Source organism: Mustela erminea, chromosome X (assembly GCF_009829155.1).
Source record: "Mustela erminea isolate mMusErm1 chromosome X, mMusErm1.Pri, whole genome shotgun sequence".
Taxonomy (NCBI): domain Eukaryota; kingdom Metazoa; phylum Chordata; class Mammalia; order Carnivora; family Mustelidae; genus Mustela; species Mustela erminea.
Genome location: NC_045635.1, coordinates 44525072 through 44669250, shown reverse-complemented (window position 1 = coordinate 44669250; position 144179 = coordinate 44525072). Strand labels below are relative to the sequence as shown.

Below are 144179 nucleotides of genomic sequence, written 5' to 3'. Positions count from 1 at the left end.
TCTGTGTGAAGAAAGAATTGATCCCTCATGTAGAGGGAGAAGAGTTCTGTCTTGATTTGCCTTCCTGAAAAAAAACTTTGACCATGGCAAGATCATTACTGACAATATAAAAAGCCACAATGAGAAAAGCTGGATGTTTATCTTTGCTTTGTCATCCAATTTTGTCCAGAATGAGTGGTGCCATTATGAACTATACTTTGCCCACAACAATGTGTTCCATGAAAGTTCTGACTACATAATTTTGAAGTATTTGTAAAGTTTTTATTTAAATTCCAGTTGGCTAACATACAATGTAATACTAATTTCAGGTGTACAATACAGTGACTCAATACTTCCACACAACACCTAGTGCTCATCACAAGTGCACTCCTTAATCCCCATCACCCATTTAACCTACCTTCCCCCCACCTCCCCTCTGGTAGCCATCAGTTTTTTCTCTATAGTTAAGAGTCTGTTTCTTGGCTTGAAATATATAAACTACCAAAACTGAAATGGGAAGAAATACAAAACTCAAACAGACAAATAGCAAATAAATTGAATCAGTTAAAAACAAAACAAAACAAAAACAACTCCCCAAAACAAAAGCCCCGGATCACACAGCTTCACAGTGGGAATCCTACCAAATATTTACAGAAGAGTTAATGCCTATTCTTCTCAAACTATTCCAAAAAATAGAAATGGAAGAAAAACTTCCAAAATCATTCTATGAAGCCAGTATGACCCTGATATCAAAACCCCAGAAAGACCCTACTAAAAATGAGAAATATAGGCCAATATCTCTGATGAACACGGATGCAAAAATTCTCAATAAAATGCTAACAAACCAAATCCAACAATACATTTAAAAAAATCATTCACCGTGTTCAAGTGGGATTTATCCCTGGACTACAAGAGTATTTCAATATTCACAAATCAATTAACATGATATACCACATAATAAAAGAAACGAACCATATGATCTCGCTTATTTCACTTAGCATAAACTCCTCCAGTTCCATTCATGTCAATGCAAATGGTGGGTATTCATCTTTTCTGATGGCTGAGCAATATTCCATTGCTTTATCCATATGTCTGTTGAAGGGCATCTTGGCACTTTCCACAGTTTGGCTATTGTGAACATTGTTGCTATGACATTATCATATGGTTTCACTTATATGTGGAACATAAGGAATAGCATGGAAGATATTAGGAGAAGGAAGGGGAAAATGAAGTGGGGGACTCAACGTGGGAGATGAATCATGAGAGACTACAGACACTGAGAAATAAACTTAGGGTTTCAGGGATGGGTTAGCCTGGTGATCGGTATTAAGGTGGGCACGTATTGCATGGAGCACTAGGTGTTATATGTAAACAATGAATCATGGAACACTACATCAAAAACTAATGATGTACTTTATGGTGACTAAATAATAAAAAAGGAACTATATGATCTTTTCTAATAGATGCAGAAAAAGCATTTGACAAAGTACAACATACATTCATGATAAAAACCCTCAACAAAGTAGGATAAAAGGGAACATACCTCAGCATAATAAAGGCCATATATGAAAAACCTATAGCTATTATTAGCCTCAATGGGGGAAAAGCAAAAGCTTTTCCTCTATGGTCAGGAACAAGAGAGAATTGACTACTCTCACCACTGTTATTTAATATAGTATTGGGAGTTCCCACCTCAGCAATCAGACAACAACAAAATAAAAGCCATCCAAATCAGCAAAGAAATAAAATTTTCACTATTTGCAGATGACATGATATTCTATAGAGAAAACCCAAAAAGAGTCCAATAAAACACTGTTATAACTAATACATGAATTCAGTAAAGTCATAGGATATAAAATCAATGTACAGAAATCTGTTGCATTTCTATACACCAATAATGAAGCAGCAGAAAGAGATATGAAGTAATCAATCCCATTTACAATTGCACCAAAAACCTTAAGATACCTCAGAATAAACCTACTCTGAAAACTATAATGTAATTTTAAAATTTGATTTTATCATCGTAAGAACACTTAATGACATCTACCCTCTGAACAAAATTTTAAGTGCACAATTCATTATTGTTGATTATAAGTAGAATGTTCTACAACAGATCTTTATTTCTCTCACTTAACTGAAACCTTATGCTGTTGATCAGTAACTCCCTTGTTTTCCCTTCCCCTTAGCCCCAGCAACCATCATTCTAGTCTTTGATTTTATGAATTTCACTACTTTAGACATCTCATGTAAGTGGAGTCTTGCAGTATTTTTCATTCTATGACTGGCTTATTTCACACCATATAAAATCCTCAAGTTTTCTCCATGATGTCACTTATTGCAGAATTTTCTTTTGACATCTATCTATATCACATTTTCTTTATTCATTTATCTGTGGATGGACATGCATGCTCTTTTCACACTTGGCCATTGTGAATAGTGCTGCAATGAACATAAGAGTGCTAATATGTCTTTGAGATCCTGGTTTCAATTCTATTGGATAAATAATCAAAATTAGGATTACTGGATCATGATAGTTCAATTTTAAATTTTTTTGGAGCTTCCATATTATTATCCACAGTAGCTTTTTCTTCTTTTCTACAAATAATTTTCTGTTCTTTTTCTATGTTTCTAAAATATTGATTTATCTTTTTGATAACTAAGAGTAAGAAAGTACAACAAAAGCAAAAATTTAGAAATAATGTGTGGCTTCCCATTTTCATATATTTTATGGATCACATATAAAGTTTAGCATTAAAGGGGGACTTACTCAAGCATAATAGTATTGTTATAAGTTTAAAGTAGTATAGAAGAATCTTTGATTAAATTGTTGGTGGTAGGCAATGATGATGTTGTATTTCTCTCAAATCCTATAGTGGTACCCAAGGAATGTGTTTCCATGATAACTTTGATAACTTATTTCACTTATAAGTGACTTTGCACTCTGTGGATTTAAAAAAATAGAGTGTGTTACCAAGATGAAGAACATTCTTTATTTGCGTGTATGTGAGCACACTTGTATGTGTGTTAAATGTGTTCTATATATGCAAATATACATAGAGTTATCTATGAAGTATATTAGAATTTTTAAAAAGGCAACAGAAATCAGAGCTGCTAATATTATAAGCTTAATCAGCAGTGGCAAACTCTTGGCTAATATTATAACCATTCTCCACAAGATCCTGGCAGTAGATAAGAGCATCTACATTTTATAGCACTGAGGCTTAGTGATGTAAAGTGATTCGTCCTCAATTACATAGCATAAGCTCATTAAATCCAAAGGCTGTCCTGGCTGCTCGGACACATGTTTGCATCTCGAGTCAGCCTTCTCCTAGGATCTCTGACTCCCCCAGAATATTCTAGTACAAAGGTAATTATGGAAAGTGACCATTTACTGGCCTTAACTGTCACTCTGCTCTGAGTTTGAAGAATATTCGCAGGGACACAGCTTGTCCTGTGGCCCACCCTCTCACATAGATTGCTTCAGTTTCATCAGGTTTGGGATTTGTAGCCTAGACCATCTAAGGAACTTGGATATGCAATGGGTCAGTTTTGTGGGTGCTCTAAGGTCTATTCTGGGGAACTACACTGCTGTCTGTCAAGGAGGTAGAGAGATCTTCATCAAATACAAGTGTCTATTCTAAAATCCATAACCTTTTTCTTTGAGGCACGAATGACCAGGGGTAAATTCCTGTGCCCTGCTATTTGCAATATGTGTGAACCTGAGCAAGGCATTTAGCTGTTAGGAGGAAATTTTTTTCCTTTAATATAGGTTCAAATTGTCAAGGCCTATAAATTATCTGACAATAGGGGCACCTGGGTGGCTCAGTGGGTTAAAGCCTCTACCTTCAGCTCAGGTCATGGTCCCAGGGTCCTGGGATGGAGCCCCGCATCAGGCTCCCCGCTCAGCAGGGAGCCTGCTTCCTCCTCTCTCTCTCTCTGCCTGCCTCTCTGCCTACTTGTAATCTGTCTGTCAAACAAATAAATATAATTTAAAAAACAAATATCTGACAATAAATAGGTTAACAAGAGAAAATACATGCATAAGTGGGAGTACCCAATAATGGGTAACTCAATGAATAACCAGGAAAAAAGGTATATATATCAACTAAACAAAAGGGAGAGAGTTTAGGACTTTAAGGGGAAAGTTATGGAAGGTTCTATTAGGTTTTTGATGCTAATGATAATAGGTAGTTTATCTCCTTCTAGGCTCAAAATTTCTGCATGTGTGTGTGTGTGTGTGTGTGTGTTGTGCATTTGGAGAGGGGGTTATGGAAGCTGAATTCATACTTTCTGGAACTAAGGGTCAGTCTTCTTTTCATCAGGAAAATTCCTGGGAGGGACACGTCAATGGCAGCTGTATTTTTGGTAGGTTCTGCTTTAATTTAAATAATGTTTCTTTATATGGCTGCTGTCTGTTCAGATGTTTTCAATTTAAAATAATCTTTTTACCACTTTGGTGGACTGCTAACTCCTTCATAAATATTCTGAACCTATTTCATCACCTGTCATGTGCAGTGTGGCAGGGGGGAACATCTGCTTTACAGACTGGATCTCAAAATTTCATGGAATAATATACTTAAAATACCTGACATGGTGGAGGGAGGGAGCCAATAAATGATTAAATCATAGTTTCTTTCCCTCTTCCTCTTACTGCATATTCTATCCCTTGGGCTTTGATTACCAGCCCTAGACCCATTATTCTTTGAATCCTGTCTTGCCTTAAATCACTGCTGCCTCAAGTTTCCTTGATCTAGCTACTCAGCTTCTGAAAACACAGGGAAGATTTTTGTGAACTTACAGGCAAACTTCCTGCTCACAGCTTTAACTTGGAAAGCAATTTCCTCCTTACACAGGTCATCATAATTTACCATATCTCTCTCTAGTTACAAATCAAGGACATTTAGTGGGTGCCTATCATTAGTTGAGCTCTGTACCCCCTTTATCTCCTACAGTTCCTGCAGCCAATATCTCACTGTCCCTGCCTCCCTCCACAGAAGTCTCTAGATCTTCCAGGCTCCATCTCCTCCCCCAGTCCTTTGTACAAGGAGGAAAATATTCTTCTCTCCCTCAGTCCTTTATCTGCATTTTCACACCCAGAAACTAAATCACAAAAAGCTCTTCTTGTATGGTCACTCCTTAATAGTTCTCAGGAAGGTGTAAGTAACAATTGCTTTATGCTCTCAGAAAGACTTAAAAATATCCATTTTCCTCTGTTCTAGCAGGTCTCAGTGTTGGCAGTGAGCCAGAGCATCTGGGGCATGGCCTGTGGGATGAGAAACTGTTGAAAGTTTGAAGAAGAGATGGCCTGAAAACCAGAGGGCTGGTTCAGCAAGAAAAAGGAAAAGGAATGAGGAGGAAGAATTTAGGAATAATTTGGAACTGTCTACAGTGCAAGTGCACCTCAACTAGGCTTTGGCAGCCAAAATACTTAAGTCAGAGTTTTTGTTCTCCCCTTTGTGTCTTTTGTGTCTTTGTGTGACCCTGGACTATTTCCTAACTTCTCTTGGTCTTAATCTCATCTGTGGTAATTGCAAGAATATTTTTTAGCAGAGCTATTATGATGATTGAAAGAAAGAAATATATAAAGTAGTTAGTATAATGCATATCTCCAGCTTACTATTAACTTGTACTGACTCTTAATTCCATTAGAATATTTCATATCATTATATTGTGATCTTAATTTTTAATCTTAGAGCTATGATTCATTTTAAAAGATATTTTTTCTTTCAAAAAATAGAACACAAGTAAAAGTACAGATTGTACATAGATAAAGCAAAAACCAAAGTAGTGACACTAGTATGATTGAGAGCAAGGAAAAGCTGCAGTAAATTCTTACATGTACTATAAATACTAGTTACTGCGTCGAATGACAAAAATAATGAGTCAGATATTTTTGCCTTCAAAAACTCACAACTTACTAGAAGGGTTTGCTTGGTACTTAGGCACAAAACCAAAATATATGGTACCTACATCAATAATATCTTTGGTACTATGTCCACAATAGCCAAATGATTTTCTTATCAATGTTACAAAAGAATAATTAATTCAAAATTTAGTGGTGCTTAACAGGATTTAGACAATGAACTGGATGCTGAATTTACAAAAAACAATGAAATAGGGTCCATGTTCTCAAGGGCCTCACTGTCTAGTCAGGGAACCATTTTCATTCAAAGAATATTTTTTTTAAAGATTTTATTTATTTATTTGACAGAGAGAAATCACAAGTAGACGGAGAGGCAGGCAGAGAGAGAGAGAGAGGGAAGCAGGCTCCCTGCTGAGCAGAGAGCCTGATGCGGGACTCGATCCCAGGACCCTGAGATCATGACCTGAGCCGAAGGCAGTGGCTTAACCCACTGAGCCAGCCAGGTGCCCTCATTCAACGAATATTTATTGAATGAATATTATGTGTCAGGGACTGTTCTAAAATTAGTACCACCCAACTAGCTAGTAGTTGAGACAGTCTTCAATTCTGGGTCTCTTGACTCCGACCTTCAATATGTTTTCATTTCTGGCTACCAAAACATGTCCCACAGCTTTTTTGGCTCTACTTAAAATCTGTTAAAATCTCTAAAAAAACTTTTTCTGGTACTTCCTCACAGGGAAACCCTGCAGGTGAAAGCTCCATCTACCTGTGAGTGGTTGAAGGCTCTGAGCCAAACCTTTCATCTTCTCTTTCCCAGATTACAACTGTTTCTGAGGAACTGATCTCTTAACACTGGACCCCACTGAGATGGCAGAAACACAGGGGTATCTGCAGCTTCATAAACCTTTATACTCGGTAAAACATCTGCCTTCACAGAAGGGCCCAATATTGGGGCTCTCACTTTCCAAATTCTCAAATCCTTCTTAACACACACAAAAGTCAGGATATGTACAAATGACTTGTTGGTTTTAACACATTACTTATCTGAGTTTTGACTGAGAGTGACCTGGACCTTTATGGGGATGCTAAGACTTGCGTTGTGCCTGGATTTTCAAAATGCGAATCCTTTTTTTTTTAAGATATTATTTATTTCAATCTCAAGTAGGTGGAGAGGCAGGCAGAGAGAGAGAGAGAGAGAGAGAGAGGAGGAAGCAGGCTCCCCACTGAACAAAGAGCCCAATGCGGGGCTTGATCCCAGGACCCTGAGATCATGACCTGAGCCGAAGGCAGAGGTTTAACCCACTGAGCCATCCAGGTGCCCCAAAATGCGAATCCTTTTGAGGATAACTGTCTCATTAGGAAACATGCCACTACACATGAAATAAGTAAAGTGTTGCCATAATAAGCAGAAAAAGTATCAGGTTAGTGTCAAGCATACTTAAGTATCAAGTCCCATCTCCAGCACTCTGGCTTTTTACCCTCTCAGTATCACTGATACCTACATAAAACCCCATTAAGAAAAAAAGTTATATATATTATATACATATATAGTGACATATAATATATAGTATAATTATATATATAATAGTATAATGCACATCATTGGCTATTACTAATACTGAAACTTAATTTCATTTAAAAATATTTTATAACATTATTTTGTATTCTTAGTTTTTAATTTTTTAAATTTTTTTAAATTTTTTTATAAACATATAATATATTTTTATCCCCAGGGGTACAGGTCTATGAATCACCAGGTTTACACACTTCACAGCACTCACCATAGCACATACCCTCCCCAATATCCATAACCCCACCCTCCTTCTCCCAACCCCCCTCCCCCCAGCAACCCTCTGTATTCTTAGTTTTTAACCTTAGAGTTATATTTCATTTTAACAGATAATTTTATTTTGAAGGATGAAAAAAGTTATATATATTATACATACATATAGTGACATATAACATACAATATAATTATATATATAAAATAGTATAATGCACATCATTGGTTATTACTTACAGTGAAACTTAATTTCATTTAAAAATATTTTATAACATTATTTTGTATTCTTAGTTTTTAACCTTAGAGTTACATTTCATTTTAAAAGATAATTTTATTTCAAAGGATGAAAAATATGTGTGTGTGTGTGTGTGTGTGTGTGTAAATTTACATGGCACAGAATAATCGAGAAAGGTTATGATTTATTTCTCTGTTTACGTTTCTCCCCCACTCTCCTCTGAGCATCGTGAAGGCAGGATTTCTATACAATTCATCTCTGTGTCCTCCATACTTACCACAGTACCTAGCATATACTTGGTATCAGTGTATTCTAGTTGGCCAAATACATTCTTGGTCTCTTCCTCTGCAAGGTGTTGTGATTCCATTTGGAAGTTCCTTTCAAAGCTTATGCCCAACAGTTTTATGGAAACTACTAGCATGCCTACAGAGAATTCAGATTTTCCTATATTATAACTTTCACTTGCTTATTCTTATTTGGGACTTTGATTTGAATGTGGCTAGATGTGGGCCAGATTTTTTCTGCACATTCTATACTAGGCTGGGTGATAAATACACCTAATGTTGTACAATAAAGACAATAAAACAATATTATCATTACCCAAAATGTTATTGAATCCTTTGTGAAAGTGAAAATTTTATCAAAATGTGGAGTGGAGTCATGGCAAAACAAAACATCCTCTTTTCTGAGTCACTTTATGAACTTTTATACATGCCAGGAGAATTGAGTTTCCAAGTACTTAAACAGTTGGTCCAAGGTTACATCACTATTAACTAGTAGAAATGTGATTAGAATGCAGATCTACACTAGGATGAAGTTAGAGATTATTCATCATGTCATGCAGAAGAAAAAGAAAACAATACAGCACATAGTTCAGGGAACATAGTATTTTTAAGCAGGGGAGGATCTTATCTAAGCTGTAGACTCCATATGCCACCAAAAATGCCATAGCAAAAAACCAGCAGTCAATGAAATAATTCTTTAGATAAGTCATGGTGGTAGTGTGAGAGCATAGGCTAGGGAGCCAGAAAAATGAACTCAAATCCCAACCCCACTCTAATTTTTTGTTTCCTTTCATATAATTGGCATTGATAGCAAGATGATATGAGAATTAAAGAAGATGAAATACTTAACCTGGGGCCTGGTGCATATACTTGTTCTCTACCAATGTTGGATGACCCATCCCTTTTTTTTTTATCCTAGATAGTGTTAAACATTAATGCCCTTGACCATAGATAAAATTTCTGTTACAAAAGCAAGTTTGGTGATTGCTCTTGTCTCTCTCCTTGTTGGTGAAGGTAAAAGATGGGAGTTAAAGTTGAAACAATAGGAAATAATACTTAAGCAATATTAATGAAAGATTTAATAATAATTTAAAATCCAAATAATTTAAAATAATTTAAAAATGATTTTACTATTCTGAAATGATACACTCTTTCAATGTTATTCTAATAGAGACATTTTAACATGGTCTTGTTGAGTTCAACTGGTGCTGTATTAAATCTATAAGTGAAATATATACATCTAGCAAGATATGTATAGGATCTATGTGTGGAAAACTACAAAACTCTGATGAAAAATCAAATAAATAAATAAATGGAGAAATATTTCATATACACATATAAGAAAACTCAATATTATCAAAACATCTGTCCTTCCCAATTTGATTTATTCATTCAGTGTAATACCAATCAAAATAACAGCAAGTTATTTTGTAGATACTGAAAAAATGATTTTATATTTATGTGCAAAGAAAAAAGACAAGAATTCTCAACACAAATTAGAAGAAAAAAGAAGCTAGAGGACTGACACTATCTAACCTCAAGGCTTACCATAAATCTACAATAATCAAGACAGTGTACTATTGGCAAAATAATAAACAAATAGATAAATGGAACAGGTAAGAGTCCAGAAATACATCCATACAAATATACAAAAATGATTTTTGATTATGGAACAAATGCAATTTAATTAATAGAGTATAGTCTTCTCAACAAATGGTGTTGGAAAAACAGGACATCTATATGCAAAATAAATAAATGTAGACACAGACTTTACATCTTTCACAAAAATTAACCCAAACTTGACCATAGAACTAAATGTAAAACACAGAACTGTAAAAATCCTAGAAGATAACATAGGAAAAAATCTAGGTGGCCTTGGGTTTGGCAATCATATTTTAGATACAATACCAAATGTGTAATCCACGAAAGAAAAAACTGATAAACTCAATTAAAAAACATAAACTCAATTAAAATTAAATACTTCTGCTCTGCAAAACACACTTTTCTTTTTTTTTAAAGTTTTTATTGGGGCGCCTGGGTGGCTCAGTCATTAAGCGTCTGCCTTCGGCTCCGGTCATGATCCCAGGGTTCTGGGATCGAGCCCCGCATCAGGCTCCCTGCTCAGCAGGAAGCTTGCTTCTCCCTTTCCCACTCCCTCTGCTTGTGTTCCCTCTCTTGCTGTGTCTCTTTCTATCAAATAAATAAATAAAATCTTTAAAAAAAAAGTTTTTATTTAAATATCAGTTAGTTAACATACAGTGTAATACTAGTTTCAGGTGTACAATTTAGTGTTTCAATACTTACATATATCACCCAGTGCTCATCATAAATGCACTCCTTAAACCACATCATCTATTTAATCCACTCTCCCATCTAACCCCCCAGGCTGGTAACCATCATTTTGCTCTCTGTAATTAGGAGTCTGTTTCTTGGTTTGTCTCTTTCTCTTTCTTTTTTCCCTATAATGGTTTGTTTTCTTAAATTCCACACATGAATGAAATTATATGGTATTTGTCTTTCTCTGACTGACTTATTTTCTTTAGCATAATACTCTCTAGCTCCATCTATGCTATTAAAATGGCAAGATTTCATTATTTTTGATAGCTGAGTAATATTCTAATATATATACATATTCCAATATTCTAAAATTAGAATATTATAATATATATTAGTAATAATTATTTGTATTTTCTAATATTATGATATATATAATTCCATTATAATAATTATATATAATATTATTTCTATTATTATATTAGTATTTACTAATATAATTAATAATATTCATATATATATCACATCTTCTTTATTCATTGTTGTTGATGGACATTTGGATTCTTTTTAGATTGGCTATTGTGGACATTGCTGCTATAAACATTGGGGTATATGTATCCTTTTGAATTAGTATTTTTATATTCCTTGGGTAAATAGTAGTGCAATCACTGGATGTAGCATAATCTTATTTGCAAAACACACTCTTAAGAGAATGAAAGACAAATCAGATCTGCAAAATACATATCCAATTAAGGACTGGCATCTAAAATATACAAAGAAAAAACTCAACAATAACAAAACAAACAACTTAATTAAATATGGGCAAAAGATGCAAACAGATATCTTACCAAACAAGATATACAGATGGCAAGTAAGTATGTGAAAAGATGTTCAACATCATAATTATTTAGTGAATTGCAAATTCAAATAATAATAGGAAACAACTACAAACCTATTAGAATATCTAAAATCTGAAACACTGCCAAATGCTGGCAGGGATGTGGAACAAAAAGAATTCTCATTCATTACTAGTGGAAATGCAAAATAGTAAAGCCAATTTGGAAGAAAGTTTGGCAATTTCTCACAAAACTATACATAATCATATAATATGATCCATCAGTTAAACTCCTTGTCATTTTCCCAAATGAGTTGAAAATAATATCTGTACAGGAGAGAGGGTAGGAAGATGGTGGAGTAGAAGGATCTTAAGCTTGCCTCATCCCACAGATACAACTAGTTAACACTCACATCAGCATAAATAAGCCAGAAAATGATCTGAAGACTGGCAGGACAAACTCCACAACTAAAAGTATAGAAGAGGTCACATCAGAGAAGGTGGGAAGGGTGAAGACATGGTTTGGGAGAAAAATGGACCTTGGCTATTCATGGTGGGGAGGAAGCCAGTAGTGCAGAGAAGGGCAAGAAACACACTATCACATGGGAATCCTACATAGGGCTGACAAATCCCCATAACATTTAGCTTTGAAAGTGAGAAGGGGTGAATTTCATGAGTTCTTAGGACCAGTGGAACTTAAAGCCTGGAATTTTAAAAATTTGCAGGATCTGCTCTATGAGAGCCCTGAGGGAAATAGGAAGCTGCCTCCCTTGAAGAGGCAGTAGAACAGCTAACAAAGACACAGACTGAAAGCAGCAGTTTGAAAAACAATGGAGGCAGACTGGAGGGAGAAATATTTGCTCATCTTAGAGTGTGGTGCAGAGAAGCAGGGATCATAGGGCGACCCCTCCAGGAACAAAGTACCTGGCACATGTCATTTCCCTGTCCAACACACCCAGCATAAACACAAAGACACCAGTGGGAACCGGCATAGTGCCCATACTCACTACCTTACACCAAAACCTGCCCCTTGTTCTTGTGTGGATGCACCCTTCCCAGTCACAACTGCCTCAGTTCCAGCACTGTGGATCCCTCCCCCAGAAGACATTCACAAAACCCACCAACACCTCACCTTCTGACCCACACGTTTTGTCAGAATCCTGTTCTGGTGGTGGTGATGGCAGGTCTCACTTAGCAAACAGACTGGTGCATACCTTGTTAAAACACACATCACTCAGACCAAGAACCAAACACAGCTCACATCAGGCAAAGAGAGCCACTTTATACAACTGGACTGAAGGAAAAAGCAGCCAGAACTCTACAGAAGGACACAAACAACACACATAGAAGATACTCCCTAAAGTGCCAGGTCCTGGGGAGCAGGGGATACTGAACTGCAGGGTATTACAGGACCTCTTCTTCATAAGGGGCCATTACCTTCAAGAGCAAGAGATGTAGCTGACTTTTCTAAAATACAGAAACAGAAGAGTTAGATGAAATAAGTGGACAGAGGAATATATCCCAAATGAAAGAGCAAGACAAAATCACAGCAAGAGACCAACATAAGTAATATGCCTAATACATTTAAAGTAATGTTCATAAAGATATTCACTGGGCTTGAGAAAAGAGTAGAAGACCTAGGTGAGAACTTAACAAAGAGATTAAAAAGACCCAATCAGAGATGAAGAACACAATAAATTAAATTAAAAGTACACTTTATAGAATAGAGAGTTTAGATGAACAAAGGAACTAATTAATGACCCAGAAGTGAGAGTAATTAAAAGTAATCAAGCTGAGCAAATAAAAGGAAAATTATGCAAGTGAAGAATAGTCTTAGGGAACTCATTCAATCAAGCATAATAACATTATAGGGATCCCAGAAGGAGAAGAGAGAGAAAATGAGGAAGCAAATTTATTTGAAGAAATAATAGCTGAAAACTTCCCTAATCTAGGGAAGGAAACAGATATACAGATTCAGGAGGCACAGAGATTCCCAAAAAAAATCAACACAAAAAGGTCCACACCAAGACACATAATAATCAAAATGGCAAAATGTAGTACTAAAGAAAAAAATTTTTAAAGTAGAGGAAAAAAGACAGTTACATACAAGGGAAAGCTGATAAAGCTACCAACCAACAGATCTTTCAGCAAAACTTTGCGGGCCAGAAAGGAGTGGATGATATATTCAAAGTGACAAAAGGAACAAATCTGCAGCCAAAGATACTCTATTTAGCAAGGTTATCGTTCACAATAGAAGGTGAGATAAAGAATTTCTCAGACAAAGAAAAACTAAAGGAGTTTATGACCACTAAATCAGCTCTACAAGAAATATTAAAGAGAACTCTTTGAGTGGATGAGGTGCCTGTGTGGCTCAGTTGATTAAGCCTCTGCTTTCAGCTCATGATCCTGGGGTCCTGGGATCGAGCCCCACACCAGGCTTTCTGCTCAGCAGGGAAACTGCTTCTCTCTCCCCCTCTACTTCTCTCCCCACATACTCATGTGCTTTCTCTCTCTCTCAAATAAATAAATTAATTTTAAAAAAAAACGGATTCTGAGTGGCAAGGAAAGACCATAAGTGAGAGTATGAAACGTAAAAAACAAAACAAAACAAAACAAAAAACCAAAAAACCACACACACACACACATACACACACACAAAGTAACATTAACTATTTCTGTAAAAATCAGTCAAGGGATTCATAAAATAAAACAATGTAAAATATGACACCATATACCTAAAATGTGGGGAGGAGTGGAATAAAGAATGGATTCAAACTTAAGTGACCATCAACTTAATATAGACTGCTATATGCAGAAGATGTTATATACAAACCTAATAGTAACCACAAGTCAAAAACCAGTAATAGATATGCAAAGAATAAAGAGAAAGGAATTCAAGTATATTACTAAAGAAGGTAAAAAAAACATGAAAGAAAGCAAAAAAGAATCAGAAAAAAACTGCAATAACATCAGCAGAACAAGTAACAAAATGGAAATAAATACATATCTATCCATAAGTAATGTGAATGTAGATGGACTAGATGTTCCAATCAAAAGACACAGGGAGACAAAATGGATTTAAAAAAAGTTTTGGAAGTTTAAAGGTTTCCAGGAATGCATCCATTTTTTCCAGGTTGGTTAACTTATTGGCATTTAACTGTTGATAATGATTTCTGATGATGGTTTCTATTTTCTTGGCGTTAGTCATGATTTCTCCCCTTTCATTCATAATTTTATTTACTTGGGTCTTCCTCTTTTCTTTTGGATTAATTTGGTCAGTAGTTTATCAATCTTATTGATTCTTTAAAAAAAAACAGCTTCTAGTTTCATTGATGCGTTCTACTGTATCTCTAGCTTCTAGCTCATTGATCTCTGTTCTAATCTTGATTATTTCCTTTCTTGTGCATGAGGTTGGCTTAATTTGTTGTTGATTTTCCTGTTCTTTAATGTGTAAAGAGAGCTGGTGTATTCTGGATTTTTCAACTTTTTGAGCGAGGCTTGGATGGCTATGTATTTCCCCCTTAGGACTGCCTTTGCTGTATCCCAGAGGTTTTGGACAATGTGTCTTCATTCTCATTGGTTTCCATGAATTGTTTAAGTTTTTCTTTGATTTCCTTGTTGATCCAAACATTCTTAAACAAGGTCGTCTTTAGCTTTCAAGTGTTTGAATTCTTTCCAAACTTTTTCTTGAGGTTGAGTTCCAGTTTCAAAGCATTGTGGTCTGAGAACATGCAGGGAATAATCTCAGTCTTTTGATAATGGTTGAGCCCTCATTTGTGACCCCGTATGTGGTCTATTCTGGAGAAAGTTTCATGTGCACTCAAGAAGAATGAGTATTCTGTTTTTTAGGGTAGAATGTTCTGTATATATCTATGAGGTCCATCTGGTCCAATGTGTCATTCAAAGCTCTTGTTTCTTTATTGATTTTCTGCTTGGATGAGCTGTCTATTACTGAGAGTGGCATGTTAAGATCCCCTACTATTAATGTATTCATATCAATATCACTCTTTACTTTGATTAACAGTTGGCTTATGTAGTTGGCTGCTCCCATGTTGGGGGTATAAATATTTATAATTATTAGATCTTCTTGATGGATAGACCCTTTAAAAATGATGTAGTGACCTTCTGTATGTCTGACAAAAATTAATAAAAGGTATTCAAATTGGCAAAGAAAAAGTCAAACTCTCTCTCTTTGCAGATGACATGATACTTTATATGGAAAACCCAAAAGACTCCACCCCCAAACTACTAGAACTCATGCAGCCATTCAGTAATGTGGGAGGATACAAAATCAGTGTACAGAAATCAGTTGCTTTCTTATACACTAACAAGGAAAATATAGAAAGGAAATTAGAGAATCAGTTCCATTTATAATAGCACTAAGAAACAAGGGGCGCCTGGGTGGCTCAGTGGATTAAGCCGCTGCCTTCGGCTCAGGTCATGATCTCAGTGTCCTGGGATCGAGCCCCGCATCGGGCTCTTTGCTCAGCGGGAGCCTGCTTCTCTCTCTCTCTCTCTGCCTGACTCTCCGCCGACTTGTGATCTCTCTGTCAAATAAATAAATAAAATCTTTAAAAAAAAAAAAAAAGAAACATAAGATACCTGGAAATAAACCTAATCAAATAGGTAAAGGAGCTATACTCGAGGAACTACAGAAAACTCATGAAAGAAATTGAAGAAGACCCCAAAAGATGAAAAACCACTCCATGCTCATGGATTGGAAGAATAAACATTGTTAAAATGTCTATACTACTTAGAACAATCTATACTTTTAATGCCATTTCGATAAAAATTCCACTGGCATTTTTCAAAGAGCTGGAACAAGCAATCCTAAAATTTGTATGGATCCAGAAGAGACCACAAATTGCTAAGGAAATGTTGAAAAAGAAAAACAATACTGGAGGTATCATGTTGCCTGATTTCAAGCTTTACTACAAAGCCGTGATCACCAAGACAGCATGGTACTGACCCCAAAACACACACACAGACCAGTGTAACAGAGTAAAGAGTCCAGATATGGACCCTTAACTCTATGGTCAAATAACCTTCAACAAAGCAGGAAAAAATATACAGTGGAAAAAAAGATAGTCTCTTCAATAAATGGTGCTGGGAAAATTGGACAGCTAGGTATAGAATAATGAAACTCAACCATTTTCTTACACCACACACAAAGATAAATTCAAAATGGTTAAAAGACCTTAACCTGTGGCAGAAATCTATCAAAATCCTAGAGGATAACATAGGCAGTAACCTCTTCGACATTGGCCACAGAAACTTCTTTCAAGACATGTCTCCAAAGGCAAAGGAAACAAAAGCAAAAATGAACTTTTGGGACTTCATCAAAATTAAAAGCTTCTACAAAGCAAAGGAAACAGTCAACAAAACAAAGGGGCAACCCATGGAATGGGAGAAGAAATTCCAAATGACACCACAGAGGGCTGATATCCACGTTCTATAAAAAATTCCTCAAACTCAACACTCAAAAAACAGACCATCGTGTCAAAAAATGGGCAGAAGACATGAACAGACAGACATTTCTCCAAAGAAGATGTATAAATGGCTAACAGACACATGAAAAAATGTTCATCATCATTTGCTATCAGGGAGATTAAAATCAAAACCACATTGAGATACCACCTTACACCAGTTAGAATGGCCAAAATTAACAAGACAGGAAACAACGTGTGTTGGAGAGGATGTGGAGAAAGGGGAACGCTCTTACACTTTTGGTGGGAATGCAAGTTGGTGAGCCACTTTGGAAAACAGCATGGAGATTCCTCAAGAAATTAAAAATAGAACTACCCCATGACCCAGCAATTGCATTACTGGGTATTTACCTCCAAATTACAGATGTAGTAAAAATAAGGGCCATCTGTACCCCCAATGTTCATAGCAGCAATGGTCACAGTCGACAAATGGGAAAGAGCCAAGATGCCCTTCCACAGAGGAATGGATAAAGAAAATGGTCCATATACACAATGAAATATTATGCCTCCATCAGAAAGGATGAATACCCAACTTTTGTATCAACATGGATGGGACTGGAAGAGATTATGCTGAGTGAAATAAGTCAAGCAGAGACAGTCAATTATCATATGGTCTCACTTACTTGTGGAGCATAAGGAATAACATGGAGGACGTTGGGAGAAGGAGAGGAGAAGTGAATTGGGGGAAATTGGAGGGGAGATGAATGATGAGAGACGGTGGACTCTGAGAAACAAATTGAAGTCTTTGGAGGGGAGGGGGTGGGGAGGTTGTGTGAGCCTGGTGGTGGATACTAAGGAGGGCATGTATTGCATGGAGCACTGGGTGTGATACATAAACAAAGAATCTTGGAACACTGAAAAAATTAAATTAAAAAAAACAAGATTAATCTCTATGCTGTCTATAGGAGATTCATGTTAGACTTAAAGACATCTGCAGACTGAAAGTGAGAGGATGGAGAAACATCTACCATGCAAATGGATGTCAAAAGAAAACAGGTGTAGGGATACTTATGTTGGACAAAACAGACTTAAAACAAAGATTATAACAAGGAACAAAGGGCACTGTATAATAATAATGCAGACAATCAATCAAGAAGATATAACAATTGTAAATATTTATGCACCCAACATGGAAGCACCCAAATACATAAAACCATTCATAATAAATATAAAGGAAACAATTGATACTAATACAATAATAATAAAAGGGACTTTAACACCCCACATACATTGAAGGACAGATCATCCAAACAGAAAATCAGCTAGGAAAAAATGTGACAGCATTCAGAACATTCCATCCTAAAACAGAATACACAATTTTTTCAAGTGAACGTGGAATACTCTCCAGAACAGATCACATATTAACTCACAAAACAAGTCTAAATAAAGTAAAAAGATCAGAGTCATACCATGCATTTTTTTACACAATGCTTTGAAACTAGAAATCAACAACAAGAAAAAACCAAGAAAGACCACAAATACATGGAGACTAAATGAGATGCAACTAAACAATGAATGGGTCAAAGAAGAAAACAAGGAAGAAATTAAAAATTATATGGAAACAAGTGAAAATGAAAACAGTCCAAAATCTTTGAGCTGCAGTAAAAACAGTTCTAAGAGGAAAGTTTGTAGCAATACAAGCTTACCTCAAGAAGCAAGAAAGATCTCAAGTAAACAACTTTACTTTACACCTAAAGGAAGTAGGAAAAGAACAAAAAAAAAAAATCCACCAAAATCCAAAGCAAACAGAAGGAAGGAAATAATTAAAAAAAAAAGCTAGAGTAGAAATAAATGATGTAGAAACAAAAAAAGCAGTAGAATAAATAGATGAAGCCTGGAGATAATTCTTTGAAAAAAAAAATTAGTAAAATTGGCAATTCTCTAGCCTGACTTATCAAAAGAAAAGAGAAAGGACCCAAAGAAATAAAATCACAAATAAGAGAGGAGAAATAACAACCAACATCACAGAAATACAAACAATAAGGGAATAGTATGAAAAACCATACATTAATAAATTTGATAACCTGGAAGAAATGGATAAATTTCTAGAAACATATAAATCATTAAAACCAAAACAGGAAGAAATAGAACACTTGAGCAGACTGATAACCATCAAAGAAATTACATCAGTAATCAAAAAATACCAAAAATGGAAGTCCAGAACCAGATGGCTTCACAGGCAAATTCTACCAAACGTTTAAGGAAAAGTTAATACCTATTCTTCTCAAACTATTCCAAAAAACAGAAAAGGAAGGAAAATTTCCGAATTTATTCTATGGGGCCAGCATTACCCTGATACCAAAACCAGATATAGACTTCACTAAAAAAGAGAACTACAGGCTAATAACTTGATTAACATAGATGCAAAATTTCTCAATAAAAAATCAGCAACCCGAATTCAACAATATATTTATGAAATCATTCACCATAATCAAATGGAATTTATTCGTGGGGTGCAAAGATGGCTCAATATTTGCAAATCAATAAAAATGATACAACATATCAATAAGAAAAGATAGCAACCACACGATCATTTCAATAGATGCCAAAAAAGCATTTGACAAAATACAGCATCCATTCATGATAAAAATACCCTGAAGGTTTAGAGGGAATATGCTTCAAAATAATCAAAGCCATATATGAAAAACCCACACCTAACATCATCCTTAATGTGGGGAAAACTGAAACCATTTCCCCTAAGGTCAGGAACAAGACAAGGATACCCACTCTCACCACTTTTATTCAAATAGTACTGGAAATTTCAGCTATTGCAATTAAACAAAAAAGGAAATAAAAGACACTCAAATTTTTTAGGAAGTAATAAAATTTTCACTATTTGAATATGATATGATAGTCTATCTAGAAAACCCAAAAGACTTCTAGAACTGATAAATGAATTCAGTAAAGTTTCAGGATACAAAATCAATGTACTGTTGCATTTCTATATAGTAATAATGAAGCAGTAGAAAGAGAAACTAAGAAAATAGTCCCATTTACAAATGCACAGAAATAATAAAGTATCTAGGGATAAATGTAACCAAAGAGGTGAAATACATGTACTCTGAAAACTATAAAACATTGATGAAAGAAATTCAAGATTACACAAAGAATTGGAAAGACATTCCATGTTCATGCATTTGAAGTATAAATATTGTTAAAATGTCCATACCAGCTAATGCCATCTACAGATTTAATGGAATCCATATTAAAGTACGAACAGCATTTTTCATAGAACTAGAACACATAATCTTAAAATTTGTATGGAACTACAAAAGACCCATAATAGCCAAAGCAATCTTGAAAATGAAAAACAAAACTGGAGATATCACAATTGCAGACTTCAAGTTATATTAGAAAGCAGTAGCAATCAAAACTGTATGGTAGTGCATAATAACAGACACATAGATCAATGGAACAGAATAAAAATCCCATAAATAAAACCACAATTGTATGGTCAATTAATCTTCAACAAAGGAGACAAGAATATGTAATAGGAAAAAGACATCTCTTCAACAAATGGTGCTGGGAGAACTGGACAGCTCCATGCAAAAGAATGAAACTGAACCACTTTCTTACACCACACAAAAAAATAAACTCAGAATGGATTACAGCCCTAAATGTGAGATGTGAAACCATAACAATCCTAGAAGAGAGCACAGACAGTGATGGCTCTGATATCAATCATGGCAATATTTTTCTAGATATGTCTCCCAAGGCAAGAGAAATAAAAGCAAAAATGAACTATTAGGACTACATCAAAACAAAAAGCTTCTGCAGAGTGAAAGAAACAATCAATAAAACTAAAAAATAACCTACTGAGTGGGAGAAGATATTTGCAAATGATACATATGGTGAAGGGTCTGTTTGCAAGATATACACCCAAAAAACAACTAATCTAACTTAAATATTGGCCACAGATATGAACAGACACTTCTCCAAGGAAGACATCCAGATGGCAAACAGATACATGAAAAGATGCTCGATATCACTGTTCATCAGGGCAATACAAATCAAAACTTCACTGACATACTACCTCACACCTGTCAGAATTGCTAAAGTAAAAAACAAGAAACAACTGTTAGTGAGGATGTGGAGAAAAAGGAACACTCTTACACTGTTGGTGGGAATGCAAACTGGTGCAGCCACTGTGGAAAACAGTATGGAGGTTCATACAAAAATATAAAAAATAAAACTGCCCTACAATCCAGTAATTGCACTACTGGGTTTTACCCCCAAAATACAAGAACACTAACTGAGATGAATATATGCATCCCTGTATTTATTGTAACATTATTTACAAAAGCCATTTTATGGAAGCAGCGCAAGTGTCCATGGATAGGTGAATGGATAAAGAAGTTGTATGTGCATACACACACACACACACGTGTGTATGTATGTATGTATGTAGTGGAATATTAGCCATAAATAAGAATGAAATCTTGTCATTTGTAAGGACATGAATGGAGCTAGACAGTATTAAGTTAGATGGACTAAATCAGTCAGAGAAAGACAAATACCATATGATTTCACTCATATGTGGAAATTAAGAAACAAATGAGCAAAAGAAAAAAGGGAGAGAGGGAGAGACAAATCAAGAAATAGACTCTTACATAGAACAAACTGTTGGTTAGCAGAGGGGAGATGTGTTGGGGAATGGGTGAAATAAGTGATGATGAAAAGGTGGGTACTTGCCATGATGAGCACTGGATGATGTATAGAATTGTTGAATCACAATATTGTACACCCGAAACTAATATAACATTGTATGTTAATTATACTGGAATTTAAAAAAACACAAGGTGCTATCACCTCACACCTGTCACAATGGCTAAAATCAAAAATATAAGAAACAAGTGTTGGTGAAGATGTGGAGAAAAAGGAACGCTCATGTGCTGTTGGTGGGAATGCAAACTGGCACAGGCACTCTGCCACGCAGTATGGAGTTTCCTCAAAAAGTTGAAAAATAGACCTACCCTATGGTTCAGTAATTGTGCTATTCAGTATTTACCAAAAAAATACAAAAGCATTAATTCAAAAGGATACATGTACCCCCATGTTTATTGCAGCATTATTTACAATAGCCAAATTACGGAATCAGTCCAAGTGTTTATCAAGCAACTAATGAATAACTGAACAATATATAAAAAACTAATGATGTTCTATACATTGGCTAATTGAATTAAAACAATAGATGAATGCATAAAGAAGATGTGGTATATATAAACAAAATGATTAGTTTTTAACATAGCTTCTTAAGTAGTTTTTACTTGTTTTGCTGTAGAATGAGTTGAACAATATGTGTCTGATAATTACATATTTTAAACTGTAAATATATATTTTATCAGGTTTATACTGATAAAACCAGGAATGTGAATTAAAAGATGAAAGCAATGGTCAGGAGGAGGGTCCGGCTCCCGGCAAGCGGCAGAGCAACGGAGCACAAAATCGGGACTTTTAAAAGTCTGTGATCCGAAGGGGCACGTGCACCTGAATGTTTATAGCAGCAATGTCTACAATAGCCAAACTATGGAAAGAACCTAGATGTCCATCAACAGATGAATGGATAAGGAAGAAGTGTATACATATACAATGGAATATTATGCAGCCATCAAAAGAAATGAAATCTTGCCATTTGCGATGATGTGGATGGAACTAGAGGGTATCATGCTTAGCGAAATAAATCAAGCAGAGAAAGACAACTATCATATGATCTCCCTGATATGAGGAAGTGGAGATGCAACATGGGGGGCTAAGGGGGTAGGAGAAGAATAAATGAAACAAGATGGGATTGGGAGGGAGACAAACCATAAGTGACTCTTAACCTCAAAAAACAAACTGAGGGTTGCTGGGGGGAGGGGGTTTGGGAGAAGGGTGGTGGGGTTATGGACATTGGGGAGGGTATGTGCTATGGTGAGTGCTGTGAAGTGTGTAAACCTGGTGATTCATAGACCTGTACCCCTGGGGATAAAAATATATTATATTTTTATAAAAAATAAAAAATTAAAAAAAATAAAATCAAGGAAGAAGAAAAATGAAAAAAGGAAAAAATAAATCTTTCTTTCTCTTAAAAAAAAATACAATGGTCATGTACCAATGAATACTTCAACCTTAGCAAGAAATGGACAGTTCTCCTATTTTACATTTTGTGAGAACCCTGCTCAGTCCATTTTCTCTGGCCCACTTCCCCTGTGCTCCTCCTTAGTATTTCCAGTATAGTCTGTACCCATTTATATCTCAGAGTCTACAGTTTATTTTTATTTGTCTGCTTCCAACATAAGGTTGTGAAATCCACGATTATGACAAAAAATGTTTCATTGGTCTTTGAATATTCAGTGCAAAGAGCACTTATGTAAATATGGTGGGCAGAACTATCTACCATCATAATAAATAAATATTTTGTAGACAACACAGAAAGGAAAAATGCACACTTATAATGGGGACTTGATATAGTGGATGCTCTTCTTGTAGTTATAATTTTTTTTAAGATTTTATTTATTTATCAGATAGAGATCACAAGTAGGCAGAGAGGCAGGCAGAGAGAGAGGGGGAAGCAGGCTCGCTGGTGAGCAGAGAGCCTGATGTGGGGCTCGATCCCAGGACCCTGAGATCATGACCTGAGCCGAAGGCAGAGGCTTTAACCCACTGAGTCACCCAGGTGCCCCTGTAGTTATAATTTCTATGACCTTTGAGATTAGCTTTCAGGCAAACTTTTTGGTTACTGTGAGGCTTTCTGGGAAAATCTCATTAACAGAAAAAATTTTAGCAGCCCTACCAGCTATCTAGCAAAATTCTCATTATAAAGCCTGACTTAGCACAGTGTTTATAACAGCCCCTCAGTTATGCATGTGATATAACTTAAAGATTTACAAGATATACTTAAAATTCACATATTTTATAATGTTTTCATTTATTCAAACTCAATTTAAAGGAAATTTTATATCAGTACTAAAAATATAAAACATGCATTAGATGCTATGGTAAATATTTTTAAAAATTAATTCTGTGAGTGACAGGGACCAAATCATGGTGGAGAAGTCTCAAAAGAGTGTAAAGATTGCTCCTGGAGCAGTTGTGTGTGTAGAAAATGAAATGTGGGGTGATGTAACTATAGGATCCATGACAGCGATCCATACTAAAGCACAAATTACTGCAGAAGCCAGGCCAGTAGTGATTGGTGAAGGTAACCTAATAGAAGAACAGGTGCTTATCATAAATGCTCACCCTGATATTATCACCCCTAATGCTGAAGATCCATAACTGAAACCTATGATCACTGGCACCAACAATGTGTTTGAAATTGTCTGCTATTCCCAAGCCATTAAAATGGGAGATAATAATGTCATTGTATCAAAAGCATATTTGGACAGAAATATAATATTTACAAGTGTTTGGGTCACTTCAGTTTGTTGCAACCTGAATACAACTGAGGTCATCCCTGAGAAAACAGTGATCGATTGTTCAGACTGCCTTTGTGGTATGCATACCGTGCAACCACAACTCCAGATACTACAGCTGGATTTCCTGATGAAAATCTTGCCAAACTACCACCACCTAAAGAAGACTATGAAAGGGAGTCCAACTCCAGTAATGTGTGAAGACAATGGTGAGAAACCTCTTAAGGACTTGGTAATAAGATACCCCAGAGAATAAAACTAATTAAATCAACAGGTGGTGAGGAAGTAATAGTTTATCAAGACTTTTGGTGGCTTGGGAAGAATATACCTTGAGACTCACCACTTTGGGCACTAATTGCAAGCTTAACTGAACCGTCTTCTGATTTGCTAATATGGCCACCACATTATAATTCAGGGAAAGAAGGAACTCTGGATGAGAGCATGAGAATTCCATTCTACACATAGTAAATTTAGTGAAGATTTCTGATTTATACATTAGTATTGTATGAATTTACTTTGTATAGCCCAATTTGTATAGCTCAAAGTCTGTCAATTTAGTCTATGAGTTCTAAATATTTTGATAAAATAGTTTCTGACCCTTTAGGACAAAGAACAAATTAAACACAGGCTGTACTGTGCAAACTTCACTGTGTGGGGCTTCTCCACAGACAGGCTACCAGCCTTCTTTACTAACAATCTCTATCTTACTGAGACTGAACTCAAACGTCATCACAGACATTCTAGGCAGTTATGCTAAGTGGTAGGACAAGCCCTGACATGCCTGTGACATAAAAACTAGAAAGTGGCAGGAAGAAGAAAGAAACCATTTTATCATAGCATCTCTCTGCAACAATGCAGTGATAGTTCTTGGGTCAAGATGATAGATTTTCACCAGTTGAGTATTATCGAGTTTAAAAACCTACTTTACACTGTTCTCTTATTCATCAATGAATACACACTATAGTAATTATCTCTGCTATATAGAAAATTACATCCAAAATGTGGCAACTTAACACAGTGAACATTTGTTATGTACACAGTTTTGGCAGGTCAAATGTAGGAATGGTGTAGTAGGTGGTTTCTGGTGGTTCAGTGTGTCTCATGATGTTTCTTTCAAGAAGTCGGTCAGACCTGCAGTCATTTGAAAACCTGACTGGGGCTGGATAGTCCACTTATAAGATGACAGATGACGGTCTCACAAGGCTATTGGAAGGAGGCTTTGATTTCATACCACGTGAGCCTCTCTACTGGGCAGTTTATCCTCATGATATGGCAACTAACTTCTCTCAGCTTCCTTTAGACCTAAGAGAGGAAGGAGCTTGTCTCTAAATTTGCACAAGATCACTTCCACTTCATTTTATTTCTTAGAAGCAAGTCACTAAGTCCATCTCACACTCAAGGGGGAGGGGTTAAGCTCATATTTTAAAGGGAGGAGCACCTAAACATTCATGTTCATATTCTAAAACCACCAGCATATACATCCATTTATGCCTGGGTTCTCACTAGCACACTGTCTGCATCTCTCAAGGGTCACCATATTGGGGAAGATGGGTTCAGGAAGGACTTCTCTTTATTAATGGTAATGGCACATGACATCATCACATGTCTTAAGTTCAACTTTAAACATAAGTTTAACTTCTCTAAGTTGAGTAGAAATTATTATAAATAAAAATTCTGAAGGACAAAAAATTTAGTTCAATGAAATAAAAACTATAAAAGTTTAAAAATTAAGAATGAAATATAAATAATAAATTTAACTGATTTCCCTTTTACTAAATACTCTGGAAATGCTTTGTTATTTAAGTTTATAAATGTCATTTTTTTCCAAGGATTTATTTATCTAGTGTAGAGAGAGAGAGAGAGTACAGTGTGGGGAGGGGCAAGGGTGAGGGAGAAAGATAGCAGACTCTGTGCTGAGTGCAGAGGTGGGGCTCCATCTCATGGCTCTGAGATCACAGCCTGAGCCAAAACCAAGACTCAAATGCTTATCTGACTGTGCCACTCAGCTCCCCCCATTTTATATGTTGTGTAACACTCAGTTCATCTTGGTTGCCACCTCTTCCCTGAATGCCAGCCACTTTTAGAAAAAAGAAAAGAGAATATTTAGACAAAATAATAAGCTCTTTGAAATTAGACAGATCTGGGATTAATCCTGATACTTGCCATCTACTGCTACCCAACATTGTAAACTATAAAAATCCCCACTACTCTTCATTACGGAGGAATAAATAAACACGTAAAGAAACTAGCACAGTGTCTAATAAATAGCAAACTCAAAAACAGCAGCTATAATTATTGTCATTACTGTTCAATAACAGAAAAGAACATTAGCGTTTTTAGATTTGAGCTTTAGACATTTGCCACACATTTTCTCAGATGTGTAAATCCATCTTTTCTTGTCAAAAACACTTAGTACCTAAGAAGTTAAGTGACTCATCTTCTTGTGGATCCTACTTTCTAATTTCCCACTTGAACCCCAGCCTATATTCCACTCAACCTCCAGCTATTACAAACTACTCCAAGTGCCCTGAACCCAGCAAGCTCTCTTTCACCTCCACATTCACTCTTCCTTCTGTACACACAGATGTTGGATGATTCTCCATTTGTTAACCAAGCTTTAATACTCCACCATTTAAAATTTAATGAGTCCTTTTGTTCATTGTATATCTCCTCACACTAGAACGAAATATTAATGGGAGCAGGGAATCTGACTGTTGTGCTCTCAGCTATATCCCCAAAGCCGGAAAGACTTATAATAAGTGACCCATAAAGATTTGTTGAAATAACTGATCCTTGAACAGTCTGGGACACAGAGTCTGGTCCAAACGGGGCTTCCACTTGAACTCTGGGAAACATGGAAACTGGGCAGACTTCTCTTCCGTGAAGGCCCATCATCCAAGGAGGCAATACAACTAAGGCTTCAGGCTTCTAGAGTCAGACTAGGATGGAATTCAAACTCTTATCTCTTACAAGTGTATGACTTTGGGGATGCTTCTCTACTTTTGTCAGCCTTAATTTCTTTCTCTTGTTAGTTATGCTAACGAGATATTTGAAACTGCTCAACACTTTCATTCATTCATTCTTTCATTCATTCAGCACACACTTACTTTTTAAAAATATCTATTTATTTTTTTCATTTATTTTCAGTGTTCCAAAATTCCTTGTTTTTTTTTTAATTTTTAAATTTAATTTATTTTCAGTGTAACAGAATTCATTGTTTATGCACCACACCCAGTGCTCCATGCAATACGTGCCCTCCATAATACCCACCAGCAGGCTCTCCCCCCACCTCCAGCCCCCAAAATTCATTGTTTATGCACCACACCCCAGTGCTCCATGCAATACATACCCTCCACAATACCCACAACCAGGCTCACCCAACCTCCTACCCCCTCCCCTCCAAAACCCTCGGATTGTTTTTCAGAGTCCAGATTCTCTCATGGTTCATCTCCACCTCCAGTTTCCCCCAACTCTCTTCTCCTCTCCATCTTCCTATGTCCTCCAAGTTATTCCTTAAGCTCCACAAATAAGCTAAATCATATGATAATTGACTCTCTCTGCTTGACTTATTTCACTCTGTATAATCTCTTCCAGTCCCGTCCATGTTGATATAAAAGTTGGGTATTCATCCTTTCTGATGGAGGCATAATACTCCATAGCATATATGGACCACGTCTTCTTTATCCATTCATCCGTTGAAAGGCTTCTTGGTTTTTTCCACAGTATGGTGACTGTGGCCATCAGCACATACTTATTAAATGTCTCCTATACTAAGTGACACTGCTCTGGGTGTCAAGAGTAAGTCATAAACAAGTTACATCTGTCAGTTCACAGTCTAGTGAATGAGCATACAAATAACTGTCTATTTACACTACAGTATTATTAGGGTCATGATAAGGAAAATACTGGGTTCTGGTAGCAGGAGTTGTAGGAGCAACTGCCAAACTTCACTTCATGTTGTTTGTCTCCAATATTGAAGTCTGTTAGTTAACAAGTCCTGAAGCCTGCTTCTACAATCATTCTTCATGTTTCTATTCTTGTAGGCTCTGCAATGCTGGAGCTGGCTGGCCTTGACTTGATAAGACAAATGTTATAATCCTGAGGTTTTCCCCAGAGGTGGATCTTATCAACATTCAGAAGTATTTGATAGTAAAAAATGTAATGATAAAAATTGCTACCACTTGTTTTCAAGTGTACTTATAGATTCTTACTCATTGGGTCATAATCCATTATTATTATTACATACTGTGTTGCTCAAATTGTCTCATTTTAAAACATTACCTGTGTTCCAAGCCTTACACTAAATGCTTTCTTTACTTTGTTTATACCTTGCCACATACTTATAACAAATATCCTATTTTTATACCAATTCCACATACTAGGTAATGAGTTAAAGGAAATGTAGGGGATTGTCAAGTCAAAGTGCCAATAGAGAATGATGTTTAAAAGCACATGCTCCAGTCAAAGTACCCTTCTATACTATAAGAGACCAGGGCTCCTTGGGAAAAAGGCTGATTCCAGGGACGGAACAGCCAAAGTACAAAAAGAGTCTGGAACATCTTGCTGCATCAGAAAAGGTTTCAAAGAAAAATGTACACACACCAAAGGACATAGGAACAGAAGTCAAGGGGCTTCCAGTGACCAAATCTGGGCAAATTCAAGCATCAAAATAAATTGTGATGGTAATGAGTAATTACAAAGTGAATAAAATATATATTCATGAACCCATACTGAAACAAATGAAGACATGAATAATTAATAAATGAGGGCGAGAGAAAAGCTCTTCATTGCAGAAGAACCCTTACTAGTAAATGGGGAAAAATGATAAAGTTGGATACATAATTTTTCAATGTCATGTGTTAATGGATTCAGTGATGAATCATCAATGGATAATAGAACGGGCTATTTCCATAGCCTCCAAACATCTCCACACAAAATATTTAAGTGCACAAAGGGAAAATACTAAATTTATGTTGGAATAATCTGATGAATACAACCTTAACCCAGAGATCAAATTTAGGCTCAAAGTCTCAAAACTGTCATGGTTGTGTAAGACAGCAAGTTTGAGAACTTGTTCCAGAGTGAAAAAAAATAAGTGAAATAACAACTAAATACAATGTGTGATACCAGACTGGAGAGAAGAGTGGACAAACTATAAAATTTATAAAATTTTCTATAAATGACATTGGTTTTTTTTCAAAGTTTGGGTATTAACGAAGGTACATATTATATGGAACACTGGGTGTGGTACATATACAATGGATCTTGGAACACAGACAAAATAAAATTAAATGAAAAATAAAAAAAGAAAAAAATAAAAGAAAATAAATCCTAGTTAGTTAACATATAGTGTAATATTGGTATCGGGACTAGAATTTAGCGATTCATCACTTACATATGACACCTAGTGTTCATCATAACAAGTGCCCTCCTTAATATTCATTACTCATTTAGCCCATCCCACATGCATATCTCTCCATCAGCCCTCAGTTTGTTCTCTACTGTTAAGAGACTTATGGTTTGGGGTGCCCGGGTGGCTCAGTTGGTTAAGCGGCTGCCTTCAGCTCGAGTCATGATTCCAGGGTCCTGGGATTGAGCCCCACATCAGGCTCCCTCCTCAGTAGAGAGCCTGCTTCTGTCTCTCCCCAACTCCCTGATGCTCTGCTAACTTGTGCTCTCTCTCTAACTCTCTGCCAAATAAACAAATAAAATATTAAAAAAAAGAGAGACTCTTGGTTTGCTTCCCTCTCCTTTTTTTCCTCCTATGTCCAATTTTGTTTCTTAAATTCCCTGACGTTCACAGCAGTATTACCAATGGTATCTAAACCACGGAAAGAACCCAAATATCTATCAACTGATGAATAGATAAAGAAGATGTGTTTATATACATATGTATTATTTTCGTATTTTATGATTTTTTTATTCATGTTATGTATGTTCTATTCATATTATGTTTATCCATGTTATATTCATATTTTATATATATATATATACACACACACAGAGAACATCAATGTTATCAATGTTATATATATAACATTCCTTTATATCTATTATGGAATATTACTCAGTCATCAGAAAGAATGAAATCTTGCCATTTTTAATGATGGGGAGGGAGCTATAGTGTATTATATTAAGCGAAATAAGTCAGAGAAAGACAAATACTATAGGATTTCACTCATATAAATGACATCGAGATAACTGGCCACATTTGAATAAGGTCTGTAAATGAAATATATAATAATATGGTTATCAAAGTTAATTTATTGATTTTGATAATTGTGTGGCTTTTTAAAGATTTCATTTATTTATTTGCACATGTGCAAGAGAGCACAAGCAGAGGGGAGGGGCAGAGGGAGAAGCAGACTCTCTGCTCAGAGGGAGCCTGCTGTGGGACTTGGTTCCAGAACTCTGGGATCATGACCTGAGCTGAAGTCAGACATTTAACCGACTGAGCCACTCAGGCACCTGATAATTGTAGTGTGTTTATGCAAAAGGATGTCCTTGTTCCCATGAAGGTACTCTAAGGTATTTGGGGGTAGAAGGGCATATCTACAGCTTGCTCTCAAATATTTTGGAAAAAAAATTGTATGTATGTGTATCTGTATGTAGTATGTGTAAGGAAAAGAAAAAGAAAGAGGGAAGGGAAAGAGAGAGTCAGAGTGAGAGGGAGAGAGAGAATAAGAGAGACAAAATATGCAAGATATTACAACTGACGTATTTGGGTCAAGTATAAACAGGAGTTTTCTGTTCTTGGCTATACCCTTGAGTGTGTAGATGGCATGTAATGGCAGAACTGGATGTGATTACCAAGGAAATGAGTGTAGGTGAGAAGAGATACGGACCAAGGACTGAGTTCTGAGGAAGGTCAATGTCAAAAGGTCACAAGGAAAGGAGGAGAGCCAGCCAAGGAGACTGAGGACGTCAGAGAACAACCAGGAAGGTACTGTCCTGGAACCCAGGTGTGTATGCGTCAACTTGGTTTGTTTCTCTAGAGAACTCTGAAAAACACACCAGGAACGAAAGTACTTCCAGGAAGTGTGAGTGATCAACTCTGTCCAAAATTATTGATAAGTCAACTGAGGAGAGCATTTGATCTAAAAATACTGATGACACTGTTATCTTGACCAGAACACTTTTAGTTTAATAGAAGGTGTATAAGCTTCATTGGTACGTGATTAAGACAGAATGGGAGAAGAATTGGAGATAGTGTGCGTAGAAAACTCTGTCTGGGATGTTTGTTATCAAGAGGAGGATAAAGGGTCTTGCAGGTGGTAGAAGGAGTGAGGTAAAAAGAAGGTTTTTTGCTTGTTTTGTTTGGGGTTTTGTTTTTAAGATGAAAACAATAGGGGCACCTTTGTGGCTCAGCCAGTTAAGCTTCTTCCTCCCCCTCAGGTTGTGATCCCAGGGTCTTGGGATAGAGCCTCTTGTGGGGCTTCCAGCTCAGCAGGGAGCCTGCTTCTCCCTCTCCTCCTCAGTCCTGCTCTCTCTTTCACTCTGTCTCTCTCGAATAAATAAATAAAATCCTTTTTAAGAAGATGAAAACAAATAACACCAGTTTGCAGGCTGACAGGAATAATCTAGCAGAGGAAACAAAAGTGATAATGATCTTACAAATGCCCTGAGAGCATGGATTTCTTTTTTGGTTTAGCCAATCTAGATGAAAATTCCGATACTTGCAACAAAAAGAATTTTCATTAACAGAGTGAGCAATGCCTAGGCATACCTACAAATTTGCTGTTTTACACCTATTGAGCAGATATAATGTATAAAAGTACTCTCATTCTGGCTTGGATAATAAATTTTAGGTACTAGTTTGGATGATAGATTATATAGGCACATGAATTAGGAACATCAGTTCTGATGCCAAAGATTCCAACCCTGGGCCTGTCACAAACTGTCATGATGGAAAGATTACTTACTTTCTGTGTTCAATTTCTTCACATTAAAACAGAGCGACTAATGACACATGTGTCATGGTATTGTGCTGACCAAATGAGGTAAAGCACCTACAGAGCTTACAAAAGGACTTGCCAAATATGGTAAATATTTCATAAATGTTAGGTTTTGTTAAATTTGCATGTGACTTGATGCAAACTTCCCCTTTATGGTAAAGAATGTAAACTCCTTGTGCATCTGTTTTCCCTACACACATGTAAACTTAAAGGTAATTGGTTAACATGCAACTGAATGTGAAATCATTCACAGATGGATTTTATAGTTAAGAAACATGAAAAGAGAGTATTCAACTAAGATACAAAGGAAATTTAAAAATCAATCTTGGTCCATGGACTGTGTGAAGAGGCTTGGTGTTATGTGTACATTTATGTAAATTTATTATATAAATTATGTAAACTTATGTGTCAACTTGACTGAGCCAAAGGGTGGCCAGACATTAGGTCAAACATTATTCTGAGTGTGTCTGTGAAGATGTTTATGGACGAGACTAACATTTGCACAGGAAGAAGTGAAAAGATTGCCCTCTCTAATTTGAAGGCTACATGAATCAAAAAGGCTGACTTTCACTCAAGCAAGAGGGAACCCTTCTTGCCAGACTGCTTGAGATGGGACACTGCTCTTGTCCTGCCTTTACACTCAAACTGAAAGATCAGAACTTCCTGAGACCTGATCTCAGCAGCTGTAGGGCTGCAAATTAAACCATCACCTCTCCTGGTTCTCAGGCTTTTTGACTTGGACTGGAACTACACCAGAGCTCATCTGGCTCTTTACCATGCTGGCATAGATGTTATTATTACTAGACCCCATAATCTTGTGAGCCAATTCCTTATAATAAATCTCTCTCTCTCGTACTCTGTGTGTGTGTGTGTGTGTGTGTGTGTGTATAAAACCTTGATATATATATTTTTATATATATATAAAACAATGAGGAAATTTACTGGTATATATAAATACACACACACACATACACAAAACAATATTATTGATTTATATATAAATATGATATAAATACAAATATTATTACATATATTCTTCTATTACATATACATATTTGTCATATAAATATTATATAAATGTTATTATATAAAATAAATATATCTTAATATATATTTACATATTAAAATATATACAATTTCACACATTTTTTTATATATATGTATAAAACAATGGGGACATTTCCTGCTAAGAAGACTGCCATACTTATTGTCAAGTAGTTGCAAGCTGGAGCTGCCCTTTAGATAAGGAAGAACATTCAGTTCCAAGCTATCTTACGGGGCAACAACAGATATGCACAGTCAGGGAAATTGCAGATATGGGCTCTGAGATAAATTGAAATAAATTATTATGAAGAAGGGTCTGGGGGAACCTGGGTGGCTCAGTTGGTTAAGCAGTTGACTCTTGGTTTGGGCCCACATCATGATCTCAGGGTCCTGAGATCAAGCCCCACGATGGGCACCACAATCAGTGGGCAGTCTGCTTTAGGATTCTCTTTCGCTCCTTCTGCCCAACCCTTCTCTCTCTCTCTCACTCAAATAAATACATTTTTAAAAAAGAAAAATGGCCTGATGTCATAGACATTCATTGAGGCTTTAGAGTCAGACAGTCTGGCTCCAGCATTCTGTGATCCTAGCTGAGTTCCAGAATTCTAGTTTATTAAGTGTGTGTGTACGTGTGTATTTGTGTGTGTAGAGCACTTCTTTTATAAACAATCTTGACAAATAAACACAGACCACTGGGGTTAAGATCTGCCTGTATGATGTTCTGTACTGAGAGTTGAATGTACATATACATATGTATGTATATGTACATACATACATCTATACCCTATTGATTCTGTTCATCTGGAAAACTCTGAATAATATACTTGGGAAGGCACAATTCCCTTATTGAAGTACAACTACATGCTGACATGATATAACTCAGTAAAGAGTGGGCGTTATGGTCACAGGGTTCAAACAATCAGGGTCACAAAAAAGGTTTCCGTAAATAATTAAGTGATGGTTATTAAAGGCTGTGGTAGGTAGCATTCTAAAACTGTCTCCCAGGATTTCCCACCATAATCTCAGATACCATAAATAAGAAGAATTATCTTGTCCATATTTGCTTTAAGTTACATGGCTAGAGGGATCTTACAGGTATAATGAAGGTTACTAAACAATTGACCATAAGTAGAGAGATTATCCAAAAGAGCCTGATTTAATCACAGGAGCTTCTTAAAGGCAGACAGTTTTCTCTGGCTAGCAGCAGAAGGGCAAGCAGGAGAGATGTGAAGCACAAGAAGGATTTGACACACCACTCCTTGCTTGAAGATGGAGAGAACCACATGCAGAGAAAAACAGGCAGCCTCTAGAATCTGAGAGCAACCCCGACAACATCCTGCACCATGGAAGCTAAATTCCTCCAACCACCTGGATGAACTGGGAAATAGCTTCCTCTCCAGAGCTACCAGGTAAGATCCTGGCCCAACTGACACATTGATTTCACCCTGGGACAACCTGAGCGGAGAACTCACTAGATCCCTGCCATATCCATGCCACATATCTGACGTACAGAAACTGTGAAATGATAAATATGGGTTGACTTAAGATGCTAAATTTGTGGCAACTTGTTGTGCAGCAAAAGAACACTGATATCAGGTATTTATGTTATTAGCATATTGAATCTATCATAGCTAAGGTCATTCCCTGTATTACCCAACTTACTGGAGGGAATGGGACATGATTTCTGCCCCAGCCATAACCACATGTAGATCTAAGGTGCAAATGAAAATAAGCACAGCCATAGTCACAGTGCAGAGAATTCTAACTCTCACGTAGTGAAAATTAATTGCAATATAGAGGCAAGAAGGAACAGCTTGAAGTGTGGCAGTAACCATGAAGACATTTCCTGCTAAGATGACTGCCATACTTAGTCTGAAGGAGTTGCAAGCTGGAGCTGCCCATTCGGTCCCTGCCCTTTGGATAAAGCAGAACATTCAGTTCCAAGGATATCTTACGGGGTAACAAAAGACATGTACAGTCAGGAGAATTGCTGGTAAGGGCTCTGAGTTAAATTGAAATAAATTACTATGAAAAGGGACCTGGGGGCACCTGGGTGCCTCGGCTGGTTAACCGGTTGACTCTTGGTTTTGGCTCAGGTCATGATCTCGGGGTCCTGGGACTGAGCCTCACAATGGGTACCACGATCAGTGTGGAGTCTGCTTTAGGATTCTCTCTCTCCCTCTGCTCCTTGCCTCTCTCTTTCTAAAATAAATAAATCTTTAAAAGAGCAAAAGGATCTGATATCAGACATTCCTTGAGGCTTTAGAGTGAGACAGACTGGCTCCTACACTCTATGATTCTAGCTGAGTTCCAGAATTCTAGTTGTGTGTGTGTGTGTGTGTGTGTGTGTGTGTGTGTGTGTGTGTGCGTAAAACACTTCCTTGATGAGCAATCTAGAAAAATCTTTACACACCACTGCGTTTAAGATCTGCCTGTATGATTTTCTGTACTAAGACGGTTGGATCAGCTTGAATGATCCCACTAATCCCAGAGCCTACCAAAGTGTGTGGTATATATGGATTTTCTGACCCTCATCCCATTGCCTACGTTCAGTAGCTTCTAGTACCGGTGTATTGTTGACCTCCTGGCTTCCTAATCCGTGTTGGCCTTTCTAATAATCTTTCAGTTTCTGAAATGTCCTCCCAGTGGGAGAAGTTCTGAAATTCCCCTAGGCTTTGCAGATACAAAGTGACTGATATACAGAAATCACACCTGTAAGGAAACTGAACTGCAGAAATTAATTAACAAATATAAGCCTGGCAATGTGATTCTTGTTTTGGTAAAAATTATCAACTTCCAGGAATACGGACTCATGTCTGTGAGTCCCCCAAATCTAGAATTTCCAGGTACAGGCATACATGTTCATAGTCACGAGGACACAGGTCCCCTGACTTGACTCCTGTTCCTATTGCCTCTGTTCTTCCTCAGGCCTATTCCATGTCTCCTCTTCCTCTTTCCCTCTCCTGTGCTGCAAATGCACCCTCTGGAGACTTCTAATTCACAAATGACATTCCATTCTTTGTCTTCCTGTGAGGTACTTCAGTGCTGGGACCATGATCTGTTCTTTGCCATATCCTGCATGAAGCACACTACATGACACATGGTAGGCATTGCTGAAGGTTTGTTGAATTCATCTCTTTCATAAAGAAACATGAAGGTAAAAACACCCACGTCCAATCTGCAGGTAGTGCAGTAGATGTTTCCTATACAAGTACCATATGTGTGGGTTTTGACTATCCGGGGCCAGGCATGCCCTTCTAGAAGGTTGAAGGAATAGAAATCTGGTCCATTTGTCAGTGTGCCTCTACATGCCACATAGCATACTTTTCAGCACACAATATGGCTTAAAGCAACAACTCCCAGGACTTAGTCATGTGTATATGCCTTTCCATATCTACCACCCTCAAATATAATACAATGTTATAAACATAGTATTTCACGTGAAGGAAAAGTATTATTTGCAAGAGCAAAACTCTAAAAGTAAATAGAGTGATAACATAGCAATCAATGGTAAAGAATATTTTCATTTACATTGGTGACTTTCAAAAATATGGAAATTTTATAAAATGATATTATTTATTTCTTTGAGAGACAGAGAACACAGGGGGAGAGACAGAGGGAGAAGCAGACCCCACAGAGAGAGGGAGAAGCAGACCCCGCTAAGAAGGGAGCCCGATGTGGGGCTTGATCTCAGGACTCTGGGATAATGACCTGAGCCAACAGCCAACACCTAACCAACTGAGCCATCCAGCTGTCCCCTATTTTTTTAAAGGTCAGTATAGGCTGACCAATGCAGGCAGTGGATTGTCACAGCAGTCTAAAACCTCAGCTCTACCACTTTCTAGCTGTGGGTGTCGGGGCCAACATATCTATCCTTCTGGGCCTGAATGTCATTATTTATGAAATTGGAACAATGGTGCTTATATCATAGGAATTTTATGAAAATGATCAGCAAAATACGCAAAATAGCTGAAACATGGGAGGCCCTCAAAGAGTTTTTATGATCTTTTCTGATACAGTAGTTAAGAAACAAACAAAAAACCAAGCAGGATTCCTTTATGAGGATTTTGGGAATTACATACATAAGGAAGTTCATCCAGAGCAGCAAGTCTAGGATACTTCTTTCTAAGATGTAGAATCAAAAGAAAAAGCTATTTGATAGATGTTAAAGTGAAGTTTAGAAACCAAGAGTCTCGCTGGTATCCTTAACTAGGAGAGATAATAGTGTAATATGAGAAAACACCTGACAAAACACTAATTTTCAAACTTGCCTTGAAATGGGTAACCCAAAAGAAGATGGAGAACAAGAAAAGGAAAAGCTGTTCTCCTCCCAATTTCAAATTCCAGAGACGAAGGCCTGGCTCAGAACTTTGGTCAGAGCCCCTCTACCATGGTGTTCACTGATGTTGCATCTTTCCAGAACAGGCTGATTTTACTGGGGGTACTCAAAGATGTTACTGTGAAAGGAGGAACGCTGCCATTTTCCTTTTCCCAAATTGATACCCAATACCCAACATTGGTTGTATGTGCTTTGTTGTCTTTATCGAAGGAGCCTGTGAAACTTGTGAAACAGCTTGGTGACCCTGAGAAAATTGTTTTGCCTCTGAGGGAACTGGTCTCAGGGTGTCTGGGCCTGTGGGTGAGCAGTGTCATTGACAAAAAAGCATCTTCCCTCCTGGGTGGATTTGATGCCTCAGTGGAAGGATTTGGCAGGATTCTCACACAAGGAAATCAGCTTGCAACAAAGGACCCTCCTCAGGATGCATCCACAATCGTCTAAAGTCACACAGGACTGGTAAATAACAATTACTCTATTCCCGCATGAGAACTTGAAAGAGTCGTCTTTCCTCTGCCACAGCCAGAACCAGTGTGGAATAGACCAGCATTGGGCCGAAGGAACAGGGGGAAAGCCTCTGGCATGAAGAACTTCTGAAATCGTGGGAGATAGGATGACAGAGCAGAGAGCTGTATCAGCGAAAAATGGAAGAGGAACCAGACAGGACTGCTGGGGCAAGTTAAGTGGGCCTGGCCGATACTTTAGACTTTCTGGGGTGTTATCATCAATGAGTCATGAGTTTCCACCTCATGCACCTACCTACCAGCTTTCAGACCCTGGGCAATTTCCCCTATGTCCCTGATCTCAATATCCTCCTCCCTTGTGAATTGGGAATGACAGTATTTCCTTGAAGCCTTTTTATTAGGACTAAAGGAAAGATGGATGAAGAGCCTAGTGTAAGACCCATCACACGTGCACTATTACTTAACATTAGCCTCAACATTCATTTCGACTCTGTCAGTAAATTGCTTTCATTTTATCTGTTTAATTATATAGCTATGTTTCATTCCCAAAGATACAGTTTTATTTTCATAGATATTATGTAAATTATAGTCAAGTCCTGCACAGATAAAGTCATCAGGTGATGAATGGCTATCTGAAACGTCACTCTAAATCCTGTTGTGCTGGAAGAACAGTGCCAGCCCTAGGAGGGATCCACAAAACTCTAGCCCTCAAATATCTCCCCGCTGACTAGCATAGTTCCCATGGAAGCTGATATATACATGGTGCTGACAATGATGGCACCTCCTAGAATAACTGCAGTTTGGAAACAGAATGTTTTCCCTACTGCTGTCACTTTCAAAATATTAATTAACTAATTGTTTCAACAACATTCAGCAATGCCTTTCCAATTGTATCAGAAACTGTTCTGGATGGTGGATTGACAAAGACCAGTGAAACATGGCCCTTGCCTCAAGGGTGTCACAGTGCAGCAAAGGAAACAGACATGTCTGCTACATCAACAGATATGGTCTAGATGACTACAGTGTGTGCTCAGCGGTGTTCTGGGCTGCTTCACATAAACCAGTAGGCAAAGAGACAAAGATCCCTAAGATCAAGGAGCTTCTATTGAAGCAGGAGTTACAGTGGGGGGAGTGGGGAGAGAAACAAGCAATAAGCATAATAAAGAAGTAAATAACAGAGTCTGGTAGGTGATAATTCAGGCTAAGGTAAAACAGATCAGGAATATGGGGTGGGGTGAAAAGGGTGAGTGCACTTGGCAATCTAAAATAGGAGGTGGTGGTGCTTGTAGACCTTCAGGAGGATTCAGCATTTCACTCTGACACATGAACAGAGGAGTGCTAGCAAGGGTTTAGGTGCTGAATGAGAATGTACAGGGACAATGTCAGTGAAAAGGAGAGACACAGCAGTCAGGGAACTAGAGCTAGGGATCAAAGAAACAGGAGAACTCAAGGAGGGCTGCCTCGTGGAGAGGATGGAAGCACTCACCTAGACTTGACATCCATTGAGCTTTGTGTTCAGACACTTGGCTGCACAGCTGTTCCATGACTCACAAAATCACAAAAGTAAAAGGCCTATAGGTCACCCTGTGATTCACTCATTACTCAAAGGGGAAAACTGGAGGCATACTTTTTGCTCCAATCACTTTTTTGGGGGATGATTCTACTGAATTATCTAGTATAGATGCACTATGAGGCCAATTCTATGATGGAGGGAGTACCCAAGACACACAAAGAAGCAACCAGTTGGGGAACATGCGGAGAGTTATTTGAAAGACACAACCCTCTGCACCTCCCCAAGAGAAAAGATATATGGAGATGCCTCTGTTCACTCATCTTTCTTTTCGTATCACTAATAAACAATTAGCAGGTACAACAGTAACTGGCCTTTGATCCATGGAGCTTCCGTTACACTCTAATACTCAAACCATATATTTCGAACCCTTCCTGAACACCAAGTTCCAGGCACTGGGCTGAATCAGGGGGAACAAGTATGTTTCAGGTTGGCTCCCCGCCTTTGACTTTCTTACAAACATGCTGGGAAAACATTACAAAGCTCCATGATTACAGTGATGACAGAACTAAAGTCAAGGGAGTCTGGAAAAGAAAAAAAGAGGGGGGTAACTGAATCCTAGTGTAAGGGGAGGGTGGGCACCCATGGTCAGCAAAGCCTTCCCCGGTGAGTTGAAGTTAATGGGGTAGGTAGTTTAGAATCCCATTTTACAAATGAGAAATAATATGGCCAGAGATATTCCCTTGCTTCAGGCTGCATAACTATTTGAGAGAGCCAAACTGAAATTCTAGGTCGTTTGGTTTGTAAAACACCACATTTTCTCTCATTGACTACTACTAAAATCACTTCACCTGACTGTTTCCCTTTACTATTTCCTGAAATCCTCTCAGGTATGTTGTGGTCACTCTCCTGAAAGCTGGTTCCAGCTATAAATGATACAAGGCTCTGGGAAGTTCTATAACAGTCTCCCTCCCAGGTAACAGCTGTTCTGGAAAGTGCCTCTCTCTTAGAATTGTAAACCACCATCTCACTAAGTAAGGTGCTCAACTTCCCATGGATGTGGCTGTCACTTTCCAATCTGCCTGTTCCTTCCTACTCTAGAAAAGATGCAGAAATATGTATCGGACTTGTTGGTCTCACAGAAGATCCCCTCTGCATTAGAAGATTCCATAGAAGCTATGTTCTCCTGGGTGCCTGGGTCTTCCTGAATTTAGAAAAAAGAAGGAGAAGGAGAAGGGGGGAGAGAGAGAGATAGAGAGAGAGAAGGGAAGGAAGGGAGGGAGGGAGGGAGAACAGAAGACATCTGTACCACAGGAATGGCATGTCTCAGAGAGAGGAAGAGCATTATTTTTGGAGTCACACAGACCAAGGTGTGAGTATCAGCTCCTTCACTTACTGTCTTACTTAAGCACATCTCAGCCTGTTTCTTAATCTGCTGAGGGGTATTTTGATATTTATTGTTCTGGTTTGTTGGCAGTTAAATATTAAGTGTGTAAAACCAATCAGACCATCAATAAATGAAAATCAGTGCCTAGAGTGATGACAATACAGAATATCTTCTCTAGTGCATCACTTAATTCCATTTTGTGTGTGCAGAAAATATTGAATTTTGAGTTGTCATGTAACATGTCCAGGTAACACACTTGATTGGTGGCAGTGAGGTAGGCACTCAGGTGTTCTTTCCACTAGATTGTGCAGAAGAACATCTAGATGGAAAATACCTTTCTTTGAACCCAGTGACTCTGAGCAAATGAACGCCTTATGTAAGAAGTTAACTCTGAACCTCATCAAAAAATGACACAACAAACTATAGCTCTTGATCAAAACAATCATTTGACAAGACATGGTGATGCTACGAGAGCACGGGCTGTAGAGAGACATGAAGACTTGAATTCAAATGTCAACTCCACTCTAAGTCTTCTCTTCCACGAATTGTAAATAGTAACCTCCTCGTTGAGATTTTATGGGCTGTTCAGGAGGATACAGGGGACCATCACAGGGCTTGCCACACAGACTCTACTTGACAGATATCTCCTGTCTTAACCTCATTGCCTTCCTTAAGACTCCAGGGAAAGTTCACTGTCAACCTTTTCAAGTAGAGGTTTCCACTATGAAAAGCATTTTCTCTCTCTCTCTTATTTTGGGTTGGATTTTGTTGGGTGGTAGTTACCGGTTGTGCCAACCAGTTTCTGAAGCACAACAAACCATCCAAAATGTAGTGATTTTGAACAACCAATTCTTTTGTTCATGATTCTACAGGTCAATAATTTCAGCTGGGCTCAGCTGAGAGGTCCTTTTGCTCTTCTTGGAAGGCTTGACTATGCATCTGTGGTCAGTGCCCCTGGCTCTGCTGGGGGCTGGATGGTGTATGATGGTCTCACCCACATTTCTGGCAATTGGTTCCCTGTCAGCTATGGTGGAGGGATGCATGGGCCCTGGGTCTCTCAGCATCCACTTAACCCACGCTTCTTCACACGGTTGTTCTCTTGTGTCAAGAGCACCAAGAGAGGGCAAACCCTTGTGTGCAAGCACTTTTCAATTCTCTCCTTGCTTCGCTCTTGCTACTGTTCCACTGGACAAAGCAAATTCCAACTCCAAGGCCAAGGGAAATGTGGGAGGAGATACAGGCAGATATGCACAAAATACATTTTGTTACTGTAACAGTCTACTGTTACGGTAGCTTGTGAAATAACCCTGTTCATCATTAGAGAATTCCTAACTATGGGTGAACTAGACAATGGAATGCTTGCCTCTCAAAAATGATTTTTACATTTCTATACAAAAAGTCATACCTATCTTGCCTCATGATCAGTCTAATAGGTGAATCATAAAATTATTTTACAAAATTCTGCTGAAAAAGATCAGTTTGAGATTTTCCCAGCATTGTACCATATCTGTAAATTGCGGATCCTCCTATCCAGAAATGTGCTATGACTTTGCCATTGGGAATCCAGCCTGCACCTCTTTCCATATCATAATGCTGCTATTCTTCTCCCTTCCAAAAAAAAAAAAAATATGCCTCAACAGACACCTATTGCATAGGCATCCTCTGATGGGGAAGTGATAGACGAGACTAGGAAGCAGCCCCTCTGGTAAGACAAGGAGAAAATACATGCTAACTCTAGTCTTGTGATGTGGTTGGGGCCTGGATGGGCCACCACTCACCATAGCCCCTTGCCCCACCTCCCAGATTTGCTAGAGTTCCTCTTGATTCATTCAAGCCATCTTTCAAAGCTGAGTCCGAGCTCTATCATTTTCTACTACAATGTCCTAACTTTATCGCTCAGGATCCCTTGGTATTTTATTTATTGTGTGGTGGCTGATATGGCTACCGCGAAGGCCATCATTTCCCTACCATATTTTCTATGTGGTTACTGCTGGCATACATGAAACCATTAGTGCTTTAAATAGTAATACTCCATTCTACCATGGAAGGGAATTCATTTTTACTCATTTCGTAGGCTTTTCCCAAGAAGATATTCATATCATTTGGAAATAATGAAAACTTGGTCTTCTTTACTAAATAATGTTTTTTTCCTCTTTATGATCTCCGTACACTGGAAAGATCACCTAAAGCAAAAGTTAACAATATTGGTGATAATAGGTATATTTGCCTAGACCTTGACTATAATGGAATTTTTTCTAGTTGCTTAACGTCATCCGTGTATTTGTACGTTAGGCACACTGAGAACTACAGCCTGCTAAAAGCAACGTTCCTAGTTTGTTTTTAATCACGGGGTGTCACATTCCTTCAAATATTTTTTGATCGGCGCCTGGGTGGCTCAGTGGGTTGAGCCTCTGCCTTCAGCTCAGGTCATGATCCCAGTGTCCTGGGATTGAGCCCCACATCAGGCTCTCTTCTCAGCAGGGAGCCTGTTTCCCCCTCTCTCTGACTGCCTCTGTCTACTTGGGATCTCTCTCTCTCTCTCTCAAATAATTAAATAAAATCTTTGGGAAAAAAATGAACCACTTATAAAAGAAAGGAAACAAATGTTCTTTGATCATCCATATACCATTAAAATATGGTCAATACTAGTATCTCTAGTATCTACGTCTCCATTTTGTCATTTCTTCATATGCAACCCACACATTTTTGTCCTATTATGCTCTAGATATTGCAGGAGTCTGTTGCCACTGGGAACAGGATCATTTTTGTGAGCTATTCTGGGTATAAATGGAGTGTAGCAGACCTTGGGAAGCTGATCTCACTTGTTATTTAAGAATTGGGTTGTTGGGGCTCCTGGGTGCCTCTAGTCGGTTAAGCATCCCACTCTTGATTTTGGCTCAGGTCATGATCTCAAGGTCCCATGGGCCTCTGCACTGGGCATGGAACCTGCTTAAGATTTTCTCTCTCCCTCTCCCTCTGCCCCTCCCCTTCCCACTCACGCGCCCTCCCTCATCCTCCCTCCCTCCTTCCCTCTCTCTCTCTCAAAAAAAAAAAAAGTCCTTTGCACTTACACTTCAGATTCCCCTTCCCTTTGATGAGGGATTATTTCACTGGAAAAGGGAGTTTTCATGATCCTGGTTGCTTGATGCCAGCAGAGGGTCTGTGGGGAAGAGAGAGACACAGATGCCTAAGCTGCAGTATGGAAAAAGTTAGGGGACATCAGACGTCTTCTCCATAAGGCTACAGTTAGAGCAGGGAAACAGTAAGAACAAATGAAAAGGTGAGGGAGGGCTTTTGGTTGTTAACTTTTTGGTTATGATGGTCCACATCTTGGCCAAGAGGACAGCATGACCCAACAGAGAGGTGGTGAAAGAGCACCAAGCGGCCTTGCTTGGTGTGGAATCCCACACCAAGAGCCTCCGTAAACATCAAACTGAAAAACATGAAGGGATTTCTGTAGGCATGTTTTCCAAAACCCGAAGCAGTACCTATCAGTGAGAAAGAGAGAGAAGGGTGAAAGTGAAAGAGGGTGAAGAGTGTTGGGACTTCCTAAAAGGTGACTTGGGGTGGTTCTGCAGCTGTTAGGTGACTAGGACTCCAAGGGCCAGGGCTGAAACAAGTAGGCAAGAAGTTTACTGTCAGGAAACTGAGGAACAGAGGTTAGGTAAGAGGGCAATAGGACCTGTTCAAGAAAAGTGTTAAGTTATGGGCTGTGCCAACATGCCCAGCAAAGCCAAGAACCTGCCACCCTGAATCAAGGAAACCTCATTTAAAATGGAGTCAGGTGGCTAGCAGGGGGAACGTCTCACGGCCTACCACTGCGGTCAGCTGCACACCCCAACAAGGATAAACAGTTCCTGGCATTCCCCGCAGGAAGCAGCTTCCTTTCCTACTCCAGCAGGAGGAAGGATGATTGTCTCCTTGCCCAGCAACAAGCCCAGCCAATAGGAAATACCACAACGGGGCCAATGAGGAAAATGTCAGCACCTGCAACTGTGGCTTTTCTGCAATGGACTTTCCCTTCCCGGAAGCCCCTCCCAACTGCCTCCTTTTCCCTAGAGAAGAAAGGTCCTCGTGTCTGAGCTCCAGACGGGCCTCTGAGGTGCTATAGTTTGCCTGTTCCCAATTGCAATTCCTCTGCTACACCCAAATAAACCCATTTTGCTGATAAACCATAACCGGCTGTTTTACCTTTTAGGTGGACAAACCTGTTGAAGAACTCAAAGGGTATGGATATGACTCAGCAAAGAGTAGGTACTGTTTTGCCAAGAACAGCGAGGGTCATTTTTCCTAAACCGTAAGGCGGTAGCATTCCTTCTGGACGATGATGATGCCCTTGGCCTGATGGCCTGTAAAATAAGTGTATGCGTTTCAGGCAACCGCCAGGAAGGATGAGGAGAAAGGTCTGGCCACGCCACAGCCAACTTCAACTCAAAGGCCCACATGGAAGCGATCTTGGCCCCAGTCACAACGCGGGAATTGAACTCCCAGGGGAAAGAGATTTCCAGCCTGGGAGGTGCGGGGCGCCTGCGCAGTGGGCCCGAGGCACCGCGCGCGCGGCGGGAGCCACAAGACCCCCGCCCCCGCCCCTCGCCCTCCAACATGAACGCGCACGTGAATGGGGACGCGGACGCGCACGCGAATGCGCCTCACCTCACTCAACCCCTGCCCGGCGTCTGAGGAGGGAGGGAGGCGCGCGCGGGAGCCGCGGGTGGGCGGTGTGCGGAGTGGCGGACCCGAGGGCGGCGGCACGGGGGCGGGGCGGCGGCGCGGGGGCGGGCGCGGGGGCGGCGGCGCCTCGTCCAGTCAGGCGGCTGCATTCGGGACCCTCCGGCCCGCACGAGGAGCGAACCGACTGACGTACTTTGCCCGCCCCCGCCTCATCTCCCCCGGGGCTTCCTGGGCTCCCCCGGCTCACTCCTGGAGCGCCTTCTCTCCCCACCGCTCTTGTCGGCCCTTTCTCTCCCAAGCATCTCAGGCGGCGGCGGCGGCGGCGGCGGCGGCGGCGGCCGAGACCCCAGCAGCAGCAGCGAGCGGCAGGAGCGGGCGGCCGAGAGGATGAAGTGCAAGCCGAACCAGACGCGCACCTACGACCCGGAGGGGTTCAAGAAGCGGGCGGCGTGCCTTTGCTTCCGGAGCGAGCTCGAGGACGAGGTGCTGTTAGTGAGTAGCAGTCGGTACCCGGACCGCTGGATCGTGCCGGGCGGGGGCATGGAGCCCGAGGAGGAGCCGGGCGGTGCGGCAGTCCGAGAGGTGTACGAAGAGGCGGGAGTCAAGGGGAAGTTAGGCCGGCTCCTGGGCATTTTCGAACAGAACCAAGACCGCAAGCACAGAACGTACGTGTACGTACTGACTGTCACTGAGATTCTGGAGGATTGGGAAGATTCGGTTAGCATTGGGAGGAAGCGAGAGTGGTTCAAAATCGAAGATGCGATCAAGGTTCTCCAGTGCCACAAGCCCGTGCATGCTGAATATCTGGAAAAACTAAAGCTGGGCGGTTCCCCGACCAATGGAAACTCCGTGGCCCGGTCCCTGCCACAGAGCGATCCCTAGTATGTACCGCTCCTGCACAGACTTCTGCTTTCTGCCTACCTTAGAATAAATAGTGCCCGGAGCGCCTCTCATTCCTTGTGCGGTCTCACGGGGAGGCGGGGGGCTTCTTTTGTTTCCTTGGCAGCCCTCCGAATCACGCTTGCAGACCGTCTCGGTTGCCAGGCACTGTTTTCAGACAATTTGCACGTTTTTCAGATGCTTTGAAAATCGCTGCTTGGTAGCACTGTAACAGATTTCGGTAATCCTAAACCACGTGGGTTTTTTGTTTTGTTTTGTTTTGTTTTTAGAGTGCCTTAACTGCTTGCCCATCTCTTAGCTTGTGTTTTTGTGTAGGTGGGTACACTTTGTAGTTTCTTTTATTACATTACACACACACGTGTGTGTGTACGTGTGCGTTTTTAGTACTAATCCTGTGGTTGGTTTTATAGTGAATGCCTTTAAAATCTGAACATCTTGATTATGTGGCGTCTTTAACTTTTTTCCTTAACTTGCTTTCTCTTTCATTGCATTAGCCCTTGCTAGCAAGCTCTTCGGTGATGGAAATTGGTTTAAAGATAGTTATATATATATATATATATATATATATATATATAAATTATATATATATATATAAATTTAAAAAATATTTAAGACATTACATCTTGTGGTTTTTCCGCACTCGGCAATAATTTTGTGTTCAGTAGTGTAATCTAATTTGCCATTTTCAGAAGTTTCTTTTCTCGTATGTACACGATTGGAATTTCAAAAAATTTTCACTTGTGGTATTTTGTTGCTCCTTATTTGAAATGGCCATTTCCCATATAGCCCGAAGGTAATTAAACAAAGTATTACTTTATACAGTGATTATATTTTTGGGTAAGTATTGTTAGCTGGACACGTCCTGCTATGTACTACTATCATGAAAACTATTCATAGAGTGTGATTTAGTATGTTCACCTTCCAACTCCATAGCCCCTTCCTTAATACCCTAAAACAACCATGGTTCTCTGAATATAAAGTAGTTCTTGAAGGAACATTAAATTTTACATATTTGAATGTAGTGACATTTTAGTTAATCTTCCTGACTACCAGTGACCATAGAGGAATGGAATTTATATGGTGATGAGATCCCAACCCAGTGTGGTACCTTTCTTGATATTCAGCTTTTACAGACCTCTTAAACTGCCAGGAGGAGTGAACTGTCTTAAAGATTTAGGATAACTGTTTTGTGTCATGGGACAAACTTTTTTTTTATTAAAAGCTCTTGCATTTGCATCAACACTTGTTTTAAATGAGGAATCTTTTCTAAAATGCATAGCCTGCCTTTTCATACTACATTTATTCCCCTAGCCATGTCAGCAGTTAAGTAGAAGAAAAACCTACTTGGTTAAGAGCGTATTAGGGGTGGAAAGTTAATGCCATATGTAACACCTAAACATTTTTAAAACATTGCAGTTGCAATTAATGAGTATAAAGTAGAAAATCATGGTTATTTAAAAACATTTGTTATACAAACTAACCTGTTTTTAAACACAATTACTGCTAAAAATTTGTTACCTTTTCTTAAACTTTATTATTTTACTGTTTTTTAACATACATACAGAGCAATGCACAAATATTAACTGTACAGCTTAATCAATTTTTACATACAGAATATATGTATGTAACCAGAATCCAGATCAGGAAATTAACATTACCTGTAACTCAAAAGCCATTGCCTTTCTCTTCCTAATCAGTACTCTGCCTTTTTATCTTTTAAGACTATTGAATAGTTCTGTTTTTGAACTTTATAGGTTGACTTTTAGAATGTATACATTTTTGGGCTGCCCTGCCCCCTTGTGTTCTTTATTTCACTCTTCAAAATACTCAAATATTTTTCTCCGTTTGAGTTTGCATTGTTATTCTACAAATTAATACATTTATACGATTGCTGTTAAAAAGTGGGTTTTGTTGAATTTTCTAAAGAAATTTGGTGCCACTATTTTGGAAACAAACTTTGTTACAAACTTAAGCACTGATAAAGTACAGGTTTCAATTCACAAAACATTTTCTGTAATAATGCTATCAAAGTAAACTAAAAAATGAGTGAGTTTTTAAAACCAGTGACAACTTCATCATCTGAATTACATAGTTTGATCAAATATGGTTATTTAATGTTTTTCTATTTTCTCTTAAGAAGTGATCTGTATTGAATATCTGTTTGAGCACATTTAATTTCAGTCTCACATCGACCCAAAGGTATCTTCCCCCAATAACCTAGTTATTTTAGAAGATTCTTAAATTCTGCCTTAACAGAGCAGATATATTGGGGTTTTATTTTGAAGATATTTTTGTTGATAGATATCCCTTCCACCTGAAATGCTGCCACAAATATTTTGGAGACTTAACTTCTGCTTGTTATTCATTTTATTTGGTTCTTAAGTATCTAACAAAGGCAAAGATGCACAGTATTCATATTAACCTATTATTAAGAATGATTAGCCTATAAATATGTTGTGGACGTTTTTCCTTCTTCTTTTGACAGAAACATTTAGAATAAGTCATGATATTTTTCAGGACTGTCAGGTTCATTTAAGTAGTTTTTGTGAAATATTCTCTAGAGCGTAGCCTTGTCAGAATAGTTAAAATTTCCAAGGAGATTCTTTTTTTCTCTTTAAGACTAAGAGTTCCAGACCAAAACAGGTAACCAGAAATAGTATATAGAAAATTTCTATCACCTCAGCACTCCAAATATCGATGCACAGTTGCGATTTTTTTCCTTCTAAGATTGTTAAAAAGGCAACTGTACGTTATTTGTTTGGTTTTTCAGCTCTCCCTTTGAAAAGAAAGGACAATGAGTGCTCTCCACAGATAATTAAGGTTTGCAGTCATGCATCAGAAATTTATTTTCTGCATGTTTTATAAACATCTTACATTTTCAGCCGGTCAAATAGTTTATTCTTATTAAGATATAAAGAGAAAACATTGGGGGTTAATATAGATACATAGGTAAACTCTAAATAATTGATGCTGTGTCTATAAAGTATATTTTTTTCAAGAAATGATGTGTGTATACACATCAACACACACGCACACATGGTGTATTTGGCTGAGCAAGGGTTTTTACTTCCATGTGTCCCGTGTGGGAGAGCTACCAGGCACTACCAGGGTCTTATCAATATTTTCTTGGTAGTTGTCTCCTGATAAACTATTATACTGTATTTAGCAGATTTTAAATGTTCATGGACAAACAGTACTATGAGAACTGGAAAAGTCACTATGATAACAGAAGTAAAACATGACATTTTTATGAGACAGAGTTTGGTGTGATAGAAACTACAGTTGGGGTTTTGAAGTCAGACAGACTTGGGTTGAAAACTGGCTCCAGTTCTTGCTCACACTAACTTCAGCCAGGTTATCTAACTTCAGATAGTTAGATTTTTTTTTAAATATGAAATTTGAGATAATAAAAATAGATACTTTATAATCTCCAATGAGAAGTCTTCTCTGACCACTGGGTTAAGATGCTTTCTTCTGTGTGTGTCACAGTTCTCACAATCTACTGTACTTATTTGCATGGTTGTGTGGCTAGACCACAGATTCTGTGATGGGTGGGGACTATCTTGAATTATTTCCATAAGCCTAGACTCCAGAAGGCGTAATTTAGAATTTTTTATGTCTTACATGACCAGCCTATCCTTTTTTGTAAAACTTGTAGTATCACTGCTTTCCTCTTTTGTTTTCTAATATAACCTGTAACTCCCTCAGCTGCTGATCCAGTCTTTTTTTTAAAATTTTAAGCTTTATTACATTTTTATAAAGCTACAGATTTTTTTTAGTTATTTGCAGCATAACAGTATTCATTATTTTTGCACCACACACAGTGCTCCATGCAATCCATGCCCTCTAGAATACCCACCACCTGGTACCCCAACCTCCCACCACCCCACCCCCCCAAGCCCCCAACCCCACCACTTCAAACCCCTCAGATTGTTTTTCAGAGTCCACAGTCTCTCATGGTTCACCTCCCCTTCCAATTTCCCCCAACTCCCTTCTCCTCTCTAACTCCCCTTGTCCTCCATGCTATTTGTTATGCTGATCCAGTCTTAAATTGCATCTGCATTAGATAATTCCATGAAGGCTTTCCAAACACAAAGTGAATGATGCAGATAATAGGCCTTTTGTAAATTTATCAGTTGGAGGAATTTTTAAATTAGTATATAAGCATGCTAATTATATGTTTGTTTGTTTTTCCAGATGAACAGCAAAGATTTTCAAGATTGCTGTAAAAATCTTTGATATGAATCATTGATCAATGGATTTTCAAGTGGAGGTGAGCGATTCCATGTTTCCAAGGAGACAGCTCACCTGACTTTCCTTCTACATCTTGGAACATTCCTTACTTGTCTGTTCCACTGACTCTTCTTGCCCTGGTTGTTACTGTTGTACATGAACAGACTCTTACTTTAACACCTGTAGCCTTTTGTTATGCTTTTTTGATATGTCTGCCTTGGCCATTAGACTGTGATATCCTTGAGAGCAAGGACCCTGTTTCTTTACTCTTTGCATATTCTGTATATGAAACACCACTGGAAATATGATTGACATCCGTGAAGGTTCTTTGATTCAATTTATATTTTGTAATCACTATGTGGCAAAACATTCCCATTTCAATATGGTGCTAGTAGAATATATGCTGTCTAGGCACCATATATGTGGCTTTTCTGTATCAGGTGTTTCAGAAACTTTTGAAGGCAGTTGTAAGATGTTCAAGATGAGAATTATTACTCATATTTCTATGTCATACCACACAGTGGCTAACACCATTTTGAGATTACCCCAATACATAGGGCAATATTTTGTAGAATCAGTCCTTTGTGTAACAACTTCAGTATTTTTGTACTGTTGTTACTTTGCTGAAATTTTATTCAAAAATATCACTTGCTATAAAACTAATTATAAAATAAATACAATGAACACAAGATAATATTGTGGATTTTTATAAAAATAAATTTTAAGATGATTTACAAATGATATATTTAATGCTTTTGCAATGCCCAAAGCACTTCTTTCATGTAATCTTAACTTCCCTTTGAAGAAGATTGTTTTTTCTCATTTTATAAGTTCAGTGTACTGTATTATTTGATGCCAGAGCCAACAAAAACTGCAGTACAGGCAGTTTCCAAAGTTAATTACACCACTTACTTTGCCTAGGTTTCTTTTGCGTCTCTTACTGATTCAGTTTGCCAATTTTCAACCCCTTTTCCAACACACTCAGCTGACTTCTCTTTCCACCTGGTTTCTGCATGTGAGAATGTGAAGGACTGAGAGACAGCTAAATTGTCACTTAGAAAAGGCGCTGAAGAAAAAAAACTTCTGTGAGTGGGGAAGAAACGACTTGGGTCAGCTGTCTCCAGAAGAACAACTTTAAGAAAATGACAAAGATGTTTAGAGATAATTTTATGGAGTCTTGCCATGGGGTTTGTAATGTCAGCACTCTTACCCAGTTTCCTACAAAGGCCTCAGAGTGGCTTTAATACAGTAGTTTTGTTTCCTTTGCATTTATAAAAGCAATTGCATCAGAAAAACCATGAATTCCATTTTAGGTGTTACCCCCTTCCTCATGGTACCGGTGAAATGTAGTTACTGTTGTATCAATCCTTACAGAATTTGAAACAACACATCTCCCACTTTATTGGGTTTTTTAAGATGTGATATGGTACTATGGTTATGTTTTTTGAAATCCTTATCTTCTAGACAAATGTACTGTTAATTTTACAGATGAAGTGATATGCTACTGGTATTTGCTTCAAAATAATCTGAGGGTGGGGTAGGTGAGCATACAGATGAAATAAGATTGGTGATAAATTGATAATTTCTGAAGCCATGTGACAGATACTTGGGAGTTCATTATACTATTCTCTGTACTTTTGTGTATATTTGAAATTTTCCATAATAAAAATTGAAAAATAATTCATTGTTTATTTGTAGGCCCTTGCTATCCCTAAAACTTAAGTAGGGAAGGCTGATTAGAAGACAAATCTAGACAGACACACACACCCCACCTCCAAAAACCCAGGTTTTGCTCCTGAGCTAAACATATTAGCAGACTTGCTCTTCCCTTAATGTGAATTATTTCCTTGAAAGTCTGTCAATTTCACATGCTAAAAGACTTTTAGCCTCATCAGCATGCCAAATGTGATCAGCAAACTTTGAACCCCAATGGTGGACATAAGCTTAGGCTCCAGATGAGACAGCACTCCCATTCTACAATGTATCTTTAAAAAAATTAATTTTTTTTCTGATTAGAAAATTAATTTACCTTAATTTCAGAAAATTCGGAAAATTCCCTCCAAGGTAAATGAATAAAAAAATCACACATGATCCCCCTACTCAGAATAGCCATATTTGAAAAATACGTATGTATATCTATATATATTCCAGCGTTTTTCTTTTCAAATGTAACTATATGTTACCCAAGCAGATGGCACAAGTGAGCCCCCTTCCACCAGAATATTTTCAAAAATCCAGGACCCCTTTTATTACAAGGCATACACCACATAGGTAACTTGTTCTTCAGAATTTTTTAGGCTAATGCTCTGGGCATTATGGAATTTTTGCCACTTCTGTGCTGCACAAGTTCAGCAGACATAGCACAAAGCTTGGGTCTGAAATCTAGGCCATGCCTTGTACTCACTAATTCCTGATGCAGAACAGAATAACTGTTTTGTTTTTGTTTTTTTGTTTCCTAATTCCATCACAAATATTCTACTCAAGAAGTTGGTGGGAGTGGGGGGCATTGATTCAGAGGAGGTGCCCCTTTAATAAATCACACAGTTGCAATATATTAGCTAAAAGTTGGCCTGCTAGTACCTTGTTTTTCAGAAAGTTCCTTCTGTCTTCTCTGGATCCTCAGCAAGCTACTGTATCACTATCTCTCTAGTGTCTGCTCCTCATTAAGTTGTTGCTCCTCTGGGCACAGTGGTTTTCAACTGGTAAACAAGGATACCACTACTCTGCACTTGTAATGGAATCCTATCCTCCTTCTACCTTTTTACTCTAGAATGTGCCCTCATGATTCCCTAATTTCCTACAACACACAACAGATCAGAATATAACTTTTAATAAGATTTTACTGAAGATTACCAGGTTACGTGAGGCAAATATAATACAAAACACAATACAAAACTATTTCACAGGTCATATATTTTCTAGGTTCCAATGCTAGACTGGTTCCCTAGCACAGGCTGACTATAAATGGCCTAGGGACATCCTTCCATTCCCTATTCCCCACCACTACTAACAGCTGAGAGTACAGTTTCAAGTCTTGCACACACCGATTCCCATACCCATGCAGAAGAGAAAGCTTTTCCTGCAACTCAATCTCCAAACAGTACTTAAGGTATCTCAAATTTATAGTCTCAGAATCAAAGATGTGAGCCTGAAATTAATGGATCTAAGGACTAGAATGTGATGTGTTGGGGATGGAAACTCAGTTTTATATTATTCCAAAGCTCATGCTCTATATTAAGATGAACAGGACTGACAATATAGTGAATTTGGTGCTCCAACTTTTTCTGGATGGTAAATATGGGGATCCAAAAAGCCTACCCATAGTGCAAGAAGACTTAACACCTTTCCCTGTGTAAGCCTACACAGCAGTGTGAAGAAGCAGGCCAGGACCTCTGGAAGTTTAGATTTATTTGAGGCCTGTGCAAAGGGTATAGAGGGCTTAGGACAGGATTCATAACAATTCTCTTTTCCTTTTGTCTACCCACTCAAACTTAGACCTTGCTGGCTATTAAAAAGACATAAATAGACTGCAGAATCATTCTTAGTACATGTATCCTCCATCTTTTTCAAAAGTTCAGATTAGGTCACTTCTCTTCTTACCCATGGTTTTGCTTTCTAAAGTTTTACCCACAGTCAACCATGTTCCAGGAATAGATGACCGTTTGGACCTATCATCAGGTCAATGGTAGCCTAATGCTATATCACAATGCCTGCATAAGTCACCTGACTTTATTTCTTCATGTAGGCATTTTATCATCCACATCATCACAAGAAGTGCGAGTACAGTACAATAAGATATTTTGATGGACCACATTCTCATGTTATTATAGTATATTATTATAATTCTTGTATTTTAATACCAGTTCATCTCTTACTGTGCCTGATTTATAAATTAAACTTAATCATGTATATGTATGTATAGGAAAAACAGTATATGTAGGGTTTGGTACTATGCATGGTTTCAGGCACCCACTTGCGGGTCTTGGAACATATGCCCTGTGGGTAAGGAGGGATTACTGTACCTATTTTTGCTAAATGAAAGAAATCTTAAGAGAATTCTTGCTTTTGACAAAAGCAAAACAAACAAAAAACAATAATAGCATTCAGTGTTTGTTTTGTAGCAATTCCTTATAGGGCAGTGTGCACCCCAGCAACGAGAGTGGCCCCCACCAAGTTCTTTCCCTGTGAACTATACTCTGTATTTCTACATCAAGCCACAATAGCTTTGAACTGTGTCTGTAAGCATCTGTACTTTATTTCCCTTGCACTTATTAGATTAGCAAGATGTGTCTTAAGGTATCAGAAAAACCTAAGAGAAGTTATTTTTTGGGTCTAGGAACACTCAAAAATTTTTCCATATAAATTAATAGTAATTGTTTTTCTACTCTCTGCCAGCTTATGAAAGGTTTCATAGGAATGCTCTACTTTCAGATAGTGGGGAAATCTTATATATGGTACCAGCAATGGCATCTGTCTCCCTAGTGGACATTTTAGGAATTAGCCCAACCCTGGGTGTATTCTATTTAGATCAAAGAAACCTTTCCCAGGAACACCCTGTACCAAGAGCACCCCACTGTCCAAGTCTATTTAGAATTACCTATTTCTAATCCTGAATTAAGTATTAATATGTTCTATATAGGAAGAAAGATTCTCTATCATGTTCCAATCAGTAAAATTTTTAGTTAAGGTTGTGTTTTTTCATCTAATCTGATAGATAAGTAGGAAATTATTTGCATTAATCTAGTACTTCGATCCTTACTACTGAGCTCTAGCTGTGATAAACCAAACTATTCAGAACTTCAGAAATTTAGGCCAAGAATTCTGTTACCTCTAGAGGTACATGAATTGGGCAAATCTGACATGGCCCAGGTCTTCATGGAGCTCTCACTCTATTGGGGAGATAGGAAATAAAACAAGAAATCCCAACAAAATTGCCAAGTGTTTTTTTATGATAGTGGGAATTCAGTGGGCTCTGCCAGCACATAGTGGGGAACTAACCTAGTTTAGTTGGGTTGGGGGAAGATTCTCAGAGGAAATGCCATGTAACATGACACCAGAAGGATTGATAGCACTTAACTAGGAGAAATAATTGAGGTGGGGGTATTCCAGAAAGAGGAAAGAGCAGATAGGTCCTGGAAGCTAGGGAAAAGAACGGTGTTTTTAAGAATAGGAACTTGCTCATCATATCTATAATATAATCTGAAAGTGCAGAGAAGAAGAAAGGATCTTCTAGAGATGAAGCCAGTGGGGCAAGGAAAAGCCAGATTATTGAGGGTCTGATGCAACTTGTTCAGGGATTTGGGAGAGGAGTCATGACATCAATTTGTCTGAAAAGTAGAAAATTGTTTGAAAGGGAGAGGAGGTTGTGGAGATAGTCCAGTTGAGAAATGATAGTGACCTGAAAGTGTGTTGCTAGAAGTGAATATATTTTAGAAATATATAGGGCTTATAGGGGCATAAGGTGATTAATTGGATGTTGGAAATGAAAGAGAGGTGGGTATCTTTGATATATCTCACTGGAGCAACAGAGTTGATGATATCATTCCCTGGGACTGAGAAGATGATGAGATTAATTTTATAACTTAGTTTCTGTTGACTAAAGGATATTAACCTGGAGATGTCCAAAAGGCCAGAGATACACACTGATGCTGCTTAGAAAAGAAGAAAGAGCAGGAGGTGAAGGTTTTGGAGTCATCAGCAGATGGGAAGTAGATGAAGAGGTAGGTATAAACAAAGTCATCTGGGAGAGACTAGAGAGAGGACAATGAAGATCTCCCTAAGGAGTATCAACATTTAAGGATGGGTACAGGACTTCCAGAATGGTTGTGTGAGGATCTTGGTAGACCCATCCCCCTATGAAATACCATTTAATTGGTGACAATTATACACACACACATTTAAAGTCCCTGGAAATCATCATATCACACACATCAAGTGAATAAAGGTTTGTTCAAGAAAAAATACTAAATCTCTATAAAAATCGTAAGAATCAGTGGCATTTCAGCAATGCCATCTCCCCCAGCTCCATGTAACAATCTCTACTCGAGATATGGATGTGCCCAATAATATAGGGGCTCTCTATCCCTCCAGCTGTTAGTCTAGGGCTATGCCTTCTCCCCAGGAGGAGAAGGCCACCAGTGTCTCCTTTCCCCTGCAGGCCCATGTTGCAGAAGTGCTAATCCAAGCAAACCTGGGCTAGAGGACTAACTCCCAATTACAGAGTGAGGTCTCAGCCTTAGGCACGACAGGCCAAGAATAGTGGGATTCCACTCTCCTCTATCTCAGCACCTTTGTAGGGCAAAGTTTCTACATGGATACAGGCAAACTGAAATAACTAGGGACTACCTTCTTCCCCCAGAGTCCAGTGGTAGTTACTGCAGGAGAAGTGGCCTCTTATACCGACCCTCTGTTCCAGTACTGTTGTCTGGAGTTTCTGCCCAGGTGGAGAGGCAGGCCAAGAGAAATAAGCACAGCATCTTTGCTTGAAGGGACTGAATTTATTTGGAAAAGAGCCTAGAAAAATTAATGCCTAAGAGCATCATTGAAAACAATGGGAATCTTAATGGTGAGGAATTAAGAGGGGCCTGGTAGTTCCAGGATACTAGTAGCAACAAGGAAACAATACTATAAAACAACTAAACTAACATATATCTAAAGACCACTCTACCTAAGAACAACAAAATATTCATTCCTGTTAAGTAGATGGAAACTTCTCCAAAAGAGACCATAATCCTAGGCTATAAACATGCCTCAATGAATTTTAAAAGATTGAAATTAAACAAATTATGTTCTTCTCAAACTCAACACACACAAAACAGACAATCATATCAAAAAATGGGCGGAAGATATGAACAGACACTTCTCCAAAGAAGACATACAAATGGCTATCAGACACATGAAAAAATGTTCATCATCACTAGCCATCAGGGAGATTCAAATTAAAACCACATTGAGATATCACCTTACACCAGTTAGAATGGCCAAAATTCGCAAGACAGGAAACAACATGTGTTGGAGGGGATGTGAAGAAAGGGGAACCCTCTTCCACTGTTGGTGGGAATGCAAGTTGGTGCAGCCTCTTTGGAGAACAGTGTGGAGATTCCTCAAGAAATTAAAAATAGAACTTCCCTATGACCCTGCAATTGCACTCCTGGGTATTTACCCTAAAGATACAGATGTAGTGAAGAGAAGGGCCATCTGTACCCCCATGTTTATAGCAGCAATGGTCACGGTCACCAAACTGTGGAAAGAACCAAGATGCCCTTCAACGGATGAATGGATAAGGAAGATGTGGTCCATATACACTATGGAGTATTATGCCTCCATCAGAAAGGACGAATACCCAACTTTTGTATCAACATGGACAGGACTGGAAGAGATTATGCTGAGTGAAATAAGTCAATCGGAGAGAGTCAATTATCATATGGTTTCACTTATTTGTGGAGCATAACAAATAGCATGGAGGACATGGGGAGTTAGAGAGGAGAAGGGAGTTCGGGGAAGTTGGAAGGGGAGGTGAACCATGAGAGACTATGGACTCTGAAAAACAATCTGAGGGTTTTGAAGGGGCGGGGTGGTGGGAGGTTGGGCTACCAGGTGGTGGGTATTATAGAGGGCACGGATTGCATGGAGCACTGGGTGAGGTGCAAAAATAATGAATACTGTTATGCTGAAAATAAATAAAAAATAAATTTAAAAAAATTATGTTCTCTAACCAAAATGGAATTAACTTCAACAATAGAAATGTGGGAAACTTATGAATATGTGGCAATTGGGCAATACATTCCTAAATAACTAATGTGTCAAAGAAAAATTTCACAATGGAAATTGGAAAAAAACTCTGAGATAGATATAATCAAAAAACCAAAATTTGAGATGCAACTAAAGCAGAACCTAAAGGACAATTCATAATTATAAGTTCCTATAAAAAGAAGGCCAAAGTAAACACAAAGCAAGCAATAAAGAAGATGATATATGGGTTTCCTGGCTGGCTCAGTTGGTAGAGCATGTTATTGATCTCAGGGTTGTGAGTTCAAGCCCAACACTGGGTGTAGGGATCACTTTTTTTTAAAGAAGGTAATACAAAAGAATAGAATGAAAATTAAAATGAAAAATTATAAAATCAATGGAAAAAGTTGACTCTTTAAAATGATCAACAATCTGGGGTGCCTGGTTGGCTCAGTTGGTTGAGCATCTGACTCTTTGTTTTGGCTCAGGTCATGATCTGATGGTGAAATCAAGACCCACATCAGGCTCCACACTCAGCATGGAGTGTGCTTGAGATTCTCTGCCTCTCCCTCTCCTTCTGCCCCTCCCCTTCTCACTATCTCTCTGTTTCTCAAATAAATAAATAAAATCTTCAAAATAAAATAAAATAAAATAATCAACAATCTGCTTTGTTTCTTAAATTCCACATGTGAGTGAAATCATATGATATTTGTCTTTCTCTGACTTCTTTTACTTAATATAATACTCTCTAGCTCCATCCATACCATTGCAAATGACAAGATTTCATTCTTTTTTATGGCTGAGTAATGTTCTATTGTGTATATATATACCACATTTTTTTTTCTTTTTGAAGATTTTACTTTTATTTTTTGACAGACAGATCACAGTAGGCAGAGAGAAGGGGGGGAGAAGCTCCCCACTGAGCAGAGAGCCCAACGTGGGGCTCGATCCCAGGACCCTGAGATCATGACCTGAGCCTAAGGCAGAGGCTTTAACCCCCTAAGCCACCCAGGCACCCCTACCACATCTTTTTTATCCATTCATCAGTTGAGGGATACTTGGGTTGTTTCCATAATTTGACTGTTGTACATAATGCTCCTATAAACATCAAGGTACACGTATCCCTTTGAATTAGTATTTATGTATTCTTTGAGTAAATACCTAGTAATGTAATCGCTGGATCATAGGGTAGTTCTATTGTTTTTTTTTTTTTAAGGAACCTTCATGCCAATTTTTAGAGTGGCTCACCAGTTTGCATTCCCACCAACTGTACATGAGGGCTCCTTTCCCTCCACATCCTTGTCAACACCTGTTGTTTCTTATGTTGTTGATTTTAGCCATTCTGATAGGTGTGAGGTGGTATCTCATTGTAGTTTTGATTTGCATTTTCCTGATGATGAGTGATATTGAACATCTTTTCATGTGTCTGTTGGCCATCTGGATGTCTGCTCTGGAAACATATCTATTCATCTCCTTTGCCCACTTTTTAATTGGATTATTCATTTTGGGGGTGTTGAGCTTTAGAAGTTATTTATATATTTTGGATACTAATCCTTTATCAAGTATGTCCTTTGCAAATATCTTCTCCCACCCCATAGGTTGCCTTTTAGTTTTGTTGATTGTTTCCTTTGTTGTGCAAAAGCCTTTTATTTTAATGAAGTTCCGAATGTTTATTTTTGCTTTTGTTTACCTTGCTTCAGGAAACATATGTAGTAAGAAGTTGCTACAGCTGATGTCAAAGAGGTTACTGCCTCTGTTCTCTAGGATTTTGATGGTTTCCTGTCTCACATTTAGGTCTTTATTCCTTTTTGAATTAATTTTTGTGTGTGGTATAAGAAAGTAGTTCAGTTTCATTCTTTTGCATGTTGCTATCCAGTTTTCCCAACACCATTTGTTGAAGAGACTGTACTTTTCTAATTGCACAATCTTTCCTACCTTATTGAAATTAAATTGGTCATATAGTTGTGGGTTCATTTCTGGGTTTTCTGTTCTGTTCCAATGATCTATGTGTCTTTTTGTTGTTCTTGTTGTTGTTTTTGTTTTGTTTTGTTTTGCCAATACCATACTATCTTGATCACTACAGCTTTGTAATATAACTTGAAGTCCAGAATTGTGATTCCTCCACTTTTGCTTTTATTTTTCAAGGTTGCTTCAGCTGTTTGGGATCTTAAGGTTCCATACAAACTTTAGCATGGTTTGTTCCAGCTCTGTGAGATGCTGTTGGCATATGGATAGGGATTGCGTTAAAAGTGTAGATGTCGGTCAAGATGGCGGAGAAGTAGCAGGCTGAGACTGCTTCAGCTAGCCGGAGATCAGCTAGATAGCTTATCTAAAGATTGCAAACACCTGAAAATCCATCGGCAGATCGAAGAGAAGAAGAACAGCAATTCTGGAAACAGAAAAACAACCACTTTCTGAAAGGTAGGACCGGCGGAGAAGTGAATCCAAAGCGACGGGAAGATAGATCCCGGGGGGAAGGGCCGGCTCCCGGCAAGCGGCGGAGCAACCGCGCACAAAATCAGGACTTTTAAAAGTCTGTTCCGCTGAGGGACATCGCTCCAGAGGCTAAACCGGGGCGAAGCCCACGCGGGTTCAGCGTGGCCTCAGGTCCCGCAGGGTCACAGAAGGATCGGGGGTGTCTGAGTGTCGCAGACCTTGCGGGTATTGGTACGGGAAAGCCGGCTACAGAGACAGAGCCGACAGTAAGCTCACAGCGCGGCGTTACCTTGAACCGGTCGCAGGCTCGGTGAGCTCGGAGCGCGGCCAAAGGTCAGGCAGACGGGAGTAACTGGGCGCTGTTCTCTGAGGGCGCACTGAGGAGTGCGGCCCTGGGCTCTCGGCTCCTCCGGGCCGGAGACCAGGAGGCCGCCATTTGTATTCCCATCCTCCGGAACTCTACGGAAAGCACTCAGGGAACAAAAGCCCCTGAAAGCAAACCCGAGCGGATTACTCACCCGGGCCCTGGGTAAGGGCGGTGTAATTCCGCCTGCGGCAAAGACACTTGAGAATCACTACAACAGGCCCCTCCCCCAGAAGATCAACAAGAAATCCAGCCGAGACCAATTTCACCTACCAAGGAGTGAGGTTTCAATACCAAGGAGAGCAGCAGAATTCCAGAGGAGGAGAAAGCCAAGCACGGAACTCATGGCTTTTTCCCTGTGATTTTTTTTTTAGTCTTGCAGTTAATTTAATTTTTTTTCTTTTTCATTTTTTTTTTTTTCTCGCCTTCGGGTAAAATTTTTTTTTTTTAAACTGTTACCTTTTTCTTTTTTAACGATTTTTTACTAGTTTATCTAATATATATATTTTTTCTTTTTTACATTTTTCTTAGGTGTTTTCTTTTTTTAAAAATTCTTTTCTTTTCTTTTTTTTTTTCTTTTTTCTTTTTTTTTTCTTTCTTCCTTTTTGAACCTCTTTTTATCCCCTTTCTCCCCCCTCACAATTTTGGATCTCTTCTAATTTGGTTAAAGCATTTTTTCCTGGGGTTGTTGCCACCCTTTTAGTATTTTACTTGCCCCTTCATATACTCTTATCTGGACAAAATGACAAGACGGAAAAATTCAACACAAAAAAAAGAACAAGAGGCAGTACCGAAGGCTAGGGACCTAATCAATACAGGCATTGGTAATATGTCAGATCTAGAGTTCAGAATGACAATTCTCAAGGTTCTAGCCGGGCTTGAAAAAGGCATGGAAGATATTAGAGAAACCCTCTCGAGAGATATAAAAGCCCTTTCTGGAGAAATAAAAGAACTAAAATCTAACCAAGTTGAAATCAAAAAAGCTATTAATGAGGTGCAATCAAAAATGGAGGCTCTCACTGCTAGGATAAATGAGGCAGAAGAAAGAATTAGTGATATAGAAGACCAAATGACAGAGAATAAAGAAGCTGAGCAAAAGAGGGACAAACAGCTACTGGACCATGAGGGGAGAATTCGAGAGATAAGTGACACCATAAGACGAAACAACATTAGAATAATTGGGATTCCAGAAGAAGAAGAAAGAGAGAGGGGAGCAGAAGGTATACTGGAGAGAATTATTGGGGAGAATTTCCCCAATATGGCAAAGGGAACGAGCATCAAAATTCAGGATGTTCAGAGAACGCCCCTCAAAATCAATAAGAATAGGCCCACACCCCGTCACCTAATAGTAAAATTTACAAGTCTCAGTGACAAAGAGAAAATCCTGAAAGCAGCCCAGGAAAAGAAGTCTGTAACATACAATGGTAAAAATATTAGATTGGCAGCTGACTTATCCAAGAGACCTGGCAGGCCGGAAAGAGCTGGCATGATATTTTCAGAGCACTAAACGAGAAAAACATGCAGCCAAGAATACTATATCCAGCTAGGCTATCATTGAAAATAGAAGGAGAGATTAAAAGCTTCCAGGACAAACAAAAACTGAAAGAATTTGCAAACACCAAACCAGCTCTACAGGAAATATTGAAAGGGGTCCTCTAAGCAAAGAGAGAGCCTACAAATGGTAGATCAGAAAGGAACAGAGAACATATACAGTAACAGTCACCTTACAGGCAATACAATGGCACTAAATTCATATCTCTCAATAGTTACCCTGAATGTTAATGGGCTAAATGCCCCTGTCAAAAGACACAGGGTATCAGAATGGATAAAAAAACAAAACCCATCTATATGTTGCCTCCAAGAAACTCATTTTAAGCCCGAAGACACCTCCAGATTTAAAGTGAGGGGGTGGAAAAGAATTTACCATGCTAATGGACATCAGAAGAAAGCAGGAGTGGCAATCCTTATATCAGATCAATTAGATTTTAAGCCAAAGACTATAATAAGAGATGAGGAAGGACACTATATCATACTCAAAGGGTCTGTCCAACAAGAAGATTTAACAATTTTAAATATCTATGCCCCCAACGTGGGAGCAGCCAACTATATAAACCAATTAATAACAAAATCAAAGAAATACATCAACAATAATACAATAATAGTAGGGGACTTAACACTCCCCTCACTGAAATGGACAGATCATCCAAGCAAAAGATCAGCAAGGAAATAAAGGCCTTAAACGGCACACTGGACCAGATGGACATCACAGATATATTCAGAATATTTCATCCCAAAGCAACAGAATACACATTCTTCTCTAGTGCACATGGAACATTCTCCAGAATAGATCACATCCTCGGTCCTAAATCAGGACTCAACCGGTATCAAAAGATTGGGATCATTCCCTGCATATTTTTAGACCACAATGCTCTAAAGCTAGAACTCAACCACAAAAGGAAGTTTGGAAAGAACCCAAATACATGGAGACTAAACAGCATCCTTCTAAAGAATGAATGGGTCAACCGGGAAATTAAAGAAGAATTGAAAAAAATCATGGAAACAAATGATAATGAAAATACAACGGTTCAAAATCTGTGGGACACAACAAAGGCAGTCCTGAGAGGAAAATATATAGCGGTACAAGCCTATCTCAAGAAACAAGAAAGGTCTCAGGTACACAACCTAACCCTACACCTAAAGGAGCTGGAGAAAGAACAAGAAAGAAACCCTAAGCCCAGCAGGAGAAGAGAAATCATAAAGATCAGAGCAGAAATCAATGAAACAGAAACCAAAAAAACAATAGAACAAATCAACGAAACTAGGAGCTGGTTCTTTGAAAGAATTAATAAAATTGATAAAACCCTGGCCCGACTTATCAAAAAGAAAAGAGAAAGGACCCAAATAAATAAAATCATGAATGAAAGAGGAGAGATCACAACTAACACCAAAGAAATACAAACTATTATAAGAACATACTATGAGCAACTCTACGCCAATAAATTTGACAATCTGGAAGAAATGGGTGCATTCCTAGAAACATATAAACTACCACAACCGAACCAGGAAGAAATAGAAAGCCTGAACAGACCCATAACCAGTAAGGAGATTGAAACAGTCATTAAAAATCTCCAAACAAACAAAAGCCCAGGGCCAGACCGCTTCCCGGGGGAATTCTACCAAACATTTAAAGAAGAACTAATTCCTATTCTCCTGAAACTGTTCCAAAAAGTAGAAATGGAAGGAAAACTTCCAAACTCATGTTATGAGGCCAGCATCACCTTGATCCCAAAACCAGACAAGGATCCCACCAAAAAAGAGAGCTATAGACCGATATCCTTGATGAACACAGATGCGAAAATACTCAACAAAATACTAGCCAATAGGATTCAACAGTACATTAAAAAGATTATTCACCACAACCAAGTGGGATTTATTCCAGGGCTGCAAGGTTGGTTCAACATCCGCAAATCAGTCAATGTGATACAACACATCAATAAAAGAAAGAACAAGAACCATATGATACTCACAATAGATGCTGAAAAAGCATTTGACAAAGTACAGCATCCCTTCCTGATCAAAACTCTTCAAAGTGTAGGGAGAGAGGGCACATACCTCAATATCATCAAAGCCATCTATGAAAAACCCACCGCAAATATCATTCTCAATGGAGAAAAACTGAAAGCTTTTCCACTAAGGTCAGGAACACGCCAGGGATGTCCATTATCACCACTGCTATTCAACATAGTACTAGAGGTCCTAGCCTCAGCAATCAGACAACAAAAGGAAATTAAAGGCATCCAGATCGGCAAAGAAGAAGAAATTATCACTCTTCGCAGATGATATGATACTATATGTGGAAAACCCAAGACTCCACTCCAAAACTGCTAGAACTTATACAGGAATTCAGTAAAGTGTCAGGATATAAAATCAATGCACAGAAATCAGTTGCATTTCTCTACACCAACAGCAAGACAGAAGAAAGAGAAATTAAGGAGTCCATCCCATTTACAATTGAACCCAAAACCATAAGATACCTAGGAATAAACCTAACCAAAGAGACACAGAATCAATACTCAGAAAACTATAAAGTACTCATGAAAGAAATTGAGGAAGACACAAAGAAATGGAAAAATGTTCCATGCTCCTGGATTGGAAGAATAAATATTGTGAAAATGTCTATGCTACCTAAAGCAATCTACACATTTAATGCAATTCTATCAAAGTACCATCCATCTTTTTCAAAGAAATGGAACAAATAATGCTAAAATTTATATGGAACCAGAAAAGACCTCGAATAGCCAAAGGGATATTGAAAAAGAAAGCCAACGTTGGTGGCATCACAATTCCGGACTTCAAGCTCTATTACAAAGCTGTCGTCATCAAGACAGCATGGTACTGGCACAAAAACAGACACATAGATCAATGGAACAGAATAGAGAGCCCAGAAATAGACCCTCAACTCTACGGTCAACTAATCTTCGACAAAGCAGGAAAGAATGTCCAATGGAAAAAAGACAGCCTCTTCAATAAATGGTGCTGGGAAAATTGGACAGCCACATGCAGAAAAATGAAATTGGACCATTTCCTTACACCACACACAAAAATAGACTCAAAATGGATGAAGGACCTCAATGTGCGAAAGGAATCCATCAAAATCCTTGAGGAGAACACAGGCAGCAACCTCTTTGACCTCTGCCGCAGCAACATCTTCCTAGGAACAACGCAAAAGGCAAGGGAAGCAAGGGCAAAAATGAACTATTGGGATTTCATCAAGATCAAAAGCTTTTGCACAGCAAAGGAAACAGTTAACAAAATCAAAAGACAACTGACAGAATGGGAGAAGATATTTGCAAACGACATATCAGATAAAGGACTAGTGTCCAGAATCTATAAAGAACTTAGCAAACTCAACACCCAAAGAACAAATAATCCAATCAAGAAATGGGCAGAGGACATGAACAGACATTTCTGCAACGAAGACATCCAGATGGCCAACAGACACATGAAAAAGTGCTCCATATCACTCGGCATCAGGGAAATACAAATCAAAACCACAATGAGATATCACCTCACACCAGTCAGAATGGCTAAAATTCACAAGTCAGGAAATGACAGATGTTGGCGAGGATGCGGAGAAAGGGGAACCCTCCTACACTGTTGGTGGGAATGCAAGCTGGTGCAGCCACTCTGGAAAACAGCATGGAGGTTCCTCAAAATGTTGAAAATAGAACTGCCCTATGACCCAGCAATTGCACTATTGGGTATTTACCCGAAGGATACAAATGTAGTGATCCAAAGGGGCACATGCACCCGAATGTTTATAGCAGCAATGTCCACAATAGCCAAACTATGGAAAGAACCTAGATGTCCATCAACAGATGAATGGATCAAGAAGATGTGGTATATATACACAATGGAATACTATGCAGCCATCAAAAGAAATGAAATCTTGCCATTTGCGACAACATGGATGGAACTAGAGCGTATCATGCTTAGTGAAATAAGTCAAGCAGAGAAAGACAACTATCATATGATCTCCCTGATATGAGGAAGTGGTGATGCAACCTGGGGGCTTAAGTGGGTAGGAGAAGAATAAATGAAACAAGATGGGATTGGGAGGGAGACAAACCATAAGTGACTCTTAATCTCACAAAACAAACTGAGGGTTGCTGGGGGGAGGGTGTTTGGGAGAAGGGGGTGGGATTATGGACATTGGGGAGGGTATGTGCTTTGGTGAGTGCTGTGAAGTGTGTAAACCTGGTGATTCACAGACCTGTACCCCTGGGGATAAAAATATATGTTTATAAAAAATAAAAAATTAATTAAAAAAAAGTGTAGATGTCTTTGGGCAGCATAGACATTTTAACAATATTTGTTCTTCTAATCCATGAACGTGGAATGTCTTTCCATTTCTTTGTGTCATCCTCAATTTCTTCATAAATGTATTATAGTTCTCAAGAGTATAGGTCTTGGGGCACCTGGGTTGCTCAGTGGGTTAAGCCTCTGCCTTCAGCTCAGGTCATGATCCCAGGGTCCTGGGATCGAGCCCGGCATCGGGCTCTCTGCTCAGCAGGGAGCCTGCTTCCTCCTCTCTCTCTGCCTGCCTCTCTGCCTACTTGTGATCTCTGTCTGTCAAATAAACAAATAAAATCTTAAAAAATAAAGAGTACAGGTTTTTCACCTCTTCAGTTAAGTATATTCCTAACTATCTTATTTTTGTGTGTGTGCAGTTGTAAATGGGATGGATCCCTTGATTTCTCTTTCTGCTGCCACATTATTGGTGTATAGAAATGTAACAGACTTCTGTGCATTGATTTTATGTCCTATGACTGAATTCATGTTATGAGCTATAGCAATTTTTGGTGTAGCCTTTGATGTTTTCTATATATAGTAGTATCATGTATCTTCAAGGAGTGAAAGTTTTACTTCTTCCTTTTGCTTTGGATGCCTTTTATTTCTTTTATTGAAAGATTTTATTTATTTATTTGAGAGAGTGAGCAAGCTAGCACAAACAAGGAGGTCAGAGGGAGAAGCAGACTCCCCACTTAGTGGGGAGCTGGATGTGGGGCTTGATCCCAGGACTCTGAGATTATGACCTGAGCCAAAGGCAGCCGCTTAACTGACTGAGCCACCCAGGTGCCCCTGGATGCCATTTATTTATTTATTTATTTATTTATTTATTTTGTCTGATTGCTTTGGCTAGGACTTTTAGAACTATGTTAAATAACAATGGTAAGAGTGGACATCCCTGTCTTATTCCTGACCATAGAGGAAAAGCCGTCAGTTTATCCCCACTGAGGATGATATTACCTCTGCGTTTTTCATAGATGGCCTTCATTATGTTGAGGTATGTTCCCTCTAAAACTACTTTGTTGAGTGTCTTTGTCATGAATGGGTGTTGTACTTTGTCAAATGCTTTTTCTGCATCCATTGAAATTATCATATGGGGGGAAAAAAAAAGAAAACTCAATAAACAGACTCTTAACTAAAGAGAGCAAACTAATGGTTGCCAGTGAGGAAGTGAGTGGGGAAAATGTGTTAAATAGGTGGTGGAGATTAAGAAGTACACTTGTGATGAGCACTGAGTTGGGAAGTGTTGAACCACTATATTGTACAGCTGAAACTAATATTACATTGTATGTTACCTGGAGTTTAAATAAAAACTTTAAAAAAATTGAATGATCAATAATCTGTATTTTATCCAGAATATTAAGGATTTACAAATCAATAATAAATAAAATAAATAATTAAATTAAAATTTTAAAAATGGGCAAAGGATTTAAAAAGACATTTCTCCAAAGAAATATACAAGTGGACAATAAGTATATGAAAAGATGCCCTACATTATTAGTTATTAGGGAAATACAAATCAAAAATCACAATGAGAAACCACATCTCACCCACCAGAATGACTGTAATCAAAAAGACTAAATATAGGGGTGCCTGAGTGGCTCACTGGGTTAAAGCCTCTGCCTTCAGCTCAGGTCATGATCCCAGGGTCCTGGGATCAAGCCCCACATCTGGCTCTCTGCTCAGCAGGGAGCCTGCTTCCCTTCCTCTCTCTCTCTATCTGCCTCTCTGCCTACTTGTGATTTCTGCCTGTCAAATAAATTAATAAAAATATATTTTTTAAAAAGACTAAAAATAACAAGTGCTGGTGAGGATGCGGAGAAATTGGAGCTCTCATGTGTAAAATTTCACTACCATTTTGGAAAATAGTTTGGCAGTTCTTTTAAATGTTGAGCATAGTTACCACATGACCCAACAATTTTGCTAGGTATAGTTTAGCAAGATAAATGAAAATATAGTCTACAGAACATTTGTTCATGAATATCTATAGCAATGTTATTCATAATTGCCAAAAATGAAAACAACTGATGAATGTGTAAATAAAACATAGTATATCTACACAATGAGAGAATATTCAGCGATAAAAGGGAAGGGAATATTATATCATTACATTGATGAACAAGAAGCCAGACCTAATACATTATATACAGTGTGATTTCTTTATATGTAATATCTAGTATGGGCAAATCCATGTAACCAAAAAGTAGATTAATGGTTGCCATGGCTGAAAGAAATGAGAATGGAGATTGACCCCAAATATGTATAAGATTTCTTTTTGCCATGAAGAAGATATTCTAAAATTAGATTATGATGATAGTTGCACAGCTCTGTAAATGCACTAACAACCATTGAATTATACACTTTAAATGGGTGAAGATTATGTTATGTAATTTATATATTAATAAAACTTACAAATTTTTGGAATAGGCAGGAGTGCATATAAAGGGATCCTCAAAAAAGGAGTGGTCATCAAAATAACAGGGAAACCTGGAGAAAGTAAAGTCACAGAATCAAGGATATACAACATTTCAAGGAGGGAGTTGTAAGGCATATGGAGTGTTACAATGACAGTGACATAGAAAAGATCGTTAAAGAGAACTATCTTAATAGAGTGGTAGGTTGGGAAGGCAGATGACAGTGAGTTGAATGAGTGGCAGATAAAGAATGAGATTCAGTGAGTCTAAATAATTCACTTGAGTAGTTTGACTGTGAAGTAGAAGAGAGAAATGGAATGGTAGTTCAAAGGTGATGTTATATAGAAGGAGAGTTTTACTGTATTCAAAGTGACACTTAGATGCCCTTATTTGTTGAGAGGAGCCGGTAGAGAGGCAAATCCTGAAGACATAGGAAAATCTGGCAATCAGTGGAACAAGAGCCTGAGAGAGATGTAGGATTTGTGATGTGAAGCACAGAGAAGGAACTTATCTCAGACTGGGGGAAGACTACCTCTTCTATTGCACCTGGACGGAAGGAGGAAAGGCAGGATTAGGGTATAAGGAAGGTTGTGTGTTTGTGTTATGAAATTGAAGTATGTTATACTCGAGAGATTTGTTTTCCTTGGAAAGGTAAGTGTCAGAGTCATTTGCTGAGCGTGAGGAGAAAATGCATAAGATAAATGGTTAGGAGAAAGGGGAGCAGAATTGATGTAGCTCTATCAAAAAGATGAAAGAGAACTGACAGAAAATGGAACAAGATTTCTAGGCAGTAGTGAGGGCCCCCGGTGAGGTTAGAAAACACTTGTGTGGTGACAAGTCGCTACAGACCTATAGAAACTCTATTTAATGCAATCCTGTTTTTATTTTTTTTAATTTCAATTTTTATTTTTTAAATTATTTTAATTATTTTTATTAACATGTAATGTATTATTAGCCCCTGTACCTATTAGGTCTGTGAATCATCAGGCTTACACATTTCATAGTACTCCCCATGGCACATACCCTCCCCAATGTCCATCACCCAACCACCCTCTCCCCACCCCCACCACCCCAGCAGCCCTTAATTTGTTTTGTGAGATTAAGAGTCTCTTATGGTTTGTCTCCCTCCCAATCCTTTTTTTTTCATTTTTTTCCTTCCCTAACACCCAAAACCCTTCCCTGTCTCTCAAATTCCTTATATCAGAGAGATCATATGATAATTGTCTTTCTCTGATTGACTTATTTCGCTAAGCATAATACCCTCTAGTTCCATCCATGTCATCACAAATGGCAAGATTTCATTTCTTTTGATGGCTGCATATTCCATTATTTATATATACCACATCTTCTCTATCCATTCATCTGTTGATGGACATCTAGGTTCTTTCCATAGTTTGGCTATTGTGGACATTGCTGCTATAAACATTCGGATGCACGTGCCCCTTCGGATCACTACATTTGTATCTTTAAGGGTAAATACCCAGTAGTGCAATTGCTAGGTTGTAGGGTAGCTCTATTTTCAATTTTTTGAGGAACCTCCATGCTGTTTTCCAGAGTGGCTACACCAGCTTGCATTCCCACCAACAGTGTAGGAGGGTTCTCCTTTCTCTGCATCCTCGCCAAAATCTGTTGTTTCCTGACTCATTAATTTTAGCCATTCTGACTGATGTGAGGTGGTATCTCATTGTGGTTTTGATTTGTATTTCCCTGATACCCAATGATGTGGAGCACTTTTTCATGTGTCTGTTAGCCATCCGGTTGTCTTCTTTGCAGAAATGTCTGTTCATGTCCTCTGCCCATTTCTTGATTGGATTATTTGTTCTTTGGGTGTTGAGTTTGATAAGTGCTTTATAGATTTTTGGATACTAGCCCTTTATCTGATATGTCATTTGCAAATATCTTCTCCCTGTCAGTTGTCTTTTGGTTTTGTTGACTGTTTCATCAATAAAAGAAAGAACAAGAACCATATGATACTCTCAATAGATGCTGAAAAAGCATTTGACAAAGTACAGCATCCCTTCCTGATCAAAACTCTTCAAAGTGTAGGGAGAGAGGGCACATACCTCAATATCATCAAAGCCATCTATGAAAAACCCACCACAAATATCATTCTCAATGGAGAAAAACTGAAAGCTTTTCCGCTAAGGTCAGGAACACGCCAGGGATGTCCATTATCACCACTGCAATTCAACATAGTACTAGAGGTCCTAGCCTCAGCAATCAGACAACAAAAGGAAATTAAAGGCATCCAAATTGGCAAAGAAGAAGTCAAATTATCACTCTTCGCAGATGATATGATACTATATGTGGAAAACCCAAGACTCCACTCCAAAACTGCTAGAACTTGTACAGGAATTCAGTGAAGTGTCAGGATATAAAATCAATGCGCAGAAATCAGTTGCATTTCTCTACACCAACAGCAAGACAGAAGAAAGAGAAATTAAGGAGTCAATCCCATTTACAATCGCACCCAAAACCATAAGATACCTAGGAATAAACCTAACCAAAGAGGCACAGAATCTATATCCTTGTAATCCTGTTTTTAAATGAAAAACCAAACAAACTTTTACTGCTTCCACTCTAAAAACATTACCTCTATTTGAATATATTTTATCTGTTATTTAGATTTTGTACTTTACCTGTTTCTGGAAGCTCAAAATCCACATATTCAAAGTCCGTCTCACAACTAGTCCTAATAGCACTCTGCCAGAGGATAGGACATTTATGTGCCTGGTTCCAAAGGGCAGTAGGATGAAGAGAAAGTCAGACAGGGGGAATATTAGTGGGATTTAAGAAGGAGAAGAGAAGAACAAACTTTGAGATCTCAGGTCTTATCATGACCCTTAGTATGGGGGACACATACTCAGCAGGGCAACTCATGGTGCCATGTACCAAAGCTTCTGTGCAGCTTCTCTGGTCATAGGAAGCTGACCCTTCTTGAGGACCACATTTGAAAGATCAGATACCTACCGATAAGTAGTCCTGAGTAAGCCATGCTACTGTCTCTGTCAGTCACAGTTTAGTGGGTGAGTCAGACAAGTTGTTCAGTGAACTATAAGAGTCACAGTGGAATTCCATTTTAAAGATAAAGGAATTCTAAACTATGAAGACATGCCATGCCATTTTTTAAAATTAGGATTTTAGATGAGACTATAATGGCATAATAGCAGTTACTATTTGTTACTTTCATATCCTATGAGATTTTCAAAACTTTAAATTATGTATTTTTAATATTTTTAGCAAACTTATAGTATGTTTGTACGACATATAGTACAAACATATAGTGCTGTACACCAGGTATTATTTTGTACTACTTAACATATTAAGTAGTTGAATTTTCATAAAAACCTGTGAGGTTGGAACTACTCTTTAATATACCATTTTATAGATGAGCATACTGGAGGGTTAAAATTTGCTTACTCTCATATAGCAATAAGATGAAGCACTGAATTTCTAACCCAGGCTATCTGACCCTAGAGTTTCTATTCTCAACCACTGTGCTATACTATGTCTTGTAATGCTTTTTAAAATTATATCAATAATGTTGGGCAAACATACATATTGCCCTTTATATTTCACAAAATATCTCCATGCATATTATGGCATCTAATCCTCACATCATCTCTGAGAAGTAATTTTTTACCCAAAATTTTACATAAGGGGAAACCAAGAACCAGAGAGGGAATTTCACTATAGACAAAGGTCATAAATTGTTGAAAATATACACATGCATGAACATATGGTTATCACAGTTTTCTTACCAAGGCCAGTGTATTGCATAGAGATAAATAAGAAGGATGGAAAAGAGAGAAAGGGTTTAGTTTTCGTTTTATTTTTTTCATTCTATTATACTACTACCAGATACCAAATACCCAAAAGGGGAGGGGGAAATAATTCAAGAGTTACTATAAGCCACCTTTCTGGAGTCTCACATGAGGTATGTTTTTAATTGGCCCTTTAAAATGTATACTCACTAAAAAAGGATAATGGTTTAACATATGCTTTTGAGCAGGATTTTTATAACATTCCATGTCCAGTTTTCATTGATGTGAATAATCAACTGGATGGTCTTTCAGGGGAGGAAATTCTAGGATCATTAAAAACATCCATATTATATTGTTATTTGATTGGATTTTGAGAAGGCATTAAGTTAAAATTGTTTTTTAGAGTGAGTGAAACAGAAGGAGATTGAATCAGTAATACAAAACCTCCAAACAAAGAAAAGCGCAGGACCAGATGATGGCTTCAATGGCGAATTCTAATAATTTTAAGAAAAATTAATTCTAGTCCTCAAATTCTTCCAAAAAATTGAAGAAGTAATATTTCTAAACTCATTTTTATGAGGCTATCATACCATATCCAGATATGGATACAAGAAAAGAAAACTGCCAATCAACATCCCTGACAATTATAGTTGCAAAATTTCTCAACAAAATACTAGCAAACTAAATTGAATAACACATTAAAATTTTCATACACTAAAATCTAGTGAGATTTATTCCTGAGATACAGGATGATTCAACATATGCAAATCAGTAAATGTAATACACCACATTAATGGAATGAAAGATAAAGAAATATAATTATCTCAATAGATACAGAAGGAGGATTTGAAAAAGTTCAAGATTCTTTCATGAAAAAAATCCCTTAACACAGTGGGTATAGAAGGAATGTATCTCAACATAACATATGGCTAACATCATATTCAATTGTGAAAGTTTGAAAGCTTTTCCTCTAAGATGAGGAAAACAAGGATGCCCACTCTTAAAACTCCTATTCAATATAGTAGTGTAGGTCCTACTCAGAGCAACAAGGCAAGAACAAGAAATCAAAAGCATCCAAATTGGAAAAGAAGAAGTAAAATTTTCTTTGTTTGCAGATGACATGATTTTATACATAGGAAACCCTTAAAGAATCCACCAAAAAACTGTTAGAACTAACCAAAAAATTCAATAAAGTTTAAGGATACAGATTATGAGACTGACGCGCTGCCTACTGCGCTAAGGAGGAGGACATGGGGGATTAGAGAGAAGGGAGTTGGGGGAAATTGGAAGGGGAGGTGAACCATGAGAGACTATGGACTCTGAAAAACAATCTGAGGGGTTTGAATTGGCGGGGGGGTGGGAGGTTGGGGTACCAGGTGGTGGGTATTATAGAGGGCACGGATTGCATGGAGCACTGGGTGTGGTGAAAAAATAATGAATACTGTTATGCCGAAAATAAATAAAAAATAAATTAAAAAAAAGTTTAAGGATACAAAATCAACATATAAAATCAGTTGTATTTCAATACACTAACAATGAACTTTCTTAAAAAAAAAATAAAGAAAACAGCCCATGTACAATAGCATTAAACAGAATAAAATACTTAGGAATAAATTCAACCAAGGAGGTGAGAGATCTATACACTGAAAATATAAGACACTTATGAAAGAAACTGAACAAAAAACCAATAAATGAAAAGATGTCCTGTGTTCATGGACTGGAAGATTTAATACTGTTAAAATGTCTATACTACCAAAATCCAATGCAACCTCTTCATCAAAATTCCAATGGTATTTGTCAAAGAAATAGGAAAAACAATCCTAACATTTGCATGGAATGATGAAAGACCCCAGGTAGAAGCCATTTTAAGAATGAACAAAGATGGAAACATCACACTTCTTGATTTAAAGCTATATTACAAGGCTGTAGTAATCAAAACAGTATGGTACTAGTATAAAAACAGACATATTGACTAACTGAACTCAGTCTAGAGCCTAGACATAAACCCACACATATACAGTTAACTAATATTTGACAAGGAAGTTAGGATTACTCAATAGTGAAAGTATAGTCTCTTCAACAAATGGTGTTAGGAAAACTAATCATACCCAGAAGAATGAAATTGGATTCCTATCTTATACCATTCACAAAAATAAACTCCAAATTGGATGGGATAAATGTAAGACCTGAAACCATAAAACTCCTAAACAAACAAACTTCTTGACATTCATCTTGGCAATGATTTTTTGAATATGACACCAAAAGCAAAGGCAACAAAAGCAAATACCAACAAGTGGGACTACATAAAACTAAAAATTCTCTGCCCAACCAAAGAAATTATCAAGAAAATGCAAAGGAAATCTATGAAATGGGAGAATGTGTTTGCAAACAATATATCTGTTAAGGGGTTAATATGCCAAATATAGAAGGAATTCATATAACTCAATAGCAATAATATTAATAATAATAATAACTCAATTTACAAAATAGGCAAAGGACCTCAGTAGACATTTTTCTAAGGAAGACATACAAATGACTAGCAGGTATATGAACAGATGCAAAACATCACTACTTATCAGAGAAATGAAAATCAAAATCATCATGAGATATTACCTCACATGAAGAGATAACAGTGGTGGCAAGGATGTTGCAAAAGGGAAATAGTGCACTGTTGGAAGGAATGAAAACTGGAACAGCCATTATGGAAATTCTTACTGAGTTCCCTCAAAAAATTAAAAATAGAACTACTATATTATCCATCAATCCCATCTCTGGATATATATCTGAAGGAAATAAAATCACTGTCTTGAAGAGGTATCAACACTGCCATGTTCACTGAAGCATTATTCACATTAGTCAAGGCAAGGAAACAACCTAAGTATCTACTGATGGATGAGTGGATAAAGAATTTATGCATGTATGCACATGTGCATGCACACACACACACGCACACACACACAAAATGGAATATTATTCATCCACAAAAGAGAAGGAAGTTCTGCCATTTGCTACAATATGGATGGACCTTGAAGGCATTATGCTAAGTGAAACAAGTCAGACAAAGAAAGACAAATAATGAGTTATATTACTTTTATGTGTTATCTAAAAAACGTAGAACTAATTGAAATGTAGAGAAGAATGGTGGTTGCCGGGGGCTAGGGGTGGGGAAAATAAGCACATATTGATCAATGGGTACAGACTTTGAGTTATAACATTAATAAATTCTGGGTATCTAATCTACAGCATGGTGGCATTAATTAAAAATACTGTATTATACACTTGGAAGTTGCTAAGCGAGTAAATCTTCCATGTTCTCAGCACCACAGCAAAAAAGTAGTAACTATCTGAAGTGATGGATGTGTTAAGAACACTTACTGTGGTAATCATTTCTCAATATAAATGTATATAGAATCATTATGTTGTATAACTTAAGCAATGCTATAATTCAGTTATATCTTAATAGAGCTGGGGAAAAAAAGAATAAAAATTGAGTAAGAACCAATCAAATAGAACATAGTAAAACAGTACAGGTAAAATGTTTCTTATAGCCAGGGTGCCTGGGTGGCTCAGTTGGTTAAGCATCTGACTCTTGATTTCTGCTAAGTTCATGCTCTCAGGTCATGATCTCAGGGTCATGAGACTGAGCCCTGTGTTGGGCTATGCACTGGGTATGGATCCTGCTTAAAATACTCTTTCTCCCTCTCCCTCTGCCCTCCCCCCTCACTCAAAAATTCTTTTTACAGTAAAAACAATTATACAATTGGGGCACCTGGGTGGCTCAGTGGTTTAAGCCTCTACCTTCGGCTCAGGTCATGATCCTAGGGTCCTGGGATCGAGCCCCGCATCGGGCTCTCTGCTCAGCGGGGAGCCCGTTTCCTCCTCTCTCTCTGCCTACTTGTGATCTCTGTCTGTCAAATAAATAAATAAAATATTAAAAAAGCAATTCTACAATAAAATAATTAAAATGCTTCTTTAAGAAAATCAGTAAAATTAATAAATCTCTAGTGAGAATTAGAAAAAAGAAAGAAAATACAAATTATTAATATTTGGAATGACAGACAACATCACCACAGATTCTACAGACATTGAAGTGATGATAAGGGACTAATGAAAGCAACTTAATACCTCAAAATTAGACAACTTATAAGAAATTTACAAATTCCTTGAAAGCTTTAAATTATCAAAGCTCACTCAAAAAGGAGTAAATAATCTGAGCATTCCTGTAGTATTTTTTAAATTTTATTTTATTTTTTCAGTGTTCCAAGATTCATGGTTTATGCACCACACCCAGTGCTCCATGCAATACATGCCCTCCTTAATACCCATCACCAGGCTCACCTAACCCCCTCATCCCCCACCCCTCTAAAGCCATCAATTTGTTTCTCAGAGTCCACAGTCTCTCATGGTTCATCTCCCCCTCTGATTTCCCCCAAATCACTTTTCCTTTCCTTCTCCTAATGTCCTCCATGTTATTCCTTATGTTCCACAAGTAAGTGAAACCATATGATAATTGACTCTCTCTGCTCGAGTTATTTCATTCAGCATAATCTCTTCCAGTCCTGTCCATGTTGATACAAAAGTTGGGTATTCATCCTTTCTGATGGAGACATAATATTCCATTGTATGTATGGACCATATCTTCTTTATCCATTCATCTGCTGAAGGGCATCTTGGTTCTTTCCACAGTTGGGCAATTGTGGCCATTGCTATGAACATTGGTGTACAGATGGCTTTTCTTTTCACTGCATCTGTATCTTTGGGGGGTAAATACTCAGTATTTCGAATCATTTCAACCTCCATAGAATCTGTAGTGACGACTCCTCTTTCATCCGATGTTAATGTACATATTCTCTTTTTCTTTCATTTTTCTTCAGGCTAGAGCTTTATCCATTTTACCGATATTTACAAGGAATGAGTTTGTGTCTTGGTTTTGTGGATTCAGTCTGAGAATCTTCTGTGTCCATCTCATTTGTATCTGCAATAATAATTATTTTTTTTCTCTTGCTTGCTTTATATGACACTACACTCTTGTCTTTTTTTCTTCTTTTTTTAAAAATTTCTTTTTAGTGCTCCAGAATTCATTGTTAATGTACCACACCCAGTGCTCCATGCAATACGCCCAGTTCTCCTGTACTATTTTAAAAACTGATTTTGTAGTTAAAAGCCTTTCCATAAGGAATACTCAAGGACCAACCAGATTTTAGTGTTGTGTTGTACCAAATATTTAAGGAAGAAACAGTACCTACTCTACTAATTCTTTGGGAAAATTCTACAGAAGATACTTCCCAACACATTATGTGATGCCAGCATTTCTCTTAAACAAGACCAAAAATATTAAAAAAGAAATCTATAGGGGTGCATGAGTGGCTCAGTGGGTTAAGCCTCTGCCTTCAGCTCAGGTCATGATCTCAGGGTCCCGGGGTCGAGTCCCGTATTGAGTTCTCTGCTCAGTGGCGAGTCTGCTTCCCCCTCTCTCTGCCTGCCTCTCTGCCTACTTGTGATCTCTCTCTGTCAAATAAATAAAAAAATCCTGCCTCTCTGCCTACTTGTGATCTCTGTCAAATAAATAAAAAAACCTTAAAAAAGAAATCTATAGATACAAATCCATCATGACATAGATGTAAAAAATTTTATGTACATAACAAATAAAGTAATATATATTTTTAAAGATTTTATTTATTTACTTGACAGAGATCACAAGTTGGCAAAAAGGCAGGCAGAGAGAGAGAGAGAGGAGGAAGCAGGCTCCCTGCTGAGCAGAGAGCCCAATGCAGGGCTCGATCCCAGGACCCTGTGATCATGACCTCAGGCAAAGGCAGAGGCTCTAACCCACTGAGCCATCCAGGCGCCCCTACAAATAAAGTAATATATTTTTAAAATAAAGTAATATTTAGCATAAGATTACACATAGAGTTGAGCTTATCCCAGGTTATCAAGTTGGTTTTAAAATTTGAAAGTCGATCAGTATAATTTACCAAATTTACCAAATTCACCCCATCAAGATATAAAACAATATATTCTTCAAAATACAGACAAGCATTTGAGAGAAACCAACATCTTTTCCCAAGAAAAACTCTGTGAAAACTAGGGTTAAGGAGGAACATATTCAAACTCATAAACGACCTATGCAATAATAATAGCTAATATCATAACTTATAGTGAAAGTCTGAATGTTTTGCTCCTATAATCAGGAACAGTACAAGGATGCCTACTCTCACCACCTCCATTCAACATTGTAATAGAGATTCTAGCCAGTGTCTGTAGGTAGGAAAAAGAAATAAAAGGTATCTGCATTGAAAAGAAAGAATTAAAACACTCTATTCATAGATAGCAATTTTTTAAAAGATTTTATTTATTTATATGGCAGACAGAGATCACAAGCAGGCAGAGAGAGAGGAGGAAGCAAGCTCCCCGCTGAGCAGAGAGCCTGATGCGGGGCTCGATCCCAGGACGAGGATCGAGAAACCAACATCTTTTCCCAAGAAAAAGATGGGATCGTTACCTGGGCTGAAGGCAGAGGCTTTAACCCACTGAGCCGCCCAGGCGCCCCCATAGATAGCAATTTTATCTAGATAGAAAATACTAATGAATTGACAAAGTTAGATTACCAGAATAAATTAGTGATTTACTAATAAGGTGGAAAATGGGGCACCTGCGTATCTCAGTTGGTTAAGCATCTGCCTTCAGATCAGGTCATGATCTTAGTGTGCTGAGATTTGAGCCGCAGCAGGCTTCCTGCTCAATGGGGAGTCTGCTTCTCCCTTTCCCTCTGCCCCTTCTCCTGCTCATGCTTTCTCTTTTCCTCTTTTCTCTCAAATAAATAAATAAAATCTTGAAAAAAAATAGGCTGATATATGCAGGATCAAAATACACAATTCAATTGTATCTCTACATTCCAGTAACAGAAAAACCAAAAAATGAAATAGAAATTCAATTTACAGTACAATTTTTTAAAATAGAAAATACCTATAAAGTATAATAAATAAGACATGTAAGACATATCTGCAAGGTGAAAACTATAAAAAGAATCATTACTGAAAGTAATTAAAGACCTAAGTAAATGGATAAATACATATGGACTGAAAGACTTAATATTGTTACGATGTCAATTTTCTCCAAATTGATCTATCATCATAATTCCAATAAAATTCCTTTACATTCATATAGAAATGTAAAAGTGTTAGACTAGTCCAAACAATTTTGAAAAGATGAACAAACTTGAGGGAATTATACTATCTGATTTCAAGACTCATTATATAGCTACAGCAATCAAGAAGGCATTTTATTAGCTTCAAGCTAGAACAATAGAGCACAACAGAAAGTCCAGAAATACGCTGACACATACATGATCAATTATTTCTCAACAAGGTGCAAAGATAATTTAGTGTAGAAAGGATAGATTTCAATAAATTGCAAGGAAAGAACTGGGTATCTATATGTAAAAGAAAAAAAAAAGACTCCTTATCTTATAGCATATACAAAATTGGATCCTAGATCTAAAAGTATAACCTATAAGGAATAGCATGGAAGACCACAGGGAAGGGAAAGAAAACTGAAGCGGGGGAAATCAGAGACAGACAAACCATGAGAGACTATGGACTCCGAGAAACAAACCGAGGGTTTCAGAGGGGAGGGGCGGGGGGGGGCAGATGTGGTAGCCTGGTGATGGGTATTAAGAAGGGCATGTGCTGTGAGGAGCACTGGGTGTTACACACAGCTATTGAATCATTAAACAATACATTAAAAACTAACGATGTGTACTATATGGTGGTTAACTAAACATAATAAAAACAATTTTAAAAACAGAGTTAACATTAGAATAAATCCATGAAATAAAAATAAATAAAAGTAAAACCTATGACTATAGAACAACTCGAAGAAATATGTAAGATTTTTGTGGCAAATATTCATTAAATACAATACCAAAAGCATGACCAAATAAAGTGGATAACCATGTCATTAAAATTAAAAATTACTCTTAGAGAGACACTATAAAGACAATAAAGGGGCACCTGGGTTCAGCTTCAGACTCACCTCAGGCTATGATCTCATGGGTTCTGAGATCGAGCCCTACGTCTGTTTCCGAGCTCAACACCAAGTTTGCTTAAGATTCTTTCCCTCTGCTCCTTCTTCCTCAAAAAAAAAAAAAAAAAAATCTTTAGAGAAAGACAATAAAAAACACTACAAACTGGAAGAAGAAATTTGAAAATCATACATTTTAAAATGAGTTTCTATTCTGAACATATAGAAAAACTTTCACAACTCAAATCATAATAATCACCTGCAGAAATGAGTAAAGTGTTGCAGGTACGTCACAAATGAAAATATGTTAATGACAGATTAGCAGTGAAAACAATCAACATCATTAGTCATGAGGGAAATGCAAACTAGAATCACAATTATTTTTTATTTGTATTTATTTGTCAAAAAGTGTAAAATGTTTGATGCAACTATGTCAGGATGTTTTCATTCCTTAGCTTTATGTGTATAATTTTATGTTTTTTTACATATTTTTACTTTTTTGTTTCAAGTTTTTATTTAAATTCTAGTTAGTTAACATATAGTGTAGTATTAGTTTCAGGAGTAGAATTTAGTAATTCATCACTTACATACTACATCCAGTGCTATCACAAGTGCCCTCTTTCATACCCATTACCCATTTAGGCCACCCCCCAGCTCCCTTCCCACCTCCCCTCCCACACTTCTCAGTTTATTCTCGAAAGTTAAAACTCTCTTTTATGGTTTGCCTTTTTTTCCCCTTTTCCCTATGTTCATCTGTTTTGTTTCTTAAATTCCATATATGAGTGAAATCATATGGTATTTGTCTTTCTCCTACTGACTTACTTCATTTAGCATAATGCCATCTGGTTTTATCCAAGTCTTTGCAAATGGGAAGATTTCATTCTTTTTGATGGTGGAGTAACATTCCAGTATGTATGTATAATATCACATCCTTATCCATTCATCAGTCAATGGACATGGGCTCTTTTCATAATTTGGCTATTGTTAAAAATGCTGCTATAAACTTTGGGGTGCATTTGCCCTCCAAACCCATATTTTTTTATCCTTTGGGTAAATACCTACTAGCACAATTTCTAGTTCTATTTTTAACTTTTTGAGGAACCCCCATACTGTCTTCCACATTGGCTGCACCAGTTTATATTCCCGCCAACAGATTTCCCCTTTCTCCACATCCTTGTCAACCTCTGTTTTTTTCTTGTTAAATTTAGCCATTCTGACACATGTGAAGTGATATCTCATTGTAGTTTTGGTTTGTATTTCTCTGATGATAAATGATGTTGAGCATCTTTTCATGTGTCTGTTAGCCATCTGGATGTCTTCTTTGGAAAAATGTCTATTCATGTCTTCTGCCCATTAGAATCACAATTAGATAACACTACACATGTGTCAGAATGTGATAATTTAAAAAAATATTGACCACACTGAGTGTTGGCAAGAATATAAGGAAACTAGCAACCTCATACACTGGTGGTATGGTGATAAAAATACAAAATGATAACACCATTTTGGAAACTATCTGGCAGTTTCTTATAAAATTAAAGATATTTTTACCATATGACCTAGCCATTCACTTCCCAGGTATTTGTTTACAAAAAATGAAAGCATATGTCCATATAAAGATATACAAAGATAGTTATAGTTTACTTTGTGATATATAAAAATGGGAAAGAACTCAAATGTCTTTCAACAGGTAAAAAAGATAAATCTTGGTATATACATTTGCTACCTCTCACTATACTACAAAAGGCTGTAAAATCTTAATATATAACAGCATGGATGAATCTCAAAATAATTATGCTCAGTGAAAGAAGCCAGACCAAAAAAATGTACCTACTATGATTCCATTTATATAAAATTTTAGAAAATGCAAACTAATCTGTAGTGACATAATATAGGATAGATTGCCTAGAGACAGGGCATAGTAATGGGAAAGAAAGGAAGGAGGAAATAGAATTAAACAGGAGGGAAATTGGATTGTGGTGATGGCTCATGGGTATACTTCCGTCAAAACATATCACATTTTCTAGTTTAAATATGTACCGATTATTGTATCTCAAATTATACTTCAATAAAGCTGGGTATTCTTCTGATAGAAATTGAAAAATTGACTCCATAAAATTTATATAAAATTATAAAGTGCTAAAATAACAAAAAATGATTTTGAAGAAGAAACTATCCTCAAGACTTATTGTAAAGTAATAGTAATCAAGATAGTGTGGTATTGGCTCTTGGATATTCAATGGAATAGAACAGAGAGCCGAGAGAAACACATACATGGTAGCTTGATTTCCAACAAAACTATAAAGACAATTCAGTCAGAAAAGTTTACTCTTTTCAACAAATGGTCCTGGAACCATTGGTTATCTATATCCCAAAATTCAAAATTAATGTTGATCTATACTTTGAACAATAACTTCAAAATTAGCTCAAAATATAGATTATAAAACCAAATGTAAAAGTTAAAGTTATAAAATTTCTAAGAAGAAAATAGGAAAAAATCTTTGTGATCTTGTGACTGGGAATGATTTAGTAGATATGATGCAAAAAATATGATCCATTTAAGAAGAAATTGATAGGGTGCCTGGGTGGCTCAGTTGGTTAAGCATCTGCATTCTGCCTCCTGACCTGGGCTCCCTGCTCAGCAGGGAGACAGCTTCTCCCTTTACCCCTCCCCACCTGATCATGATCTTCCTCTCTCTCTCTCTCAATTTCTCTCTCTCTCTCTCAAATAAATAAATAAAATCTTTAAGAAAATATTTTGAATTGATAAACTGGATTTCACTAAAATTAAGACTCTCTGCTCTTCAAAAGATACTATGAAGAGTCTTCTGGAGTGAGAGAAGATATTTGCCAATCTCATATCTGATAATATCCAGAAAATAAAAAGAACTCTCAAAACTCAAAGTAAACAAACAGCCCAATAAATAATTGCCAAAATTTTTAACAAATCAGCACCTGAAAAGATATTCAGTATCATTAGTCGTTAAGGAAATGTATATAAAAAACACAATGAAAACCATTACACACTTATTAAAATGTCTAAAATTTAAAAGTCTTATCTCTACCAAATGTTAACAAGGATGAGGAGGAATTAAACTCCTGCAGCCAGAGGAAAAGTAAAATTGTATAAACCGTTTGGAAAGCAATTTCACAGTTTCTTAAAAAGTTAAAGATATGACCCAGCCATTTCACCATTTGGTATTTTCCCAATAGAAAAGAAAGCATGTCTATAAAAAGGGTTGTACATAACTGTTCAGAGAAGCTTTATTTGCAATATCAAAACATGAAAACAGATTAAATACTCATCAACATGTGTTTGAATAACCAAATTGTGGTATAGGGGCACCTAGGTGTCTCAGTCAGTTAAGTGTCTGCCTTCTGTTCAGATCATGATCCCAAAGTCCTAGGATGGAGCCCCATATCAGGCTCTCTGCTCAGCAGGAGCATGCTTCCCCCTCTGTCTTCTGCTCTGCTTACTTGTGCTCTCTCTCTCCCTCTTTGTCAAATAAATAAATAAAATATTTTTAAAAATTGTAGTATATCCACACAATGGAATGCCACTCATCAATAAGAAGAATTAACTATTGATATACACAAAATGAAATCTCAAAATAATTATGCTGAGTGAAAGAGACCACATAGAAATAAGAACATATATTTTGATTTATATAAAACAACAGAAATGTAATGCAGGATATAATAACAGAGAGCAGGCTAGTGATTGCCCATGAATGAGGGGCCTGGTGGGGAAGGACATGAGGGAACTTTTGGGGGTAATGTATTTGTTTATTAACTTGATTGTGGTGATGGTTTCATGGGAATATACATATATCCAACCTTATCAAATAATATATTTAAATATGCTTATTTATTTTATCTCAACTGTACCTCAATTAAACTATTAAAAATAAAACCTTAAAAGGGGAGGGAGAAGTTCTGATGAGGTTAAGAACAAAGAGCTCTGAAGACACAGAAGAAGGCCTCTAAATCATAGCCAGAGGGGTGGGTATATTAGATGTAGATACCAATTTACATTAGATAATCAATTTACATATGAAGTGACTGAAGGTCAAAGAAGTTGTGCAATTCGCTCAAAGCCACACAGTAAACAAAGCATGTGGTCATTTTTCAAACCTAGGACTATGTAATTACAGTGCCCTCTGCAGTTTATATTACCCTTGTTTTAAAATGTAGGTTTTATTATCATTCGGGTATATTGAGGCCAACAGATCAAGAGATGATTGCCATTAGAAAGACAGTCTGTTGCTCACAGTTCCCAAGAGGAGGGGACCCACCATGCCAGGCAAGGGCACAGGGAAACATGCGCATCAGTCAGGAGAGAAGTCAAAGCCATGGGCAAGAGCCTCCATTATGGTTTTTGCAGAAAGAAACAGGCAAGGCAGGGTAAGCAGATTTCAGTGGGCTGTGGGACATAGAGGCTGTCCTTAGTTGTCTGATACCTGACCTCTGGGTGATTAGGACAGAATAATGGTGCCCCAAATGTGAAAGAGCCCTGTAAAAGCCTGATAAAGGAGGTGGTTTGGGTACAGGTTTGGATTTAGAATGGCTGGTTTGCGTATCGAAGAAGCATTTTCTCTAGGAATGGATTAACTCTGGAAGGGGCAGTACCTTTCAGTGTCAACAGGGCCCCATGATGGCAAAGCATCAGAAAAAAAAAAAAAAAAGAGGATACACTTAAATACAACCCTGTGATCACTGTTATGACTGTAAGGGCCTATTTAGCCAGAGCGGCCCCACCCCCGTTGAACTGCCATTTTGTTGTAAAACTTAAATTGACTCTGCCCCTCCCCCCAGGGGAAATAACTTAAAAACAAGTCCCGGAAACCAGTCCCAGGTAACGAAGTCCAAATACAAGGGTGGGTCAGGCCAGGTGGAGGTATTCAATCAGTGGGGGCACATACTGTCTCCTAGCTACCAAGAAGTATGGGCTCCGCCCTTTGGGCACCTTTTAGGTGCCAATTCTGACCAAGGTGATAGGCTGGTTCAAGTGTCTACTAGGGTAAATTGTAATTCAATTGGTCACCTATCATGACTGTGCAGCTTTCTCTGTGTGTTGCAATTTCATTGGCCACCTACATGGCCTTTGCTCTATAAAAGTTAGCCTGTGAAACAGAAAGGGGTCGTCCTCTCTGTAAGGGGTAGCCCTGACTGGTCTGTTTGACAGTCGGTTTGATTCTTGATGCTTGGTGTGAAATAAAGCTTTGCTTGACTTTCGCTTTGTATCAGTCTCGCTCCTTTAATCACGGACCCATTATTGGGGGACCCAACAATGACATCATCTATTTTACTTTTTTAAAAAGATGTCTTATTTGTTCATTTTAGAGAGAAAGAGGGAGAGAGAGAGAGATTTCGCAAGACCATGAACAGGGGAAGGGTTAGGGAGAGAGAGAGAGAAGCAGACTCCCTGTTGAGCAAGGAGCCCAAGGATGCAGATGCAGGGCTGGGTCCCAGGACCCTGGTATCACGACCTGACCTGAAGATAGATGCTTAACTGACTGAGCTATGCAAGTGCCCTGACTTCATCTGTTTTAACTCACAACCACTGGCAACATTTCTTGGACGCTGCTTGCCCATAAATTCTTTAAAAATCTATTCAGTATAGTATTAGAACTGGGTATGTATTTTACAGTGCATAGTACAAAATGAAATATGGAGTCCCTTGTTCAAAAAACAAAGAATTTCAAGACAGTGGCAGGACATCATTAAACCAAGCAGGGGTCTGTGGAACTGCTCCAGTCACATGCCACAAAGCCAGGCCTATACAGCATAGTAGTTGAACAGCAAGTAACTTTCAGGGAAAGACTCCAGGGAAAGAAGGTCTTTCTGGTATTTCCTGGGTCCTCACCACAGTGGAAGCCTGAGGTAAAAGTTCAGCCCAGCTGTGAGTGATACAGGACCCTAAGATAAGTCTTTCACCTTCCTTTTGCCAGTTCATGATTTCTGGAGATTGGACACCACTTGGATGCGGGGACACAACGGGAAGCTGTATGTTCTCATTATCCTAGAGAGGGCACAGAAATTCTCAATGAGAGGCCATTGATGTTACTGCTCTGACTTCCTGCTCTGATTCTAGGTAGATTAATCTTCCCTGAACAATAAATTATAACTTAAATAATAATAATGTTATAGTAAGTTATAACAAGGGCGCCTGGGTGGCTCAGTGGGTTAAGCCGCTGCCTTCGGCTCAGGTCATGATCTCAGGGTCCTGGGATCAAGTCCCGCATCGGGCTCTCTGCTCGGCAGGGAGCCTGCTTCCCTCTCTCTCTCTCTGCCTGCCTCTCCATCTACTTGTGATTTCTCTCTGTCAAATAAATAAATAAAAAATCTTAAAAAAAAAATAATGTTATAGTAAGTTATAACAAAATAACTTCTGTTTATTTTTTTTAAAGATTTTGTTTATTTATTTGACAGACAGATTACATGTAGGCAGAGAGGCAAGCAGAGAGAGAGGAGGAAGCAGGCTCCCTGCTGAGCAGAGAGCCCGATGCGGGGCTTGATCCCAGGACCCTGAGATCATGACCTGAGCCGAAGGCAGAGGCTTAACCCACTGAGCCACCCAGGTGCCCCGACTTTTGTTTATTTTTAATGTATCTTTGAGTTAATGTGTCTGAGCTGGAATTTTTTACCTCCATTTGAAGTTTGGGTGGATAGAGTAATTTTACACATCACAAAAACAACACTACTTCTCATAATAAACAACAGCAGATGAATGTGTCTAAACTATCACTTTACACTTGGCAGAATAGTAGTACTCTGTATAGGAGCATATCATGCAGTCTATTTTACGAAGGAAGTTCATAACTTTGGATAGGACCATAACAGAGTCCAAAACTCAACATGTGTTTCTTCCATACTACATCTTATGTAGGCTCTGTTCCTAAATTTCCTTACCTGTAAAAAAACAGGCTCAACATAAGCACATATTTCCTAAGGCTATTCCATGAATTAAAGGTATGTGTATAAAAGTTAAAATAGTACTTAACATATAAATATATGATGATTTTTATCTGGTATATCTGCATGCCATGTAATGTACACAAAGCAACTTACAGTCAATAATGTTAACCTCAGGTATATTCTATTCATCCATTAAATAGATTAAGATGCTATGATGTCTGGAGGAAAACTACTCTTCTCATAAGCATTTATATAACTACTTCAAGTTCAAATTTGTGAAATTCCTAGAGTTTGTATCTTGGAAACTTAACACTTTGTGTTTTGTATTTGTATGCAGTGACTTCCAGTGCTGGCAAAATGTTGCTCAATAGTCTGTGGAAATGTGTTTATATTATTAAGTGAGTACAATAGCCATTTTTCAAATGGCTAATTTGATTTTTTTTCAAGAATTCATTTATTTATCAGGGAGAGAGGGAGCACAAGCAAGGGCAATAGAAGGCAGAGGGAAAAGCAGACTCCCCACTGAGCAAGGAGCCCAGTGCGGTACTGGATCCCAGGACTCTGGGATCATGGCCTGAGCCAAAGGCAGACGCTTAACCAACTGAACCACTCAGGTATCTTTTTTTTTAAGATTTGATTTATTTATTTGTCAGAGAGAGAGAGGGAATGCACACAAGCAGGGGGAGCAGCAGGCAGAAATGGCTAATTTGATTTTTTTTAAGATTTTATATATTTATTAGAGAGACAGAGAGGGCACGAGTGGGTGGAAGAGGAGAGGGGTCAGAAATATCTGGGTACATGATCATAATCAGAGTAAGAACCATCTTGGGCACCTGGGAGGCTCAGTCAGTTAAGCATCTGCCTTTGTCCCAGGTCATGATCCCAGAGTCCTGGAATTGAGTCCCAACTCAGGCTCCCTGCTTAGTGAGGAGTCTGCTTCTCCCTTTACCCTTCCCCCCTGCTTGTGATCTCTCTCTCCCTCTAATGCTCTCTCTCTCTAATAAATAAATAAAATCATTTTTTTAAAAGAATCGTCTTTATCAGTCACTCACTGTGTACCATATAGTGTTAGAAGCACTTAACACTCATCACCCATTTTAATCCTTACAACAATCTAGGAGGCATTTTTTTTTTATTATTCCTAATTGGCAAATGAGGAAATTTAGGATCCCAGGTTAACTAACTTGTCCAGAAACACACAATGAGTCAATAGGAAAGCCAGAATTCAAATCTAAGAATTCCGATACCAGAACAAACCCCTACTAATAAAGAGATCTCAAGAGTCACAAAATTGCTCTGAGCATCAATTTCCATATCAGTGAAATGGGAATAAATGTAGGCTTTCTGACTTCAGGAGGTTGTGAGAATTGCTGCAATAAAATTGTCTACTTCTTGTTCCAATCTTTTGTCATCTGCAGAGTTCTTCAAGAATAAGTTTGTTGGAGGAGGTAATCAAGAGACCACTGGCTGACACATGGAATGGTCCCAGGAAATCAGAGGTTCCTCACCCCCTCCTCTGTCCTTAGATCATATGTTTTGCCAACTATTCCTACAACTGGAGCCATTTTCAAGAATGCAGCCTTGGAGAGCAATGTGCTGTTAAGACCATCCAGTCAGTGTATGTGACTGAACTCAGTTCAGGCCTCTATATAAACTTAAAATTCCTGTGGGCAGGTAAGGAGATTTACTCATCTTACAGCTGCCCAAGATAAGCCTTATATGTAAGTTCCCTTGCTTATTAAGGCTGCCACCCACCAATCTGGAGTGTGGTCTTTCTCTTTCTCCTTGCCTTCTGAGTACAGGGGCCAGTTTTGTGAATTAACAAAGTAATATGACAAAGCAAAATCTTTTGAAATGTGTTCCCAAAAATATTTCCTTTAGTTATCAAGATTTTAAGTGACATGCCCATTAGGTTTTCATTCTGATTCTTAAATGAAGTTCTTTTTTCCTTTTATTCCAGTTTAGTACAGATCATGATTCCGATTGTGTTCTTTGAGAGCTACCAAAGGGTTGACTATACACACTGTTATCAGCAGACATTGGGGAAACACCTAAAGAGGAGGTGGCATAAGACACTTGGTGGAGGTTATGGGAAGATGGTGGCAGCTGCTGTATAGTTTTTCAATCTCTCTAAACCAGAAAAACAGTACAACTAGAGAGCAAAAGCAAAATGTGCAGATAATATTTTCAGCAAATCTAGGTTACTAGGAACACATATGTGGCTAAGTCAGTTAAGCATCTTCCTTTGGCTCAGATCATGATCCCAGGGTCTTGGAATTGGTCCTACATGGGTTTCCTTGCTCAGCATGGAGCCTGCTTCTCCCTCTGCCTGCCACTTGCCCTGCTTGTATTCTCTCTCTCTCTCTCTCTCTCTCTGACAAATACAATCTTTAAAAAAATTCTAGGTTACAAGACATCCCTTAAAACCCTCAAATTCAAGTAAATGAAGATAAATCACCAATAGTCATATTACCTACATGATACTAGTGTCTGTGCAGGAGGAGAAATAAGTGATAGAACAGCATCTGACTAACTTGGTAATAGAACCACAAACTAACTCAGCAAAAACAGCAGAGACTCACAGGGTTTTTGCCCTTTTCATGTCAGGTAAGTACAAGGGGCCCAGCTCACGAGGCACTAAAGATGGGGTACCTGGGTGGCTCAGTCGGTTAAGCATCTGCCTTGGCTCACTCAGGTCATGATCCTAGCATCCTGGGATTGAGTCCCATGTCGGGAAATCCTGCCTAGTGGGGAGCCTGCTTCTCTCTTTGCTCCTTGCTTGTGCTCTCTCTCACTATCTCTGCTTGTCTCTCCCTCTCAAGTAAATAAAATCTTCTTTAAAAAAAAAGAGGCACTAAAGGTGCTAGAAGCATGTGAACTCTCAAAATGGACACCTCAGGTCTCTCTTGACAGGAGCCCACAATTATCAGAAACTGCTGGAGGTGGAATCACAATTCAATAGCAAATGAACAAGAGAGACTAAGGAAATGAGAAGGTTTAAAACTGTGCTGTACACAGATGTCCACACTTACAGCTATTGTGAATACTTGAAATGCGGCTGTCAGAATGGAGATATACTGAAAGTGTAAATTACATACCAGCTTTTGAAGATTTAGTAAGAAAATAAAATCTCAATAATTTTTATACATGTTGAAATAATATTTTGTATAGATGGAATTAAGTAAAATATTAATGTCATGTGTATCTTTACACATTTTTAAAATTTTGCTAGTAGAAAATGGTAAATTACATGTGTGGCTAGCATTCTATTTCTACCGGACAGAACTCCCTATTACTGAAGTTTGATATGCCTTTTACACATCTCAAATAGAAAAGTCAGTTATGCAGCTGGATATACATGACTGGAGTACAAGAGAATTGGTGGGAATATACAATATTTTGATTTACCAGCTTAAAATAATATTTGAAGACATGAGACTAGATGGGATCTCCTAGGAATTAGAGGTGTGGAAAATGAGAGCAGTCTAGGAGAAAGTGGGGTGAACACAAAGAGAACACTCTTTAAAGACTAAGGAAGAACTTGCATCAAAGAAAAGAGTGATCAATAGTGTCAAATGGTGCCACAAGGTCAAGTAATAGGAAATCTAAGAATTATCATTTACCAGGTGTCTGGGTGTCTCAGTTGGTTAAGCATCTGCCTTTGGCTCAGGTTGTGATCTGGGGTCCTGGGATTTATCCCCTCGCTGATCTCAGGGCAATCTGCCCGGTGATCTCCATTGATCCCCACATGCCAATTCCTGAACACAAATCTCCCCCCACCCCAGGCGCACCCCCCAGGATCCCCCAGGAACACAATTTCCACATGGGGCTCCCTGCTAGGCAGGAAACCTGCTTCTCTTTGTCCCTCTGCCCTCCCTGCCACATTCCTCTCATATGCACATGCGTTCTCTCTCTCCCTCAAAGAAAGTCTTTTTAAAAAATTATCCTTTATGTTCTGCAGTATAGAGGTCTACTGTGTGATGGTATTTGATACCTCCATAAAGAGGGAGTATTAGAAGGACCTCTGGATTCAGGGAAACAAACTGAGGGTTTCAGAAGGGGGGTGGGGGATGGTGTAACTGGGTGATGGGTATTAAGGAGGGGATGTGTTGTGAAGAGCCTTGGGTGCTATATGCAACTAATGAATCATTGAACATTACATCAAAAACTAATGATATGTATTTTGGCTAACTGAACTTAATTTTTAAAAAAAAGAGTTCATTTAACTTCATTTAAAATCCAAAAAAAGTTCATTTAAAAATCCAAAAAAAAAAAAAGACCAAATATTACAAGAAAGAAGAAGAGCCTATGGTCAAGAGGGGCTATACAAATTTTTGTACCGTGGGCTTGGGCTAAGGACGTTGGATTAAGGTCCACTCTCAAGCACATCCAATGCCCAGTTATCTCTAAGATACTAGCATACAGAATGGTAGTGGGATCTCTGATTTAGCCCACTAAATGCTGGCTCAGTGCAGGAAGGAATCGGGCCTAGTACCTGAACTAATGCTTCCTCCAATGTCTGAGATAATTGAGGATGTTTTGTGGTCAAAGCCACCACCAGGGACAAGGTATGGTTTCCTAAATAATGTATCCTTGGGTGTCTTTAGTTCTCTGGGGCTGGTCTCGAGAGGTAATTATATATACAGGTCAGTCACTAACATTTTCAGTGGATAAAGTACAAATTAAGGCCTTTGGCCCATGTCCTTGATCTCTTCCCATTGCCAGCTATTTCACACCAAGAGGTGTCTTATAGCTAACCCTGAGAACACCTCAGCCTACACCATCGAGCTTTGTATATCCTTCGTTTTAACAAACAGTGGCCTCCTGGCAACATTTAGGACCTAAGAGGATGCATTCCACAGGCCCAGACCTCCCTTCCTTAGGAGAATAGAGCCTTACAGAATCTAGAAGCAGCCTTGGGGAATGAGGGAACCTAAAATATTTTCTACAGGGTCACCTGGGTTTCTCAGTCAGTTAAGCATCTGCCCTCAACTCAGGTCATGATCCCAGGGTCCTAGGATGGAGCTGCCTGCTCATCCGGGAACCTGCTTCTCCCTTTGCCCTTCTACCTGCTTGTTTTCTCTAATTAATAAATAAAATCTTTAAAAAATATAAAATATTTTTCTATAAAAATTGCAGGGTGTTGGCACCTGCTGGGCACATACCATTGTCCCCGTGGATTCCTAGCTCTGTAGTCTGAATATAGACTAGACAGTAACCTCTAAAATGTGGGGCCCAAGAGGAAGGCCCTTCCTGGCCAAGTCTATGCCAGAATAGGCCATATATCAGAAAAGCAAAGAGAGGAGGAATATGGCAAAGTAGGTAGAGAGAGGTCCTTACTGATTTGGTTTATTTTTTTCATTCCATTCCTTTACTGTGTTCTCCCATTGTGTTTCCACAACTTCCTTAAAAATAGCTGAGTTTCATTATAGAACTAGCAATATATCAGTGTAACATGTAGCACATAAAAGACCACACCATCAGTTATTCCAAAAAACGTATATATCCTGTTCACAGAATGGTAGTGTGTGTCCATCCAGTTCTCTCCTAATACATCTATACACACATACGCCCCACACACCCCCTTACATACCTGCTTACAAAGTTAGTCACAATTATTTTTTAATTGAGATTCTTCATTAACACATTTTTTCCCACTAAAAATCTAACATTTAGATTTAATGGAATCACCCTCCCAGACCTTTCTCTCCCCCACACAGATCTCATGAGTCCCTTTTCCCAATACACAAATTTTTTCCTTCTCTAGAAACTGAGACTTTCCCCTTTGTACTCCAGAATCCTGCTGTTTTTCTCCTTCTGGGAAGGAAGTATTCCCCCCAACAGACACACACACACACACACACACACGCACAGTCATATTCTCTTTACACACACACACACACACACACACACACAGTGTCATGCTCTCTTTCCTGACGCTGAATACCTGCTTCACCCCTCCTTGGGCTGAACCCTGCTGCCTTTTCTTGACTAAATTTGCCAATCACCTATGGTAAGAGGGTATATACCATAGAATTTCCTGGACAAAACTGCATTTTAGACAGTAGAAATAAATGACTATAGGAATAGGATTTTATTCCCTCTCTCTTCCCAAGACCTCAGCTAGCATGCTAACAACTTTCTTTAATCCTCTAAATCAGATATAGGATTAATATTTTTTAGACAATAAAAAAACTACATCTTAAAAATGAAGTTAACGTTTTTATTTTATTCATTCAAAAATTTCATTATACAAAGGTAACATGGAAAAGAGAAATCTTAACATAGGGGCAAAGGCAGGCCTTTTTTCAGAAAAATGTGGGCCTGGAATCAGGGGCCAATAGCAAGTAAGTGCTAGGTAGTAAAGTTATGGGGAAAAGAGGCTTTAAAACTGCCTCTCCAAACAGCATCAAAATTTCTCATTACGCTGGTTAATAGAGCACTTGTAAACCTCCCAGGTTAACTGCAGAGCAGTCACCCCCTTTCAGGCCAATGGGTGCATGGTAATTCCTTTTGTGGTTGTCACACCACTGGAGGTATAGGGGAGGAAGGCATGCTCCCTGTTTCAGCCTCCTCTCCTGGAGAGAGAGGGCTCAGGGCATCAAGCTCTGGCAGCAAAGCACGCCTCAGGCTCGCAGGACTAGGAGTGGAGATGGAGCCCAAACCACTAAACTTAGGGGAAGAGGTGCTCTGGCCAGAAAAACTAGTGGAGGAAGAGTAGGAAGAAGAGGAAGAAGAAGAGGAAGAGGAGGAGGAGGAGGAGGAAGAGGAGGGGCTCTGGCCAGGAGGCCCGGAGGAGGAGACAGAAGAGGAAGAGGAGGGGCTTTCACCACACAGCTGTTCAGGGAAAGGAAAGAGCCTACCAGGAGGAGAGGGAGATGAGGCTCGCATACGGACTGCATGCCAACGGGGCTGGGCATCAACGCTTGGGACCTCAGGATTAGGAGAGCTTGAAGGGCTCTGGCAGACCAGCCTTCGTAAGGCTACCCCAGGGGAAGAAGGAGGACTCAGGCTAGTAGGCACAGGTAGAGAGGCGAGGCTTCTAGAGGATGACCTTTCGATGGTGCGGCTCCGGAGGACAAAGCCCGAAGTCGGGCAGCCACTGCGGAGGGCAGGGCCTATAGGGTTGGCTCGGCTTCGGAGGTAAGGGCCTGACCCCGATGCACGGCTGCGGAGAGCAGGGCCTGGTGGGCTGGCGTGGTTATTGAGAGCAGGGCCCGGCCCAGATGCACGGCGACTGGAAGCACGGTTGTGGAAAGCAGGACCCGGAGCAGCTGCACGGTTGCCGTAAGTAGGACCTGGCGCGGATGTGTGGCTGCGGAAAGCTGGGCCCGGCGCGGAAGCACGGCGGCGGCTGCGGAGAGCTGGGCCCGGCGCGGAAGCACGGCGGCGGCTGCGGAGAGCTGGGCCCGGCGCGGAAGCACGGCGGCGGCTGCGGAGAGCTGGGCCCGGCGCGGAAGCACGGCGGCGGCTGCTGCTGCGGAGAGCTGGGCCCGGCGCGGAAGCACGGCGGCGGCTGCTGCGGAGAGCTGGGCCCGGCGCGGAAGCACGGCTGCGGCTGCGGAGAGCTGGGCCCGGCGCGGAAGCACGGCTGCGGCTGCGGAGAGCTGGGCCCGGCGCGGAAGCACGGCTGCGGCTCCGGCTGCGGCGAGCTGGGCCCGGCGCGGAAGCACGGCTGCGGCTGCGGAGAGCTGGGCCCGGCGCGGAACTACAGCGGCGCCTGCGGAAAGCAGGGCCAGGCACGTGGCGGCGAGGGACAGCAGGGCCTGGCGTGGATGCACGGCGACGCTGGAGAGCTGGGCCTGACGTGGACGCACCGGGGCGATGAGCAGGGCCTGGCGCGGGTACACCACGGCGACGAGAAGGGCCTGGTGCCGATGTACGGCTGCGAAGAGCAGAGACCAACCCGGAAGCATGACCACCGAAGACAGTGCCTAGCGGGGTGGCGCGGCTGTTGAGGACGAGGCCTGGTCTGGCTGCTTGACTGCGGAGAGCTGGGCCTGGTGCTCTGGCCTGACTTCGGAGGGCAGGGCCTGGCTGGGCTGCTTGACCCCACGGAGAAGCCCGAGAACGGCGACGACCTCTGGGCTGAGGCCCCGGAGAAGATGGCGGCGAAGGCACGGGGCACTGAGGCACGAGAAGCCCAGGAAACAGACAGCGACACCCTGGAGGCTTCTGAGCCTGGGCAGTCTCCTTGCGGCCGAGCTGCTTCCTCCCACGGCCTTTCCCCAGGCTCGTGGGCAGGGTCGGAGGCCCCCTGGCCTGGCCAACTCCCCTCATGGCTTGCACCACGGTGCCCACGCCACCTGCGTGTGAGGCCTGGAGACCTTGGCCCGCTCCGGGCACCACACATCTCAGCTCGGCGTGGGGACTGCGGCCGCCCTGGAGGTCAGCACACTCCCTCTCCTGCACACGGGCTGTGGAGGGCAGCCCCAGGCCCTCGCCGTTGATCGAAATGGCGCCGACAGCAGCCAGGGTGGAGGCAGAGGAACCTGCTGTGCTGCTGTGTGGGGCGCCACCACCCGATGGAGAAAGACCGCTCAAGACCGAGGGGACCGAGGCACCAGGATCGGGGTTGCTGACCCCATGGGCGTCACCAGGGGCAGAGGCGACCTCGTTCTTCGGCCCTACGGGCACCTCACCCTGCGGTTGCTTCTGCGCTTTCTTGTCGGACGATGGAGTGGCCATAATGCTAGATTCTCTCTCAGAGCTATGAGAGCGCGGCTGCAGATGCCGCCTGAGTAGAACTCCGGGGGAAGGAGTGAGGAGGATGGGCGTGCCCTGCTTGGATTTTTGCTTCTGATTGGTCGGTCAGTTGTCACGTGACTCTCGTCTTAAAGGGAGCGAGCCAACCTAGCTCCGTTCGGCGCCAAACCAGACCGTGTGCTCTGCGGTACGGTGGACCGATGCTGCTGGGTCCACGATGTGAATTCCCCCATCCATACCTGGGTCAGGCAGGGGTGGCAATGCTCTCTGTATAAACACTTTGAGTCACCCCAAATCAGTTTAGCTTGTCAGCACCACTCTGATGGTGAAACTTTCAAGCAGTGGCCTGAAAGAAATACCACACTGGCCAACAGGAGTTAACCGCTGAGCTGAGTATCCCTCCTGGAATCCCGACAGGACACGGCCTGTGTCTGACTCTAGAAAAGACCGTCCCAGAACTCTTCCCTGTTATCTGGATGACTCTGCACTGGAGTCTTGAAAGCTGCCTGAAATCAAGAAAATGGATGGGGCCCTTGCTGTCTTGGTTCGGGATTTCAGCACTGCTTTGTATCAGAGGGGGATTTTGATGTAACATGCTTCCCCCTACCTCATCTCCTGAGGCATGGGCTGGCGTTGCCCTGAATTAAGGATAACACTGTCCTTAAATATACATCATCATTTGTATGGGCTGCATAGTAATCCACTGATGAATGTACATTAATTTGTTTGACCCAGTCTCCATTCCTGGCTATGGCTCTCTATTATGCTGTGATGCAGACTTAAAGTTTAATAATTTGGACACTGTAATCATAATTATAAAAGTTATTATTACTGCATGCTCAGAACCCAAAACAGAAAAGCACATAGAACCTAACGTAGGAAAACTAGAACCTAAATTCCCACATACCCTTGGGGAAAAATATTAGAAATGTTTCATTTTTGGTAGAATGGCCATTCTTAAATAATTCATAGTTCTTTTTCATAAAATGGAATTATTTATGCATACATACTATTTTGTAACCTGTGTTTTGGGTCTAGAAAACACACTTCCCATGTCAATAAATATGGTTCCACAAGGTCAGTGTAACTACAAAATATTCCTTTTATGGAGGAAGCTTACATTTTTAAACACTGCTGTATTGATCAGCATGTTCCCAACTTTTTATAAACACATCAGTGTGAGGCATATCCTTTTTGCTAAAAATTATTTATAGTTTCAAATATAACCTCACTGTGGATAAGTTCCTAGAAAATTCTTAATACTGACCATGCACATCTGTAATCCTTTGATAAAAATATTGATAACTGATTTTCCTGAAAGTTGCTGTTACAGCAATTTTGGCAGAATGGAATGGATACTTAGTGGGATGGATGAGTAACGGGACTGAAACAACTCAGAATAGAATGGAATATGGTATTTGGAACATTAAATAATGTGGAATGGAAAATGGATGTGAAAGGGAATGCAGAATGGGATGAAGTGGAGACTGATTGCAGTGGAGGTGAAATGGGAAATTGAATGGGATGGAGATTGAATGAAGTATAATGGGGAAAAGGAGTGGAATGCACAACAGAAATAAATATAGCATATGGAATGAAAGAAAAATATATTTTTATATGAAAAATGGAATGGAGGGCGCCTGGGTGGCTCAGTCATTAAGTGGCTGCCTTTGGCTCAGGTCATGATCCCAGCATCCTGGGATCCAGACCCACATTGGGCTCCCTGCTCAGCGGGAAGCCTGCTTCTCGCTCTCCTGCTCCCCCTGCTTATGTTCCCTCTCTCTGGGTGTCTCTCTCCGTCAAATAAGTAAAATCTTTAAAAAAAAAAATGGAATGGAATATCGTGTGAAATAAAATAGCAAAGAGAAGGAAAATTCGAGTTGAAATGGGAAAAACTACAAAATGGAATAAAATATGCAATGGCTTGAAATGAATTGACTATGAAATGCACATTATAAATTTTAAAATAACATTAAAAGATGTAATGAAATACAAAACACAAGATTATGAAAGATGGAATGGGAATTGAACAAAAACAATGTGGAAAATGAAATAGTGATGAAGGATGGATTTAAATGAAGAATAAATGAATAGAATATGTTCTGGTCATCTACCATTCTATATACTATATATAGTATAGTGTGGAGCAGCATCCATTAAATTGTGTTCATGGCTTTTATAAAGCCGGAATTCAGAGAGGGTACAGCAGTTCTGTTCTATGATGTCATTGTCTGAGGCTTCAGTTGAGAAAACATAAATGTCTGAGATAATGAGGGAAGGACAGCAATCAGTGATGACGCCCAGATTTTGGCCACAGTATCTGGGCAGACATTGGTGCTACTTCCTGAAAAGGGAAGGCTTGCAGATTGGGGACACAGTGGGAATTGGTGATCCCTGTTCTGATTATGTTGGCCACTATATCTTCTATACTTGTTCCTGTCATTTAGGGTTATGAACCCCAACTTATATTGAAGCCATTCTCTTAATTCTAGGTCACCGTTCACCAGTTTCATGGATCCAGTTTCCTCTTGGGAGTAATTTCAATTTACTCTCTGAGATATTTCCTTTCCTCCTTTATGGAATCTCAGGGCCTTAATCATGACCCTTAACTTTATTTGTAAAGATTATTTATTTGAAAGAGAGATAAAAAGAGCAGCAGAGGGAGAGCAAGAAACAGACCCCTCACTGAGCAGGGAACCTGATTCAGGACTCAGACCCAGGGCCCCGGGATCATGACGTGAGTTGAAGGCAGGTGCTTAACCTACCGAGCCACCCAGTCATGATCCTTAACTTAGTAATAACTAAAATGCTTCCATCTATTCCTTGTTCTCTTTGAAGGATGTGTCTGTATATATACATACATATATATATATATATATATATATATATATATACACACACAGTAAAAAATAAATACATATAAAGGAGTCATATACAACAGACATATAATGGATATATAATATATACAGTATTTAGATATATAATATATATACATAACTATATATCTACTATATATCTATTATATATAGTATGTATGAGATATATTTTATATATTTATATATATAAATTATATATATAAAAATTATTTAATGGAGACATATATAATCTTCTCTAAAAATCTCAAACTTTATGCTAAGGAAGTCCTTAAGTCCCCTTTTAACCCCACTGGTGTGTCTTCAGTGCCTTCTCCTTTTTCTTTCCTTGTGCTCCTGTTTAGAGATAGTGTATGTGTATGTATGTGCACATAGAAGAAAAATAACTACAAGGATGAGTTTTAGTCTCTCATACTGTATCTTCTGAATGTTTTCAGTGAGAATACATAACTCGTATACTCAGAAAAAAGTGCAGTTATTTGCGCTTTTAAAACAGTTTCAGGGCACCTGGGTGGCTCAGTGGGTTAAGCCTCTGCCTTCTGCTCAGGTCATGATCTCAGGGTCCTGAGATTGAGCCCTGCATCAGGCTCTCTGTTTGGCAGGGAGCCTGCTTCCCCCACCCCACGACTGCCTCTCTGCCTATGTGTGATCTCTCTCTCTGTCAAATAAATAAATAAAATCTTTTTAAAAAACAGTTTTAATATTTAATTAGGTTTTGAGCTGTTTGTAAAAAAATCTATCTTTTATACTACTGAATGGTGTTACAAATTCATAAAATTTTTGCCTGATGGAAAGGCTAATGATACATATGAAAAGTCTTAGGGGTGCCTGGATGGCTCAGTTGATTATGGTTTCAGCTCAGTTCATGATCTCAGGCTCATGGGATCAAGCCCCACCTTGGGCTCTGCACTCAGCAGAGTTTGCTTGAGGTTCTCATTCCCTCTGCCCCCTCCCCTACACTCTCTCTCTCTCTCAAAACAAACAAAAAACACCCCCAAAAAACCAAAACAAAACAAAACCTTAAAAAGAGAATTAAAATTGACGCCGCAATTTCTCTTCTGGGGACTAATTCTGAAGAAATATTCATATACTCACAATGTTATATGCCCAAAGGTGATTATTATAGTGTCATTTATTTTAAGTAATCTGAAACAATCTCACTTTCCAATAGGATATCAGATGTCCATAGAATAAACATGCAGCTTTTACAGGATGTTTTTGAAAAAAATTTTAGTACCATGGGACAATATCTATGATACACAAAAAGGACACGATGTACTCTATCTGCTGATCTATATTTACATCTGTGTAATTTTATATCTACCTAAGCTCTCTACATATATTAGAATTTTATTCACTGTAGTGCAGTTCTCAACCAGGGGCATTTTGCCCCTTAATGTGGGGGGAGAATTTTGAAAATTTCAAAGAGAGGGAGAGGTGCTCCTGGCATCTAGTATGCAGGTGCCAGGGATACTCCCAATTACTTCAGCGCATAGGAGAGCCTCTGACAACATGCAATTGTCTGACGCAAAATGCCAAAGCTGTCAAGTTTGACAAAATCTGTCACAGAGCATTTAGATAACTCAGAAAAGGTCAAGACAAAATTTAAATCACAATCCTTCCACTGATAACTATTCTTAAAAGTTTGATATATGTAGGTGTTAAATTTTCTATGATGATCTTGTGCTTTTTAAATAGTAGAAGGGCTGCTTTTTGAAATTAATTCATTTAAAAAATTCAACAAGGGGTGCCTGGGTGGCTCAGTTTTTAAGCATCTGCCTTCAGCTCAGGTCATGATCCGAAGGTCCTGGGATTGAGCCCCAAATCAGGCACTCTGCTCGGGGGGAAGGGTGCTTCTCCCTCTCTCTCTGCTTGTGTTCCCTCTCTTGCTGTGTCTCTCTCTGTCAAATAAACAAATAAAATCTCAAAAAAAAGTCAACAAGCTACAGATTTTTTTTCACAAAAAATATTCTAGTCATTGCTTAAGAAATTATATAACTTAAGAATTTTAATTTCAACCAGTTTACATGGAAGAATATTCTACAAATAACAATTCATCATCATCTCTCACCTGATTCTCAACCCTCAAAGCATTAATTTCAAAGTAGTTATATATTTGGTTAAAAAGGAAAAATTGTGATCATCATAATCATAATGTAATATATCTAATATATAAAGGGCAGTATGTTTAACTAACCAGGTCATGGTAATCTCATTACCATTCCAGTGACTGGTTTGTGAATGGACATTTCCCAGTTGTAGTTTATAAAATATAAATGTAAAATGTCTTGGGGTCTTTGGGGGGAAGTCTTCTCAGCTCTTAAAAAAAAAAGAGATACAAATCGTTTACACAAAATTAGTTAAAGCAAATAAATATATATATCATGTTAGAATAAGTGAATTTAGTTTGACATAAGATCAATATTACAAAATTGAGTTATATTTCTACATATTAGCATCAAAAATTATGAAGAAAAAATATTGCCCAAACTCAGTCATCAAGGAAATGCAAATTCAAATTATGAAATATCTGTAAACATCTTCCAGAATACCCCAAATCTCTACCAATATCAAGAGTTGGAGAAAATAGAGAGAAACTGAAATTCTAACTGCTAGTGGGAGTGTCAATTGGTAGTACTGTGGGGAAGACTGCTTGGCAGTTTGAAAGCTGAATTTTTGCATTTTCTGGAACCCAGCAACTCCATCTGTATTAGTTTTCTATTTCTGCATACTAAATTACCACAAATGTAGTGGCTTAAAATAATGTCCATTTTTAGCTCACAATGCTGTAATTTCAGAAGTTCATGCATGGTGTGGGTGGGTTCTCTGCTCAGGGCCTCACAGGGTGAAATCAGCCTGAGAAATTAGTTGTCCAATTCTACAGGCTAAATGTTTGTGTCCCCCTAAAATCTGCAAAGTTGAAACCCTATTCCCCATTGTGATGGTATTTGGAGGAGCCTTCTGAAGGGAAATGGGTTTGGAAGAGATAATGAAGGAGTGGCCCCATGATGGGACTGGTGCCCTTATAAGGGGATGAAAAGAACAGAGCCTGTAAGGGTACAGCAAGAAGGTGGCCATCTGCAAACCAAGAAGTGGACCTTCATCAGACATAAAATTGCCAACACCTTAATTTTGGACTCGCCAGCCTCTAGAACCATGAGAAATAAATGCTTCTTATTTAAGCCCTCCAGTGTGTTATAGCAGTCCAAGCTGATTTAAGACAGCCAGCTTGTGTTTCTTTCTGGGGGCTCTTTGGAGGAATACATTTCCCAGCTCATTCAAGGCATTGGAAGAATTTAGTTCCACTTCTATCTCCCAGAGATTTCTCACAGTTCCTTGCCACATTGATTCTCTGAACATCCACACACAGATGAGTCCCTCTGGAAATGCACACTCACACTTAACAGGGGGGTATTACACAAGGCGGAAGGTCATTAGCAATCATCCTAGAATTCTGCCAACCACAGTCTACCCTCTGGCCCCCAGGGATCCAGTCTGTCCCATATATAAAATTCATTCACTCCATTCCACAGTCTCCAAATTTCTCCTAGTTGTATGGCATCAGCTCAATTCCAAATGCTCACTGAAAGCTCATCAGCTCATCAGTCCAGAATCTCATCTCAGTCCTCTGAAAGTAGGCATGGATGAGGTTTCTGGGTAAAATCCATGCAGTACAACTCCCAGGGCACAATCCCTTTCCAACTGGCACCAGTGACACTAAAGTGATAGACTATCTTACCCCAATATACAATGTTGGGACAGGCATAGGATAACACCTATAACATTCTGATTTAATTTGGGGGGGGGACGGGAACGGAAAGTAACAAGGAGTCAAGAGTCTCAGCGCTGTTTGGAAATTCAGCAGTTTTCTACTAAAGGTCTGTCAGAGGCAATCGGGGCTTTTTCTTTTCTTTTCTTAAGATTTTATTTATTTATTTGTGTTGGCGAGGGAGAGAGAGAGAGAGAATGTACACATGAGTGGGGGGAGGGGCAGAGGGAGAAGCAGACTCCCCACTGAGCAGGGAGCCAGCTACCAGACCCCATGGGAGGACCCCAAGATCATGACCTGAGCAAACTCAGACCCTTAACAGACTGAGCCACCCAGGTGCCCAACAGGGCTTTCTCTAAGGCCACTTGGGCTTTCTCTAGTGTGCACCTCAAAATTCCTCCAGCCCTCCCCCTCTATGGCACCCTCACCCACTCCCCCAAAGCCACACTTACATCTTTAGCTGTTTACAGTGGCGGCACCCCACATTCAGGTACCAAAATATGTCCCATGCTCCTAACAGCTTAAAACAACCCCATTTATTGGCTCACAGTTGTGCAGGTAAAAAACCTATGCCCAGTGTGACTGGCTTTCCCGCTCAGGTCTCACAGGGTGAGACAGCAGTGGACTTGTTCTGTCCCTTTCTGGAGGCTTTTGGGAAGAGTCCCTTTCAAACACATCCACGTTGTCAGCCAGAGTCCATTCCAGGCTGCTGGAGGACTGAGGACTCTTTCTCTTGTTGACTGTCAGCTGGGGACAACACTTGTCTCCTAGAGGCTGCCTTCAGTTCCTCAGCATGTGGTCCCCCAAAAATACTCTCTCGTGCCTCAAATATCTCTTTTGGGAGGGGCCCAGGCCCTTGTAAGTGGTCCCCTGATTAGGTCTGGCCCACCCCGACCAATCTCCTGATCTTAAGGTCAACTGATCTGTGCCCTTAATTACATCTGCAAAATCCCTTTTGCTATATAATTTCACATCATCATGGGAGTGATATCTTTTCATGTCCACAAGTTCCATCTACATCCAATAGGAGGAGACTGGGAAAAGACAAGGGTCACCGGTCATCACCACAGATTCTGGCTATTACACAATCCATGTATATATCAAACAGGAGTGCAAACATGTTCTCCAAAACACATGAATAAAAATGTTTATGGCATCATTATTGATGGTATTCAGGAACTGGAAACAATCCAAACACCTATTAACAGCTGAGTGAATAAATACAGTGTGGTATACTCATAATAGGGAATACCACACAGACATGAAACAAGCAAATAGCCCTATATACAGCAAATATATATATAAACAGAGCCCCAAATCAGAGTATTAAGTGAAGCAAACCAATCATTAAAAAGGTACACGATAATTCCGTTTGTATAAAGTTTAAAAAACAGGCAAAATGAATATATAGTGACATAGGTCAGAATAGTGGTTAAGTCAAATGTAATGACTAGGTGGGGGAATAATATAGTTTTCTGGGGCTTAATATAGGTTTCTTACTCTTGATTCATGTCATCACTTTTTTTTTTAATAATAGGTAGTTAATATAAAATGCAAATTGGTTTCTGGGATAGAATTCAGTGATTCGTCATTTACGTACAACAGCTAATGCTCATTTGTACAAGTGCCCTCCTTAATACCCATCACCCAACTAGTCCATCTCCACCACTTCCCTTCATCAACCCTCAAGTTTGTTCTATATCATTAAGAGTCTCTTATGCTTTGTTTCCTTCTCTCCCTTTTTTCCATTTCCCTCTTCTCATATGTTCAACTGTATTCTTTCTTAAATTCCACATATGAGTGAGATCATATAGTATTTGTCTTTCTCTGACTGACTCACTTCACCTAACATAATACATTCTAGCTCCATCCACATCGTTGCAAATGCAAGATTTCATCTTTTTGATGGCTGAATAATATTCTATTGTATATATGTACCACATCTTCTTTATCCATTCATCAGTTGATAGACATTTGGGCTCTCTCCATAGTTTGGTTATTGTTCATAATGCTACTATGAATATCAGGGTGCATGTATCCCCATGTTTTCACTTTGTAAAATATCATCAAGTTGTTGCCTCTTATAATTTGTGCACTCTTCTTTTTATATGTTCTACTTCAACAACAAATAAAAGCCAACATAAAAGAAAAAACCTTATAAAAGGCAAGAAGAACTGACATATGCTTTAGACTCATAATCCCATATAGGCAATTTTAAAGTTGAAATGCTTTGAAAACTGAACTTAATTTTCCTGATTCATTTGCCCATAAAATTTGACCTAAACTGACATAAGGCTAGTTGCAATCTTTATATATGTTGGAGTGATTATTTATATGTTTCACTGCAGAAATATTGTTGTATTAGATTTAGTAGTATTGCTCCAGACCCTGCTGTGGATTTATATAATGTATGGTATATGAATTCTGAAATATTTAGTCCCGAGACTCTTGGATAAGGAATTATACATGTGTAGTAGTGGAGAATTTTTACATAATTCTGTCATCTGATGACAGATTAAGAACTAAACAAGAACTAAGAAAAACTTCAGTTTGAATTTATTGAATTCTTTGTTCAGCACTTAAGATGGTCATATGATTTTTCTCTTTTGACTAATGGATATAGTGCATTATTAAAATGTTGAAATATTCCTAATACTATACCATATTCTCATGACTAGGAAAATACCAAGGCATGGTAGATTTTTAAACACTGTTGAATTTTATTCAAACTTTATTGATAAAAAATTTAATCTATAAATAAATAAATTATAAATAAGTAAAATAGATCCATATTTCTCTATGTGTGTAGAATACTATTTCTTCTAGGTTTCAGAATCAGGGGCTAGATTCCACTAAATAAATTTGGAAGATTTCTATCTTTTCTTCTAACTTCTAAATAACATTTTTATTGTTTTAGGAATTTGTGATCCCTTGAAAGAATGGTATGATTTTACTATTGAATGCACAACTTTCCTTGTGCATTCAATAGTAATTTTGGTTCCCAAACCCAGTAAAAGAATCACATCATTTTCTGATAAAGTGTTGGGTATTAAAAGATGTGCATTCTAGAAAAGGGAGAGAGAGATACTACAGATAACATAGATTGAAACCTCAGATGGACTTGGGCAACTGTCCCAGGCCCACCACTTACTTAGTGTATGTCTTTAAACAAGTACTTCATTTTTTCAGCAGTGATTTTCTCCATTTGGGAAATAGGGATAAAATCTCCTCTCTTGTGTTGCTTATTCCAAATTTAGCCAAGTGTAATTTTCTAATTACTACTGAAGTTAAGGAATGTGCAAACCTGCTGGGATCAAGAGTAAAACACGTAATTTACAAATAGTTACAATTAACATGAACAAGGGGGAGGCAACCTCACACCTGTCAGAATGGCTAAAATCAACAACACAAAGAACAGCCAGTGTTGGCAAGGATGTGGAGAAGAAGGAATATTCTTGCACTGTTGGTGGGAATGCAAAGTGGTGCAGCCAACGTGGAAAACAGTATGGAGTTTCCTCAGAAAGTTAAAAATAGAACTACCTTATGATTCAGCAATTGCACTACTGGTATTCAACCAAAGAATACAAAAACATTAATCCAAAGGAACACATACACCTCTATGTTTACAGAAGTGTTACTTTACCATAGCTAAGATATGGAAGCAACCCATGTGTCCATGGATAAAGGAGTTGTGGTATATATTTACAATGGAATATTCTTCAGCTGCAAAAATAATGAAATCTTGCCATTTGCAATGCTATGGACTGAGCTAGAGAGTATAATGCTTAGCGAAATAAGTCAGAGAAGGACAAATACCATATAATTTCACTCATATGTGGAATTTAAGAAATAAAACAAATAAGCAAAGGGACAAAATAAAAGAGAAACAGAGAGAGAGAGGGAGAGAAATCAAGAAAGAGACTCTTAATTATACAGAACTGATGGTTACCAGAAAGGAGGAGTGAGGGGGGATGTTAAATAGGTGATTTGGAATAAGGAGTGCACTTGTCTTCATAAGCATTGAGTAATGTAGGAACTGTTGGATCACTATATTTTACATTTGAAACTAATATAGTACTGTGTGTTAACTACATTGGAATTTAGAAAATTAAAAATTTAATTAAAAAATTTTAAAAAATCTCCTTCATTTCCCATTCACAAAAACAAACAAACAATTCTGGCAGCCTTTCAAATTGAACCCTCCCTTAAGACTGACCTTTGGTTCTATTTTCTTAATGCTTTAATGTTCTTTCTTCACCCTGTGACACAAAACAAAACAAACAGGCAAAGGGGAAAGAAGCTGGTGGAGGGGAGCAAACCAAGAAGCGGATCTTAACTATAGAGAACAAACTGATGGTTACCAGAGGGGAGGTGGGTAGGGGGATGAGTTAACTAGGTGTTGGAGATTAAGGAATACACTTGTGATGAGCACAGAGTGATGTTTGGAATTGTTGAATCATTATAATGTACACCTGAAACTCCTATAACACTGTATGTTAGCTAACTGAAAATAAAACAAAAACATTTAAAAAAGGAGGCGATAACTTTAAGGAATTATATGTTTAAGCATTTATTTAATCTTCTTGAAATTAAATTTACCATTTCTATGTATTTCTTTACATATAATTTCTACAGGCTATTTTATATAAAATGCATCACCTAGTCTTTAGTTTTCTCAAAATAACATACACACAAGATCTTTAAAGTTAAGTAGTTACACCAGCCTTTCATGAAATCCCCACTTAACCAATCCCCCAACCCCCATTCTGCACACCCTACTTAATTCTGCTCTGGCTCTGAGACTTTCATCTTTTCTGTTTCTCTGAAATTTGCCATTATATTTCTTTTTTTTTTAAGATTTTATTCATTTATTTGAGAGAGAGAGAGAGAAAGAGAGAGAGCACCCCTGCGCAGGAGCAGGGGAGGGGCAGAAGCAGGCTCCCAGCTGAGCAGGGAGCCTGACTCAGGGATGGATTGCAGGACCCAAGGATCACGACCTGAGCCAAAGGCAGATGCTTAACCGCTAAACCACCCAGGCGCCCCTGCCATGATATTTCTAATTCAGAACCTTATACTCATTTTAGAGTACTGCAAAAATGGCCACAAAGAGGACTTTTGGTTTTCAGTGCCATTGTGTGAAGAGGCTGGAAATCATCACCACCTTTCATATAACAAGAAGACCCTGTACAAACTGAATAAGGTTTGTTGTTGTTGTTGTTGTGGTTTTTTTATTACCCATGGGATAATTGAGGTTGCAGGGCAAGCCACCACCCTGAAAAACAGATTCAACAACCACGATTTGCTTACTTGGAGCACATGCCTCTAGAGCCATAAACATAGAACACTTAAATAAATAGTCAACTTGCTTAATTATTTAAAGCTGAGCGTGTACTGCTCAGACCGTAAGGGGGCCTTCACGAGTTTGTGGGCTTTACCTCTAGGAAAATGTTCCCTTGTCCAGCCAGTGCGGGGCGACGCCATACACGCCGGGGTCAGAGACAGAGGCGTGGAAACTCTGCACCCCGCGCCTGCTGCAGAAGCTGTGCAGCGCCGGGTGCGCGTGGGATCGATAGGTGACGATGCTCTCGGCGCCCAGCAGGAGAGTGAAGCGCGAGGCCGGGGCGAGGAAGTGTCGGTGCTGCTTCTTCCTGCACAGCCTGCAGCTGCAATCCACCACGCGCAGGTCTGCGGGGGCCCAGAAGGCGAAGCGGACCGCGCCGCAGTGGCAGCCTCGGGTGTGATACACCAGGCCTGGGTACACGGTGTCCAGCAGGAACTTGGCGGCGCCCTTGCAGCTGAGGCTCCGCCGCTTCCTGAACGTCTCCCAGCGCTCCCGCTGAGCGCCCAGGTCCATCTCATTGAGGGACTGCGAGGACGCTAGAGCCATGTACAAGACAGTGTTCTTTGTAGCCAGCTTCACTGGACTCCTGGCTTGCTTTCTGCAGTGTTGTTTGCCGCCACCAGGCTCCTGACCCTGGCTAGGACTAATACGCAGGGTCGAGGTGGGGCGCGCCCGGCGCCAGGACCCGCGGCTGAGCTGGTGAGGGGTAGTAAGGGTGAGGGTGGAGGTGGATGGCGGGGAGAACCCGGAGCAGGGATCTCTGGGCCACTCCGTTTTGCGGTTGGGCGGCCGTCCTTTTCCTTATCCTGTCTGTGGCATCCTCAGCCATATGTGTAAATCTGGCTAACTTGTCACCCTGCTGTGCTGGGTGGAGAGTGGGAATGTAATACAAGGGAGTGCTCGGGTTCTAAGAACTTTTGGGGCTGCCCCTTTATCTGCACTAGCCCGGTTGACCACTTGTTGAAAATGAGGCCAAAAGACCCTTCCTCGATCCTAAAAATTTTACTGGGGTAACTAACGTCTTGGCAAGGTAGCACCTTCGCCTAAGATTTTTTTTTTTTTTTTTACAACGTCCATAGACGCTTGGAGATTGCCTATATATCCTTGCTCATCTTTTGTTGTTGTTCTTGTTGTTGTTGTTGTTTTAATCTTGCTCATTTTGTTACACGTACCTGCCCTGGGACCATGGACATGATTCTGCAGTTCTCTGGGTCCCAGTAATCTTCTATGAGAAAAGGGTAAGAATACACTCTCAAGTGCAGGGGGGAGTGAATTCAAGAACATATCTGAAGTTTTTAACACAGCAGAAAAGAATTGGATTTGTTATATCTATATTATTTCTAAACTCATTTTTCAGTAATTTCCTAAGTTTTAAAAATTGTCATTAGATTTATTTTTAGTTTTCTTCTATGCTAAGTTTCAGGAATCATTCTGGATACTGGAGGGGGAAAAGCCAGCATAACTTGATCCTTCTCCTTAAGCATCTCAAGTTCTAATGTGGTAGGCAAACAGACAAATTACATGAAAGGGTTTACCATGAAGAATTAGCTGTCTTTTAGGGATATCATGAGAATGTAGAGGAAAGACACAAAGGAAGAAGCTGCATCCTAGGATGGACTGGGGATGAATGGCCAAAGAAGAGACAGGATACCCAAGAAAACCATCTCCTAGTACGTGTGAAGGAGCTCATCTGTACTTGACAATTTCACTTATCCGTGGGTTCACGTTCTTGATTCTTTCAGTGTAATCCTGAACAACATCTATGCCTTTCACCTAGAAAATAAATAGCAAGTGCAGGGGTCTCTAGGAAAACAGATGAGGACCAACTGAAAGTATTACTAAGCTTATTTTTCAAATGAGGGAATTGATACACAGAGATGGTCAGAATTTCCCATGGCCCCACCAGAAGTTAATAATAGAGCTGAGATGAACTAGATAGCCTGATCCTATTATGGAAGTTCCTTGAAAAATTAAAGATAGGAGTACTATATGATCAGCAATCCCCCTTCTAGATTTCACATATAAATAAGAAAATGGAATATTTGTCTTTCTGTGTCTGACCTATTTCACTTAGCATAATGTCCTCCAGGTTCATCTATGTTGTCCCAAGTGCAGGATTTCCTTCTTTTTAAAGACTGAATAATATTCCATTTTATGAATGTATCCACATATTTTTTTGTCCATCATCTCTTGATGGATACTTAGGTTGCTTCCATACCCTGGCTACTGTGAATATTGCTACAATAAAGATGGGAGTGCAGATAGTTCTTTGAGATAGTGATTTTATTTCCTTCAGATTTATACCCAGAAGGGGGATTGATGGACCATATAGTAGTCCTATTTTTAATTTTTCAAGGAACCTCCATACTGTGTTCCTTAATGGCTGAATCAATTTACATTCCCACCAGCCATGCGCAAGGTTTTATCCATCTCCTCACCAATACTTATCTTTTTTGAGTTTTTGATAATAACCCTTCTGACAGGTGTGAAGTGATAATCTCACTGTGGTTTTCATCTGAATTTCCCTGAAGATTACTGATATTAATATCTTTTCATTTATCTCTGTCTATTTGTATGTCTTCTTTGAAAAAATGTATATTCAGGTCCTTTGCTCATTTTTAAATGGTTATGTTTTTTGGCTATTGAGTTATATGAATTCATTATATATTTTGGATATTAACCCCTTATCAGATATGATTAGCAAATATTTTCTCCCATTCCATAATTTGCCTTTTTATTTTTTAATTTTTTCCTTTGTTATTCAGAAACATTTTACTTTGATGAAGTCTAACTTTGTTTGTTTTTGCTTTTGTTGCTTATGCTTTTGTTGTCAAATCAAAAAAAAAAAGTCATTGTCAAGACCAATATCAAGGAGTTTACCCTCTATGTTTTCTGCTAGGAGTTTTATGATTTCAGGTTTTATATTTAAATTTTGAAAACATTTTGACTTTACTTTTGTATATGATGTAAGGGTCTAATTTCATTCCTTTGTATGTGGATATCGAGTTTTTTCAGCACCATTTATTGAAAATACCATCCTTTCCCTGTTAAGTATTCTTGGCTCCCTTGTCAAATATTAGTTGACAATATATGTATGTATTTACTTTGGGACTTTTTATTCTGTTTCATTAGTCTATGTATTCGTTTTTATGCTAGCACCATATAGTTTTGATAACTGTAGCTTTGTGATAAATTTTGAGTCAGTAAGTGTGAGGCATCCAGCTTTGTTATTCTTGCTCAACATTGCTTTAGCTACTTGGGAACTTTTGTGGTTCTATAAAAATTTGGGGATTTTTTTTCTATTTCTGTGAAACATGCCATTGGAATTTTATTTTATTTTATTTTTTAAGATTTTATTTATTTGACAGACAGAGACACAGAGAAAGGGGGGACACAAGCAGGGGGACTAGGAGAGGGAAAGCAGGCTTCCCGTGGAGCAGGGAGCAGCCTGATGCTGGCTGGATGCTGGGATTGTGACCTGAGCCTAAGGCAGACACTTAAAGCTTAATGACTGAGCCACCCAGGCGCCCCACCATTGGAATTTTGAAAGGGAATATACTAAATCTGTGGATTGCTTTGGGTAAAAATGGACATTATAACAACATTATTTTTTCTAATCCATGAACACCAAATATATTTCCATTTATTTGTGTCCTCCTCAATTTGTTTCATTAGTTTTATAGTTTTCAGAGTACAGATCTTTAACTTCCTGGTTAAATTTACTCCTAAGTATTTTATTCTTTTGATACTATTGTAAATGGGGTTGTGTTCTTAAGGTATAAGAACCTTATACCTTAAGTTTATTTAGTAGTTTATTTTTAGTATATAGAAACAAGGGGAGGGGCGCCTGGGTGGCTCAGTGGGTTAAGCCGCTGCCTTCGGCTCAGGTCATGATCTCAGGGTCCTGGGATCGAGTCCCGCATCGGGCTCTCTGCTCAGCAGGGAGCCTGCTTCCTCCTCTCTCTCTCTGCCTGCCTCTCTGACTACTTGTGATCTCTCTCTGTCAAATAAATAAATAAAATCTTTAAAAAAAAAAAAAAAGAAACAAGGGGAATTTTGTATGTTGATTTTGTACCCTGCAGCTTTTCTGAGTTCATTTATTTAGTTTTGACAGGTTTTTGTAGAATCTTTCAGAATTTCCCTCTATAAGATGCCATCTGCAAATAGCTACAACTTTGCTTCTTCTTTTAGGATTTGGTTGTTTTTTCCCCCTGTCTTGCCAAACTGCTCTGGCTAGAATTTCTAGAACTATGTTGAATAGAAGTGATGATAGTAGGCACCCTTGTCTTATTCCTGATGTTAGAGGAAAAGATTTCAGCTTTTTCCTGTGTATGATGTTCTGTGTCACATATGCTTTTATTTTGTTGAAGTACATTCCTTCTATACCTAATTTGTTGAGAGCTTTTATCATGAAAGAATGTTGAATTTTGTCATATGCTTTTACTGCATCTATTGAGATTATGTGATCTTTATCCTTCATCTTGGTAATGTGGCGTATCACATTTATTGATTTGCATAGGTAGAAGCATCCTTGTATCCTAGGAATAAGACTAAATTAATCTTGTTGTACAATCCTTTTAATGTGCTGTTGAATTTTGTTTTCTAGTATTTTATTGAAGAGTTTTGCATCTATATTAGTCAGTGATACTGTCCTTTAATTTTCTTTTCTTGTAGTGTCCTTGTCTTTGTTATTAGGATAACAAATCCTTTACAAATGAGTTTGGGAATCTTCTTGCCTCTTCAATTTTTTGGAAGAGTTTAAGAAGGATTGGTATTCTTTCTTTTTTTTTTCCAAGATTTATTTATTTATTTAACAGAGACTGAGAGCACAATCTGGCAGAGCAGCAGGCAGAAGGAAAGGGAGTAGCAGAATCCCACAGGAGCCAGACGTGGGACTAGACCCCAGGACCCTGGGATCATGACTTGAGCTGAAGGCAGCTGCTTAGCCAGCTGAGCCACACAGGCACCCAGGATTGGTATTCTTTCTTAAATGTTTGGTAGAAATTACTAATAAAGCCAAAATTGTAAATTAAAACTACAGTGAGATACTGCTACACACTTCTTAGAAAATCCCAAACACTGACAATACCCAATGCAGAAAAGGATGTGGAGAACCAGGAACTGTCATTCATTGCTGTTGAGTATAAGAAATTTTATGACCACTTCGAAAGACAGTCTTGCAGTTTTCAAAGCTATTGATCTTTTTATCCACATCCTTGTTTCTGTTGACATTAAACTAAAACTTACTTGAGGTATCTCATGGAGATTAAAAGAGATATGGTATACAGAATGCCTTGTAGACATTTAGAATAACCATCAATGGGACATATAATTATTTACTGGATACTGTTAGAAAAGAGTAGACCTGGAGCACCTGGGTGGTTTAGTCAGTTAAGCGTCCAACTCTTGATCCTGGCTCAGGTCTTGGTCTTGAGGTTGTGAGTTTGAGCCTGGCATTGGGCTCCATACTGGGTGCAGAGCCTACTTAAAACAACAACAACAACAACAACTAATACATCTTTAATTATAGTCTATAACATTGTTCAGATAGGTTTGTTAAGGTCTTAAAACATTCAATTTCACAGAACCCTAAACATTCTATTGTACTAGGAATAATTTTTTTTTCTGCCTAGATTTTAGCTCAGAGTCAGATCACAGAATCCCTGATTTCAGAAGTTGATGTGATCATCAGCAATTCATTATTAAATAACCTCTCTGAGATGATTAAGTTCTCTGGGCCTATGTAAACCAGATAAGAATAATGTCTACTTTGTAGAATTGTTGTCATAATTAAAAAAAACAGGCATTTAAAGTTTTCAGCCGTGTGTGGTGTATGATGAGTTCTCAGTAGTGGAAACAGTCATTATTAAATGTTATTAGTAACATGAAGTAGGATTATGATTTCTTTTGTTTGTACCTTTCAATCTAAGACATCTAGTAAGACACAAGGTACTGTAACAAAGGCATGTAGAAGAAGAGAAGAAGCGTCTGCTTTTAAAAATTTATAATCCACTTAGTGCAAAAATATTTTTAAACTATTTTTTTAAAGATGTTATTTATTATTTGTCAGAACACACACAAGCAGGGAGAGCGGCAGACAGAGGGAGATGCAGGCTCCCCTGCTGAGCAAGGAGCATGATGCAGCACTCGATCCCAGGACCTTGGGATCATGACCTGAGCTGAAGGCAGACACTTAACTGACTGAGCCACCCAGACATCCCCAGTACAAAATATTTTTTAAAAGAGTGAAGAATGAAAGATAAAAGTTGGGGAATGAATTCTTCTTAAAATAAGAATACTAATTAATAAATGCAGCATACAATGTCACAATTGATTTAGGCCAGGATAATCAATGAATGATAAAATCATCAAGTTAAATATTATTAGAGAATAAGGTATTGAAATTGACCCACAGATGACTTAATAATTACTAAGAGAAAAGATGCATTTAACTGGAAAGATAGTTGGTCACCAGTTTAACCAAGATTGAGGTAAACTGACATTATATGCCTTTTGATGTACAGTGTTAAATATATAATTCCACTTATGTAGTATTTTTGCCAAAAATATTTAACTAGAATCTAATCATGAAGAAACTGAAAAATATAGATTGTGGGACATTCTAAAGGAAAATTGGCTGCAGCATTCAAAAGTCCAATGTCATGAAAAACAAACAAAAAGATGTTGAGGGATTTGTTCTAGAAATTCTGGGATCATGACCTGAGCTGAAAGCAGACACTTAACCCACTGAGCCACCCAGGCATCCCTAAAGATTTTATTTTTAAGTAATCTCTATATCTAACATGGGTCTCGAATTCACAATTCCAAGATTAAGAGCTACATGTGCCACAGCCAGGCAGCCAGGTGCCCCTTTGGGTACTCATTTTAGTCTTCTTTCAGTTCTTTCAAATTTTCTGTAAGTTTGAAATTTTTCAAAATTAAGAGTAGAAGGTAGATATTTAGTTCAGTTGCCTAGCATCAACTATAATCCATAAAAATAGAAGCCAATTATCTACTAGTTTCCTAAATATTATATTGAAACTTGTGAATTGTTTTTAACAACCTCAAAGATGCAGCACATGCCAGGGCAGAAAACAAAGAAAATACATGAAAAAACCCTCATGTATGCAACTTGGACAGATGCAAGTATTAATGCTCACTCTAAAAGAAAAATCGTATATAATTTAATAGTAGAAATAAATGTTTCTAAATAAATAAGTATATCATTTTCCCTTGGGAGGAGACATCATCTCAAGAAAACAATTAAATGGAAAACTTTAGAATATAGTTCTTACACAGTTATCCCCTAACTGATTTACATATGTCTCTTGAAATCTCAGAATCATAACTAGAGTATTTTTGTATATTCATTGTCCATCTAGTGTTTGGCCAACCCATACATTAGAAAATTATTCATTTTCTCTGTATGTGTATAGTGACATTCAGAACGCACATATTACTTATAGGCATTTTGTGGAGGTAAACAAGACTACCAGTCCTCCACTAGTTGGTTGATCAAAGAATGCTACTCATTCTTTTTTCCCACATTCCCTCACCCTGCTTTATTTCTTTTCTTTAGTTGTCCTAGTTTGAGGAATATTTATGATTCCTTGGACAAAATGCCTCAATCACCACAGAATCAAGTTTTCTTCATCAATTCATGCAGCTTCTGAAGACAAGGTAAACCCAAAAGTCAGGTTATAAGTTAAAGCTTCAGTTTGCCAGATGGATTTCCCTGAATTTATAGTTCCCCACAATTTGCAGTATTTCTCTCTAGGTCAGAAGTTCATAAGTCCATTTCATGAGATTAGAGAGGTCAAAATTATTTTTATAATAATATTAAAAGTTAGTTGCCTTTTTTACTCTCATTCACTCTCTAATAGCAGATTTTTCCAGATATGACAGGAACTGTAATGACTTCCTCACTCTTACATTTAATGGAAAGTATTTGTACATTCTTGTATTTGAAAAATTTGTCAGTTTTAATTTCTAATATAGTAAACATTAATTGACATGATTCACATAAGCTAAAGCACTTCGACATCTTCAAAAGTTTTTAAGAGTTTAAAGGGTTTTTGAGACCAAAATATTTGAGATGTATTGCTCTAGTTTATTCATTAAAAAAAATATTGAAAGCACATCATTGACCATGTAACAGGTTTCTGTGACATATGATGGGAATACAAAGACACCTCTAACTGTTTATAAAAACCTACTATGAAGTAATACTGTAAGTTGGGAGGCTTTTGTACCTTACTCAATTTAAACCTCCCAACATAGCTTCAAAATAGTTATTGTCACCTATGTTTTACAAATGAGGAAAGTGAGTACTTAAGACCAAGTCTAAAATCCAGTAGTGTCCTATCAGCATTAAGACCAGTATAAATTCCATTTCATATATGATGCAGGATATTCAGTCCTCCATGTTCCTTTTCAGTGAAGCCAAAAAGTCAGCAAAACTGGAGTCGGTGTACCTGAGATAAAATTTTAAGGTGAAAAAAAGTTTTATGATGAAAATTATATTGACATTTTAGTAACACTATCTGTAAACACATATAACTTTTTTCTGTTTGACCAGTACTTTCTCTCAGGAGCTATTTGGTTAGGATTCTTAGCGCTTGCAACTATAGGAGGCAGATATTATTACCTACATCGCATAATGTTAGAAGAATTAAGTGAAATAATGTTAGTATCAATTACTATAAACTAATATTAATGACCAACACTTACTAAGTTTATGTAATTGGTTGTTCTGAGGTATGTACATTTTCAGAGCTAAACTTTACTGACTGCTTATACTGAGTAAAGCAGTTATTTTTTTGTTTTGTTTTCTTTTGTTGTTTTTTTTCTTAATTTTTTAAAATTTTTTTCAGTGTTCCAGAGTTTATTGTTTATGCACCACACCCAGTGCTCCATACAATACATGCCCTCCATAATACCCTCTACCAGGTTCCCCCAATCCACCTCCCCTCCATGTGCCTCAGTCTGTTTCTCAAAGTCCACAGTCTCTCATGGTTCATCTCCCCCTCTAATTTCCCCCAACTCACTACTCCTCTCCATCTACCCATGTCCTCTGTGTTATTCCTTATGCTCCACAAAAAAGCAGAACCAATGATAACTGATCCTCAAGGCAGCTGCAAAATATGGCAAATTTATTAATTTTTTTAAATTTATTTTCAGCATAACAGTATTAATTGTTTTTGTACCACACCCAGTGCTCCATGCAATCTGTGCCCTCTCCAATACCCACCACCTGGTTCCCCCAACCTCCCACCCCCTGCCACTTCAAACCACTCAGATTGTTTTTCAGAGTCCATAGTCTCTCATGGTTCACCTCCCTTTCCAATTTCCCTCAACTCCCTTCTCCTAACTCCCCTTGTCCTCCATGCTATTTGTTATGCTCCACAAATAAGTGAGACCATATGATAATTGACTCTCTCTGCTTGACTTATTTCACTCAGCATAATCTCTTCCAGTCCTGTCCATGTTGCTACAAAAGGTGGGTATTCATCCTTTCTGATGGAGGCATAATACACCATAGTGTATATGCACCACATCTTTCTTATCCATTCGTCCGTTGAAGGGCATCTTGGTTCTTTCCACAGTTTGGTGACTGTAGCCATTGCTGCTATAAACATTAGGGTACAAATGGCCCTTCTTTTCATGACATCTGTATCTTTGTGGTAAATACCCAGTGGTGCAATTGCAGGGTCATAGGGAAGCTCTATTTTTAATTTCTTGAGGAATCTCCACACTGTTCTCCAAAGAGGCTGCACCAACTTGCATTCCCACCGACAGTGTAAGAGGGTTCCCCTTTCTCCACATCCTCTCCAACACATGTTGTTTCCTGTCTTGCTAATTTTGGCCATTCTAACTGGTGTAAGGTGGTATCTCAATGTGGTTTTAATTTGAATCTCCCTAATGGCTAGTGATGATGAACATTTTTTCATGTATCTGATAGCCATTTGTATGTCTTCATTGGAGAAGTGTCTGTTCATATCTTCTGCCCATTTTTTGATATGATTGTCTGTTTTGTGTGTGTTGAGTTTGAGGAGATCTTTATAGATCCTGGATATCAACCTTTTGTCTGTACTGTCATTTGCAAATATCTTCTCCCATTCCGTGGGTTGCCTCTTTGTCTTCTTGACTGTTTCCTTTGCTGTGCAGAAGCTTTTGATTTTGATGAAGTCCCAAAAGTTCATTTTCACTTCTGTTTCCTTTGCCTTTGGAGACATATCTTGGAAGAAGTTTCTGTGGCTGATATCGAAGAGGTTACTGCCTATGTTCTCCTCTAGGATTCTGATGGATTCCTGTCTCATGTTGAGATCTTTTATCCATTTTGAGTTTATTTTTGTGTACGGTGTAAGAGAATGGTCGAGTTTCATTCTTCTACATATAGCTGTCCAGTTTTCCCAGCACCATTTATTGAAGAGACTGTCTTTTTTCCACTGTATATTTTTTCCTGTTTTGTCAAAGATTATTTGACTGTAGAGTTGAGGGTCCATATCTGGGCTCTCTACTCTGTTCCAATGGACTGTGTGTCTGTTTTTATGCCAGTACCATGCTGTCTTGGTGATCACAGCTTTGTAGTAAAGCTTGAAATCAGGTAACGTGATGCCCCCAGTTTTATTTTTGTTTTTCAGCATTTCCGTGGCAATTCGGGGTCTCTTCTGATTCGATACAAATTTTAGGATTATTTGCTCCAGCTCTTTGAAAAATACTGGTGGAATTTTGATCAGAATGGCATTAAACGTATAGACCCTCCCAAAAAGGAAAATTTCAGACCAATATCACTGATGAATATGGATGCTAAGATTCTCAACAAGATCCTAGCAAACAGGATCCAACAACACATTAAAAAGATTATCCACCATGACCAGGTGGGATTCATCCCTGGGCTACAAGGATGGTTCAACATTCGCAAATCAATCAATGTGATAGAGCAAATTAATAAGAGAAGAGAGAAGAACCACATGGTCCTCTCAATTGATGCAGAAAAAGCATTTGACAAAATCCAGCATCCTTTCCTGATTAAAACACTTCAAAGGATAGGGATAGAGGGAACATTCCTGACGTTCATCAAATCTATCTATGAAAGACCCACAGCAAATATCATCCTCAATGGGAAAAAGCTTGCGTCCTTCCCGTTGAGATCAGGAACACGACAAGGATGCCCACTCTCACCACTCTTGTTCAACATAGTATTAGAAGTCCTAGCAACAGCAATCAGACAACAAAGAGAAATAAAAGGTATCCAAATTGTCAATGAAGAAGTCAAACTCTCTCTTCACAGATGACATGATTCTTTATATGGAAAACCCAAAAGATTCTACCTCCAAACTACTAGAACTCATACAACAATTTAGCAATGGGGAAGGATACAAAGTTAATGTACAGAAATCAGTGGCTTTCTTATACACTAACAATGAAAATACAGAAAGGGAAATTAGAGAATCAATTCCATTTACTATAGCACCAAGAACCATAAGATACCTGAAAATAAACCTAACCTAAGAGGTAAAGGATCTGTATTCCAGGAACTACAGGACGCTCATGAAAGAAATTGAAGTAGACACAAAAAGATGGAAGACCTTTCCATGCTCTTGGATTGGAAGAATAAACATTGTTAAAATGTGTATACTGCCTAGAGCAATCTATACTTTTAATGCCATTCCGATATGGCAAACATTATTATCTAATTTATGGATGAAGAGAATGTGTTACAGAGATGTTCAAAGAATATCCCACAGTCACACTGAAATTCAGCAATGAAGCTGATATGAACCAGGCAGGCTCACCCCAGGGCATGCTCTGTGAGTCAGTTTATTGCAAGGAGGACAGAGAACTTGGCCAGGCTCCTCAAGTATAAAGTTGGGGGTGGAGACTCATGTCCAGATATGTAGGACCTCAAATCTCTCTAATCTTAACCTATGCCTACCTTGTCATTCTTGCTGCATTAGGTGTTCAGTAAACAGTAACCCCTTCTCCTAAGTCTACTTCATTGGCACTGCCCAGTGAGCAGTTCTTTATTTTCCACCTACTGCATATTAGTCTCTGTGCCCTGGGGTGAGAGAGAAGAATTAGGCATACTTCTTTTTAAAAAAATTTTTAAATATTTTTATAAACATATAATGTATTATTAGTCCCAGGGGCACAGATCTATGAATTGCCAGGTTTACACACTTCACAGCATTCACCATAGCACATACCCTCCCCAGTGTCCATTACCCCACACCCTCTCCTGACCCCCTCTCCCCCCAGCAACCATCAGTTTGTTTTGTGAGATTGAGTCTCTTATGGTTTGTCTCCCTCCTAATCCCATCTTGTTTCATTTATTCTTTTCCCACCCCCCCAAACCCCCACATTGCCTCTCTACTTCCTCATGTCAGGGAGAGCATATGATAGTTGTCTTTCTTCCATTGACTTATTTCGCTAAGCATAATACCATCTAGTTCCATCCCTGTCTTCACAAATGGCAAGATTTCTTTCCTTCTGATGGCTGCATAGTATTCCATTATATATATATACCACTTCTTCTTTATCCATTCATCTGTTGATGGACATCTAGGTTCTATCCATAGTTTGGCTATTGTAGACATTGCTGCTATAAACATTCGGGTGCATGTGCCCCTTCAGATCACTACATTTGTATCTTTACGGTAAATACCCAGTAGTGCAATTGCTGGGTTGTAGGGTAGCTCTATTTTCAACTTTTTGAGGAACCACCATTCTGTTATCCAGAGTGGTTGCGCCAGCTTCCATTCCCACCAACAGTGTAGGAGGGTTCCTATTTCTCCGCATCCTCGCCAGCATCTGTCATTTCCTGACCTGTGAATTTTAGCCATTCTGACTGGTGTGAGGTGATATCTCATTGTGGTTTTGATCTGTATTTCCCTGATGCCGAGTGATATGGAGCACTTTTTCATGTGTCTGTTGGCCATCTGGATGTCTTCTTTGCAGAAATGTCTGTTCATGTCTTCTGTCCATTTCTTGATTGGATTATTTGTTCTTTGGGTGTTGAGTTTGCTAAGTTCTTTCTAGATTTTGGACACTAGCCCTTTATCTGATATGTCGTTTGCAAATATCTTCTCCCATTCTGTCAGTTGTCTTTTGGTTTTGTTAACTGTTTCCTTTGCTGTGCAAAAGCTTTTGATCTTGATGAAATCCCAATAGTTCATATTTGCCCTTGCTTCCCCTGCCTTTGGTGATGTTCCTAGGAAGATGTTGCTGCAGCTGAGGTCGAAGAGGTTGCTGCCTGTGTTCTCCTCAAGGATTTTGATGGATTCCTTTCTCACATTGAGGTCCTTCATGAACTTTGAGTCTATTTTCTTTTTTTTTTTAATTTTTAATTTTTATAAACATATATTTTTATCCCCAGGGGTACAGGTCTGTGAATCGCCAGGTTTACACACTTCACAGCACTCACCAAAGCACATACCCTCCCCAATGTCCATAACCCCACCCTCCTTCTCCCAACCCCCCTCCCCCCAGCAACCCTCAGTTTGTTTTGTTAGATTAAGAGTTACTTATGGTTTGTCTCCCTCCCAGTCCCATCTTGTTTCATTGATTCTTCTCCTACCCACTTAAGCCCCCATGTTGCATCACCACTTCCTCATATCAGGGAGACCATATGATAGTTGTCTTTCTCCGCTTGACTTATTTCGCTAAGCAAGATATGCTCTAGTTCCATCCATGTCATCACAAATGGCAAGATTTCATTTCTTTTGATGGCTGCATAGTATTCCATTGTGTATATATACCACATCTTCTTGATCCATTCATCTGTTGATGGACATCTAGGTTCTTTCCATAGTTTGGCTATTGTGGACATTGCTGCTATAAACATTCGGGTGCACGTGCCCCTTCGGATCACTAGGTTTGTATCTTTAGGGTAAATACCCCGTAGTGCAATTGCTGGGTCATAGGGCAGTTCTATTTTCAACATTTTGAGGAAACTCCATACTGTTTTCCAGAGTGGTTGCACCAGGTTGCATTCCCACCAACAGTGTAGGAGGGTTCCTCTTTCTCCGCATCCTCACCAGCATCTGTCATTTCCTGACTTGTTGATTTTACACATTCTGACTGGTGTGAGGTGATATCTCATTGTGGTTTTGATCTGTATTTCCCTGATGCCGAGTGATATGGAGCACTTTTTCATGTGTCTGTTGGCCATCTGGATGTCTTCGTTGCAGAAATGTCTGTTCATGTCCTCTGCCCATTTCTTGATTGGATTATTTGTTCTTTGGGTGTTGAGTTTGCTAAGTTCTTTATAGATTTTGCAAATATCTTCTCCCATTCTGTCAGTTGTCTTTTGATTTTGTTAACTGTTTCCTTTGCTGTGCAAAAGATTTTGATCTTGATGAAATCCCAATAGTTCATTTTTGCTTTTGCTTCCCTTGCCTTTGGCGATGTTCCTAGGAAGATGTTGCTGTGGCTGAGGTCAAAGAGGTTGCTGCCTGTGTTCTCCTCAAGGATTTTGATGGATTCCTTTCTCACATTGAGGTCTTTCATCCATTTTGAGTCTATTTTTGTGTGTGGTGTAAGGAAATGGTCCAATTTCATTTTTCTGCACGTGGCTGTCCAATTTTCCCAACACCATTTATTAAAGAGGCTGTCTTTTTTCCATTGGACATTCTTTCCTGCTTTGTCACAGATTAGTTGACCATAGAGTTGAGGATCTATTTCTGGGCTCTCTATTCTGTTCCATTGATCTATGTGTCTGTTTTTGTGCCAGTACCATGCTGTCTTGATGATGACAGCTTTGTAATAGAGCTTGAAGTCCGGAATTGTGATGCCACCAACGTTGGCTTTCTTTTTCAATATCCCTTTGGCTATTTGAGGTCTTTTCTGGTTCCATATAAATATTAAAATTATTTGTTCCATTTCTTTGAAAAAGATGGATGGTACTTTGATAGGAATTGCATTAAATGTGTAGATTGCTTTAGGTAGCATAGACATTTTCACAATATTTATTCTTCCAATCCAGGAGCATGGAACATTTTTCCATTTCTTTGTGTCTTCCTCAATTTCTTTCATGAGTACTTTATAGTTTTCTGAGTATAGACAGCTTGTAATAGAGTTTGAAGTCTGGAATTGTGATGCCACCAACTTTGGCTTTCTTTTTCAATATTCCCTTGGCTATTTGAGGTCTTTTCTGGTTCCAAATAAATTTTAGGATTATTAGTTCCAGTTTTTTGAAAAAAAATGATGGGATTTCGATAGGGATTACATTAAATGTGCAGATTGCTTTAGGTAGCATAGACATTTTCACAATATTTGTTCTTCCAATCTAGGTGCATGGAATATTTTTCCATTTTGTTGTGTCTTTATCAATTTCTTTCATGAGTACTTTATAGTTTTCTGAGTACAGATTCTTTGCCTCTTTAGTTAGATTTATTTCTAGGTATCTTATGGTTTTGGGTGCAATTTTAAATGGGATTGACTCCTTAATTTCTTTCCTCTGTCTTGCTGTTGTTGTAGAGAAATGCAACTGATTTCTGTGCATTGATTTTATATCCTGACACTTTACTGAATTCCTGTACAAGTTCTAGCAGTTTTGGAGAGGAGTCTATTGGGTTTTCCACATAAAGTATCATATCATCTGCAAAGAGTGATAGTTTGACTTCTTTTCCAATTTGGATGCATTTAATTTCTTTTTGTTGTCTGATGGCTGAGGCTAGGACTTCTAGTACTATGCTGAATAGCAGTGGTGATAATGGACATCCTGTCGTGATCCTGACCTTATTGGAAAAGCTTTCAGTTTTTCTCCATTGAGAATGATATTTGCAGTGGGGTTTTCATAGATGGCTTTCATGATATTGAGGTATGTGACCTCTATCCCTACACTTTGAAGAGTTTTGATCAGGAAGGGATGCTGTACTTTGTCAAATGCTTTTTCAGCATCTATTGAGACTATTATATGGTTCTTGTTTTTTCTGTTATTAATGTATTGTATCACATTGATTGATTTGCAGCTGTTGAACCAACCTTGCAACCCTGGAATAAATGCCAGTTGGTCGTGGTGAATAATCCTTTTAATGTACTGTCAGATCCTATTGGCTAGTATTTTGGTGAGAATTTTCACATCTGTGTTCATCAAGGATATTGGTCTGTAATTCTCTTTTTTGATGGGATCCTTGTCTGGTTTGGGGATTGAGGTGATGCTGGCCTCATAAAATGAGTTTGAAAGTTTTCCTTCCATTTCTATTTTCTGGAACAATTTCAGGAGAATAGGAATTACTTCTTTAAATGTTTGGTAGAATTCCCCTGGGAAGCCCTCTGGCCCTGGGCTTTTGTTTGTTTGGAGATTTTTGATGACTGTTTCAATCTCCTTACTGGTTATGGGTCTGTTCAGGTTTTCTATTTCTTCATGGTTCAGTTGTGATAGTTTATATGTCTCTAGGAATGCATCCATTTCTTCCAGATTGTCAAATTTGTTTGCGTAGAGTTGCTCATAGTATGTTCTTATAGTTGTTTGTATTTCTTTGGTATTGGTTGTGATCTCTCCTCTTTCATTCATGATTTCATTTATTTGGGTCCTTTCTTTTTTCTTTTTGATAAGTCTGGCCAGTGATTTATCAATCTTTTTAATTCTTTCAAAGAACCAGCTCTTAGTTTTGTTGATTTTTTCTATTTTTTTTTTTTTTGGGTTTCTATTTCACTGATTTCTGCTCTGATCTTTATTGTTTCTCTTCTCCTCCTAGGGTTCTTTCTCCAGCTCCTTTAGGTGTAGGGTTAGGTTGTGTATTTGAGACCTTTCTTGTTTCTTGAGAAAGACTTCTATCACTATATATTTTCCTCTCAGGACTGCCTTTGATATGTCCCACAGATTTTGAACCATTGTGTTTTCATTATCATTTGTTTCCATGAATTTTTTCAATTCTTCTTTAATTTCCTGGTTGACCCATTTATGCTTTAGAAGGATGCTGTTTAGTTTCCATGTATTTGGGCCCTTTCCAAATTTCCTCTTGTGATTGAGCTTCAGAGAATTGTGGTCTGAAAATATGCAGGGTATAATCCCAATCTTTTGGTGCTGGTTGAGACCTGATTTGTGACCCAGGATGTGATCTATTCTGGAGAATGTTCCATGTTCCCTAGAGAAGAATGTGTATTCTGTTGCTTTGGGTTGGAATGTTCTGAATACATCTGTGATGTATATCTGGTACACTGTGTCATTCAAGGCCTTTATTTCCTTGTTGATCTTTTGCTAGTATGATCTGTCCTTTTCAGTGAGGGGAGTATTAAAGTCCCCTACTATTATTGTATTATTTTTGATGTGTTTCTTTGATTTTTTTTAATGGTTTATATAGTTGGTTGCTCCCATGTTAGGGGCATAGATATTTAAAATTGTTAGATCTTCTTGTCGGACAGACCCTTTGAGTATGATATATTGTCCTTCCTCATCTCTTATTATAGTCTTTGGCTTAAAATCTAATTGAACTGATATAAGTATTGCCACTCCTGCTTTCTTCTGATGTCCATTAGCATGGTAAATTCTTTTCCACCCCCTCACTTTAAATCTGGAGGTGTCTTTGGTTCTAAAATGAGTTTCTTATAGGCAGCATATTGATGGGTTTTGTTTTTTTATCCATTCTGATACCCTGTGTCTTTTTATTGGGGCATTTAGCCCATTTACATTCAGGGTAACTATTGAGAGATATGAATTTAGTGCCATTGTATTATTGCCTGTAAGGTGACTGTTCCTGTATATTGTCTCTGTTCCTTTCTGATCTACTACTTTTAGGCTCTCTCTTTGCTTAGAAGACCCCTTTCAATATTTCCTGTAGAGCTGGTTTGGTGTTTGCAAATTCTTTCAGTGTTTGTTTGTCCTGGAAGCTTTTTATATCTCCTTCTATTTTCAATGATAACCTAGCTGGATATAGTATTCTTGGCTGCATGTTTTTCTCACTTAGGGCTCTGAATATATCATGCCAGCTCTTTCTGGGCTGCCAGGTCTCTGTGGATAAGTCAGCTGCCAATCTAATATTTTTAACATTGTATGTTACAGACTTCTTTTCCCGGGCTGCTTTCAGGATTTTCTCTTTGTCACTAAGACTGTAAATTTTACTATTAGAATTTTACTATTGTAGAAATTTTACTATTGTAAATTTTACTATTACTATTAGGGTGTGGACCTATTCTTATTGATTTTGAAGAGGGTTCACTGCACCTCCTAGATTTTGATGCTTGTTCCCTTTGCCATATTAAGGAAATTCTCTACAATAATTCTCTCCAATATACCTTCTGCTCCCCTCTCTCTTTCTTCTTCTTCTGGCATCCCACTTATTTTAATGTTGTTTTGTCTTATGGTGTCACTTATCTCTTGAATTCTCCCCTCGTGGTCCAGTAGTTGTTTGTCTCTCTTTTGCTCAGCTTCTTTATTCTCTGTCATTTGGTCTTCTATATCACTAATTCTATCTTGTCTCATTTCTCCTAGCAGTAAGAGCCTCCATTTTTTATTGTACCTCATTAATAGTTTTTTTTTTTTTATTTCAACTTGGTTAGATTTTAGTTCTTTTATTTCTCCAGAAAGGGCTTTTATCTCTCCGGAGAGGGTTTTTCTAATATCTTCCATGTCTTCTTCGAGCCTGGATAGAACCTTGAGAATCGTCATTCTGATCTCTATATCTGACATATTACCAAGGTCCGTATTGATTAGGTCCCTAGCCTTCAGTACTGCCTCTTGTTCTTTTTTTGTGGTGAGTTTTTCTGCCTTTTGGTTTTGTCCAGATAAGAATATATGAGGGAGCAAATAAAATACTAAAAGGGTGGCAAAGACCCCAGGAAAATATTCTTTAACCAAATCAGAAGAGACCCCAAATTGTGCGGGGGAGAAAGGGGATAAAAAGAAGTTCAGAAAAAAGAAAAAAAACTGAAAAAATAAAACAAATAAAGAAAAAAAATATATATATATATTAGACTGGTGACTAGAACAGGGTCACTCACTTAATTTTGGGAGTATTTGGGTCTCTTAGAAGAAATTACCTCCCAAAATTTTAAAGAATGAAAAACATATATAAGGGTAAACACAATGAAGGGATGGGATATGCCTATAAAGATGAAAAAAAATTTAATTTCTAAAAAAGGAGTTCATAAAAAGGAGTTGATATAGTAAGTTGGTTGGAAGAATAAAGAAAAAGAAAGTGGAGAGAATTTGCTCAGGCTGGAGACTAGAACAATCCTGGAGCTAGATTTAGGGTATATTTTGATCTATTAGAATAAGTCTTACCCCAAATTTTTTAGAAGAAAAATCCCTATGTGTATACAAAAAATAAAGTTAGATACAATGAAGGATAAAATATGACTATAATAATGAGGGTTCAAAAAAGATTATTATTTTTTTATGAAAGGTATTGTTAAGATAAACTAGTTAAAAACCATTAAAAAAGGAAAAGATAAAAGTTAAAAAAAAATTAGCAGAAGTAAAAAAATAAAATTAAAAAAAAATTAACTGCAAGACTAAAGAATCATGGGGAGAAGCCATGAATTCCATGCTTTGCTTTCTCCTCCTCTGGAATTCCAGTTCTCCTTGCTAAGTGAACTTGGTCTTGGCTGGATTTCTTGTTGATCTTCTGGGGGAGGGGCCTGTTGTAGTGATTCTCAAGTATCTTTGCCTGAGGCAGAATTGCACCGCCCTTACCAGGGTCAGGCTAATCTGCTTGGGTTTGCTTTCGGGAGCTTTTGTTCCCTGAACGCCTTCTGTAGAGTTCTGTAGGATGGGAATGAAAATGGCAGCCTCCCAATCTCCGGCCCAGAGGAGCCGAGAACTTGGGCCCCACTCCTCAGTGCGCCCTCAGAGAAAAGCGCTCAATCACTCCCGTCTCCCTGGCCTCACTCCGAACTCACCCAGCCTGTGACCAGGCATCTCTGTCTCTGGCACACAGCTCCCCCTGAAGTCTCCGAACCCAGCAGATCCTTGAGCTCTTCCAGGAGTGGTCTCCCTGGATCTTGTGGGGACCCTGCTCACAGATCAGTGACCTGTGCCACAGATTATGGTTCAAGGTAATCCCGAGTTGAGAGCTCACTCCTCGGCTCTGTCTCTGTAGCCGGCCTCCCCACTCTAATACCTGCAAGCTCTGCGACACTCAGATACCCCCAATCCTTCTGTGACCCCGTGTTATACATGAGTTTTCGCATCCGAGAGACCACCAAGGAACCTACACTGATGCAGTCACACGAGGGTTTATTTAACAAGCTTAAGCTTGGGCCCAAGTATACCCGACACAGCAGAGTAGGAACTCAGACCCCGAGCTTATTTAAGGCAGGGGTATTAATGGTTCCTGTTACTAAAGCAGGGTGAGGATTCCTGTTACTAAAACAGGGTGGGGGTTTCTGGAACCAAGGTAGGGTGGGGCTTCCTGTTACTAAAGCAGGATGGGGGTCCTTAGAACTAAAGTAAAGCAGGGGAAAGTTCAGCCCTTGGGCACAGGGGTCTGAGATGGCTGCTGGAGCTAAGATGGCTGTACTTATGCTAAGGCTAAACCTGAGGTGGGATGGCCTCAATTTTTCTCGGCCTCCACATTTCCCCCTCTCAGAGGAAACTAAGGAAGGACCCAATTATGGGTCCAGGCTGGTCTCAGCAACAAGGTCCAGTGGTTGGTATTGTTGTCGGAGTACCATGAGCTGAACTGTACTGATTCTGTCTTTGACAAAAGTAAGCAACATTAGTGGGATAAGTGAGAATGGCACAGTCTTAGCTTTAGGGGATTGTCCTTATTGGGTTGACTTTTCCATTCTGGGACGAAGTCCTTGAGAACGGCGTGTGGGTCAGCTGACCAGACGTGGGTGTAGTGGACTCAGGGAGTAATCCCGTCGACCTTGAGAGTGGTAGAAGTGGTCAGGATCATGACGTAGGGTCCCTTCCATCGTGGTTGAAGTGTCTGGTATCTCTAGATGTACACCCAGTCACTCGGCTGATATCGATGGGGGTCTGGGGGTGGCCCAGTCTCGTAGAGGGCCCTCAGCTTAGGCCACACCTGTTCATGGGTTCGTTGTAACGTTTGGAGGGAGAAAAGGTGTTGGTGATCATCAAACTCAGCAAGTACCTCAGGGGTAAGTCCCATCTTATACGGGGAGTTTTGCACCCTATATAGGGTGAAGGGGAGGAGAGTCATCCAATCCCTGCCAGTCTCCAAGGCTAATTTAGTCAAGGTCTCTTTTAATGTTCTGTTCATCCTCTCTACCTGTCCTGAGCTTTGGGGCCTATATGCACAATGTAATTTCCAGTCTGCCCCAAGTACTAGTGCCACTACCTGTGTTACCTTAGAGACAAATCCTGGTTCGTTGTCTGATCCAACGAACGTTGGAACGTTGGAACATTGTCTGATCTGTTTCTTGGTCACGGTCTGTGCGGTTTCATGTTTGGTAGGAAATGCCTCTGTTCATCCTGAAAAAGTATTTACAAATACCAGTAAATACCTGTATCTGTATTTTCCAGGTTTTATCTTGGTGACGTCTACTTCCCAGTAGGTTCCTGAGTAGTCCCCCCAGAGCAGGGTGCCTGGGTTAGATCCATGGGTGGTGGCGTTAATTGGCATGCGTGGAAGCTTGCCACAATCTGTTCAATCTTTGTTCGGGAGTCTTTGATAGTGATCTTTGCATGTGGCACCAAGTCTTCCATTTTTTTTGTTCCCATGTTGTGTACGCCTATGCATTTGGATAGGAGTCACCATCCCAGTTATGCTGCTATCTGTAGCTCTCCACCAGCCATGTAGGCATTGTGTCCCAGGCAGATGCCTAATCTATTGTAAGTCTGCGTCAGCGTAGTTGGGGTTGTCTGCCAAGCTCGGTGCTCCCGGATCAGGCAGTGTGGTCACTAAGACATGGTCCACTGAAAAAGCTGCCTTTTTTGCCTTTTACGTCAGCCAGCCTGTTTCCCCTGGCCACTGGCATGTCTGCTTTTTGATGTCCTAGACAATGGATAATGGCCAGTGCCTTAGGCAGCCAGAGGGCCCTTAGGAGCTCGAGGATTTCTGCCGTTTTTTTGTTTGTTTGTTTGTTTTGTTTTGTTGTTGCTTCAGTTTTTAATCATACAAAATTGTCATTAAATTGCTTGTCCTCTTCATCCACCTGGAATATTACCCATGCCTATAATACAGTTCAGAGATCTGTATTGAGTGGTAGAGAGAATGCCTTGTTTTAAATAGTCTTTCCTTCTGCTGTTAAGAGCCCTCTTTCTCTATAAATGGCTCTGTGGATGTGGGCTATGGCAAAGGCGTACCGGCTATCAGTATAGATGTTTATCTGCTTGCCTGCTCCCATTGTTAGCACCTTGGTTAGCACAATCAGTTCTGCACGTTGGGCAGAAGTCCCAGCTGCCAATGGTTCTGCCCAGACAGTCTCCGTCTCTGTGGTCACAGCTGCCCCCACATACCTGATTCTTTCCCAGACAAAGCTACTGCCATCTGTATACCATATATCAGGTGTCATCTGCATTCGGCAGCAGTTGGTCCCGGAGATCGGCTCTGACTCCATGCATCTGAGCCAGGATTTCTTGGCAGTCATGTAGGAGGTGTCCCCGTCAGGGTTAGGGAGCAGTGTCGCTGGGTTTAGGGCTGTTGGCGCCTGGAACAAATTCTGGTAGGGTTCAAAAGCAAGCTCTGGTAATGGGTCAAGCGGGCATTGCTGATCCATCAGTCCCGGGGTTGTTCGAGTACCCTTTCAATGGCATGTGGGGTAGTGACGTATAGTTCCTGCCCCATAGTCAGCTTATCTGCATCTTTAACCATGGTATCCACTGTAGCAATAATTTTTAAACATGGAGGCCATCCAGGGGCCACAGCATCTAATTTCTTTGAGAGGTATGCCACCGGTCTCTTCCAGGGATCCCATGTATTGAATTAAGACTCCCTTTGCCACCCCTTCCTTTTCTTTCACGTAGAGATGGAAGGGCTTAGTCAGATCAGGCAGACTGAGTGCCGGGGCCAAAAGCAAGGCTTGTTTAAGGCCATTGAAGGCTTTGTCCATGGCCTCAGTCCATAGAAAGTCCTTTTTCTTGTTTTTGTTTTGTGGTCTCATAGAGAGGCTTAGCTATGTCAGTGAAACCTGGGATCCACAATAGGCAGAACCCAGCCGACCCTAGGAATTCATGTACCTGGCGGACATTTCGAGGCTGTTGGATTCTCCTGACGGTCTCCTTTGTGCATCCGTTAAACATCTTTGTCCATCTTTTAATTTGTACCCCAGGTAGTTCACCTCCATTCTGCAGATCTGGGCCTTTTTAGCTGAAGCCCAGTATCCCAGAGTTGCTATCGTTTGGAGCAAGTCCTTGGTGTCTTGTAGGCATGTTTCCTGGTCCTCTGCTGCCAACAGGATATCATCTACATATTGTAATAGAGTCAGATTAGGGTGTTTGGCACAGAACTCACCTAGGTCTTCATGCAGTGCCTCGTCGAAGATGGTGGGCGAATTCTTGAATCCTCGCGGTAGTCGAGTCCAGGTGAGTTGGCCATTGTTGCCCTTCTCTGGGTCCACCCATTGAAAAGCAAAGAGGTCTTGGCTCTTTGGGGCCAAGGGCAAGCTGAAAAAGGCATCCTTTAGGTCTAGCACTGTATGCCAAGTCTTGTCTGGGGGCAAGGTGGAGAGGAGGGTGTAGGGGTTTGGGACCATAGGGTGTATTCCATCACCCGTCGGTTAACTTCCCTCAAGTCCTGGACCAGTCTATAATCATTAGAGTGTGGCTTTCATATCGGCAGCAGGGGAGTGTTCCATGCTGACTGACAAGGCCACAGTATGCCTGAGTCTAGCAGTCACCAAACATGTGGGGTGATCCCCATCCATGCTGTGAGAGGCATGGGGTATTGGCAGACTCTGACTGGTTCTGCTTCTGGCTTTTGTTCAATGTATATCGCTGGCTGATGTTGGGCCAATCCCATTCCCCCAGTTTCCCCAAGCTTGGGCAGAAACTGGGCGAATGGGATTGGCCCAACATCGGCCAGCGATATACATCAGAAACTGGGGGAATGGGATTGGCCCAACATTGGCCAGCATTTCTGCCCACGCTTGGGGAAACTCCTGCAACCAGTGGTCAATGTCGGTCATTGGTTCTGGGGGCCTTTGGTGAAGATGATATTCATCTTCCAGGTTCATGACAAGCACCTGGATCAGGTGTCCCTCTTTATCCAGAACCTTTGCCCCTTCAGGGTGGAAACTAATTTGGGCTCCTATCTTGGTGAGTAGGTCCTGGCCTAACAGGGGGTAGGGGCACTCAGGAATGACCATGAAGGTGTGGGTTACCCGGCCCACGCTGAGATCCACTGTTCTTTGGGTAGTCCATGAATATTGTTTAGTGCCTGTGGTCCCCTGTACCCATGAGGTCTTATTTGCCAACTTCCCTTGAGGTTGTAGCAAGACAGAGTGCTGTGCCCCGGTGTCTACTAGGAATTTAATTGGTTTCCCCTCCACTTTAAGGGTTACCCTGGGCTCGGGGAGGGGTGCCAAACCCCGACTCCCCTAGTCATCTAACTCTTTGACCTCCAAGATAGTAGTAGAGGCCTTTGGTCTTTTGTCGGAGGATTCCTTTAACCAGGGGCAGACCCTTGCCCAGTGGCCTTCTTCCCTGCAATAAGCACACTGGTTTCTATTCAGTTTGGGGTGTTCTCGGTGGCGGCTGTCCCCCTTACCTTCTCCTGAAGCCAGCTTCTTGAGACATCTCTGCTTTTCATGTGGATCATCCATGGTGGTGACCAGTAGGATCTTAGCCAGGTTCTGAGTCTGACGGTCACTTATCCTAGCCTGTTGCTCCTCCAGGGTCTCTCTGTTATTGTAGACTCTTTCTGCCACCACTATCAGATCCTGTAGGCTCTTCTTTCCTAGTTTTTCTACACTCTGTAATTTCCTTTTAATGTCTGGAGTGGCTTGGTTAACAAAAGCCATAACTATGGCAGCTTTGGTCTCTGGGGCCTCTGGATTCATAGGGGTGTACTGTCTGAATGCCTCCATGATCCTTTCTAGGAATGCCGCTGGACTCTCATCTTTACCCTGTTTTACATCATATACCTTGGCCAGATTGGTAGGCTTGCATGCTGCAGCCTTGAGACCTGCCATTAGAGTCTGGCGGTAGACCTGGAGCCTCTCGTTACCTTCTGCCGAGTTGTAGTCCCAAGCGGGGTGAGACAAGGGGAAAACTCCCTTTATGAGATCAGAGTTCTGAGTTGGCTGTCTGTCATCACCCAGGACAGTCTTCCGGGATTCCATCTGGATTTTCTCTCTTTCCTCAGTGGTAAAGAGAACCTGCAAGAGCTACTGACAGTCATCCCAGGTGGGCTGATGGGTGAAAAGAACAGTATCCAAAAGACCGATCAGATCTTTTGGGTTATTGGAGAACTTTGCATGTTGAGTTCTCCAATTATATAAATCATGAGTAGAGAATGGCCAATATAACATTGGTTGTCCCCCTGTTTCATCCGGGGGTCCCATGGCACGGAGGGGAAGGACAGTGGAATCGGCCAGTCCCAGGTTTGAGCCTGGGGCCCCTTGATGGGTCCGTCCACGTGTCCCTGCCGCTGGCCCATGCATGGGGTCCTCTCCATCGGGGGGGGGCACTCCCTTGACAGCCCCTGGTGCCTCTGCTGGAGGGGCAGACAGGGTGGGGGGGACCTGGTAGGGTGGCAGAAAAATCAGGTCCTCCGTGGGAGTGTCCTGGAAGACTGGGTAAAGCAGTCTCTGGTTCAGACTCCACTTTCTTGTTAGACTTAGGAGTTGGTTTCCGCAGGGCCAGGATCTTGGGTGTAGATCCTGCTTCAGGAGGGAGAAAAGGTTTAATCCAGGAGGGAGGATTCTCTATCATGTCTTGCCAGACCAGTATATAAGGTATTTGGTCAGGGTAGCCGTGTGGTTTTTCTCTGAAGATGACAGTCTTAACCTGTAGAATAATAGGCAGTTGAAAGGTTCCCTCCTGGGGCCATTTTACATTAAAAGCTGGCCACTCAGACATGCAGAAAGTCTGAAACTTTCCCTTTTGTATGTCTGTGCTCAGATTATGAGCTCTCTCCCTGATGTCCAAGAAGTGGTTAATCATCAGGGACAGAGGGGTAGTCTGTGCCTGTCCCATCATGCCTTTAGTCCACAACAAGACACATACACTTACAACAATTAACAAGAACACACTCACACAAACAATCCAACGTGGCCGTGAAGACAAAACTGAAAGGAATTAAGGGAGAATCCGACCGCAACAGCAGCTGACTCTCCTCACAGATGAGGATCTTGTCCTCCAGGCGGGGGTAAGGGATGCCTCTTCCAAAAATTCCCATAAACTTAACAACCAGCACAACAGACAAAACTCCCATACATTTAACAAATAGCAAAACTGAAAACAAAAACAAGACACTTGACAGCCTAGGGGGACTTGAACCCCCTGGCTGCCTTGGGGGACCATGAACCCCCTGGTGACTGCCTAGGGGGACTCTAACCCCCTGAAACAGCAGGGAACTCGAACCCCCTGGTGACCACCTAGGGGGACTCTAACCCCCTGAAACGGCGGGGGACTCGAACCCCCTGGTGACCGCTTAGGGGGACTCTAACCCCCTGAAATGGAAGGGGACCTGAACCCCCTGCGGGGGCAAGGGACGTCTCCCAAGACCCCCGGTCAACGGCCTACCACGTGTCCGCTTGAGCCAATGTTGACCTAGATACAAGTTGGAATTCCTATGGGTAAAAATGCAGACTGGAGCTCCCAAAGTATGCATGCAAATAGATAAAAACGAGTGCACTCACCAGCCGGTGCAAGACCCTCCAGGCTGGGGTCCTGGGAGTCTCCCAGATCTCGGTGGAACCTCCAAATGTTATACCCGAGTTTTCGCATCCAAGAGACCACCAAGGAGCCAACACTGATGCAATCACACGAGGGTTTATATGACAAGCTTAAGCTTGGGCCCAAGTATACCCGACTCAGTGGAGTAGGGTAGGGACTCAGAACTTAGTTAATGCAGGGGTATATTTATGGGTTCCTGTTACTAAAGTAGGGTGGGGATTCCTGTTACTAAAGCAGGGTGGGGGTTTCTGGAACCAAGACAAGTTGGGGCTTCCTGTTACTAAAGCGGGGGGGGGGTCTCTGGAACTAAAACAGGGTGGGGGTCCTTAGAACTAAAGTAAAGCAGGGGAAAGTTCAGCCCTTGGGCACAGGGGTCTGAGATGGCTGCCTGAGGTAAGATGGCTGTACTTATGCTAAGGCTAAACCTGAGGTGGGATGGCCTTAATTTTTCTCTGCCTCCACACCCACAGGACCTGAGACCACGCTGACCCTGTGTGGGCTTTACCCCGCTTTAGCCTCTGGAGCAATGCCCCTCAGTAGAGCAGACTTTTAAAAGTCCTGATTTTGTGCTCCGTTGTTCTGTTGCTTGCCAGGAGCCAGCCCCTCCCCCCATGGTCTATCTTCCCATTGCTTTGGATTCACTTCTCCGCAGGTCCTAACTTTCAGAAAGTGGTCGATTTTCTGTTTCTAGAATTGTTGCTCTTCTTCTCTTTGACCTCCTATTGGACTTGTAGGTGTTTGCAATGGTTTGATAAGCTATCTAGCTGATCTCCTGCTACCTGATGTCGTCTCAGCCTGCTACTTCTCTGCCATCTTGACTTCTCCCTCCCCACCCTCCGCCACCGTGTATTCTGATATTCTGAATCTAGGCATACTTCTTGACTTTAGTTTAGAAAAAGAGAAAAACACTTTGTATTATATTTGTCTGCTTGGGTTGCCATAACAAAATACCACAGCCTGGATGGCTTAGACAACAGAAGTTTTTTACCCCCACCATTCTGGAAGTTGGAAGTCCAAGACTATGTTGGCAAGTTTGGCTTTTTCTGAGGCCTCTCTTCTTGGATTGCACCTGGGTGCCTGCTCATTGTTCTCACACGTCTTTCCTCTGGGTGTGTGTACATCCCTGGTGTCTTCTTGTGTGTCCAAATTCTCTTTTATATGGACACCAATCAAATTGGATTAGGACCCACCTTGAGGGCTGTATTTTAAATTAATCACTTCTTTAAAGGCTCTTACCTGAATACAGTTGCATTCTGAGTTACAGAGCCTTCAACATATGAATTTGGGTGTGACAAATGTAGCCCATAGCAAATGTAACATAGAGTTTTTAAAAATAATCTCTTTCCCTTAAGGTCGGGTTGACTTCCGTAAAAAGGATGAAATATGGAAACAGAAATTTGTTTTTAAAGATTTTATTTATTTGTCAGAGAGAGAGCGAGTGAGAGCGAGCACAGGCAGACAGAGTGGAAGGCAGAGTCAGAGGGAGAAGCAGGCTCCCTGCGGAGCAAGGATCCCGATGTGGGACTCGATCCCAGGACACTGGGATCATGACCTGAGCCGAAGGCAGCTGCCCAACCAACTGAGCCACCCAGGCGTCCTTGGAAACAGAAATTTTGAAGACACATCTTAGGAATTTTGAAGATGCCGCTACAATTTTGGGTGATTTCAAAACAGTTTTGTTACACAATAACATGTGGCCCAGAAATATCTTATTTAATGAGCACTCATTATGTGCCAATCACGTGTATATTTTTATACATATACATATGCACATATATATAAATGTATGTGTGTGTAAATGTAAAAAAAAGTGTGTATGTATGTATGTGTACATATACATATAATTTATTTATTTATTTATTTATTTAAAGATTTTTATTTATTTGACAGACAAATCACAAGTAGGCAGAGAGGCAGGCAGAGAGAGAGAGGAGGAGGAAGCAGGCTCCCTGCTGAGCAGAGAGCCCGATGTGAGGCTTGATCTCAGGACCCTGGGATCATAACCTGAGCTGAAGGCAGAGGCTTTAACCACTGAGCCACCCAGGCACCCCATAATTTATTTTTTTATTTAATTGTCAGATAGAAAGTGAACAGGCAGAAGGAGAAGCAGGCTCACCTCTGAGCAAGGAGCCTGATACAGGACTCGATCCCAGGACCCCAGGATCATGACCTGAACTGAAGGCTGACACTTAATCAACTGAGCCACCCAGGCATCCCTACACGTATGTATAATTTAATACTCAAAACAAGGCATCCAAGACCAGTAAGTACTGGTCCTATTCACATTTTAGAGGTGAAGAATCGTAGCTATAGGGAAGTTTAATCAAATTACCCAAGGTTATTTAACAAAAAAAATAGAACCTAGAATCGAACCTATATGCTATTCTGAATCCACAGTCAAATCTTTCACTAGGTTAATTTCCTTATGATGGAAAAAATAAATCTCTTTCTCTATCCCTGTCTGCCTCTGTCTCTCTCTGTCCTCTCTCAGGAACAAGGAATGCCATTATTATTATCAAGTCACACAGTTATTTTCCTATTACTTCATTTAAGTAAAAAAAAAAACTGTTACAGAGATTGTGTATCCAATTGTCATTATAAGCAATTCAACTCTATCAAATAGGCCTTGTAAATACAAAATGAATTCCTTTGAATTAGCCAACAATTATTTCATTAGTATTTGTTTGCACTGAGCTAGGTATTAGCAGTGTAAGAGTATGTTAAATCTTGCTGTATATATTTGAAGATCTTATAGTCAAGTTGGAATGGAGGTGCATCTTATATGCTAGTAAAACTCAAGACAGTTTGGTGGAGGCTGTCATGAGCATCAGGGTATTTCTGGCACGTAGAGTATATGTAGGGAAACTTCTCTGTGCCAGCACACTGAAAAACTTGCATATGGTCCAGGTTTAATTTCAGAAGTTTGATCTGGAGCTAGGTAGAATGCCCTGTTGTCCTCCATGAACATGCAAAGACAGACTGGTGTCTGAGATGCTGGTACAAGACCATTTCTCACCAACACCCTTATCACCTCTCTGGTTCCAATACTTTTCAACTTGATTCCTCCCTTCTCCCTGACCTTAGGGTACAGGCAAAAGCTATAGCATATTCCAATGCCTAACTGCAATATGGAAATGACTCCTAAGCCACAGAGTTCCACACCATTGATGATGCCTATGGTCTGGCAAATTTTGCTTTGATGTCCTGTGGAAAAAGGGAGGTGACACCATGTTTAAATTACTTTTCCTGTCTATATAAGAAATAAACTGACTCTATCTGGGCTTGTTGTTACTGACCAAAACTATCAGCTTGTTTGACAGGAAGCTTTCTGTAAATGTTAGCTACTACTTCTGTCGTACATCATTTGAGCATTAGGGATTAGTGTGGTCCAGGTATACAAAATCTGTCAACAAACGGAAAGAATTATCATTTATGCTCATTTCACTGTTCATAAGGAAAAATGTGGAATAATATATGTTATAATTTCAGACTAGATATACAGAAGTCCAGTGTTCATACAGATTTGATCTTTATCTGAGGATATGATAATCTAGCCCTAAGGAATACAGAGATTCTGTCATCATGTGGAATGTTGAGTCTAGCTATTGGGATCAGAAATATCTGGGTACATAATAATACTGAAATCCTTCTTTACTGTGCCAGATACTGTTTTGAGCTTTTAACATGTACCATCTATTTTGATCCTTACAAAAATCTAGAAGGCATGTGTTATTACTGTGCCCAATTGACAGATGAGAAAACAGGATCCCAGGCTCACTAATTTGTCTGGATCCACACAGCAAGTCAGTGCTAAACTTGGAACTGAAACCCAGGATGTCTGACTCTGAAGCTAAACTCAACATGTTAGGAGATCATGAAAATCACAAAGTTGCTTAGAACCTCAATTTTAATGTCCATAAAATGGGAAGAAACATAGGAGTTTCCATATAGGAAAGCTGTTTCTATTATGTATTTTTTAAAGATTATATTTATTTATTTGTCAGAGAAAGAGAGAGAGACAACACAGTGGGGGTGTGGGCAGCAGGCAGAGTGAGAAGCAGGCTCACCGCCGAACAAGGAATCCAACGTGGGACCCAATCCCAGAACCCTGGGATCCTGACCTGAGCCAAAGGCAGGAGCTTAACCGACTGAGCCACTCAGGTGCACCAGAAAGTTGTTTTCAAAACCTGTTATTAAAGAACAGAGCTTAATGGCTGACATACAACAGGTACTCAATAGTTGCTTTTTTTTTTTTACTGTGGTAAAATACATATAAAATTTATTATGTAAAACATTAAATTAAAAAATTTAATTTCATTGTCTTAAAAAATTTTAAATTTAAAAAATTTTAATTTTATTATCTTAAAATTTAAAGTCAGTAGTATTAAATATATTCATACTGTTTACAACAAAGCCATAGGACTTTTTCATCTTGCAAAATGGAAACAATATCCCATTTTCCCCTACCCCAGCCCTTGACAAATGTTATACTTTTTTCATGAGTTTTACTGCCCTAGACATATAAGTGGAATTGTATAGTATTTGTCTTTTTGTGACTGGTTCATGTCACTTAGGATAATGTCTTCAGTGTTCATCCATGTACCATGAGTCAAGATTTCTGTCCTTTTTAAGGCTGAATAATGTTCCACTGTATGTACATACCACATTTTCTTTTCATACTTATCCATTAGTAGACTCTTGGATTGCTTCCACCTGTTGGCTAATGTGAATAGTGCTGCTATGCTATGTGTGCAAATATCTCTTCAAGACCTTTATTTAAATATTTTTGGATATATACCCAGAAATGGACTTGTAAGATCATATAGTAACTTTAATTTTAATTTTTTAATGAGCAAATTTACTGTTTTCCAGTGACTGAACCATTTTACATTCCCACTAACAGTGCACAGAATTTATGATTTCTTCACATCCTTGACAACACTTCTTATTTTGCATTCATTTTTTTAAAGAGCAGCCATCCTTGGGTGTGCAGTGATATTGTAATTTTGATTTGCATTTCCCTAATGACTAGCAATATTGAGCATCTATTCATACGTTTGTTGCCAATATGTATATAATTTTGTAGAAATGTGTATTCAAGTCCTTTGCCCATTTTTAAAGTAAGATGAATATTGTTGTTGTTACTGAATTGTTGCTACTGAATTGTAGCAGTTCTTTATATATTCATGATATTAACCTCTTATCAGATACAGGATTTGCAAATATTTTCTCCCATTCTGTAAGCTGATTTTTTCACTCTGTGGATTCTGTCCTCTGATACACAGTTTTTAATTTTAATGTTCAATTTATCTATTTTTGCTGCCTATGCTGTAGGTGTCATATCCAAGAAATGATTGCTGGATTTAATGTTATGAAGGTTTTCCCCTATTTTCTCTCTAGGAGTTTTATAGTTCTTGCCCTTATATTTAGGTCTTTGATTCATTTTGACTTAATTTTTGTATATGGTATAAGAGCCCACCTTCACTCTTTCGCATGTGGATTTCCAGTTATCTCAACACCATTTGTTGAGAAGACTCTCCTTCTCCATTAGTAGTTATTAGCAACCTTGTCCAAACTCATTTAGCCATATATGCAAAGGTTTATTTCTGGGCTTTTTATTCTGTTCCATTGGTCTATATGTTTGTCTTCATGCCAGTACCACACTCTTGATTAATGTAGCTTTGTAATATGTTTGGAAACCAGGATGTGTGAATTCTCCAATTTTGTTCTTTTTTATGATTTTTGAGGGCTATTTGGAGTCCCTTGATTTGCATTTTCCTGATGATTACTGATTCTGAGCATCTTTTCATGTACCTGTTGTCTATTTGGATGTCTTTTTCAGAAAAATATCTATTTGATTACTCTGCCCATTTGTGAATTGGATTTTTGTATTCATTGTTATTGAGTTGTGTGAGTTCTTTATATTTTGAATATTAACCCCTCATCCAGTGTATGATTTGCAAAACTTTTCTCCCATTCTTTAGCTTGCTTTTTCATTTTGTTTGGGGTTTTTTTTTTGTAGTTGTTGTTGTTCTTTACAGAATATTTTTAGTTTGTTGTAGTCCCATTTGTTGATCTTTGCTTTTGTTGTTTGTGCTTTTGGTGCCATATTCAAGAAATGATTACCAAGACAATGTTGAGAAACTTCTTCCTTACATTTTCTTCGAGGAATTTTATAGTGTAAGGTCTGTTTAAGTTTTTGATCCATTTCAAATTAAGTTTTGTGAGTAGTATAAGATAGAGGTCTGGTTTCATTTTTCTGCATAAAAAATTTCCTTTTTTATTGATCCAGGTGTTTTTTTTCTATTTTCTTATTATCTTATATTAGTCACCATATAGTACATCATTAGTTTTTTTTTTTTAAGATTCTATATATTTATTTGACAGAAAGAGAGATCACAAGTAGGCAGAGAGGCAGGCAGTGAGAAAGGAGGAAGCAGGCTCCCTGCTGAGCAGAGAGCCTGATGCGGGGCTATATCCCAGGACCCTGAGACCATGACCTGAGCTGAGGGCAGAGGCTTTAACCAAATGAGCCACCCAGGCACTCCCATCATTAGTTTTTGATGTAACATTCCATGATTCATCATTGGATGTAATACCCAGTACACCATGCAATCTGTGCCCTCCTTAATACCCATCATCAGGCTAACCCATCTCCCCACCCCCATCCCCTCTAAAATCCTCAGTTTGTTTCTCAGAGTCCATAGTTTATCATGCATCCTCTCCACCTCTGATTCCCCACCACCGCTTCATTTTTCCCTTTCTTCTCCTAAGTCCCCCATGCTATTCCTTATGTTCCACAAATATGTGAAACCATATGATAATTGACTTTCTTTGCTTGACTTATTTCACTTAAGATTTTATTTACTTATTTGTCAGAGAGAGAGGGAGACAGAGAGAGAGCATGTAAGCAGAAGCAGAGGAAGTAGTGGGCAGAGGGAAAAGCAAGCTCTTCGCCAAGCAAGGAGCCCGATGCGGGACTGGATCCCAGACCCTGGGATCATGACCTGAGCCGAAGGCAGACACTTAACTGACTGAGCTACACAGGCATCCCTCCCAACACCATTTGTGGAAGACACTACTCTTTCTTCATTAGGTGTCCTTGGCTCCCTTGTTGAATATTATTTGACATAATATGTGGGGGTTTAATTGTATTGTTGCTTTGGTCTCTGTGTTTATTTTTATGGCAGTACCTTACTGTTTTCATTACTATAGCTTTGGAGTATGGTATGAAATCAGAAGTCTGATGTCTCCAGGTTTGTTCTTCTTTCTCAGGGCTGCTTTGACATTCAGGGCCTTTTGTGGTTGCATACACATTATATAATTGCTTTTCCTAGGGTGCCTAGGTGGCTCAGTCTGTTAAGCAGCTGTCTTCAGCTCAGGTCATGATCCCAGGTTCCTGGGATTGAGTCTCACATTGGGCTCCTTGCTCAGTGAGGAGTCTGCTTATCTCTCCCTCTGCCCATCCCCTCCTGCTCATGCTCTCTCTCTCTCTCTTTCAAATAAATAAATAAATAGAATTATTTTTTTCTATTTCTGTGAAGAATATCATTGGAATTTTAATAGGAATTGCATTGAATCTATAAATGGCTTTGGGTGGTATGGACATTTTAACAAAACTCATTCTTCGGACTCATGAACATGGGATGTCTTTCCATTTGTTTGTATCTTTGATTTTCCATTTTTTTGTATCTTTGATTTCTCTCAACAAAGTCTAGTAGTTTTCATTATACAGATCTTACAATTCCTTGGTTAAATTTATTCCTAAGTATTTTATTGTTTTTGATGCTATTGTTAATAGGATAGTTTACTTCTTTTTCAGATGTTTTATTTTTAGTATATAGAAACGTAATGGATTTATGTGTGTTGATTTTACATCCTGTAACTTACTGAATTTATTGATTAATTCCAACATTTTTTGATCATGTCTTTGGGATTCTGTTTTTTACATACAAAATCATATCACTTGCAAATAATGAAAAATTTACTTCCCCTTTCTGATTCAGATGCCTTTTATTTCTTTGTCTTCCTAATTGCTTTAGCTAGGACTTTCAGTACTATATTGAATAAGAGTGATGAGAGTGGGCATCCTTGTCTTGTTTACCATTGAGTATAATGTTAGCTGTGGGTTTGTCATATAAGGTCTTTATTATGTTGAGATATGCTCTTTCTATATCCAGTCTGTTGAGAATTTTTATCATGAAGAGATGTTTGTATTTTGTCAGATGCTTTTTCTGTATTTATTGAGATAATCATGTGATTTTTATCTTTTATTCTTTTGATTTGGTGTATTACATGTATTGATTCATGTATGTTGAACCATCCTTCCACCCCAGGGATAAGTCTTACTTGGTCATGGTGTACAATCCTTTTAATATGTTCTTGAATTTGGTTCGCTACTATTATGTTGAGAATTTTTGCATCTGTATTCATTAGGGATGTTGACCCCAAGGGATTTTTCTTGTAGTGCTCTTATCTGGTTTTGGCATTAGGGTAATGCTAGCCTCATAGAATGAATTTGAGTGCTCCCTCCTCTTCAAATTTTTAGAAGAGTTTGAGAAGAATTGGCATTAATTTTTCTTTTAATATTTTGTAGAATTCACCAGCGA

The 144179-nt window shown here is 39.2% G+C and overlaps 4 protein-coding genes and 1 pseudogene across 5 annotated transcripts; 2 read left to right on the top strand and 3 right to left on the bottom strand.

The window, feature by feature from the left end:
* Nucleotides 1-23759: 23759 nt before the first annotated feature.
* Nucleotides 23760-28229, top strand: LOC116582249 (annotated as a pseudogene).
* Nucleotides 28230-43929: 15700 nt separating this feature from the next.
* On the bottom strand, nucleotides 43930-109364 carry LOC116582247 (centromere protein V-like protein 1). Its single transcript, XM_032329694.1, has 2 exons — nucleotides 108913-109364; nucleotides 43930-43989 (listed from the first exon to the last, which is right to left on the bottom strand). The coding sequence occupies exon 1, from the start codon at nucleotides 109362-109364 to the stop codon at nucleotides 108915-108917; it is 450 nt and encodes a 149-aa protein (XP_032185585.1). The 3' UTR covers nucleotides 43930-43989; nucleotides 108913-108914.
* LOC116583401 (diphosphoinositol polyphosphate phosphohydrolase 3-beta) lies at nucleotides 45636-52286 on the top strand. 2 transcript variants are annotated; one of them, XM_032331507.1, is made up of 2 exons: nucleotides 45636-46381; nucleotides 50598-52286. In XM_032331507.1, coding segments are annotated over exons 1-2 (495 nt in total). In that variant the 5' UTR covers nucleotides 45636-45887; the 3' UTR covers nucleotides 50599-52286. The 2 variants fall into 2 exon arrangements, with proteins under 2 accessions (XP_032187398.1, XP_032187399.1); XM_032331508.1 differs by having other exon boundaries at nucleotides 45636-46715.
* LOC116582248 (EZH inhibitory protein-like) lies at nucleotides 94407-96908 on the bottom strand. Its single transcript, XM_032329695.1, has 2 exons — nucleotides 94965-96908; nucleotides 94407-94904 (listed from the first exon to the last, which is right to left on the bottom strand). Exons 1-2 carry the CDS (start codon nucleotides 96815-96817, stop codon nucleotides 94652-94654), a joined length of 2106 nt encoding a protein of 701 aa, XP_032185586.1. The 5' UTR covers nucleotides 96818-96908; the 3' UTR covers nucleotides 94407-94651.
* Nucleotides 109365-131894: 22530 nt separating the features above from the next.
* On the bottom strand, nucleotides 131895-134012 carry LOC116582246. Its single transcript, XM_032329693.1, is given in 4 exon segments — nucleotides 131895-132436; nucleotides 132439-132709; nucleotides 132795-133268; nucleotides 133359-134012. Coding segments are annotated over 4 exon segments (1941 nt in total).
* Between the last annotated feature and the right edge of the window lie 10167 nt (nucleotides 134013-144179).

Excerpts from the sequence above, each read along its gene's own strand:
- LOC116583401 (XM_032331507.1), top strand. The coding sequence starts at position 45,888 with ATGAAGTGCAAGCCGAACCAGACGCGCACCTACGACCCGGAGGGGTTC.
- LOC116582248 (XM_032329695.1), bottom strand. The coding sequence starts at position 96,817 with ATGGCCACTCCATCGTCCGACAAGAAAGCGCAGAAGCAACCGCAGGGT. Across the intron at positions 94,905-94,964 it reads TTTCCTTTCCCTGAACAGCT|CCCCTCCTCTTCCTCCTCCT; the intron begins GTGTGGTGAAAG and ends TCCTGGCCAGAG.
- LOC116582247 (XM_032329694.1), bottom strand. The coding sequence starts at position 109,364 with ATGGCTCTAGCGTCCTCGCAGTCCCTCAATGAGATGGACCTGGGCGCT.